At 49.7% G+C, this 115,496-nt stretch overlaps 3 protein-coding genes across 6 annotated transcripts; all 3 read left to right on the forward strand.

Moving 5' to 3' along the window:
* Window positions 1–41,906: 41,906 nt before the first annotated feature.
* On the forward strand, window positions 41,907–74,503 carry si:ch211-196i2.1 (collagen alpha-2(I) chain). The gene is made up of 61 exons (XM_067250373.1): window positions 41,907–42,041; window positions 45,160–45,855; window positions 46,174–46,395; window positions 47,727–47,771; window positions 48,682–48,801; window positions 50,452–50,505; window positions 51,937–52,044; window positions 52,464–52,517; window positions 52,755–52,808; window positions 52,991–53,035; window positions 53,150–53,203; window positions 53,338–53,382; window positions 53,491–53,544; window positions 53,814–53,858; window positions 53,987–54,040; window positions 54,167–54,211; window positions 54,719–54,772; window positions 55,619–55,663; window positions 55,786–55,839; window positions 55,956–56,063; window positions 56,176–56,229; window positions 56,447–56,500; window positions 57,519–57,563; window positions 57,758–57,811; window positions 58,368–58,412; window positions 60,375–60,428; window positions 60,750–60,803; window positions 61,057–61,110; window positions 61,297–61,350; window positions 61,574–61,627; window positions 61,900–61,944; window positions 62,084–62,128; window positions 62,235–62,342; window positions 62,485–62,538; window positions 62,662–62,715; window positions 62,811–62,864; window positions 63,289–63,396; window positions 63,677–63,730; window positions 64,072–64,179; window positions 64,986–65,039; window positions 65,310–65,363; window positions 65,506–65,559; window positions 65,881–65,988; window positions 66,170–66,223; window positions 66,524–66,577; window positions 67,000–67,053; window positions 67,226–67,279; window positions 67,559–67,612; window positions 67,724–67,777; window positions 68,018–68,071; window positions 68,474–68,527; window positions 68,644–68,697; window positions 69,044–69,097; window positions 69,765–69,782; window positions 70,075–70,128; window positions 70,316–70,378; window positions 70,541–70,706; window positions 71,005–71,114; window positions 71,461–71,541; window positions 72,258–72,440; window positions 72,706–74,503. The coding sequence occupies exons 1-61, from the start codon at window positions 41,931–41,933 to the stop codon at window positions 72,853–72,855; spliced, it is 4,854 nt and encodes a 1,617-aa protein (XP_067106474.1). The 5' UTR covers window positions 41,907–41,930; the 3' UTR covers window positions 72,856–74,503.
* A 363-nt stretch (window positions 74,504–74,866) lies between these two features.
* man1b1a (mannosidase, alpha, class 1B, member 1a) lies at window positions 74,867–85,602 on the forward strand. 4 transcript variants are annotated; one of them, XM_067249946.1, is made up of 14 exons: window positions 74,867–75,182; window positions 75,610–75,760; window positions 76,631–76,739; window positions 77,331–77,587; window positions 77,898–78,040; window positions 78,257–78,366; window positions 78,523–78,714; window positions 79,341–79,489; window positions 79,776–79,964; window positions 80,339–80,529; window positions 80,625–80,745; window positions 81,016–81,210; window positions 82,279–82,410; window positions 82,741–85,602. In XM_067249946.1, exons 2-14 carry the CDS (start codon window positions 75,659–75,661, stop codon window positions 82,945–82,947), a joined length of 2,097 nt encoding a protein of 698 aa, XP_067106047.1. In that variant the 5' UTR covers window positions 74,867–75,182; window positions 75,610–75,658; the 3' UTR covers window positions 82,948–85,602. The 4 variants fall into 4 exon arrangements, with proteins under 4 accessions (XP_067106047.1, XP_067106048.1, XP_067106049.1 ...); XM_067249947.1 differs by having other exon boundaries at window positions 75,615–75,760; XM_067249948.1 differs by lacking the exon at window positions 82,279–82,410.
* An 8,892-nt stretch (window positions 85,603–94,494) lies between these two features.
* Window positions 94,495–95,340, forward strand: LOC136957005 (whirlin-like). Its single transcript, XM_067251092.1, has 3 exons — window positions 94,495–94,827; window positions 95,014–95,232; window positions 95,314–95,340. Exons 1-3 carry the CDS (start codon window positions 94,495–94,497, stop codon window positions 95,338–95,340), a joined length of 579 nt encoding a protein of 192 aa, XP_067107193.1.
* Window positions 95,341–115,496: the final 20,156 nt, after the last annotated feature.

The raw sequence follows: 115,496 nt of genomic DNA on the forward strand, positions 1-115,496 counted from the left end.
CTCCTGATCAACACATTCGGCCAAACTATTTCCCTCCGTATTTAACCTTAGCAATCGCTGTGATTCTGTATTAACGGCAACGCAAGTCTTTCTAAAGCACTGAGGCGTCCAGCCAATTGTATGGCAGCTCGATTCCAGACTCAAAGCCTCATTCAACAGCAGCCGCTAGGGACACCTGCTGGTGAGGATCATTTAGAGCAGCCCGAACAACTAGAGAGTAGCTTTCGCGGGGCGCTCGGTGAGTTCAGTATCAGACGCGAGTACCAGCTGCCTCAGCCTTAGGCGTGTGTTTGCTGTCGCAGGAATCTTTGGAGACGAGTCGGCTGGAGAACGATTCGGACGTGGAGGGCTTCCCCCTGGAGGGCCATGGCAGAGCCGCCTCCATGCCCAGGCTCAACGCTGAATACTACGTAAGCTCTGCCTGTCTGTCTGTCTTTGTGGATCTCTGTCTGTCTGTCTGTCTCTGTGGATCTCTGCCTGTCTGTCTGTCTGTCTGTCTCTGTGGATCTCTGCCTGTCTGTCTGTCTCTGTGGATCTCTCTCTGCCTGTCTGTCTCTCTATCTTTCTCTCTCTCTTTCTGTCTCTCTGTCTCTCTCTCTCTATCTTCCTGTCTCTCTGTCTGTCTCTCTATCTTTCTCTCTCTCTTCCTGTCTCTCTCTCTGTCTGTCTCTCTATCTTTCTCTCTTTATCTTTCTGTCTCTCTCTCTGTCGTCCTTCTGTCTCCCTCCTTCACTGTTTTCTCTTTGTCTCGATATTTCTGCCTCTATTTCTCGTTTTCTTGTTTCTTTTATCAGTCTTTTTTTCTCTTGTCCTTTTTTCTCCATCTCGCTGTCTCTCTGCCTGTCATTCTCTTCCTCTATCTGACTGTCTCTCTCTGCCTTTCCTCCACATCCTCTCTCGCCCCCACCCTTTCTCTCTATCTCTTATTAACCTCTGTCTGTCTTATTATTTCTCTGTCTCTCTCTTTTCCTCACTATCGTGCCCAGTTATCTGTTCTCAGATCAGATAGCAGCTTGCACCTGTCAGGCCCAGATCAGGCAGCATCAGGACTGTGTCCTTGTGGACCATAGTCTGCATGATATGATACAACTCTCCTATTACCTTCAGAGATGACAGTGGATGGTCTAACAGCCATCGCTGACAGGAAGCTGGTGGACAGGTGGAGGAGAGAGAGAGAGAGAGAGAGAGAGAGAGAGAGAGAGAGAGAGAGAGAGAGAGAGAGAGAGAGAGGGGGTGGGTGGCAGGGTGGGGGAGGTTGAAAGAGAGGGAGGGAAGAGAGAGGGGGAAAGAAAGACAGAGAGGAGGTCTGAGAGAGAGTGGAAAAGAGAGAGACTGGATAGACAGGTATAAATGGGATGAATAAGTGAGAGCAGCCACGGGCTAACTTGGGCAGAGGGTCCCTGTCAGCTCTCATCCCTTCATCCTGCTGACCTGGCAGGCAGGCGTGGGACTCCACAGTGCACTAATACTGGAGGTGTCCACTGCACTGGAGGAAGTCCATGCAGAGTTTTCCATGTACGCTTTTCCAGTTTTTCAATAGAGAAACTGTGTTTGAACAGGTATAAGACAATCAATTACAACTACGTCACATTTTCTGTTTCACAGTTACAAGCTGATGATGAATAAACGCCTTTCAGTATTCCCATCTCATCTCATTCAACACGTTCTACTGTTTATGGATGTCAAACGCCAGATCACACATGATCCGGTCGTTCTGCTTATGTCACTTCTGTTTTAGCACACCAGACATGATTTTCATCTTTGTCTCCATTGCGTTCCCACAAGGTCTTACTGCTGCTACAGTTACTGTCATTCCATCTCTTCTGTCGTTTGTTCTCCAATCTCTCCATCTTCCTCCATCTTTCCTCACGGCTTCTCTCTGTCCGTGTGATTGGTCCACCTGTTGTAAACCAGTGAATGCTGTTTGTCTAGCTTTGCTGTCAGTCTTCCTTTGCCCCTCTCCTTTCCTGTCTCCTATCTCCTCTCCTGTCTCCTCTCCTATCTCCTCTCCCATCTCCTATCTCCTCTCCATCTCCTTTCCTGTCTCCTCTCCTATCTCCTCTCCCGTCTCCTCTCCTGTCTCCTATCTCCTCTCCTGTCTCCTCTCCTATCTCCTCTCCTGTCTCATATCTCCTCTCCTATCTCCTCTCCTGTCTCCTATCTCCTCTCCTGTCTCCTAACTCCTCTCTACTAATACTATCTCCTTATCTCTGACCCTCTTTTCCCTCTCTCCTTCATCTGTCCTTCTCTCTCGCCCCCCTCTCTTTCTTCTCTCCCTTCTCCCTCACTGCTTCCTTTCTCCTTCTCTCACCCACCCCCTCCTCCCTCCCTCCTCCCTATTCTTGATGCCCATGGCTAATCTGTGCCCCCCCCTCCCTCCTGTGTGTGCTGTCTGATAGCGGAGCCACCCTCGCCACGCCCCTGGGACCCACCTGGCAGTATGTACCACCTGTTTCGCCTCTCCCTGTCTCTCTCTCTCTCTATCTATTTATCTGTCTCTTTCTGTTCTAGTATCTCTCTTTTGTCTATCTCATGCTCCTTCTATCTCTGACTCTATTTATCTCTCTCTTCCCTCTCCTGCTCTCCTTCTCTCTCTCTCTTCCCTCCTGCTCTCCTTCTCTCTCTCTCTCTCTCTCTCTCTCTCTCTCTCTCTCTCTCTCTCTCTCTCTCTCTATCTCTCTTACTCTCCTTCTCTCTCTCTCTGTCTCTCTCTCTCTCTATTACTCTCCTTCTCTCTCTCTCTGTCTCTCTCTCTCTCTCTCTATCTCTCTTACTCTCCTTCTCTCTCTCTCTGTCTCTCTCTCTCTCTCTCTCTCTCTATCTTTCTCTCTCTATCTCTCTTACTCTCCTTCTCTCTCTCTCCTTCTCTCTCTCTCTCTCTCTCTCTCTCTCTCTCTCTCCTCTCTCTCTTCCCTCCTTCTGTCCATCTCCGTGTTGGCCTCCATGAGCCCCTCCCATCCCAGTGTCCACACACTGGTCACCCTCTGTCCCCAGAGACAGGCTGTGTCTCCGCTGCGAAGGCCCCATTCAGTCACACACAGTCACACACCTCCTGCCAGTCAAAATCTACCACTAGATATTCCATACATGCAGCCATGGTAACATCAAACACACTTTTTTGCTTCCTTGTCATAAAAGTGTCCTCCTGACATAAGTGTAAGTGTTGTACGGTGGTGGGGTTCAGTGTGTCAGTGGCGCTGGGTGTTGTGTATGGGTAGGTACAGCGATGCTAGTTTCTTTACCTTTGACTGACTTCTATTTTCTCTCTCTGTCCTTGTGCTTCGTGTTGTTCAAACCACTGACTGTGGCTACCAATCAGCAATGTGTGTATGGACCCCCCTGGAACAGAAACGCCCTACATTCCTCTACGATGTCATTAGGATCCCACGCAAAAGTAACTTACCATCACCAAGCAAACAGCATAGTCAGTATAACAAACGGACTCCAGATCAGTAATGAAACTTGGTCCAGAGGTCCTGGCTGTCTGTTCCAGGGGTTGTCAGCTTGATGTCATCTCCCATGTGGCCACTAGATGGGGTGAGAATTTAGCTGGCGTTCCAGACATGTCGACTGTCCAGGCAGCGACAGTCAGTCACTTAAGAATAAGGTGGGGTGTGGAGACTGTGGCCTCGAAACACCACTGATGTGGGTGTGTGTAGGTGTGTGTGTCGGGGGTTGGGGTGGGGGTGGGAATATAATGAAGCGACTGACAACCTGTTGGTTTTCACCACTTGTCAGTTGAGCCGTCTCAAACTTAGTATGGGACGCGCGTTTCACACTTCCCTGCAGGAGAAGTCACTTCCTGTGACGGTGTCAGATGTTTCCACGGCCCACGTCAACACCCCGCCTGTTCTTAGATCCCCAGCAGTTACTTCTGCCAGCTTATGTTCTGAGGAACATGGGTGATGTTTATATATAGCTCGACATCTAGACCTTTTAAGTGTCCGAATCGCCGAGTGTTTGTGGTGGAAATTCTGCTGTGTTTTTTACTTTCAGTCTTGCTGACAGGGAGTGGGTGGTGTGTGTGTGTGTGTGTGTGTGGGCGATGCTTCTGGGTCTGTTCTTCCGTGTTGCTGCCCTCCTCCGTGCGCGTCAACACCATCTCTCCCTCCTCCTCACCCTCTCTTCTTCTCCCGTCCCGCCAGCCCATCGCTGACCTCAGCCCCATCCGCCGCTCGGCGTCCACGCTGACCCCCCAACGCCCCCTGGAGGCGGGTTTGGGGGACTATGCCCTGCAGCGGCCCGCCCAGGGGTCGGCGACGGGGCAGGACAGGGCGCACCACCGCAATCACCACCACAGCTGCCAGCGACGCCGGGACAAGGACAGGAAGCAGAAGTCTCTGGATGGAGCGACCAGTCTTCAGCCTGCCAGCAGCACGGGTGAGACACGAGTTTCTGCAAACACACGCATTGCAGGAAGAGAGGGGGAGAGAGAGGGGGGGGGTTGGGAGAAAGAGAGAGGGGGGGGGAGAGAGAGGGGGGGGGGGTTGGGAGAGAGAGGGAGGGAGGGGGGGAGAGAGAGAAAAGAAAAGGAGAGAGAGAGAGAGAGAGAGAGAGAGAGAGAGAGAGAGAGAGAGAGGGGGTGGGAGAGAGAGAGAAAAGAAAAGGAGAGAGAGGGTGAGGGTGAGCAGAGAGGGGGAAGAGAGAGAGAGGGGGGGGGGGGTGGAAGAGAGAGAGAGGGGGGGGGGTGGAGAGAGAGAGAAAAGAAAAGGAGAGAGAGGGTGGAGGGTGAGAGAGGCAGAGAGAGAGAGGGGGGGGGTGGGAGAGAGAGAGAGAGGGGGGGGGGTGGGAGAGAGAGAGGGAAGGGGAGTTGGGGGGGCTGGCTCTTGTTCCAAATTGCCTGGATGCTTAGTGGTGCAAATTCCTTAAGAGATTAAGGGTCTGTGATTGCGTTATGTAGGGAAAAGGGGGTCTCTGATTCCCATCCCAAAGGGTTTCAGGCAGGATGTGCGTGTCAAGCTTCCCCTCTGACTAGCAGAGACTTCGAGAGTTCCTCGAGGAAAATCTCCTTTCTGTGGGTATTAGATTTTTTGATTTGTGTTAGTGGGGCCTCTGTGCTCTGTAGTGGAGAGTGACGGTTATGAAATACGATTTAATCTGCCCCCAAAACAGCTCTTTTAGAGATGTGTTTCTGCTCCACATGCTGTGTTGCGATGTGTGAGGCGCGGTTCATGTTTATTAACAGGCCGTGACTGAATGAGGCTAAAGCGTCCTCTCTGCACAGCAGCTCCCAGGCTGCGTCAGACAGCAACAGGGCGTTTCAGCCATCAAGGATTCTATCGTCGTAATGGAGGTTTTGCCACATGGATAGATCTGAAGTCAACGTTCACACACACACACAGACACACAAACACACACAGACATGCTTACACACACACGTACACATTCACACACATACACACCCTTAGGCACTGCGAGAGACAGAATCGGTCTGCCTCTCCCCCCCCCACACACACACACACAGACGCAAGATTGTTTGCCATGTATGAGGTCATGTCTCTCTCGTGTGACCTCCACGTTGCCCCAGTCTGAGCAGCCTGGTCCAGGGAGCTCTCTGAGCTGCGGCCTGGGCAGCATGTCAGCGCTGGGGGTGGCGGAGGCCGGAGGGGGCGGGCGAGGGGGCGGAGGCTGGAGGGGGGCGGAGGCCGGAGGGGGGCGGAGGCCGGAGGGGGGCGGAGGCCGGAGGGGGGCGGAGGCCGGAGGGGGCGGAGGCCGGGGGAGCGGAGGCCGGAGGGGGGCAGAGGCCGGAGGGGGGCGGAGGCCGGAGGGGGGCGGAGGCCGGAGGGGGGGCGGAGGCTGGCCTCGCTGCCAGGGTGGTTGGGTCGTCTGTGGTGTGTGTGGGGAAGAGCAGCAGCTGGCTCTACAGCTCAGAAGATAGCCCAGGCAGATGGGTGGTTCTTGGGAAGCTGGCGGAATCAGGCAGCTCTCTGGAGAAGAGGAGGGAGGGAGGGAGGGAGGGAGGGAGGGAGGGAGGGAGGGAGGGAGGGAGGGAGGGAGGGAGGGAGGGAGGGAGGGAGGGAGGGAGGAGGGAGGGAGGGAGGGAGGGAGGGAGGGAGGGAGGGAGGGAGGGAGAAAAAGAGAAAAAGAGAAAAAGAGAAAGAGGGAGAGAAAACATCACAGGAAATTCACTTAAACTCGAATCATTTCATTTCAGCTCAGTGTATTAATCCTGATGTAAATTCAAGTGTTGAGTTACAGAATAAGTAAAAACAAAGGCTTAAAAACACAAACACAATAGAAAACACCCCCCCCAACAAAACACACAAAACAAGTACCTGAGCAGGAACGTGGCTCTGCGCCTTCCAGGCTCCCCCTCCGCCCCCCCCCTGTAGAGGGGGCGTCCAGGGAGAGGGCGCGGGAACGCGGGCGGCCCCAGGAGCGGAGGTACCACTCGGTGACGGGGGAGAAGCAGCGGTACTACTCCTGCGAGCGCTACGGAGCCAGGGACCCCGGCCACGCCCGCTCTGCCGGGCCCAGCCGCTCCACCTCACCGGGGGAGGGCCCCCCGACGCGGCCTGCTCAAACTGGCTACGGAGGAAGGGGGAGAGGGGGCGGGAGAGAGGAGGACAAGAGAGAGGAGGTGGGGAGTAGTATTTTACCACGCACACAAGTCATTTCAGTGTCCCAAGAGCAGTACAGTGCAGTACACACCATTGTCTTGTATTCATCTGTCTTCTCTGCTCCCATTCTTCCTCCTGCCCCCCCCCAGGTTAAAGGAACCCCCCGGTCCAGACCTCAGGCTCCACGACACCCAGAGGGCGTCGGCAGCTTCCCCAGACCCCCCTCACCCCCCCCGGCCGGCCGTGGCCTACAAGACCGCCCACTCCTCGCCCGTCCAACCCGCCGCAACGCCCCCCTGCCGCCTCAGCAGGGGGCTGTCCGAGCACGACGCCCTCCTTAGCGGCCACGGACCAGATCCCCCGTACCGGTCACCCGCATCGGCTCCGACCCCAACCTGAGCCCCCGGGGGTGGGACAGGCCTCCACGCGGCCTCCTGGAGGAGCGGAGGACTTCCAGGACGCCGTGAGCACCCACGGAGGGCCCAGAGCCTCTCCCAGGACAGCTGCCCCGGCCTCGACCCCGGCCTCACTCGCGGGGGGGGCGCCGGGCCCTCCACGGCTCCCACACAGGGCAGGGCGGGGGTACCGAACGGGTTCCACTTCACCCTGGGGGTCAACGCCGGCGCCAGGGTGCTGGAGGGTTTCGGGAGAGGGAGGAGGAGGACTGGTGCTAGCTAGTTTGGCGGAACTCTTCCCCCTCCCCTCGTCATCTGCGTGATCCGAAAGCGTTTTAGCTTGAGCGTCGATGGACTCCCGTCGTGTTTTGGACGGGTGGTCGACTGCGGGCTGACGTCAGCTTTGGAGTGCCCAGAGGAGTCCAAAGGAGAAGGGAAGGGTGTTGTGTACGTTTGAAAAGAAACTACTGGACGGTACTTTAAAAAGGAAAACCCTTCCTGTTTGTAGTTTTTTTTTATAAACAAAAGACGGCTTTTTTTCTACTCCCTTCTTGCACTGAAACTGAAACTCGTTCTCGATTGTGTGAGCGAAGTGCAGAGCACACGTTACATCCCTACGCGTGTTTTACCTTGGGCGGTAAAATGTTTTTGTTTTAGAAGAAGATTGAAGAAAAAGAAGCCAAAATGTCTTCCTACTTTGAGTGGGGTTGGGGGGCAAAGACTGTGAACTGTGTTTTTCGATGAGCTGAAATTACAAACCCCTCAGAATGCCAATCATCCTAGCTGGCCTGTTCCTGTGAAATAGTCTGTTGCTGTCCGATCTGTTGGCCATGTATTGGAAGCAGGACTCATGAGACCAGACCTCACGATGATGAAAATGCACTACCACTCCACCCTTTTCCTTGCAGCAGAAGATCCTTTAGTATGACCTTGTTCTCTTGCTAGCTCAGAATTCGAGGTTCTAGCAGATAGACCCCTCTTCTTTAATCAGTAGTTAGGATTATATGTTTGTGTAGTTGTAGATCTTCTGTGGTCTCATGCAGTCTGCTCACGACACGATGAACGCAAAATGTAGTTGTTTTCTACAAAACTACGGTGGATTGAATATCTTTTCACAGCTTTCTTGTTTTTGTAAATGATTGAGAGTGTACAGTGGTCAGGTAGGTCAGCTCTTGCTAACACGATGCTCTGGTTGCTGAATTACCAAGTGCCTGTCATTTAAAGATGTATTATTGTACAGTTGTGATGCAGCCTGACTTGTAGATGGGACTCATGTAGAACATGGGATGTGTTATGAAGATGATATAAACTGGTTATGCATAGGAAGACAGTTATTTAGGTTGTAATATAAAGTGAGATGGTTGGTGGAGCTGGAAGAAATTAAACCAATTGCTGGTTTTTGATAGAACGAAGCATTTGTTTTCATCTCCGATGAGGGAAAATAATGCACAAAAAAAAGATTTTTTGTATTCATAAATATACGATTTTTAATTGATATAGTTGTAAGTAAAAGTTAGAGATCCAAAGCAAGCGATATACTGCATGCCGAGGGGTCTTGAAAGTGTCCACGTTTGTCGGTAACTGACTAGTCGCCTGTCGAGCTTTCTGCCTTTTTCTTCCAAAATAAACAAAACTGCCAGAAAGAGTTGGTAGGAACAGATGTGTAATGGGAAAAAAGTGCCATTGTGATTCCCTCCAAACAAGGAAAGTTTCACTTTACCGTTTTATGTTTTTCTATTATTGTACTTTTGTTCTAAATTATATATATATATATATATATATAGATCATGTTCGGAATCCTTACCTTGTCTCTCTGAATCCTGGAGGAGGTTCTGTGCTTAAGAAAACGACCACAAAGAAGCGTGCCACCTTTGCCCGAAATTCCTGGGTTTGTTTTCTTCCAGGTCTGTCTCTCCTGAGGGCAGGACTTTAAGATAGGTCCTGCAGAGGGATTGACCCTAAAGGTCAAAGGGGTTATTCTAAATATTATCCTATCATAGGCAAAAAGGGTTGTGTTGACTGTTGCCTTACAGTAGGGCTATGCAACAAGAACACACTCCAGCCAGCCTGTAGCTTTACCCTCTGGGGAACCCAGATTCACTCTTTAGCATGATTGTCACCAAAATTTTACATTTGATTTATTTAGGAGTTGTAAATTGTACAGTGAATATAGTATAATGTGTAAAGTTATTGGAAATTACATTTAGGCACAACCGGTATTGAATCTTTCACAATATGTGAAACAGGGCATTTTGAGTTAATCAAGTTGACTGCATGTTCCCTGATAGAACCATGAAAAATGTGTTTTTATCGTATTGAATCAGAAGTCACATATTTATTTTTGTTTCCTATTGTCAAATCCTGTAGGCTATATTGTGCAATCTCTTTGATGGATAACAGGTGAATTATTAGAAATGAAATACGGACATGGTTATGCTTCTTAGGGAGAGGTAATGTTGTAGATTGAAGGAATGTTCCCTGGCCTATAAATGTCCTTGTTTGTTTTGCCATACTTTGTGTGTGTGCGTGTGCGTGTGCGTGTGTGTGTGTGTGTGTGGAGGATTTGGCAGTCCCTTTGTCTGAACCATGGTCACCCCTCATCTGAACCCATCCTCTATCAGTGTTCCACATTAGAGGCTTTGCATGTTTGTCTCCACAGTACATACCTCATCTAGTTTGACATGGCTTTGTTCCTTGGACATGTTTGCATGTTACTGTACGAAAAACGATGTGCATGTGCAAAAAAAAAAAAAACTTGTTTATTCTCATACGGTTCATCATTGATACAAAATGTTCGCCGGTTTCTTTCCGATGGACAATGATGATGCATCTGTTTTTGTTTCTGGAACTGGGATGAAGACAAAAAAAGAGCTTGAATAACAGTATTTCAAACAAATGTGTCAAATCTACACCACTCCATGTCAGAAACGGAAAAAAACGGTTATTTTCTGAAGTTCAGGACTGACTGCATCCTTTGCTGCCTGGTGTGTTATCTGACTGGCAACCCGACAGTCATTTCTACTATACCATTACATTTTGTATTCTAGAAGTCCTTGAATAAAGATATATGAAAATTATACCGACTACATCTTTTCACAATCTCAGTCTGGTGAGAGTCTTAATGTTCATGTTTTTATTTTATACAAATTTGCCTTGTCTTTGGTATTCCCTACAGCATAATAACCACCCAAACTCACCGTATTTCATAAAGCCGTTGTTAACGCTGACTATTATTAACTTCTCAATCAGAGGCATGAGGATCATCGACAGGTTTCATTGGACAGAGTGACACGAGTGGGCGGGGAATCGCGTGCCATATACACATTTTGCGCGCGAGCAGTTGACGTTCCGCGTGCTGGATGAGAAGGTGCGGAGGTTGACAAGTCTTGTGATGGACAACTGCGGCCAGTGATCATCTTGTTATCCTGCACTTTGCATTTGTCAATTTACAGGGAAAGGAGATGGCATATCTTTAACATTTGATGGACTTTTCGTGAGAGAAAGAGGCTTCAATTTAACTTTTATTGAACTAATAGATGCATTGTGAATTTTGATGTTGCTCCTGCCTCGTCTTACAGTCCTTGGATACGCCAGTGATAAATTCCTCAAAGTTATTGTATATTTTAAGGACTTATAAGTGGAGAAAATGTTTTTCTGGTCATTAAAATGGACAGTTTGTCACCTGGGGCTTCTGTTCGTCTGCGCTGCCTCTTTTGACGTTGGATCGCTGGACTCCGACGGTGAGTCGGGGTCAGGGGCGCTGCCCTCAGGTAAGACAACATTAACCTACGGAAGACTGAAGTCTTCTCTTGCTGTATGGGAATTATTTCCCCTGTGAGGAAAATAAACTTCACTCTCAACCGTGTATTAGCATCCGTTTAGCACTGCTTGGAACGAATTGGTGAGGAGTCAATTGAGAGCACTATTTCTCCATTGTAAAGCGAGAGGTTTAATCATGTCAATTTGCCTCGTGGAGCCGCTGTTGCATCGTAAAAGGTTTTGAAGTCGATACAGGTTCAGTTCAATAGCAGGCGACCAGCCTGCTGTAGTTATTCTTCACGCTCTGAAGTTAGACTTTAAAGTATTGTTAATATTAACGTCTATAATAGGCTAATTACTTTAGAAAAAAATGTGTTTCCTCACACGCATGTATTCCAGCCCTACTGTGTGTACCAAACTCCCTGGAAAGAATTTTGTTAATTAACTCCACCTGATTTTCTGATAGAGATTGTGTCAAACATTCACAGTGTTAAGTAGTTTTCGAAACTGAACATTTTTGGACCGTTTCCAAGGTTTCTGAGACATAATTAAACTCCTTACCTGATGATCCTGTGTACCATAATCTTGTACTGTGAGAAATTAGTTTGCCCGCACTTCTTTTAATAGAAAAATTATAGAATTATAAAGGTCACAGTTGTAGGCTACTTTACCATAACATGAATGAAAATAAGTAATTGAATGAAGGAATACATTATACAAGTAGCCTATATAAAAAGGAATAGGCTACAAGACTAGGCCATTCGGTGATATTTTACGTTACAAACTGCATTCGGTCATTGTGACTTTGGAGCTATTTTAAGTATTCTTATGAGGAACATTTCGGAATGGTTTATGATCACACCGTTAACCAACAAACGAAGGAGCACAAGAAAGATGACAATTCTATTTAGTCTACTTTGTGACTTGGGGTGTGGTTAGAATAGCACAGCCTCCATTGTGTAACAGGATTTATTTTCAAAGCCCAATCTTATCCAATTTCCTCACAGCTATCAGCTGTGTACAGTAGACACACAGATGTCAGTTCTGTGGACTATATCCCCAGACCTGAGGGGGGGCACAGATGAGTCTTTAGGCGAAGAAAGAACAGTCTCGTCTGGATTAGACCGTTACAGTGACAGACACATTTTAGCGTGTGTTGAATGAATCCAGCTTCATTTTCGCTGCTGAATGTTTTCACTGTGTGTTTTGAGAAGGGTCCCTGGAGTCGTTGCGGACGGCGGAGCGTAAAAGCCTTCTTTAAACAGTGCAGATTTTCATTGAATAGACCGGTGATTATGTAATGTTAAGATAATAGTTCCCTAGGCAGCCATGTAATCAAGCTCTGGGTGAGGTGGCTGTACCCGCTTATTTACATTTTATTGCTATTATGCCCTATAATAGAAAATAGATTGACTCACCTTGGGGCTTTGTTCGTTCTGGTGATGCAAAGGAACAACCCACCCAATAAAAAAAATAAAAATCCTAAAACGATCTAAGGTGTAGTTGAGCTGCATGACCTAATGTGGGTTTAACCTCACGAATGGGGGCTGGGGGGGGGGGGGGGGGGGGGGGGGGGGCTGGGTGTAGGGGGCTGGGTGTAGGGCTGATGGGTGTGTGTGGCAGGGTGTAGGGCTGATGGGTGTGTGTGGCAGCCCTACACCACCGGGGGTTAGGTGAGGAGGGACCTGAACAAGTTTATTTCAAAGCTTTCCTCCGGGGTAGAAGCGACCGGGACCAACGGTCGTTCACGGTATGCGACGATGACATCACTGTGTGTCACTGTGTCTGCCCTGCGACGGCCTTGCGCGCCTCGGAGGTTGGCCGTCAGAATCGCCGCGAGATCAGCGCTCGCGATAGCAGACGTGTGTACAGTCATTCCAATGTTTTTATATCTGAATGTTCGACTGCTCATCAATGCCAGCAGTTGCACAACTTCATCCTCCCCGTCACTTTTAATCATGGTGGTATAATGTTTAGCACATACGTTTCTGATGAGGAGCATGTATGGGACAGACTGTCCGTTTTAAAGAAATCTTCCCTTCCCATCTAGTTTTGCATGCCGGCTCAACTCTTGTCGCCCCGGCCAATCAGATCAAAGGAGAGGTCCCGGTTTTAAAGAATATCAAAGATACCCTGCCTGAGGATCCAGTTCATGATGTCATCGCCGATACATCGCCAGATCCATAACAGAGCATCTGCTGCCAATGAAACAGGATCTGAATCTCAACATTAGCCTCGCATGTATCTGGAGCGAATCAGCCAGCTGAGCTGTGCGGAGGCTCGCGGGGTGTAGCACGCACCTCAAAACACTGGGGCAACGGTGCCGGTTCAGGGCGTGTTCTCAGACTGAGGTCAACCCTGAATGAACAGAACCAGCAGTGGGCCGATAGGTCCAAACCACATGTTGGTCTTAGCCTGGGCTCTTATTCCCCTTCGTGAAAACTGAAACCTGGTGCGTATAGACGGCGCGGGTGTAATGGTCTACTGCAGACATGCCATTCCATCAGGTGTTCGGTGTTATAGACGGGCCGGAGTGTATCGGGGTTACCTCACCGTGTGTTGGTCGTGTCTTTATTCCATCTGTTCCGCCGTTTGGACCGCCTCCGTCACCGAGCGATTTGAAACAGTAGGGTTTCTCTCAGTTGGCACAAGAGCACGAATTTAATTGAATGATTGTTTTTTAGCTACATTCTCTAACAGCTATGCGCAGCCCACAAAACACATGCCAGGCCGTAACCTAAAGCTATGTGGTGAGGGGTGATCTGGCATTAGTCTGCAGCTTGTGTTGTCTTTGATATGCTGTGATGGAAGTGTTGACACGTTTTAATTATGGCCATTCATCCCCTGTATTGTAGTTGTAAGTTCTTTCGCAGCTGATAAATGTTGAACACCTGCCGATTCTGGGCCTACCTTAACGAAACACACTTTAGTGCAGCAATGTCCTGTTGTTCAGTGTGTGAGTCCTTTTGTGGTATGTTAAATCTTTTAATAATATTTTTTTTATTAAGTTAAGTTATTGTACAGCATGTTAGTCAACTTTGGTTGTTTTTAAATGTGCAATAGAAGTAAATGTGACTTGATTTAACACCACAACATCTTGTTGATCCAAACAGTGTGATGGCAACCAAGCCCATAACTCGGTGACAATCCCGTGAAAAAAGGAGGGATATGGGGAGCGCACCTGGCAACCCAGGTGATATCCTCCGGGGCAGATCTTTGTCTGCTTTCTTTGTTCCTTTGTTGGACGGTCTCTCACAGAGGATGTATTGACATTCTTGTTTTTCTCACCAATATATACATATTTTTTATTTTTTTCTGCGCTTCCCACTTGTTTTTGCTCCCAATGAATTTGGCTGTTGCAGAAGTGCACTAATTTGGGAATAAATAAATCAAAAATAAAAGTTAAATAGAATAAATAAACATGCTCCCAATGAATTTGGCTGTTGCAGAAGTGCACTAATTTGGGAATAAATAAATCAAAAATAAAAGTTAAATAGAATAAATAAACATGGCTCCTGTTAAAAGCTGTCGTGTCCTGTCTTTGCCCTGGCAGGCAACAAGGCGGAGACCAGGTGTCCAAGAAAAACACTTGGTTTGAGTTTGGAGTGAGGTGCTCCAGTAAGGCCAACCCAAGCCTGCTACAGATTGGTGTCTAATAGCAGACGCTGACTTCACTTGGCTACGTTCTACCCTCTGGGAAGCCATTAAACTACCATGATATTTGTAATTCGCCGTAAAAAAAAAAGTGAAGGTGGGAGCCAGGTGCCTGATGTGAGCTGAGCAGCTGTGACGCGTCTGACTGGCTGCTTGTGTTCCGCAAAACACATGCCAGATGATGCGATGTTGTTTCACGCTATAGTTTGACACACACCCAGACACACACACACACAACCCAAATATTTCTCGCTCACACACTCTCTCTCATACCCGCGTGGACATGACCTTAGTCTCTCTCTTATACATGCATGTTGTGACCCCAAACACAGACTGAAGCTTGTTTAGCCGTGGCATGCTGACCACCTGCCTTCTCAATGACCCTTGTGTGACATCATCACTAAAAGCCACATAGGAAAATAAACAGATCTCTCTCCTCAGCCCCATTAAGGTCGAACATTGTTTTTATTTTCTCTCTACTTGGACCATGAGATCATGTAAGTGAGTCTACAGGTGGAATCAGATGACTGTATCTCATACTATTTCAAACCACTAATTAAAAAACTGGTTATCTGCATTCCATCAATATATGAATCTACTGGATCTGAAAGAAGTGTTTGTGGGATACATTGATAGTTCAGAAGTTCTGATCCTGAATTAATTGGAGGTTCCAGTGACATTTGAGTTATTCCTCTGCTGACATCATTTCTTATTTGAAGCTGTGCCTTGCCAGCTTTTTAGTAACCTGGTCGCCAAAATAAACATTTGACCCGCAAGCTTGCCGCCAAGTTAGAAAGAATGGCTCTTGACATGTTCGTAAATGTCTTGAACGTTGATATACATGTGCTGATACTTATCTTTATTGAGTTAGACCGAGCGTGATTGATGAAAGACCTTGAGGTGAGCACAATGTTATGACGAGTGAACCCATACAGATCTCGTGTTGGGCACCGCCAGAGGGAACGACATGAGCTCGGATTTTAGTTGTTTTAGCTGCTTTATTTGTTCCTCCGGTTTCTTTTTTTGTTTCCTCACGTGAACCGTGTCCTTGCTCCGAAATTCCAACGGCGAAGCCTCCGCCAGGACACGTTAACCCCGTTAAGCTTTTGTTTACTTTTTGTTGATTGATGTGTTCTTGATGTGCCCCTTCTCGGCTCCGCGCGTGATGTATACTGGCGGCAAAGACGCGGTAAAATGCATTGTTTAGCAGAACGGCCAGCTAAAGTCTTGTTAAACGCATTGGGGGTGTTTTGCTTTTGGGGGTGGGCGTCTTTTTTCATGAGCTGAGACCAGAACTGTGTCATTTTAATAAAAACAGCCCTTCAACAAGGAATTTTTACAAGTTTTGTTCCTCCCGTTCCACGCATGTGGGGGTTGTTGGTGGGTCTGTGTGTGTTTGTTACACAGTTCTGTGAGGAGGTAGAAAGTGATAAACTGCATCAGTGAGATACTTTGCTTGTTTTGCTGGAGCTCTGTTAAAGTCATGTTGTCTGATTTTTTTTTGCTCCAAACATCTCTGTTATCACTGGTCTACTGGCCCTGGTCCAAACATCTCTGTTATCACTGGTATACTGGCCCTGGTCCAAACATCTCTGTTATCACTGGTCTACTGGCCCTGGTCCAAAAATCTCTGTTATCACTGGTCTACTGGCCCTGGTCCATTGGCACTGACCCGTTGATTAGCACAGACTCTCCTTCGGGTGAGTTTACCATCAGTACACTGTGTAACATGTCTAACCTGGCAACCAGCTGTGCGCTCATCGTCACCTCCTGGGCCAGACCATTACAGGCTGTGATCATCTACCTCCGCCTTTGATGACTGTCTTGTGGGTCCTCTTTATAAGCTATGACCTCATGTAAAGACACAACCTTTGTTAACTCCCATGCTTATTAATGCCGGCGACACAGGCTCCTTCACTGAAGAGGTCTGGGAGTGTTTTGATGAGGTAGTGCTGTTACACCATCTCTCCCCATTTCTCTCCCCATCTTTCTCCCCACCTCTCCCTATCTCTCCCCATATCTCTCCATATCTCTCTCCCCCTCCCCATCTCTCTCTCTCTCCCATTCCCTCTATATCTCCCTCTTTCTGTTTCAAAATAAGCCTGTACGACGACGGCAGCCTAAGGTATGGACGCTGATGGAAAATGATGTCTGTGGAGCTGACAGGGAGTGTGTGTGTGTGTGTGTGAGGGGCGGGGGGGTCAGGAAAGGGGGGAGTGGGAGGTAATAGTGGGTACTAGGGTGATGGATAGGCATGTTGTCAAACAGCTAGGCGGTTGTGTTCCCCTGGGCAGGTACACCCTGTCTGTCAGTGGCCGTGAGTTTACTCTGACCCTGAAGGGTATTCAGCAGCAGCGTCCCACCCAGGTCAGCCTTCCACCAGCATCCAGAGCAGAGCCGGTCTTGTAAAAGTCTTTCACAAGAGCTTTTACAAGCACTTAAACAACCTTGTCCATTGACTTGTGCTGTTGTCTTAGTCCTTCGCCCCGTGACCTGCGTGACAGCGCTGACCTGAACAGGGCGGAGAATGGTTAGGAGGCCCTTGCAGGTCGCAATGCTGCTGCAGACATTTACATTTACATGTATTCATTTAGCAGACGCTTTTATCCAAAGCGACTTCCAAGAGAGAGCTTTACAAAGTGCATAGGTCACTGATCATAACAACAAGATAGCCAAAAAACATCGCGAGTAGCCAAAACATGAAGCACACATTGTGAACAACCAAAGTAAGTGCCAAAGGGAAGAACCATAAGAGCATGTAGTTAAACAAGTTACAATTAAACAACATGAACCGCTATAAGTGCATGTTGAGGCTTTGTTCCCTGAGAGGTTATCTGACCTGTGCAGGATACACACGTGTTCAAACTCAGAACTCAAGAGACAGCAGTCTTATCATAGGAGATTAGGAGAGTGAAACACAAGACCGTTCAATAATATTGACGTTATTTTATGTACTGTTGGAATTCCACAACCTGCCTCTGTATTAAGCTTGTCCAAAAAAAAATGAAGAAATACCTGAACAGTTTGCTGGTAAAACTGGGAAAGTTACTGATTTAAATTTTCTTTGTTTGATTTGACTAGCCTCTCTGATTGTTTGCTGAGGTAACACAATAGCCTCTTTCCCTTGAAGGTTTAGTTTCATTACACTGATCACACTTTTTGTTCATGGGTGTGGGTGTACCGCGATGTGGTGACTCACGCGATTCCATTCCTCCATTCTAGAACACATGGGCTTTCTCCTCCAGAGTTCCACAACGGCCTCATTACCTGCAAAGAACTTATATCGAGTGCTTCTATACTCTTTGTTACCTGGCAGATCAACTTCCTGGGCCGCTCCAGTCTCTCTGCTTTTCTCATCTTGTGTCAAACACCCGGTTACAACCCTCCCCTCTTCCTTTTCTGCCTCTTTCTCTGTCCAAGTGGTGTATTAAACACATGCAGCAGCAAGTCGGCACCATCTGTTGGCGCGTTAAATCTTTTTTTCAATTTTTTTTCTTCTTCTCTGTTTCTGTGTTCTTTGGAGAAGTAGATTGTAAAGAGGATGGCTGAAAGTAATCCATCCATTACCTGATGTTAATAAGCCTGTCGTCGCAAATAACCCCTTCATACCAACCTGCATGGCTGTAGTCCTAACAAAGAAAAAGGAAAATAAATACACACGTACAGCATATATACTTTCCAAATACTTTGATTAGAATGAATGGATGACATTTCTGTTTGGGTTTAAGTCTGCTAGTGGAGGACAGGTATGTTCTCTGTGCCTGACCCAGAGCCCGACTCTGGGCCGGTCTGTAGACCCCACGGCTCCAGATAGAGAGGGCCGTTCCAGCTTGGTAGTCTGACGTAGGGTCGGTGGTGGATGTCATCATGGGACCATTGAACTGTCCCCACCAATAATCCATGGCAGAACAGGGGCAGTGTTTGCACTTAGGGGGGTAAAAGTGGAGGAGTCAGGTGGCTGAGCGGTTAAAGAATCGGGCTAGTAATCAGAAGGTCGCTGGTTCGATTCCTGGCCGTGCAAAAATTACGTTGTGTCCCTGGGCAAGGCACTTCACCCTACTTGCCTCAGGGGGAATGTCCCTGTACTTACTGTAAGTCGCTCTGGATAAGAGCGTCTGCTAAATCACTAAATGTAAAAATGGTTTGTCCCCACTAATGTTCCAACCAAGTGTTGTCTGTCTGGCTGGGACAAAGGAAGAGAGAGGGACAGGAATGGAGATGGTACTGCTGAAGTGTGGCTTCTCTGTGGTAACTGAAGCACACCATTTTTGGGGTAAATATGTCCTTTTCGGACAGAGAAAAGTCACAGAGAGACAGGGAACATATGGAGGAGAGAGACCGGATTCGAACCCAGGGCCCCAGTCCGTACGGTACGGTCTCAACCTGGCCAACCACCTTTGACGGCCCCCCGAGCGACACGTTAACATCTGTGAAAACACCATATGCCCCTTCTAGGGGAACGGGGGTTAGGGTTCTGCAGTTGTTTTGTTCTGTTTTCGGCTTTACAAAACAGGGATCTTTGATTTTGAGATGTCATGATGTTGTTGCTCTCTGTGTCCTATAACAAGCAGGGCACAACCCACTGGAATGCTGTTGGGTCTGTGCACTCTCCCTTCTTCACTATCTCCTAATCTTTACTCCATGCATTTTGATTACAGTACATCGCTTTGGACAAACAGCTTCCACTAAATTAGTAAATGTAGGCCTGAATGGGAAATGGATCACCCTTTGGCAACTTCATGTGATCTCTCTCACCCTAATTGGTAAAGCGGTGGTAGATACAGGAACTCACAGTTCAGGGAATGCGTCATGGATTGTCAAGCTTTAATCAAATTAACCTTTCCTTCAGAAGCCTTTTCCAGCCATAAAGCAGTGATCCTGTGTGACCTAGGGGTCATGTTGCGGATGGGAAGATTCTGCAGGATGGAACAACGTTTAGATGGATGTTCTGGAATGTCCTTCTGACGGCTTGACTTGTGCTGCCCTCACCTCTGCTGATTCTGCCTCGACGCTGTCTACATCACTGCTGAAGCTCATGTCAATGTTCTTCTTCAGAGTCTCAAGTTCTTCACCTTTTGGCTCTGTTCAACTTTGAACTTTGAATATCGGGAAGGGGTGGTTTTGTTTTTAGGAATGTCGATGCCTTTAGGTTCCAGTCTTTTTTCTTTTTTTTTTTACTGTGTGTGATAAATTACTTTGAAAGAAAACGATTCCTGATTCCGGCTAACCTTTGCCAGCCTTTTGAATTTTGTCAGTTTGAATTGAGCAGCAAGAAAGAGAGCTGTCACTTTTGTCTAAGAAAAAGACTAGCAACTACTTATTTGACAAACAAATACTTTAAAAGCTCAAAGCCATTGCAGCTTTGACCCAGGCTTAAAATTTGACCTACAGCTGACCCGTTTCAATTACTTACTTTCTCCTACGCTCTGATCTTCACTCTCAACAGATAAATTAAGACAAACTGTTGACAGGAGCGACACACCTCTGCATTGTGGAGATGACCTGTTCCAACCCCCAGGTGAAAGATACTCACAGCCTTGCAAACAATCCTAATCTGCACAGCTGTAAACAGTAGGCAATCTGGCCTCCAGCCACTTTCCCTTCTGAAGCCACTTCCCTTGTTGTCTTCAGATGAAGGTCCTTAAGAGCTGGCTTTCTGAGGCAGACTCAGGCGAGTGGAGACTGGCTGAGCCCCAGACATCCTCTCTCGCTCCAGGAAGATTGTCTGAAGAAACTCCTTCATTGTCCTTCAGTGCCCCAGTGCTGAGAGTTTTGGCTAATCCACAAGAACAGTCATTTTCCATCTTCAGGGAAAGTCAGGACGTTAAGAGACGAGCTGAAAGAAGGCGGTTTGTTTTACCGCAGCTAATGGTAGGGTTGGGGTTAGGGCTCTAACCTTTGCTGTATAGTACGGAAAGTCATTAGAACAGCAACCCCCTGGTCAAACTTTTTGATAGGTCACTGATTTCCTGGTGGCCTGGTGAGACAGATCAATGTTTTTGCTTCATCGGGACGATCTACATTTACATTTAGTCATTTAGCAGACGCTCTTATCCAGAGCGACTTACAGTAAGTACAGGGACATTCCCCCCGAGGCAAGTAGGGTGAAGTGCCTTGCCCAAGGACACAACGTCATTGGCATAGCCAGGAATCGAACTAGCAACTTTCTGATTACTAGCCCGACTCCCTCACCGCTCAGCCACCTGACTCCCTATATCTACTGGTAATATGGATGGAAAGACGTTATTTTATTAACAGACTTAATTTGCTAATGCAAAACGATGATGTGAATGTTACTCGCCCCGTGGAAACCCACCTCACAAATCATTCCAATAGTGGTAACATTAGATCTAGCTCCTGCCCTTTCAAAAAGAGACGTATTTCAGTGCGTCTATTTATGTTTCCTTCAGAGTTAATGCCCAAACCTGCGACTGGGGAACTTGCTGTGCCGGGGTTAGCAGCGCGGGAAGCCTCGTACAGTGCCATGCACTGTGTTCGAGGCGCGCAAATTTATCGAATCCGATTCTAACCCCCCCTCCAGCAGACACATTTTCTAAGGTGCTTTCCTAGTGAGTGGTTTCAGTGTTCCTCAGCCATCTCTGAGGGGATTATACCCACAATTAAGAGAGAGTTAAACAAGGGTTTAACATGCACAGGATGTCCTGTGGGTTTCCCCCAACTCCTTCCCTAGCTGTGTGTGTGTGTGTGTGTGTGTGTATGTGTGTGTGTGTGTAAGCCCTGTGGATAAGACCAGGCTCTCTCTGAATACACAGGGGAAGTAGTCTGGCAAGGCTAATTGGCCATTAAATAGGGAACGAATACAGAGTCCGGTGCCTCGCTTATAAGACTTGCTCAGACAGGACAACGAGACAGAGGGTAATCGTGGGCCGATGATCTGGTCGAGGGCACCTTATAAGACAACCCTGCGTTGCTGTAACAACACGTTATCCTTCACTGCGTTACTGCGCCTTTCCTGAACCTTCACAGCTCTTTCCTGAACCTTCACAGCTCTTTCCTGAACCTTCACAGCTCTTGTCTTCATCAGGCTGCACGCTCCCGGCCTCTGGCAGCGTCCTGCTCAGCGTCAGCCCTCAGAACATGCCCCCTGTGGCACCGTTAGTTCACCCCTCCAGGACACACACGCTTCCTGCTTTTCCAGATGACGGAAACAGTGGCGGGAAGGGGGTTGAGGGGGAGGGGAGGGGAGGGAGGGGATGGAATAGGGGGAGAGAGTGTGTGTGGGGGGGGGGGGGGTTGGAGAGGGGGAGAGGGCGTAGGGAGGTAGGGGGGAGGGGATGGAATAGGGGGAGAGAGTGAGGGGGTAGGAGAGGGTGGGAGAGAGGGGTGGGAAAAGGGGAGGCAGGATGGGGAGGGGGGGGAGGTGGGGGGGAGGGGGGGGGGGAGGTGGGGGGGAGGTGCGGGAGGGGGTTGCGGGTTACAAGGCAGAGGCCGGATCTCTCTTGTTCTGCCAAGCCACGATCCTGTGTGCTTGGTTCTATACGAGCCTGCTGCGTCCGAGCTGGGAGGTTCTGCAGAACTGCTGGGATATCCATCAGGCCCAACCCGGGCCCTCCGTAGATGCGGTGACGCTTAACGAGACAGATGTCACCATAGGAGGTTTTATCTGTCTGAAAAAGATCTGAAATCTTACTTGTCCCTAGCAAGCAACACTAGCATGGGTCCTGGCTGTTTGCGGCCTGTATCGTACTGTACATTTGGATGTTTGCTCAGAGTCGTATCTCAACTGCAGTCGTACCTCTTAAAAACATTCCCTGGTCTCTGTGGGTCATGGTCGGGAGAATGAGCTGTAGAAACATGACAACTCTTCCTCCCTCTTCCTCTCTTTTCCTCCTTCATCCTCTCTCTCCCCCCTCTCTCACTCCCCTCTCCCTCGTCTATTCCTCCTTCTTCCTCTCCCTTCCTCCTCTCTATCTTCCTCCAACTCTCCATTTATCTCTCCAGACATTCTCTGTTCCATTGAGGCAGGGGGGGAAGTCTTTAATCATCTCCCTATTAGTGCTCCCTCCCCTGCCCTGGCTGCCCAGTAATTGGACCAGAGTAATTTTGGTATCCGCTAGCCCATCCAGGCCCATTACGGTAATGTGATCCCCAAGCCGTCCAGCACGGCGGACTGATTCCCTGATGAGGGTGCTTGGAGGTGGCCCAGACCACAGCGCCAGGCCAGGGGGCTGCCAGGGGGCTGCACGGGGGCTGCAGAGTTAGCTTAAGACCTGGGGCTAATGGCTAATAGCTTCCTCTGTGGTAACCACCACTGCCAACCACTGGCTCACTGGGGAATACCTCCATCTACGCAAAACTGCTTCGGGTGATGAGCACCTGTGTTCTGAATCGCCCTAGAAGAGACTGTTTTCCTCGTGTGTCGGCAGTTACAGATGTCGGAAGTCATCTGAAAGCCGGTGTCATCGAGGACAGTCAGAGAGGTTGTGTTGGAAAATTATGTTTTCTCATTAGAAGGACAAGGACAGGGCTGTAGTCAGCAGGTAAAACCGGAGTGTTCAGGGAGCCCCTCCCCATGACCTTTACCCAGGTCACAGACTGAGGGTAAGACTGGGGTGAGACTGGGGTAAGAGTGGGGTGAGACTGGGGTAAGAGTGGGGTGAGAGTGGGGTGAGAGTGGGGTGAGAGTGGGGTGAGAGTGGGGTGAGACTGGGGTAAGACTGGGGTAAGACTGGGGTGAGAGTGGGGTGAGAGTGGGGTGAGAGTGGGGTGAGAGTGGGGTGAGACTGGGGTGAGACTGGGGTGAGACTGGGGTAAGACTGGGGTAAGAGTGAGGGAATCGGGCTATTAATCGGAAGGTTACCGGTTCGATAGAGTGGGGTAAGAGTGGGGGAATCGGGCTATTAATCGGAAGGTTACCAGTTCGATAGAGTGGGGTAAGAGTGGGGGAATCGGGCTATTAATCGGAAGGTTACCAGTTCGATTCCCGGTCATGCAAAATGACGTTGTGTCCTTGGGCAAGGCACTTTACCCTACTTGCCACGGGGAAATGTCCCTGTACTTACAGTAAGTCGCTCTGGATAAGAGCATCTGCTAAATGACTAAATGTAAATATAAGAGTGGGGTAAGACTGGGGTAAGAGTGGAGTAAGACTGGGGTAAGACTGGGGTAAGAGTGGAGTAAGAGTGGGGTAAGAGTGGGGTAAGAGTGGAGTAAGAGTGGGGTAAGAGTGGGGTAAGAGTGGGGTAAGAGTGGAGTAAGAGTGGGGTAAGAGTGGAGTAAGAGTGGGGTAAGAGTGGAGTAAGACTGGGGTAAGAGTTGGGTAAGAGTTGGGGTACGCTGCCTCTACATCCAGACACATTCCAGTCTCTGAGTGAGGGCTCATGGTCCAGCTGGGGCCGGTACCTTGAGGAACAGTCTAGCCTACTTAGCATCGCTAAGCTTCTTACTGCAAACGCTCCTGTGATGTGGGAGCCAGGCTGAGGGGGAGGACAGGTTGAAGTCAGGCCGATGAGCTGGGATTTATGGCTCAGGACCACAGTGGTTTATGGCTCAGGACAACAGTGGTTTGTGGCTCAGGACCACAGTGGTTTGTGTGGCTTTTCCCTGGGTATCCTCCAGTGTCGTCCGGTCTCTGGGCCAGAACCGCACGTCCAAAACAAAGACGTTCCCGAGAGCCCGGGTTCATGTTCACGCTGCTCAGTATCACGCTTCTGGAATGAGTCTACGTGTTTGAGGTTTCACACTGGTGATGACATGACGCAACGGCATGAATTCAACTGCTTACACAGCACTACACAACTCTCTACACAGCACTACACAACTCTACACAACTCTCTACACAACTCTACACAACTCTCTACACAGCACTAAACAACTCTACACAACTCTCTACACAACTCTACACTACTCTCTACAAGGCACTACACAACTCTCTACACAGCACTACACAACTCTACACACAGCACTACACAACTCTCTACACAGCACTACACAACTCTCTCTACACAATTCTACACAATTCTAAATCACTTTATACAACTCTACACAACTTTCCATAAACAATACAAAATCTTGTTGTGGAATGTTTTTACCACGTTTGTATTGACTACATAGCTTCTCTCAACACGGATAATTGAGTGTTTCAAATTATTCAAACCTTAAAACACAATAAGCGCCAGTCTTTACATTTACATTTAGTCCAGAGCGAATTACAGTAAGTACAGGGACATTCCCCCGAGGCAAGTAGGGAGTCAGTTGGCATGACCGGGAATCGAACTGGCAACCTTCGGATTACTAGCCCGATTCCCTCACCGCTCAGCCACCTGACTTAAAGGCTGGTCAGGTTTCTGCTGGATGCCCTGTTTGTGAGAGCAGTGGTCTGGAGGGTGCAGCACAGTCAGTGTGTGGTACAGTACGTGCTCAACGCGCTGACTCGTGTCTGGCACAATGGCTCTAATCCAAAAGAATAACATGCATAACCCAGGCGGATGAAAACAGATTTTCTCCAGCAATTTACGGTGGGGGACTGTGTTTGGTTACATTCAGCTTTCCGAGTCGGCCTACAGTTATGAACAGTCAGCACATGGTCTCAAGATGGACATACCCATAATACCCCCTCTTCCCCCTGCCCCCCCCCCCCCCCCACCACACACACACACCCCTCCCAGAGGCCCGGTCCATCCCCCGAAGTCTCCCTGACGACGATGAGCTGTCTGCAGCTCTCCTGACCCCAGCCTCTCTGAATCCTCTCCTGATCCCATATTGAGCTGTTCAGACAGCCTGCCTTGCTGCTATCACAGCACATCAATCCAGGCCAGGCCAGGCCAGACCACGCAGCCCAGACTCCAGGTCCTCCACAGAGGAGGTGGGAGCCCGGACGAACGGCCCTTCGACAACCCTGGGAACGGGAGCGAGCGGGTGTTGGGCGTTGGTGGGGTGGAGGCGATGATTCTGCACGGTCCTCCATGTTTCTGAGAATCCATAGAACCCCCCCCCCCCCCCCCCCCCCCCCCCCCCCCCACCCCCCCCCCCCCCCCCCCCCCCCCCCCCCCCAAAAAAAAGGTTTCCTTGAACATTACCATGCCTTGTCACTTTGACTTACTGATAAGACTCACAGCCATCAACGCCTGGAATTTATATATATATAACCCTTGACACAACGCAAGAAAAGAAAATACAGTAAATCCACACATTATTCAGAGCCTGTAGGCGTTAAGCAGTTCTGTCAACTAGAATCTTCCGTCATTTACGTACGGTCGAGTGGAAGAATGTAATGACGAAACACTGAACCACGAAGCCACGGCTATAGCTTGAGCTCAACAGGTTAGAGCATCCGACTTCAGATCAAGAAATCGCAGATTGAAATCCCCCCAGTACATCGCATTAGATAAAAGCATCCCTTAAATGAAAACATATATTTCACATGACAAAGAGAGACGTGAAAGGTACTGACAACAAGAAGTGCTTCTGCTGAGATACAGAACTGCATGTTCCTCGCGTGACCAGCGGAGTAAAGGTCATCGTCAAGGTGACCTACGGTGAATCATTCCCCCGTCAGAAGGGTATCCGACAGATTTACGGAGGGGGACTAGCAGAGTGGATCCCAGCAGAAAGTGAGGGAGGGGACGTTTGGCAGCGATTGGAGCCCAGATGATGTTCTACAGCTGCTTCCTGTCTCCCTGCCTCGCCTCTCCATCACTCTGCCCTGTGCTGCCTCACACACACACCCGCCTCTCTCCCTCTGCCTCGCCTCTTCATCACTCTGCCCTGTGCTGCCTCACACACACACCCGCCTCTCTCTTCCTCTGCCTCGCCTCTCCATCACTCTGCCCTGTGCTGCCTCACACACCCGCCTCTATCTTCCTCTGCCTCGCCTCTCCATCACTCTGCTCTGTGCTGCCTCACACACACACCTGCCTCTCTCTTCCTCTGCCTCGCCTCTCCATCACTCTGCCCTGTGCTGCCTCACACACCCGCCTCTATCTTCCTCTGTCACTTTCTATATGAATGGATGTACATGTGCGTGTATATCTGTATGGATGCACTGTCAGTATGAATAGTATATATATCTGCTACAGTATGTATGTATTTATATGTGCTGTGAATGTATGTACAGTACAGTATGTATAGTTTATGTATGTACAGTATGTATGTATTCATGTACTGTATGAATGCATAGTATTGGCTATGTACAGCATGTGTGTACAATGTATGTGTAGTACACATGCCTCTCTCTTTGTCTTTCACTCTTTCAATCTCACACCCCGCCTTCTCCCATCCAACACCTTTTATTTTTGCTGACTGCCAGCTCTATCAGGATCACCTTCATTAGCAGGAAGCCAGTAACAGCTGTGTCTATGTGGTTCACCTTCATTAGCAGCGAGCAGCACACGCGTGGTTAGCCGGCCCCTCGCCGTCCCAGCGAGGGTCCAGTCGTTTGAGACTGGTGTGGCAGGAACACATGAAACACCGCGTTTTCCCCTTCAGGGCACGGAAAGTTTTTTATTTTAAATCATAAATGCTGTTGGTCTTTGGGAAGTTTAAGTGTGTAAGAACGTTCTCCTGCTACCTTCGCTGCGGAAACGATACACTGTCGGTTGAGAATTCTAATAATTTGTAACGAGAGTCTGGTTTTCATAATGTTTCTATCACCGGTTACTGATGAGATGGGAGTTGCATCTCTCTGTAACCCAATATGGTTAATGTCACCGAGCTGATTACAAACCTCCTAAATTACACAATAATTACTTTATTTCTGTTTTTCTGAAGACAGAAAACGTCAAAAACACACCACACAGTGTGAGTGGTGGTGTGAGACTTTGAGTGGAGAACAGATGGCCTCAGACATGAGTTGTCTGTGAGGAATTCTCTCGTCTGGGACGGGTTTTCTCATCCACATAAAGAGGATATGTCTGGCGCTGGGCATGATGTCACTGCGGCGGCCAGGATTAATTTAGCGCCTGTCGATCTCATTGTATTGCCCCCTCTAGAATTTCGTCAATTTTTTTGTTGCGTTTACTTGTATTTTCGGAGGGTTTTAGATTGGTTATAAGTGTTGATCTGTCGGTGTCTGTGAACTCCTTTCTTGTACACAGACAGTGCTTGAAAAAAGTGCCATTGAAATAAAATGTCGTTTGAGTTGACGCTAGCATGTAAACTGATACACGCATCACTTCCGCATAATGCTTAAGCTAGTACGACAACGTCCGGTAACTAGCAGCTACATTAAATCTCTCACACTTTTTACAGGAGCTTGTCCATGATCTTCCCAAAATGACAAATAACGATGTACATAGGATTCTATGGTGCTGCCTTTCAAGCAAGAGGGAAATCTTTAAGTTTTTGAGCTACATTGACAATTAGACCTACCACGGTAAGGTTTAGAGCTAGCTAACTCAAACTGTAAAAGTAGCTAGAGCTAGCTAGCTTGCTAATGCCATAGCTAAGCTAGCTAGCTAACAATTTTTTGCTACATTATAATGTACTCAATTATCTGATTGTCAGCTTGCTTGCTGGTCGTTAATGTTGACAGATAAATAATTGGTCTTTCATATTTGTTCCCTATGGATAATGTAATGTAACATGTATTTCTAAGCAATTTTGTTGCAAGCATGTAAACTGAGAGTATTACTTTCCCATATTGCATAACCTTAGCTACATTATAATACACTCAATTATCTGATCGTCAGCTTGCTCGCACAATCTGAGTGTAGGGTTAAGAGAGCAATAGCTAGGGTTAACAACCTGTTCTGGTTATTGAAAGTCACTTCACCGGAAGTTCTAGACATCACTGTCGTGTGCAAATAGCCAATTCACCACTGTTGAGCGAAGTGTGGTCGGTCTGAGAATCAGCGGTAGAGACTGAAAGTGTTTGTTTATGAAAATGGCACATATCGACCTCGTTGTGCACCCAAGGCAGAAGGTTATGCTAACGAATGCCTCTTCGCTCCCTCCTGTGTGAGTTGAACTGGCTGTGCAATACGATGCAATACGGGAAGAACAGGGGTGTTTGACATAATATATATGTGATTGTTCACACTTATTAAAACATGCCTGAGGTTAGGCCATTTAAGTGCCTATTTTCCATCATGATCGTGTTACACCATCAAGCGAGAGATGTCTAATCGTAAATCCGGAACGGATAGCGATTGTGAGATTAGCATCGGAAAGATTGGTCGGGTTAAAGTCGTTTCCATCAGACGTGAACTCGTAATTTTACTGTAATCTAAGATGATGGCATCACCACATGCTGACTGACTTACTGTCGCACAAGTGTTCTCCATCCCTTGCCTACACTAACCACGTTTCAAAGGAAGACATGACTGATTCAAGCAGAGAAGGCGTATCATTTATTTCAGACCGATTTGACCCTTGACTTGCCTGAAAAGATAGAGTTGCAAACTTTAGTCACTTCTCAAACCAACGGCTTCGCTGATTCTTTTATTATTTGATTCTGCGACCAGCGCGTAAATCTCCCTCTCTTTGCGAAACCCTGGAAAGCAGAGAATGTTGGAATGCCGAATGGGACACCGGATATGGTCTCTGGGTGCCGTTTTAGATGGCAGCAGCGTGTGACCATATTGCGCTACAGTAACCGATCATGATGGATCTTACCCAGGCTGTATGGGAGAGCAGAGAGCCTGCTGTGTGTGTCTCTAAAGGGGCTGACAGACATGGACACACTGAAGGGAGAAAAGGAAGGTGGAGGATGGAGATGGTGGATGATATCAACCTACAGTATAGTGCAAAACCCCTATACAGTAACTATAACGTTGAAACATCCTGTCATATAAGATATGGAACAATGAGTTGGTCTGTTCTGTTAGAACTATATATTTTTAGTAGAGTGCACACCACGCTTATAGAATGTGCCTCAGAAGGTAAGAACAGATTAGCCTCAGGTCCTACTCTGGGTAGGAGGGTTGGAAGGAGGGCGTTTAATATTTAGGAGCATTACAGCTTCCATGGAAATATCCCCAAGGCAGTCTGAAACATGTTCACTTGGGTTAAATCATTGAAGTCCATGTTTAAGTGCTGCCATTACAATCCTAGCCTTCGTCTGGCTGTGTTTAGCAGTGAGTACCCTGTCGTGCTGAGCGCTGAGATTTCTGGAAGCTTTTATTGTCTGATTGTCTGACATTTCAGAACACAGGCCTTTTAGCTGACAGGTTTTGACCCCACCTCTTGAACAGTGAAATTCCCACAAGGCCTTAAAATGACCTCAGGTCATAAACGTGCCAGAGCACGATCAATACGCACTAATGACCTTCTCTCAGTGCCGGCTTTTTCCTGCTCATTGATCAATCGTTGTATTCATGATCCCTAGGAGTGGTTTGTTATCAACAGTGCCCTCGTTCACAGCAGGGCATGACGAATTTCACTTACCCTCGGCGCTACGTAAATATAAAGGACCTCCTGTGCCCCCGCATCTGCAGAAAGGAAATGAGCTCACGAACGAAAGCAAAAACAATGGAGGGCACTATTGGACGCGAGCGCACGGTTTTCAATGGCTTGTGTTTGTTTTAAGTCCTCTAGCGCCCAAAAATTAAACGGTCCGTTTTCTGATCGTCGCCATGCACCAGCCATCAAATGTTCCGTTTACTGACCGTGTAACATTCGAATACAGAACAGCGCAGTAATTAGTGCCAGCGCTGCATTTTCTCCAGCTGTCTCTGCATTCCACTTGATTTACCAGAGAACGACGTCAGGACATCCCTCATGTCTGTACGCCAGCACAGCACGCATCGCTGTTGGGGGAATGTTTGTTTTGTGGTCGGGGTGCAGCCATGGCCGGTAAACGTCCACCTGTCTCTCCACAGAGGAGGTGAACATTCTGCACAAGCTGTCGCTGCAGGTGAGCAACAGCAGCAACGCGTCCATGACTGTGGAGGGACGCAGGTGCGTGGTTCTGCAGGTGGGGCAGTACTCCACCCTGGCACTGCCACTACGCCACCTCTTCACCGATGGGTAACATGAGCACACACACACACACATTCTCAGACACACACAGTTAGACCCTATCTTACGTCTCAATCTGCTTTGACTCACATGGCATGTCATGTTTGACAGACCTAACCCACGTTAGCTTAACACAAGTTTTTCAACTTCTTTACTGTATATTTATGTTCTGTTTTCCTGTACTCAGTGTGCACGCAGTATTTTACACTGAATTGTCATATATCACAAAGTACAGTCCACTTTTGGTGGTTTCCATGAGAATAACTAAACATATCATGTTTATGAAACTGTGGCCCACTCTGTGTATGTGTGTGTGTATACATGTGTGTGTGTGCGCAGGTTTGCAGATGAGTTCAGCCTGCTGCTGCAGCTCCGGAGCTCCCAGACAGACGAGTGCAGTGTGATGACGCTGGTCAGCCCAGAGAGCCACATCCTGCTGCAGATCCGCTTCAGTCCCTACACCCTCACCTTCATAGGCACCCAGCAGCGCCACTACGAGTCAGTCTGCCTGCGTGTGTGTGTGTGTGTGTGTGTGGAGGAGGGGGGGAGGATGTTCGTGAGGGTATGTGATAACGTTGTGACGATGTCATGATTTGTCGATGACTTTGCGATGATGTTGTGATGGCGTCGTGATGACAAGATGACTTTGTGATGACGTATCTGCATCTCCCAGGTTCCCGGTGGGCGGGCTGTCGGACGGGGCGTGGCACAGCGTGGGGCTAAGCGTGGCAGCCCGTGGCCTGGCTCTGTATGTGGACTGCGCCCTGGTGGAGGAGGTGGGCTGGGGGTACGGGGGCATGGACCTCACCCCCGACGGGCTGCTGCTGCTGGGGGGCATCCTGGAGGGCTTCGAGACACCTTTCCAGGTACGGAGCTCCTCACTCACCCTCACTAAACTCTGACTCTCTGAGTCTCTGTCTCTCCCAGTCTCTCGCAGTCTCTGTCTCTCTGTCTCTCTGTCTCTGAGTCTCTGTCTCTCCCAGTCTCTCGCAGTCTCTGTCTCTGAGTCTCTGTCTCTCTGTCTCTCTGTCTCTGAGTCTCTGTCTCTCCCAGTCTCTCGCAGTCTCTGTCTCTGAGTCTCTGTCTCTCTGACACTCCGACTCTCTGTCTCTCCCAGTCTCTGTCTCTCTCTCTGTCTCTATCTCTCTGACTCTCTAACTTTGCCTCTGTAACTTTGCCTCTGACTCCCAGCCTCTCTCTTTCTCTCTGCCTCGGCTCTCCTGACTGCCTCTACCCACTCACAAGAGTTCAAGTTCAAGTCTCATGCCTTTGTACGAGCACAGGAGCATGAGCCCCCAGCAGAGAGAGCATGTCGTCTCTGTAGGCCTCGCTTCTCCGCCTGCTTCTCCGCTCCCGCGCTTTAAGGAATGTTCATAGATCTCTCAGCCAAGCTATCAGGGGAGGTCAGTCCAGGAAGCTGGCAGGAAACATCCTTGTTAACCCAAAGCACTGACATATATCAACACGCAGCGTGGGTAAGAAACAGCCCCAGCCCAAAAGCCGGTCTTCCTGCCCCCCTGTAGGGGGTCTGGGAGGGGGGGTATCTTCCTGCCCCCCTGTAGGGGGTCTGGGAGGGGGGGTATCTTCCTGCCCCCCTGTAGGGGGTCTGGGAGGGGGGGTATGGTTCTCTTGGAGATCATTTTAGCGCCCCCGCCCCACTCCTTCTCCCCCCGCCGCATCATCCTCGGCCGGGGCGGGGCCCTTGTTCCTGGAGGATGAGTGCTGGAGGGGATGATGCTGGAAGAGGAGCAGCTGGACGTTCCTGGAGGATGAGTGCTGGAGGGGATGATGCTGGAAGAGGAGCAGCTGGACGTTCCTGGAGGATGAGTGCTGGAGGGGATGATGCTGGAAGAGGAGCAGCTGGACGTTCCTGGAGGATGAGTGCTGGAGGGGATGATGCTGGAAGAGGAGCAGCTGGACGTTCCTGGAGGATGAGTGCTGGAGGGGATGATGCTGGAAGAGGAGCAGCTGGACGTTCCTGGAGGATGAGTGCTGGAGGGGATGATGCTGGAAGAGGAGCAGCTGGACGTTCCTGGAGGATGAGTGCTGGAGGGGATGATGCTGGAAGAGGAGCAGCTGGACGTTCCTGGAGGATGAGTGCTGGAGGGGATGATGCTGGAAGAGGAGCAGCTGGACGTAGCATCTGGGTTAGCGCTCAGCGGACGCCAAGATGGATTCTCCTTCACCCTCGTCTCCCTCGGCGATGTGTGTCTATGACAACCCCGGGACTGTGAACTTCCTGTGTTGTGAGGTGGTGACAGCTCTCGACCCCCTCCTCCCCCCTCCTCCCCCACACACACCCCCTCCTCCCCCACACACACACCCTCCTCCCCCACACACACCCCCTCCTCCCCCACACACACCCTCATCATCCCGCCAGCTCGACTGTACTCGATTGTAGCATCTAGTTTTTGCTCTCTCTCCACTCCGTGGCAGCAGGGAGGAAAACACCTCATCCTGTCTGAGTTTGAGTGTCTGCTGTCCAGAGATGACAAGTAGTAGATGTTTCTGGGATCAGTACTTTACTTCACTATTTATTTTTTAGACAACTTTTGACTTTGCATTATTTACACAAATATCTGTACTTCAACTTATTACATTTTCAAGCCAGGCTCGTTCTCCTCTCTCCTCCTCTCCTTTTCATTGTGTGTGTGAAATATTTAAGAAGGTTAAGAAATATTTAAGGTTTTGAAAGCTTGAAAAAATATTTTCCCCAAAAAGTTTTAAAAAAAGTTTTGAAAGCTTGAAAAAATATTCCTGCTGAATGCGTTGCGGCCACGGCAACGTGCCCCCCCCCCCCTCCGTGTTCTCCACTCCCCCCTGGTTCAGTCAATCACATGAAACTGGTGATGCTGCACAGAGGGCTCTGCGCAGAACATTTCTTCGAAAGATAAAGATGACCTCTGACCTCCTGTCCTCTGGGCTTCCCTTCCTTAGAGGTCACTGACCACATAGACCGGCTGGAATGCTCAACATCACTGTCATGTCTAAACACATCTTCTGGAGATTTACAGACTTTTTAACGGAAAAAAGAAGGACTTCAATCATTCATTCAGCGTTTGGTGAGGGAGTTGCGATGCCTGGTTTACACTGTCGCATATTTTTACAGATTGTGCAACTCTTCAACGCGATCCTTATGTACGACTGGGTTCCCTTTGTACAGATGTGTAGAGAGAAACAGATGTGTAGAAATACAGATAAACAGTGTGAGGACTGGCTGCTGGGGTTGAGAGGAGAGCAAATGCACCATGGGCTCTTCCTGAAACAGACTCCTCACTGCAGCCCTCCCACACACACACACACACACACACACACACACACACACACACACACACCGCACACACACGCACACACACACACACACACACACACACACACACGAGGGTTCTCTTGACATTTATTCATTTAGATTCGGTACATTTGGACACATATTACGTTAGTCATGGAACGTTTAGAAGTGTAAAGAAAGAGGCTCAGATGGTATAGATGTTAGTTTCTCTCCGTCTCACTCTTTCTCTTGCCCTCTCTGTCTCTGTCTCTCTCCCACTCTCTTTTTGTCCCTCTTTCTCGCTCTCTTTTCCCGTTTGTTTAGAATATATTTAACAAAATAACAGTCTTTGTTTGAGTTGGCACTGTTCATTAGCAGTCATATTTATCACCAGCAGAGGGCTAGATGTCTGGAGAGATCTAGGTGTCTCCTCTGTGTTAGACAGCAGCCCTCACCCCCAGACGAGAGCAGGGATACACCTCCCCCTGCTGAGACAGCTTCGTTTACTCAGAGACATACCCTACCGTGTTTATTCTGTGTTTTTAAAATCATGAACATGCAACAACGCGATGGAGTCTGGACCCTTGCATGTTCATCCCCTCCTGCGCTGCTTTCTTAGGGCCACCTCAGACAGCTGCTGTTCCTGATGGGCGACCCCGGGGCTGCCAGACACCACTGCACCCGCCACCAGCCTCGCTGTGGGGGGACCTCCAAACCCCACCGCTCCCCCCGGACCGACCCCGCCCTGGAGGTACTGCCCAGCACCTCACACACCTCCTCCCAGCACCTCATACACCTCCTCCCAGCCCCTCATACACCTCCTCCCAGCCCCTCACACACCTCCTCCCAGCCCCTCACACACCTCCTCCCAGCCCCTCACACACCTCCTCCCAGCCCCTCACACACCTCCTCCCAGCCCCTCACACACCTCCTCCCAGCACCTCACACACCACCTCCCAGCCCCTCACACACCTCCTCCCAGCCCCTCACACACCTCCTCCCAGCCCCTCACACACCTCCTCCCAGCACCTCACACACCTCCTCCCAGCCCCTCACACACCTCCTCCCAGCCCCTCACACACCTCCTCCCAGCACCTCACACACCCACCTCCCAGCTTTAAATATTGGGTGGGGACAGGAGACATACAAATACAGACGCAGATGCAGTACTCTCACACACACACAAACACACACAGTAGTCTCACACACATACAAATACACACACGTAGATGCAGTACTCTCACACGCACACACACACACACAGTATTCTCTCTCTTGCACACACATACACACACAGGATCAACATGTGTCCTGTGGTTTGATGCAGTCTGGTGAATTTAACAACACCCACACACTGTTTGTGTGCTCGTTAGTTGGTGTCCGTAATGTTCTCTTCTTAATGTTTCCACCAGGACCTCCTCCTCTCCTCTAACGACCTGGAGGACCTGCTGCAGAGGCAGCCCCCCCTGCTGGGCACTGACAGGGCTGTGAGTACCTCACCCTCCATCCACCCTCCACCCTCACCCACCTAGCCCACACCTAACCCTAACCCCCCCTGCTGGGCGCTGACAGGGCTGTGAGTACCTCACCCTCCATCCACCCTCCAGCCTCACCCACCTAGCCCACACCACCCCCCATTCACCCTCCCTTCTAGACCCCATTCACCCCTACCCACCCCCCCTCCACCCACAGGTCCACAATACTTCTTCATCTGGGCTGGAGATGTGAGCCAGACTCCCACCTGGTCTTCTGGGACTGCCATATCTCACATGCCGTGTGTGTGTGAGTGTGTGAGTGTGTGTGTGTGTGTGTGTGTGTGTGTGTGTGTGTGTGTGTGTGTGTGTGTGTGTGTGTGTGTGTGTGTGTGTGTGTGTGTGTGTGGGTGGGTGGGGGGGCATCCGACGTGTGTGACCTCGTTCGGGTCCTGTAGGAGCAGTAGTATGCCCCCCCCCCCCCCCTCCTCCTCCAGGCCCCAGCTGCAGCCAGACAGACCACCAGCCTCCCTGTCTCCTCGCCCCTCTGGACCAAACTCACCACAACACTGTTCCATCACCTGGAGGTCCGGGCCTGGGATTAATTAGCAGTGTGGGAATTCACCTCAGAGGCCCGATACAACCCTGTTTGTCCTCGACTGACCGCTGTGTGTGTGTGTGTGTGTGTTCATAGCACCTCTGCATCGAGTGTTAATAGAAACATCCAATCATCTGTGGTCTTTGATTAGTTTGACAAAACCACAGTTCCTATTTCCTATTACTAGGTCATCTTCTGATTTGGCACCTCTTTGATAAATCTTGTTTTTTCAGCTTGAGCTTGGTCTGGAAGCAAATCTAAAGAATCCCTTTCATTCAAGCAACAACATGCATTGTTTTACTTATACATTTTACCACTGTACATTTTCCTCTCTATGTAAACATCAGCATTCTTCAATAAGCCAAACCCTCAGCTGGTGCTCTTTATGTCTAAATAAGAGATTGCGATCTTCCCGACCCATGCCATGCCTCTTCCTCTATCTACCCCCCCCCCCCTCTCTATTTCTCTGTCGTTCTGTCTCTCTCTTTATTTCTGTCTCTCCTTCTCTCTCTCTACCCCTCCTCTCTCTCTCTCTCTCTCTCTCTCTCTCTCTCGTTCTCTTCCTCTACCCCCCCCCCCCATGTCTGTCTATCTCTCTCTCTCTGTTTCTCGTTAGACCAGACCGGGAGAGCTGCAGTGTTAGAAATAACCCCACATGACTGAAATCTGTTTTTCTTTCGCCGAGGTCTACTTCTTTGCCCTTTGAAGCAGAACTCCCTGATTGTTGGGGCCTGTTGTTACGGTTCTTGACTTTGATGCATGTTCACTCTGGGACCTGTGGCTCCCTTGACAGGTGCTCCTTGTTGGGCCGTGGCACTCCAGTAGTTAATCATGAACTCCCAGAATGCACCCTCAAGATATTAGCCACTCCCTGGGGGCCAGGGAGCAGAGGTAAATGCAGAATAACAAAGCCAAAGCAATGAGCTTCAACGTTAGCTGAGGCCTTACAACCCATCCAAACCTGCAGCCTGAAGTAGTTTGAAGGCTCATTTTAATGCCCGATATTTGGGTTAGAAGCCTCTCGCGTGTGCTGTCTCTACGATTGGAACATTGGCTGTTATCCATCCCCAGCTTCACAGCTTCAGCCAGCAGAAGCACTATGGTCCAAACCCTATTTATAATGGTAGCAATACAAAGTTGTAACAATAAAAAGAAAGTGTATATAGTATTTAGCTTCAGTCTACCCCTCCTGTTTAGAAGACACGCTCCAGTTCAGCCTGTTGAGAGAGATGCGGGTGACTAAATATCTGCCACCCCACCAACGGTTTGTCCCTGGGGCTGTCTGTCATGGAGAGACACGCACCTGCGCTAGACGTGATCCATTATCCTTGTTCCATCCCAACTTAGAGTGTTGTCTTAGATTTGTGGGGAAAACCTTTTTTTTTTTTCATTTAGTAATAGAGCATCCTAAATGATTTTTTTTCAACTGTCAAGTTCAGACCACAAAGAAAACAGTGGAAAAGACATCCATCAATCTGACAGATTCCATGACTCTGTTAAGCTGTGGGGTTCAGAAACCATCCTGTGTCAAGATAAGACAGACTTGTGAGCAGACTGTCTTTCTCCTTAAAAAAAAAATCACTTTTCCTTCCCAGCCGGCGTAACCTGTTGCAAATGACGGCTTGTGAAGTTGAAAACCTTTTGAGTTGCAATGGTGGAGACGGTTTAGACTAAAACTGACAGGATTTCTGGAACTAATCCGAGCTTGTTCTGTGCTTTCCCCCTCTCTCTTTTGATGACACGTTTGCTCGAAATGTGAAATTCATCCATAGTTTGCGTAGAAATATGACACCCTCAAACTGCACAGATTGTCAGCTTTTCACCGACAATATCGACGGCCATGCATTGAGCCAGTCAACTCACATCAAATCCACCCAGTCCAACCAAGCCAGCTGCTTGTCAGACTCACAGTTTAATATCTAGAGAAATGTGAGCTGTGTGTGTGTGTGTGTGTGTGTGAACACAGATCGCAGTGTGTTTCCAGCGGTCTGAAACAACTGTAAAGGGTTTGAGGTGTTGCCTAACGACGGGACAGATCATAGCAGGTACGAGCGCAGACGGCGCACTCTGCCAGCCAGCCGGACGCAAGGCATCTAGGGTAATCTGACCAGCTGCCAGGTCCTGGCTGCTGCTGGGAGGGGAGCGGAGCGGGGCTCTGGAGTGTGTCCTGCAGCCTGAGCTGTGGGAGTCCTGTGGGCCGTGGTCTAAGATCTCTCCCACATGGGGGGTTTGTGTGATTCCTGGGCTCTCTGTGTGGTTCTCCAGGTATTTGTACGGTTCTAGGGGTCTGTGGCTCCGTCTTTGGGGCCGCATGGAAAACAGAAGAACCAAGGCGATGTACCAGTCCCCAAGAGTAAACAGGTAAACAAATTAAAACGCTCAGAGACGAGAAACATGCTTTTATGGCAGCTGTAAAATCCCATCCTGCGTCTGCGTCGTGTGGACTGGTTGTTCTCAGGAACAGGAAGGCTCTGTTCCCCGTCAACCTTTTACTTAACGCTGCGACTGAGAGCGCAGGGCTGAGAGCTCTTTACCACCGTGTCAAACCACTGGGTGGCCCACAGGGTCTGACTCCACTCTGCAATGATGTAGTCCCAGAGCAGGGGAGAGGAGGAGGAGAGGGATGAGGAGGAGGGCAGTTAAAACAGAAGAGGAGTAGAGTGTAGATGGATGAGGGAGAAGGGAGGAAGGAGAAGAGGGTGAATGTCAGATGAAAAAAGATAGGAGGATTCTGTCCCTCTGTCTGCCTCACCGCTGGTCTGTCTGCCTGCCTGCCTGTCTGCCTCACCACTGGTCTGCCTGCCTGTCTGTGTGTCTGTCTGCCTCACCGCTGGTCGGTCTGTCTGCCTGTCTATCTGCCTGTCCGTCTGTGTGTCGGTCTGTCTACTAATCTGTCTGCCTGCCTGTCTGTCTGTCTACTAGTCCGCCTGTCTGTCTTTCTACTAGTCTGTCTGTCTGCCTGCCTGTCTGTCTGTCTACTTGTCTGTCTGCCTCTCCTCCTGCCACGAGCTCCCTCAGCCTCAGAGCTTTTCAAACGTGTAATTATCGTGTCCCAGACTGTCCTTTCTGGATCTCGGCTGCAACGATAAATCACATAAAGCAAGGCCAATAGGGATTCGTTATGAAGTATACCACATGTAACCTATCTTCATCCACGATCTCTCCCCTGTCACCCCCGGCCTGCGCTTCCCGGGGGGGGATAAAGAGGTTACATGTGGTACACTACATAACAAATCCCCATCGCCCCATCATGATTTATCGTTGCGGCCGAGGTCCAGAGGGGGTTAGCCACATGTGACGGGTCTAACTCCCCAGGCCTCAGTGCGGGTCATCATGCCTCCCTGGCTCAGCCTCCTCCCCAGCCTCCCTGTCTCAGCCTCCTGAACCCCCTGTGGGGAGGCCGGGGCGTGTTGGAAGAAACGGAAAAGAGGCCTCCAAAGGGCCCTCGACGCCACGACCCCACGACCCCCTGCTCTCCCTACTCCGCTGTTTCCTGCTGCTCTCCCCACAGACAGGATGGGGTTCTCCGGCTCACACCTCTACCCTCATTCTTCTCTGTTCCTTGTCTCTCTCTCTCTCTCTCGCTCTCTGTCTGTCTCTTGCTCTCCCTTTCTCTCTCTCTGTCTCTCTGTCTGTCTCTTGCTCTCCCTTTCTCTCTCTCTGTCTCTCTGTCTCCCTTTCTCCCTCTCTCTCTCTGTCTCTCTCTCTCTCCCTTTCTCCCTTCCTCTCTCTCTCTGTCTCTCTGTCTGTCTCTCTCTCCCTTTCTCCCTCCCTCCCTCTCTCTCTCTCTGTCTCGCTGTCTGTATCTCTCCCTTTCTCCCTCCCTCTCTCTCTCTGTCTGTCTCTCTCCCTTTCTCCCTCCCTCTCTCTCTCTGTCTGTCTCTCTCCCTTTCTCCCTCCCTCTCTCTCTCTCTGTCTGTCTGTCTCCCTTTCTCCCTCTCTCTCTCACAGCCACATTCTTGAACTGTAAACAACAGTTGATGTCAGTCAATGTGGTTGTTCCTTTGCGACCACAGACATAAAGTAATGGTTCCTGTCCTGGTCTTTGATACAGCGCTGTGGGTCTCCCCTCCCTCTCCATCCCATCTTCCAGGACGTATAAATCACTCCAGCCTCATAGGGAGCCTTGCTGTTTCCCTCCAGTGCTTTCAGCTGTGGTTTTACGGCTGCTTCCACTGTCACTCCCAGAGGGGGTGGAATCCCTGTGGGTTCTGCGGTTCCACCATTACCCTCTGGTTCTCATCCTCGTTCCTGGGGTCGTTCCTGGGGTTGCAGCCTCTCACCAGGAACTGGTTCAGCTCCATCTGGAGACCTCAGGGATTCCCCTTCCTCCTCCTCCCCTTCCTCCTCCTCCCCATTCTCCTCCCCTTCCTCCTCCTCCCCATCCTTCTCCTCCCCTTCCTCCTCCTCCTCCCCTTCCTCCTCCTCCTCCCCTTCCTCCTCCCCTTCCTCCTCCTCCTCCCCTTCCTCAGGTTGCTATGGATGAGATGATGGTGGAGGTAATCAGGTTGCTATGGATGAGATGATGGTTGCCTGGATGAACTTGAACTGTATTTCTGGATTTATGTGAAGGCAGTTCCAGTTGGTTCTTTAGTGTCACACGCGACATCACATCACTCCATATTCCGATTCCTCTGGTTGAACCCCTTGTGTTCTTAAGGCATGTTCTGTTCTCATGTCTCTCTGTCTCTCTCTCTCTCTCTCTGCTCCGGTGCCTGTCTCTCCTCCCCAGCACCCCTCAGACATGCCCTGTCCTATTTCACACACACCCCAATCCCTCCCCCCTCTCTTTCGAATTCCCTCACTCTCATTCTCTCCTCTCTCTCTCTCTCTCTCTCTCTCTCTCTCTCTCTCTCTCTGTCTGTCTCTCTCCCTTTCTCCCTCCCTCTCTCTCTCTGTCTGTCTCTCTCCCTTTCTCCCTCCCTCTCTCTCTCTCTGTCTGTCTGTCTCCCTTTCTCCCTCTCTCTCTCACAGCCACATTCTTGAACTGTAAACAACAGTTGATGTCAGTCAATGTGGTTGTTCCTTTGCGACCACAGACATAAAGTAATGGTTCCTGTCCTGGTCTTTGATACAGCGCTGTGGGTCTCCCCTCCCTCTCCATCCCATCTTCCAGGACGTATAAATCACTCCAGCCTCATAGGGAGCCTTGCTGTTTCCCTCCAGTGCTTTCAGCTGTGGTTTTACGGCTGCTTCCACTGTCACTCCCAGAGGGGGTGGAATCCCTGTGGGTTCTGCGGTTCCACCATTACCCTCTGGTTCTCATCCTCGGTCCTGGGGTCGTTCCTGGGGTTGCAGCCTCTCACCAGGAACTGGTTCAGCTCCATCTGGAGACCTCAGGGATTCCCCTTCCTCCTCCTCCCCTTCCTCCTCCTCCCCATTCTCCTCCCCTTCCTCCTCCTCCCCATCCTTCTCCTCCCCTTCCTCCTCCTCCTCCCCTTCCTCCTCCCCTTCCTCCTCCTCCTCCCCTTCCTCAGGTTGCTATGGATGAGATGATGGTGGAGGTAATCAGGTTGCTATGGATGAGATGATGGTTGCCTGGATGAACTTGAACTGTATTTCTGGATTTATGTGAAGGCAGTTCCAGTTGGTTCTTTAGTGTCACACGCGACATCACATCACTCCATATTCCGATTCCTCTGGTTGAACCCCTTGTGTTCTTAAGGCATGTTCTGTTCTCATGTCTCTCTGTCTCTCTCTCTCTCTCTCTGCTCCGGTGCCTGTCTCTCCTCCCCAGCACCCCTCAGACATGCCCTGTCCTATTTCACACACACCCCAATCCCTCCCCCCTCTCTTTCGAATTCCCTCACTCTCATTCTCTCCTCTCTCTCTCTCTCTCTCTCTCTCTCTCTCTCTCTCTCTCTCTCTCTCTCTCTCTCTCTCTCTCTCTCTCGTGCTCTTTCTTGTGCTCTTATTTTCTTTCAGTTTCTCTCTCTCATCTCTCTCTCTCTCATCTCTCTCTCATCTCTCTCTCTCTCTCTCCTTACATTCAAAGACACACACACGCAGGAGAGAGACACCTGTTTGCATGGACTGCCCTAAGGGGACGTGGGGTAGTCTGATGTGTACAGCACTGAGTGCATGTGTGTGTGTCAGCATGTGGCCTACATGAGACAGTTCTTAAGATCGACACGTACGAGGGCGAGCGACAAGCCTCAGTGCTGTGGGTGTGACTCAGCGAGGAGTGTGTGTGTGTGTGTGTGAGGGCGGGTCTGTGGTGTATCTGGACCTGCTGCTACCTGGGAACTCCAGTCGTAGGCGTTGAGGATCAAGCTGGCGCTCTGCAGTCCCAGGTGACCTGCAGGGATGAGGCTTAGTGCAGGTGGCCGCCTGCTTCTGGCCTGTCTGATACTGGATGTATTTGGGTCGTTCCTGGAGGCTCAGAAGATAGCGAGACGAATGGTGGGTCCTGACAAGGTTGGTGTGATGCACGTTTGATGAGTCTGTGTTGAGTTTGGTTCCTCTCTCCGTCCAGGTTTGGTTCGTTAGGAGTGTGATGACATGAGTCAATATTGTTCCAAATCCTCTGCACGCTGTTTGAATCAAGGCCATTATGCAGAGCGCAGCGATACACTTTCATCGGGTTCGGTTTCATGTTTAATTGTGTGTTTTGTGTTTGTGTGGGATTAGCACCAGTTAGTCATTTTCTCAGAATTGCGGCTTGTGGTTTTCTGACGTTTTTTAAGATCACAGGAGTGTGCTGTGTTTATTATTTATTTGTATTTTTTATTCACATCAGCATTAAGTCGTCAGCTTTAAACTCTGGTTCAGTTCCAGTTCAGAGTGACGTCTCTGTGGAGCCTTGGCAGCTCAGGATTTATTACCCTATGTGCTCTGACTTGCGTGCTTGGTGCTTGTTATCATGTTATCAGGACATGTTATGCATCTGTATAACAGACACCAGTGGAGATATCACACGTCTATAATACATATAATCACCAGCGGAGAGATTATGATTCTCTATTAATTTACCTACAATCACCAGAGGAAACTCCCTAAACAGACACACAACCTTTCTTTGTCCTTTCAACCTGGTCTCTCACGTAGTTAGTTAGCAAAGGAGGTATGAAAGGAGGTTGGTCCGAGGTGGATTTCAGCTGGATGGAAGTGAGACTTGTGGCTGGTCTACACTCCAGGTCAAAGGTCAACTCTCCCCTCGCCATCTCTCCTTCCTTCTGTGTGCTTCCCTGACTGTTCCACTCTCAGCATTTTAGAACGAACACATTTTTAACGTCTGAAAAAACATCACACAAGCTTTTCTGTGTTTAAAAAATAAATAAATAAAACATTTAAAAAAATTGACTTTCTCTGCTTGCAAGACCCAGCCAGTTTGAGATTGCCTACATGCATACCTGTGTCTCAGGTAGATTTATGGACCTTGCCATCTAATTGGAGGGTCTTGGTTGAACCTAATCTTGAGGGTTTAGGTTGGTTGAGGGGCAGTTCTATGGAAGTATGTGAAGCCCTCTGTGACATGCTTGCGTGTAAAAAGGGCTAAACAAATACATTTTTAATTGATTTGATTGGACATTTGTGTTGGTGTGTGTGTGTGTGTGTGTGTGCCCGATGCAGTTCAGTCAGTGTATCTGGCCTCAGTGTGTAGCTCTCAGTGTGTAGCTCTCAGTGTGTAGCTCTCAGTGTGTAACTCTCAGTGTGTAGCTCTCAGTGTGTAGCTCTCAGTGTGTAACTCTCAGTGTGTAACTCTCAGTGTGTAGCTCTCAGTGTGTGACTCAGTGTGTAACTCTCAGTGTGTAGCTCTCAGTGTGTGACTCTCAGTGTGTAACTCTCAGTGTGTAGCTCTCAGTGTGTAGCTCTCAGTGTGTAGCTCTCAGTGTGTAGCTCTCAGTGTGTAGCTCTCAGTGTGTAGCTCTCAGTGTGTAGTCATGGCCTGGGGACAACATGTCTGTTACATGCAGACACAGGAAACACCTAGATTAATAATAATAATAACCAGCAATCTCTCCCAGGTGTTCCAATACATGTCAATTAAAATCACACACATTTGTAGAACAACAGTCCTTATCCCTTTCATTAAGTAGACTCTTCTACCCAAAGCAGTGTAGAGAGGAGGGGTGGGGGGATTTGAACCTGGGACCTCTTGATCTGCAGCCAAACACCACCACTGAGCTCCAACCACCACAGTAGGACCTCCGGAGTGGGAAGTGTTTGTAAGATGTTTTAGCACACAGCCGGTAGTTTATTCAACAAAGACCTGCCAGTCAGCTGTACGAACCCCCACCCCCCTCCCCCCCCTTGCCCCCCCCCCCTCCTGCCCTGGCCCCCCCTCTCAACACCACCACCATCAGAACCTCCCAGAGGCCTCTGTTTCTGCTGACTCCAGCATGCCGTTTCAAACCACTACTGTAGATGACACAGTCACACACAAACCCAGAGCAGGCTGAATCTTGCTTTTGCTGAGCCCTGTGATTAGACAGGGGGCACCCAGAGCCCAGGCAGGAGGAACATGATTCTACCTTCATGTGAAATCTGTCTGTGAAGGTGTGTGTTAGAGTATGACCAGCAGAGTGTGCATGTCACACAGGTAATGGCAAGAGGAACGCTGCAGTGTGTGTGTGTGTGAGTGAAAATGTTTGTGTGCCTGCATACAGCCCTCATCCCTGTCCCCCAGACCTCATCCCTCTCCTACCAGCCCTCATCCCTGTCCCCCAGACCTCATCCCTCTCCTACCAGCCCTCATCCCTGTCCCCCAGACCTCATCCCTCTCCTACCAGCCCTCATCCCTGTCCCCCAGACCTCATCCCTGTCCACCAGCTCTCATCCCTGTCCACCAGACCTCATCCCTGTCCCCCAGACCTCATCCCTGTCCACCAGACCTCATCCCTGTCCCCCAGACCTCATCCCTGTCCACCAGACCTCATCCCTGTCCCCCAGACCTCATCCCTGTCCCCCAGACCTCATCCCTCTCCTACCAGCTCTCAATCCTGTCCCCCAAACCTCATCCCTCTCCTACCAGCTCTCATCCCTGTCCCCCAGACCTCATCCCTGTCCACCAGCTCTCATCCCTGTCCCCCAAACCTCACCCCTCTCCTACCAGCTCTCATCCCTGTCCCCCAGACCTCATCCCTGTCCACCAGCTCTCATCCCTGTCCCCCAACCCTCACCCCTCTCCTACCAGCTCTCATCCCTGTCCCCCAGCTCTCATCCCCCTCCCTCACTTGTACCTCTCAATTTCCTATGAACCCTTAGTCGAGAGAGAGAGAGGGAGAGGGGGAGCTGTGTGTATAGGAAGATAAAGGAGACAGTTGGGATACGGTCTGTGTGCTTTGCTGGTGTCACTTATCCGACTGCCTGGTTCACCTTAGAAAGACAACGTTTCTGTCTTAGCAACAAAACAAAACAACATGCCGGATGTTTATTGGCCTTCACAAAGACACACATTCCCCCAGATTACCACTCGCATGAGTACGCAGCGAGGGAACAGATACAACATGTTGGCTGTTAGAGATTGGCATTCCTCCTGTGTTGTATCATGCAGTCTACAGTTCCAACCCCCGAGATCCCTGTCTCTCCACAGGATGTGTTTCCACGCAGCGGAGGTCACCGTGGAGACGGAACGGTTCCCTCTGGGCGCCGCGAGAAAGGTTTCGTGGGACGGGGGGACGTCTTTGTGGTGGACGAGGACACAGACTTGGCCGATCCCTTCTTCCAGGGGGGGCCCCTCACCCCCCCGTGGAAGCCCCCCTCCCCAGGTGCCGTGGGCGGGCAGGCAGGCAAGCCGGAGCCCTCGTCCAAACACTCTGAGGAGAACATCACCACCGACAAGAAGGACTCTGACCCCAGGGGGAGGGGAGGGGCTGCACGGTTCCCCGGGAAACCGTCGGATGATGTCATCATCGATCTGGATGCCCGGTCGGGCGCCAAGAAGCCTTCGCCCGGCTTTCGCTTGGAGAAGACCACTGTCGATCCCGACTATCCCGACTCCAACAGATTGATGGAGGAGGTGGAGGTGGGGGTGGAGCGTAAGCCATCCCAGAGCCCCCCTCCCCCCAGCTCCGAGCCCCCCGTGAAAACCGAGGTGGGGACACCCTATGGGCATAGCCCCCGCCAGCCTGACTCCACCGTGAAGGGTGGGCTGGCTCCACCAGACAAGGAGCACCCAGGCACGGTGACCGTCGTATCCAGGGAGGGAGATCTGGTCCTGGGCTCAGATGGAAGGAAGTACCTCCTCAGGAGAGGACCTCCAGGGAGGATGGGCCCTCCAGGCCTAGAGGTTTGTGTTACTCCTCCTTCCTGTCTAGTATGGTTTATAGAGAAGAGCATGATATTTGTTTTAGCAGTGCCTTGCTTGAAGTTAGTGTGGAGATGTTTGTCTTGCTTTGCTGTGTGCAATAGAAAGAAGTCACATTCCGTACTGTGGGTGAGGAGTTCTGAAGGAGGAAAACCTGGGTTCTGTTTGTGCTTGTGAGATCACAAGAGTTGCGCTCCATCAATCAGGACCCGAGCGTAATCAAAGTCAAGCGATCCAGTTCAGTCGTTAGTCGTTTCCCACGTCTTTGATGTCGCTGTCCTCACGTTGGCGACCTCAAAGCTCCGCCTCTCACCACGAGCGCCAACCACGCCGGGCATCCCATCAATCACAAGTCACGACGGCCGCAAACATTCATCCGCGTCCCGTCCGATTGGTGGAGACGGAGAAAGAGCCCTCGGCATGGCCCAATCAGAGGTCCGGGTTCGAGATGGTTTTTACAAGAACCAGGCCCAGATGGCACATCTGGCCGTGTCTGGGGAGAGGCCCGGAGCCAGGGCCTCCGTAAAGACCCTGGGATCGCTCTGCACCACGGCTGGGATTCATCTCTGCTGGAGGGAACATGAAGGACGATGTCCTGCTGGCCAGGAACACAGACTGTAGTGGAGGAGGAGGGGAAGGAGGAGGAGGAGGGGGTTCCCCCAGGAACTGGCCTTCCCTCTGCCCCGTAGGGCAGGCTCTGGCCTGGCTGGACATCAGCTTGGCTGGTGGAGGAGATGGTCTTCTGGATCTCCTCCAGGCCCTGAGGCTAGAGGAAGAGATGGTCTTCTGGACCTACTCCAGAACCTGAAACTTCATCAGAAGAGGGGGGGGGAGGAGCCTAACCAAGGCAGGTGATGCTCTGAAGTGGGTGTTAGTTCCCTGCTGCTGTGCGTCACACGTAACGATCGTCAGACGTGACAGAGTGTGAGGAGACCGAGCCCAGCGGGCCTCCTGCCGCTGGAACCTTCACCACCGTACGTGTTGATTGGGCTTGTGATGTCGCGCTGTTTCTGCGTAATACGATCCCTCTTTACTTTCTATCACTAGGTTTTATAGGCTGGGGTGGGGGGGGGGGTGGTGCTAACAGCAACCAGCTGTCCAAATCCTGCACCGCACTACGTTTCAATCCTGCGATGGTGACTAGACCTTACCTGGGGTGAAGATGGTCGTCTGATGCATGTGCTGGACACGCAGCTGGTTACCCCGGGCAACACACTGCCGTATCGCGCCGGCCCTAACGACCTAGGACGCTGGCTCCTTAACTAGCTTTTTGGGAGGGAGGGGGGGTGGGGTATTTATTGATAGGAGAGTAGTAGAGGCAGGGATGCAGGGAGGGAGGGGGAGGACATGCAGGAAGGGGCCTGAGCTGGATTTGAACCCAGGTCCCTGTGTTTGGCCTTGGCCGTAACGGTGCGTGCTTTTACACAGCGAGCTACCAGGACGCCCGCCCGCCCCTCTCCTCCACCAGCTTAACAGACCTAAACTATGCGGGAGGATAACCCCTAAAACGGAGTGGCTTAATGGCTCCTGGCTTTCACAGACAGCAGGAGAGACCTCACTGACCCAGAGGTCTACAGGGGTCATCGGATCCGCCCGCTGATTTAGGCTGTCGCTCCGGCCTGGCGGAAGCTGGAACAGATTTAGTTAGAGTTGGTTTCACTCCAGAATACACAGCTGATTCACACTTAGTTTTTTAAAATTTGGATCATCATTTGATTCTGTTTTTTTCTTGTTCATTATGTTTGCGGTTAGATTTGGATTCGGTCGACCTATTTTACATCTGTTTTACTGTTTTCAACGAGGGGCCTTTTCCTCAAGCAAATCTGAATCTCTGAACTTCACCCCTTCTGCAGGGTCAACCTGGTCCCAATGGCTCTCCAGGGTTCAAAGGTGACAAGGTAAGAGGAGACCAGCTTCACTATAGCTTCAGGTGGAGTGTGTTTACAACCTAACGATCTGTGATTCAATGTCCTGTTGGCTTGTCGACCCCGCGGCATTCTCAGAGCACTCATACTGTGGTGCAGACAGATTTCACAGACTCAAGTTTGCTTCAAACCACATTGTGTTTGTAACCCTAAACCCCTCCTCTTCCCTAAGTCTTCCAGTCCAGTCATTGATATTAATGGGAGTCAGGTGGTACATTGTGTCCTTGGGCAAATCACTTCACCCTACTTGCCTCAGGGAAATGTCCCTGTACTTACTGTAAGTCGCTCTGGATAAAAGCGTCTGCTAAATGACTAAATGTAAATGTAACACTGTGGGCTGATGTAGACTTCGGACATCTTTTACTCAGGGGTTCACTAACTGCCTGGTGCCAAGTGATGGTGGGGGGGGGAGGGGGCATAGAGAAGTATACCGCTAAAGAAAATAATTCAGATTTGCTCAGGAAGCCTATCCTGAATATCTTACTCTGTTTTCTGTGGGATCTGACTGAAGCGCCGGTACAACCATGTGGTTCAGACACATTCTCCTCTGATCGTAAAATGTGTTTCAGCTTAAAGTCAACCAGTCATATGCATGAGCTGTTGTTCTGAAATGAAGGTCTCGTCTGTCTGTCTCTCTGTCTGTGTCTCTCTGTCTGTGTCTCTGTCTGTGTCTCTGTCTGTTCTGTCTGGCTGTCTCTGTCTGTGTCTGTCTGTCTCTCTGTCTGTCTGTCTCTCTGTCTGTCTGTCTCTCTGTCTGTGTCTGTGTCTCTGTCTGTCTGTCTCTGTCTGGTTCTGTCTGGCTGTCTCTGTCTGTGTCTCTGTCTGTGTCTCTGTCTCTGTCTGGCTGTCTCTGGCTGTGTCTCTGTCTGTCTGTCCATCCCAGGGTCAGCTGGGGGTGGGGGGGCGTCCTGGGCGGAGGGGGGAGCCAGGCCCTCCAGGCCCTCCAGGAACACCCTCCTTCTACCTGTGGAGAAACACCCCTGAGGACTGGGCTGCTTTCAGGGTGAGTCACCGGAGCAGCCTGGGGCTCGTTTGGTATCCAGGGCCTCTTTTAGTACACAGCTTCTTTAGTGCACAACTCTTGTATTACACAGCTCCTTTGGTACACAATTCCTATAGCTCCCAGCTCCTCTGGTACATAGCCTGGGGTTTCCTATAGTACACAGCCCAGGGTTTCCTTTAGTACACAGCCTGGGCTCCATGCGAAGTGTTCTTCAGCTCTGAGGCAGTGGCGTCTGGACACCTTGCAGGTGTGGTTCGTGTGATCTCTGCTCTGCTCCTCCCCCCCCCCCCCCTTTACACACACACACCCCAGCCAGGCCACAGCTGCAGGCTGTATAAAACATCACATCAGCAGGATGGAAAACGGCACTCACCTTATTGAATAAAGATTCTGAGGGCATGTAAAGGGAAAAGAGGCTGTGTGATTGGTTACTGTGCTGCATGTGGCGTCCGGTCGGAGGGTCCTGTCTGTGTCACACTGTAACGTGTCCGTGATGAAAGCAGAAGGTGGTTTGCAGTCTCCTCAGCTGGTTTCCATAGCGAGGGAGACTGCTGTCTGGATCTGATGAACTGATCAACACATACACCTTACTGAGCCCTTTCATAGCTGTTATGTAAGATGTTAGATCTGTGAACAGCTGTTCTGGAATATTAGTAATCCATTCGTTAGTCATGTGACTCATGTCTCTCATGCTTGGTGTGATTTAAAACAATCCCTCCTCGCTCTTCTTTCAGCAAACATCCTTCTTCCAGCTGCTCCAGGCTGGCTGGCCTGTAAGTATGCAGTGACCAGCTGAGGTAACCTGCTCAGTCTGGGCTGTGTGTGTGTGTGGGGAGTGGTGTGTGTGTGTGTGTGCAGTGGTGTGTGTATGGTGTGTGTGTGTGTGTGCAGTGGTGTGTGTATGGTGTGTGTGTGTGTGTGTGTATGGTGTTTATGTGTGCAGTGGTGTGTGTGGGGAGTGGTGTGTGTGTGTGTGTGTGTGTGTGTGTGTGTGTGTGTGTGATGGTGATGGTTTCCTCCCTCAGCCTAGGTAGTGTGCAGTGGTGTGTGTGTGTGTGTGTGTATAGTTGTGTGTGTGTGTGTGTGTATGGTGTGTATGTGTGCAGTGGTGTGTGTGGGGAGTGGTGTGTGTATGGTGTGTGTGTGTGTGATGGTGATGGTTTCCTCCCTCAGCCTAGGTAGTGTGCAGTGGTGTGTGTGTGTGTGTGTGTGTGTATAGTGTGTGTGTGTATGGTGTGTATGTGTGCAGTGGTGTGTGTGGGGAGTGGTGTGTGTATGGTGTGTGTGTGATGGTGATGGTTTCCTCCCTCAGCCTAGGTAGTGTGCAGTGGTGTGTGTGTGTGTGTATAGTGTGTGTGTGTGTGTGTGTGTGTGTGTGTGTGTGTGTGTGTATGGTGTGTATGTGGGGAGTGGTGTGTGTGTGTGTGTGTGTGTGATGGTGATGGTTTCCTCCCTCCGCTTAGGTAGTGTGCAGTGGTGTGTGTGTGTGTATAGCGTGGGTGTGTGTATGGTGTGTATGTGTGCAGTGGTGTGTGTGTGTGTATAGTGTGTGTGTGTGTATGGTGTGTATGTGTGCAGTGGTGTGTGTGTGGAGTGGTGTGTGTGTGATGGCTCCCTCAGCCTGACCCTGGTGTCTTTGTGGGCCTGCAGATGAGTCAGGGTCCACCAGGTCCAGCTGGAGAGGGAGGGAAGACCGGGCCTCAGGTGAGACACGTGCAGCACCTGACCAGCTCTGCTGTAATAACCACATGATGTCATCGATGGTCTGTGTTTGGGGAGTTCTGGGCCAGATAGGGGGAGGTGCTGTGTTGCTATGGGAGACTGTGGGGTGAGTGACGGCTGGCTTGTTTACCCAGGGGCCTCAGGGGGATCCTGGGAATCCAGGGACACCAGGACGAGCTGGAGACATGGTCAGTACCACGTCTGTCTGCCTGTCTGTCTGTCTGTCTGCCTGTGTGTGTGTGACTGTGCATCTATGTCTGTGCTTTTGTATTTGACTGTGCATGTGTTTGTGTGACTGTGTGTGTGTTTGTGTGTGTGCATAACTGCACAACTCCCAATGATGTAACTAGTTTTACTGGAAAAAAGCTAATGAAAACGGTTTTATTGCTTTTATTAAGAGGTTCCATATTTGTGAGAGAATTTGAATGCCCTTTTTTCAAAGATTACTTTTTTGTCCCCATTTAGAAAGGCTTATAAACATCACATTTTCTTAGCAGATTATCCCAAGAGAACGTTGTATTTTCTTCTCTGTGGGTACCCCAGTGAAATATGAAACATGTAATTTATTCAACGTTGGATTGAATCTTTTGGTTTTAACAGATCGTTAAACAAAAGGTATTAAGCCTTTCAGTCTCTCCCCCGTCCCACTCTACCACACAAACAAAACAGCAAGTCGAGCGCTGGAGCCCTCTCTGCCCACGATGGCAGTGTGGCTGGGGACAGCCCCTCTGCTCTGCTTTGTCCTGGAGTGTCACCGTCCTCAGCTGAACTGACTCGTAAAGTGCTGTGACTCTGAGGCACGACCGACACAGACCCACATCAGAGAGGCGCGAGGTCTGGGACAGCTGTAGACACGTCCCTCCAAACTCTCTACCCTCCAGTGTCTGGACTGGGGCATGCACGTGGCCAGTGAAATGTTTGTGTGTGTGTGTTTCTGTGTACGCAAGTGCGTGCGTGTGTGTGTGTACAGTGTATGTGTATGTGACTGTGCATGTCTGTTTGAAACTGTGTGTGTGTGTGTGTGTGTGTACAGTGTATGTGTACGTGAGTGTGCATATCTGTGTGAAACTGTGTGTGTGTGTGTGTGTACAGTGTATGTGTACATGAGTGTGCATATCTGTGTGAAACTGTGTGTGTGTGTGTGTACGTGAACATACAGTACGCATCCATCTGACCATGTTCTCATACCATGCCCTGTCTTCAGAGAGGGAGATCTCGTTTCTCTCGCTGCTAACCACACGCTACCATCTACACCAAGAACTTTCAGGTCATGTGACCGTGGATAAACACTTGGAAATCTGACCCAGGAACCAAGGCCCCATCCTTGGTACTCTGGTCCCTCTCTCCCCCCACAGCTCCACAGCAGTTGTGTTGCAGGGTGACCGTGGTGATGATGGTGGTGTTGTGTTGCAGGGTGACCGTGGTGACAGGGGTGGAGCTGGCAGGGCGGGATCCCCCGGGAGAGATGGACAGAACGGAGAGGACGGCCAATCTGGCTCAACTGGCATTCTTGGACCGCAGGTAGGGGTCAGAGGTCATACTGTAAGACGCTCTTATCCAGAGCGACTTACAGTAAGTACAGGGACATTCCCCCGAGGCAAGTAGGGTGAAGTGCCTTGCCCAAGGACACAACGTCAGTTGGCATGACCGGGAATTGAACTGGCAACCTTCGGATTACTAGCCCGACTCCCTCACCGCTCAGCCATCTGACTCTTCTCATCTGACTACACCATGACCTCGTCACTGCCATGTCTCATATCAGCTGTTAGGAATCGTCACGCCAGCCTGGAACAGAATCATTTAACCAATGATCTGACGTATCCAAAGCGAGATTTGAACCCGCATCCTCTTGACCTCAGTCACATGCTCTAACCAGTGAGCTTGGTTCATGTCTGGCTGAGTGGATGACGCTGTTGTTGTTTTTGTCTTGTTTGGACCAGGGCCCGCTGGGATACAGAGGAGATCCTGGATCGAAGGGAGAGAAGGGGGACGAGGTGAGATCTGGACCCCAGCATCCCTCAAACTCAGTTCATTCAAACATGAGTCACGCGAGCCGTTCGTCCAGAGCCTGGAAGACGAGAAACTGTGTTAGTCAGGTCGACCTAACCCTGACTCCTGAGATGAGCTGTCTGGAGGACTGACTGCAGTGTGTAGTGTGTAGACAGGACCATTCCCAGCCGTATCCTTACTGATGAGGTCTGTTTCTCTGCTTCTGTTTCTCTGCTTCTCAGGGTAACACTGGAGCCAAGGGCCCACGAGGACACACAGGAGAGCCCGGCGAGAAAGTACTGAAAAAAAGAAACTTTTTATTTATTTATGTGTATTTCCTGAAAATTCATTAGCATTTCCAGTTGCTCTTGCATTTTCTGCAAAGTGGTGTGAGTGCACTGCCCCCTAGTGGCTGAAGACAGTACTACAACAACTCAGGGCTCACTCTTACAAACTTGAATTATGTTTCCATCTTTAGGGCTCCAAGGGTTTACATGGACACCCTGGCCTGGTTGGCCCTCCAGTAAGTGTCTGTTTACAACGTTAAATGTGTTTTATTGACACGTGTCGTCTCAAGCTGAGCTTAGCCCAGGTAGTACTGATGGACTCACTTCTCTGCTGTGCTGTTTGTGTTCAGGGGCCTCAGGGCGTCAGAGGGATGCTGGGCCCAGAGGGCCCTCAGGGGCCTGAGGTGAGGAACCCTGCATCACTCTGGGAAACCTTCGCTGATGTAGATGTTGACCTTCCTGTCTGTTTGCGTGTGTGAAGCCCTCTGTGACATTGCTTGTAAGAGCTAAACAAACCATGTTTGATTTGTTTCCGCAGGGGGAGAGTGGGTTGGACGGTCCTCCTGGGCCACCGGGGGCACTGGTGAGTTACAGCAGCTGCTCCGCCGTCCAGCTCCATGTGAAGGAAGGACAAGCCCTGCCTGGTGTCAGTGTGTTTGAGTGTGTGTGTGTGTGTTTGGTTTGTCTTCAGGGAGCTTCTGGTTTCACTGGTCCTGTTGGCGCTCAGGGAGTGAACGGCTCTCAGGTGAGATGGTGATCATTAATATGTCATTATATACAATGTATGTATTTCATGTAGATATATACATAGTATATGCATGGGATGCACATATCATACGTCACATATAGAGCAGTATAGAACTGGGTGAAGCATGATTTGTGTTGTTGATAATATGAACATGTTGATAGTCCCACTTCATCACCCATTACTTACACTTTAGTGTCCATGTATTCCTGTAAAGTAGTGTTAGCCATCAGTCCTCTTCCTAAGTCTGACCTGTTCCTGTCCACCAGGGGGAGCTGGGAGCGGCTGGGGGTGTTGGCCTCAGAGGGCCCCAGGTACACCTCTCTCCTCTCATTTCGTTAATACGTTTGTTGATGAAGGGGAAAGCCTTTGATGAGATGCAGCCGTTATTTGGACCATAGTGCGACCAGAGCAAAGTGACGTCTTGTGTTTGATTCCCCAGGGGCCCCATGGGTTGGAGGGATGCTCTGGGCCCCCAGGACCCAGAGGAACCCAGGTCAGTCAGACTCACGCTGTACTTGAATCTTTGGGAAACCGTCGCCATCGCAACTTTCAAAAGTCCTTTTTAACCAGGAAGTGGCTGAGGTCAGAGGTGATATGTAGTGTGTTTGTGTGTTGACAGGGACTGACTGGGCCAAGCGGACTTCCTGGTCCTAAAGGTGAACGTGTAAGTCTCCCCCCTCCTCACTCTCTCATAAAGTTCATTATCTCGTCTCGTATAAACCCTGGCTTTTAAAGAACATATGGGGTGACTTGTTGGTCTCTGGTTACTGAAGACTTGTCGGCGTTGTATATCTAGTATATCTCTCTCCTAATTCTTTCATCAAGTGCATGCAGATAAGTTACTCCTAATGTATTTTTCGGGGTGAGTTAAACCAGTGTTGGTATGCTTGATGCTAAAGACATTCAAAGACGTTTCCCCTCTCTCACCCCTCTCTCACCCCTCTCTCACCCTTCTCTCACCTCTCTCTCATCCCTCGCTCACCCCTCTCTCACCCTTCTCTCACCCCTCTCTCACCCCTCTCTCACCCTTCTCTCACCCCTCTCTCACCCCTCTCTCACCCTTCTCTCACCCCTCTCTCACCCTTCTCTCACCCCTCTCTCACCCCTCTCTCACCCCTCCCTCACCCCTCGCTCACCCCTCCCGTCCCCCTCTTCTGACCGGGCACCCCAGGGGGCCTCGGGGCCGATAGGTGTCCGGGGGGAGCCAGGGTCTGAGGGCCCGATGGTGAGTAACCACACTGTTCAAAAGAGTCACAATTAGCAGACAATAATTAAAAAAATTGTAAAACACGAGCAGTGGTTCTGGAGCCAGTAAAGACCAGGAATAGAGTTTTAAATATAAAGTGTAGGAAGGCTGATGGATAAGTCCATTAGACTGTGGTGGTGTACATTAGACTGTGGTGGTGTACATTAGACTGTGGTGGTGTACATTAGACTGTGGGGATGTACATTAGACTGTGGTGGTGTACATTAGGGCCTCTAGCCCCCAGCCCTGGCTGTCACCTGATCCATCCCTGATCCTCCTCACAGCTGATGAGAGACACTGGGAACAGGGTCAAGATAGGGAAAGTGGCCCTGGGTCACTTTGAAGTAGGAATGATGACAGTATCTACTAAATCTGCCTTTTGGAGGAACTGTAACCCAGCAGCTGGTGTGCACGTGGGCTTCAGCATGGCTTTTAGTTACGGCTCCAGTCCATGATCAGCGGAACTAGAGATAAACTACATGTATATAATGTTTAGTGCAGCGCTGTCCAGCCTTCAGGACAACCAGACACTCAGGAATCCTTCCTCTGTCCCTGATTGGTCCCAGGCGATGGTCAGATTAACAAAAGTTTAGGTTGTTTTAGTTAGTAAAACCTTTACTTGACTTTTTTTTGTCATACATTCATAGAGTTTTGGAAATGAAATGACGATTTTCAGGCTTCTCCAACAGCGCAGACAAAGTCGAAGAATACAAGCTCTAAAATTAAACATATAGTACTTTACGTCGTACTGTACAGCCATCAGACCAACCAGACACTAAGAACAACAACCTCATGAATCCCTTCTCTGTTCCTGATTGGTTCCAGGGTGTTCCGGGAACACGAGGACCAATGGGGTTTCTCGGCATCCCTGTAAGTAACAGCCTTCCCAAGTTTGACCAATGTCATCCCTGGCCTGAAACACACCTCTCCCTCTCTCTGACTTGACCTTGACCTCTTTAACCTTGACCTGTTGACCCCTGACCTTTCCCCAGGGCAACAGAGGTCCCCACGGAGACCAGGGTGACCCTGGACCAAAGGGAGACAGGGTAAGAGTCCCATGTGTGCGCAGTAGTCCTGAAGTCCATCGTCCCTGTTGCTCTAGAAGACATGAATGTTACGTAACAAACTGTCTTCCTGCCTGCCTGCCCCCCACCCCTTCCAGGGGTTTGATGGAGCGTCCGGTATTCAGGGTCGTCAAGGAGAGAGTGGTCCTGTCGGCTTCCCTGGGTTCCCTGGGTTCAAAGGTCAACCCGGCATCAAAGGGTTGGAGGTATGCTGACTCTACCTGCAGCGACACAGCTGCTCAGAAGCTCCCTCAGTCACTGGATAGTCAGCCGAACCTGCTCATCGTCTGCTGTGTGTGATTCCTTTTCCTGGCACAGGGGGAGATGGGACAAACCGGCCCTCACGGGAAACTGGGCAGAGAGGGGTTAAAGGTCAGCTGCCATTAAGTTTTTAAAACGTCAACCGTGTTTTCATGTTCGATGAAGCTCACTTGAGCTATCAGCATGCATTCTCCCGTACCGTGATCTCAAATCAATTTCACCCACCTCAGAGAGAGGGAGAGATTCCAAACCCTGTCAAATATTCTCATGAATAGCTAATAACATATTTATTATAATTCTTATTATATTTGTATATGTCATTTTGAAGGGACACAGAGGACTGGATGGACGGAGTGGAAAACTAGGGCCCAGAGGAACCAAGGTAAGACTCTACTGGACTCTACTAAATGATCTAGTGAACTCTACTGGACTCTACTGAAATCTACTGAATGATTAAGTGAACTCTGCTGGACTCTACTGACTGATCTAGTGAACTCTACTGAACTCTACTGTGTACTGTGACAGTGAACTGTTCTTCTTCCTGTGGGTGTGGTTGTGTTCCTGTGGGTGTGGTTGTGTTCCTGTGGGTGTGTGCCTGTGGGTGTGGTTGTGTTCCTGTGGGTGTGTGCCTGTGGGTGTGGTTGTGTTCCTGTGGGTGTGGGTGTGTTCCTGTGGGTGTGTTCCTGTGGGTGTGGTTGTGTTCCTGTGGGTGTGGTTGTGTTCCTGTGGGTGTGGGTGTGTTCCTGTTGGTGTGGTGGTGTGGGTGTGGTTGTGTTCCTGTGGGTGTGGGTGTGGTTGTGTTCCTGTGGGTGTGGTTGTGTTCCTGTGGGTGTGGGTGTGTTCCTGTGGGTGTGGTTGTGTTCCTGTGGGTGTGGTTGTGTTCCTGTGGGTGTGGGTGTGTTCCTGTGGGTGTGGGTGTGGTTGTGTTCCTGTGGGTGTGGTTGTGTTCCTGTGGGTGTGGTTGTGTTCCTGTGGGTGTGGTTGTGTTCCTGTGGGTGTGGTTGTGTTCCTGTGGGTGTGGTTGTGTTCCTGTGGGTGTGGGTGTGTTCCTGTGGGTGTGGTTGTGTTCCTGTGGGTGTGGTTGTGTTCCTGTGGGTGTGGGTGTGGTTGTGTTCCTGTGGGTGTGGTTGTGTTCCTGTGGGTGTGGGTGTGTTCCTGTCAGTGTGGTTGTGTTCCTGTGGGTGTGGGTGTGTTCCTGTCGGTGTGGTTGTGTTCCTGTGGGTGTGGTTGTGTTCCTGTGGGTGTGGTTGTGTTCCTGTGGGTGTGGTTGTGTTCCTGTGGGTGTGGGTGTGTTCCTGTGGGTGTGGTTGTGTTCCTGTGGGTGTGGTTGTGTTCCTGTGGGTGTGGTTGTGTTCCTGTGGGTGTGGGTGTGTAGTAATGGCAGCTCCTCCTCTCCTCAGGGCCGCTCCGGACAGAGAGGTCCTGCTGGTCAACCTGGTCCTCCAGTGAGTACTCTGTCGTCGTGGTGATCAGGGAGCGCATCATTACGTCGTTGTTTTAGACAGATTTACCTGAACTAAGCTTTTACAGCAACAGATGTTGTTTCTCCATCATTGATCCAATGCCACCATATAAATATTACATTCTGAAAAGAGCTATAGCAATGTTTGGTGTGTGTGTGTGCTCTTGTCTCTGACAGGGTCTACCAGGGCCTGCTGGGACAGAGGGAGCAGAAGGAAAGCCTGGTACACAGGTTCCCATTCTATATCATATTTCCAAACCATGAACACACCCCTCCAGTCTTGTGTGTCAGCGCGCTGTCGTCGACACCTCGTAGCACCTCCTCCCCTGCTGTCGCTCCTCAGCCCTCCTGCGTAGACTGACCTCACAGCTACTGAAACATGTTTCAGGAGCCGTTCGACTGGGTCGAACTGGATCTGAGTTTTGATTCTAAATGTATTCGACCTGTTCATTGTTCGGACCTGTGTTGTTGCAGTTCCGGTTCTGGACAGCAGAGGGCAGTGTTACGAGCGCTGTCGATGGGAGCGCGCGCTGCATTCAAGCACAATCTCTATCACACACTGCAGATTTCCTGTTTCACCTCCACACTCATCAACCTCCATTCGACTCTCGTCCACATATCCGGACAATAAACTTTGTTACATGACGGTAGCGTTGATTTGTTTCAAGCTTGCTGCACGATGTTAAAGGTAGCGGTTGGACCTGCGTCTCCTCAGCCCGCAGGTGACCCACAGACGCGGCGTCACCGTGTGAGGGCTGCACTGATTTCCTTTTTCTTGTGTTTCTAGGGCTTCTCTGGAGCGGTGGGCAGCGCAGGCAGTGAAGGGACAGTGGTGAGACACTTCTAAGCAACATACATATGGGAGTCAGATGGCTGAGTGGTTAGGGAATCGGGCTATTAATCAGAAGGTTGCCGGTTCGATTCTGGCCGTGAAAAATGACGTTGTGTCCTTGGGCAAGGCACTTCACCCTACTTGCCTCGGGGGAATGTCCCTGTACTTACTGTAAGTCGCTCTGGATAAGAGCGTCTGCTAAATGACCAAATGTAATGCAAATGTAACATATAGCAGCACTGTCGTAGAATTGAGCCTAATATTATTGACAACTTTTTCATGTAAAATGCTGAATTTTAGGCACAAAATAGCCGTAGTAGGGACAGGGATTGGGATTCAGATCAAATGGAGGCCTACATAGATCCAGGTTAACGTCCGTGTGTTAGACCAGGCTAGCACACTGTTCAGTATTCCAGTGACCTGTAGTGCACCCTCAATGACATCACAGGCAGGGAACAGCTCATTCCCAGCTCTGAGACCAGGGCGACAGGCCCCCCAGCTAATGAAAACACCTTATCACATTTTTACAAGTAACCCCCTCGGATTATATGATGCCGTTTTACTGTTTTCACGAGCAGCCAATCACAACAAACTCAGCTGAAGGCCAAATTTTAACAGGACAGGAAAGTACCTGCTACCGCCTAGTTAACGGGATCAGGTGTGTCCCTAGGCTCGTTAACGGGTGTGTGTGTGTGTGTGTGTGTGTGTGTGTGTGTGTGTGTGTGTGTGTGTGTGTGTGTGTGTGTGTGTGTGTAGGTTAGGAATGCGTGTCGAGGTTTGGAGTGTGCGTGTCGGTTAGGAGTGTGTGTTTGCGGGTGTTTAGGAGTGTGTGTGCGAGTTAGAAATGTGTGTGGTTGGTCAGTGAAGCTATTGCATCAGCACACACACATGCAGGCCCTCACAAGCTAGTCGACCGCTGAAAATGAGGGATGTGAATTATATATTTTATGATGTGAATTAATGATGATCAAAAACTGTGACCGACCTGGTGATCTGGACAGTGTTCTGTGTTATGGGAGATAAACGAGGACACGAGGATAGGTTGATCATCATGTATTGTGGAATTGTGGCCAGTGTTTACCTCAGGGTTACCTTCACATCCGCAGGTCTGTTACATGTCTGAAGGTCTGTCTTTAGTCAATCCATGGTTCATGATCCAACTGTGTTACCATGGTTACAACACTAAGAGGTTTCATTAAGAAAAAATGAACGTATTACTCAAGCAACATAACTCTTTAAACGTTAGTCATAATCCAGTAGTCCAATTACTGCGCACGGTACATTTGATCCAATTTACTCATAATTGCTAACAAATTAATCAGACGATTGAGCAACAATTTACCCTAAATTAATCCACTCAGTTGTTTATGGAATCAACCACCAGCGATGCATTATTGTGTCGCGTCATCAATTCCCATTAGTGATGGATTTGCATTTCACAGCGACTCCGAGCTCACAGGCAGTAGGCCTAGCTACAACTCTCTCAGGTTTGTCAGTTCTTGAACTCCTTCACTGCAGCCATGTTTACCTCTGGTAATCTGCTCCTCCCCTCCCTCCGCTCCTCCTCTCCTGCCGCTCCTCCTCTGCTCCTCCTCTCCCTCCGCTCCTCCTCTCCTCCACTCCTCCTCTCCCTCCGCTCCTCCTCTCCTCCGCTCCTCCTCTCCCTCCGCTACTCCTCTGCTCCTCCGCTCCTCCTCTGCTCCTCCTCTCCCTCTGCTCCTCCTCTCCCTCTGCTCCTCCTCTCCCTCTGCTCTTCCTCTCCTCCTCTCATCCTCTCCCTCTGCTCCTCCTTTCCCTCCGCTCCTCCTTTCCCTCTGCTCCTCCCCTCCTTCTCTCCTCTGCTCCTCCTCTCCCTCTGCTCCTCCTCTCCTCCGCTCCTCCTCTCCTCCTCTCTGCTCCTCCTTTCCCTCCGCTCCTCCTTTCCCTCTGCTCCTTCTCTCCTCTGCTCCTCCTCTCCTCCAGGGGTTCCAGGGCATCGCTGGAGCACCAGGTCCAGACGGACCCCCAGGACAGCCGGTAAGACATGTCATCCCTCTGTCACTGAAGGGTATTTGAAGCAATTAATCACAGTGTAAACAGGGCTAGGGCCCCTCATCACAGTGTAAACAGGGCTAGGGCCCCTCATCACAGTGTAAACAGAGCTAGGGCCCCTCATCACAGTGTAAGCAGGGCTAGGGCCCCTCATCACAGTGTAAACAGAGCTAGGGCCCCTCATCACAGTGTAAGCAGGGCTAGGGCCCCTCATCACAGTGTAAACAGAGCTAGGGCCCGTCATCACAGTGTAAACAGAGCTAGGGCCCCTCATCACAGTGAGAGTGACTGCTGTCTCTCTGGCAGGGTCTACCTGGGCGACGGGGGCCACAGGCCCCCCCTGGCCCCCCTGGAGACAGGGTGAGTCCCACACTGCGCTTGTTGTACAGTACATGTTGATAATAGTGCATCATTATATATTTATACGTGTGTGTGTGTCTATGCTTATGTGTTTGTGTGGGTGTGTCTATGTGTTTGTATGTGCATACATGTGTGTGTGTATGTGTGTCTCTGTTTATGTGTGTATGTGCATGTGTCTATGTATTTGTATGTGCATACATGTGTGTGTGTGTGTGTGTGTGTGTGTGGGCTATGCTGTGTCTTCTTCCTCCAGGGCTTCACAGGAAAGCCAGGCTTGGAGGGCTCCCAGGGTCCAGTAGGCATGTATGTAAGTGAAGCTTCTGACGGCCATACATGTTCCTCCACAACAGCTCACGCAGCAAAGTGTGTGTTCCTGTGTGTCTTGTAATCGCTGCAATGTGAGGACACTCGAGGTCCGTTAACTCACACGTCACACGCATGTGAAAGCGCGCCGTGTTTCCGGTGTCTCACGTGCTGCTGCTCTCTCCTTCAGGGTCTCCCAGGAAACGTGGGAATGCGCGGAACATCAGGTCACATGGGGGAAAGGGTGAGGCCCCTCCCTCTTTCGGACCTACTCTACACTGTAATGACCCAAATACACACAGAGGCAACGGTGTCGTAAGACGTTCAAACGGTCTTAACGTGGTGGTGTTTGAGTCTCGTGTGTTTTGCGGTTGTTTGCTGACATCACATGTTTTATGACATCACACGTTTGCTGACATCACGTGTGTGATGACATCACATGACATCACGTCTGATGTGTGTTGCAGGGTGAGACCGGGCTACGAGGTCTCCCAGGCCCAGCAGGGAAGCCAGGGCATCCAGTACGTAGCCACAGTGCTCCTGGATCAGCACCGTATCGTTTAGGATGTTGACCTTGAGATACCATGTTGTTTTCATTGCACTGTATTTGAATTAGTTAACTGTTACCTGAGATGTTATTGTTGGACTGGGTGTGTTCATGCTGTAATGGAGAGCTTGCTCAGAACACAAGCTGTCCTGTCAGCCTCGTGTTTTACAGCTCCCGTGGCACCAGCTGGCCTTGTGTGTGTGTGTGTGTGTGAGTACGAGTGGGTGACCTGTCTGTGTTTTCCAGGGTTTGCTAGGTTCACCTGGAGAGAGAGGGCCCTCGGGACCTCAGGTGAGAAATCAACTCAAAAGAACTACATTTCCCAGAAACACTCCCCCCACAGGGAACAAACAAGGCACAGATTCTATCCTCTGTGGCAGCGTGCACAGCATGTACATCTGTTGCTGACCCTGGCTTGTTTTCCTCCCAGGGTCGGCAGGGAGATCTGGGATCCAAAGGGATCGACGGCCCTCCTGTGAGTGATAACACCTGTCAGTCTGAACACTGTCCTCTCAGCAATGGCATGAGGTGATAGATGACCTGTGTGTGTATGTATAATATGTGTGTGTGTGTTTTTCCAGGGCCCTCCAGGCCTTGCGGGACCAGATGGGAGCTTGGGTAAGCCGGGGCCCAGGGGAGGTAGAGGCGCCCTGGGGGCACCAGGCACAGACGGCCCCTCTGGAACTCTGGTGAGTGGGAGCTGTTTTTCATCATCGTGCGGCACCTGCCTACCACCAACGTTTAGGAAACGATTCTGTCGTAATCTTTGCAATGCCGACTAGTCTAGCTTCATTTGATCTGAGCCTTGAGCTGTGAGACGCTGTTTTCCAGGGTATGCAAGGAGCTGATGGATTACATGGACCAGCGGGGGAGAGAGGAGACCTGGTTAGTACAGATTATCCATACGATAGTGTAGCAGACATGGTGATAGATGACCTATTTAGGACCACACTAACCCCTAACATGCGAATCCCTGATTCCCGGTCGCTGTCTTGGTTCGTCCTCTAGGGGACGCTGGGCTCTGAAGGGGACACGGGGCCCCCTGGGCTGGATGGACAGCAGGTGGGTCCAGTAGGACGCCCTCCATCCACACAGTCTGTGTGTAGGCTTTTAAAGGTCATGTCAGGGTGGTTTTGACGGTTCTCTTGTGGCCCCAGGGAGTTCCGGGACAGACAGGTGTGGAGGGCCTGCCTGGAGGAAAGGGAGATCAGGTATGTTTGTTTTTTTAACTTTTATGTGACTGGGCGTGTTAATCAGAGACAAGTTCTTACTTATGAAAACGTTCTGGGAAGAAGCGAGAGCAGGGAAACCTGCTGTCGTCTGGAGTTTTGATGAAACGTAAACGAAGACCACCTCGGTCGGTGATGGTGTCCTCCATCAGGATCAGACTGCCGTTCCTTGACTGGAAACGCGGCTGTAACTACGCAATTCTGATCCTCTTATCTCCTGCTCTACGTTCTAAACGCACCATTTGTTCTGTCACTTTGGGTTTAAAGCACTTGCTTTAATGAATGTATGTTTTCTAATGATGTATTGGCCGCTGTACGGTGGCTGCTGCTGGTGTCTCATTACTGTCCTTCTGCCTTGTGACAGGGGGACCTGGGGTCTCATTACTGTCCTTCTGCCTTGTGACAGGGGGACCTGGGGTCTTGTGGGAAACTCGGCCCCTCGGGGGTGGCAGGAGAGAGGGGGCTGCAGGGCCCCCAGGGGCCTCTGGGGCCCGCCGGACCGAGAGGCAAGGAGGTAGGAGATAAGGCAGCACTCTGTTGATCCCCCAGGAAGGAAACTGTTGGTGTCACAGCAGCAGGAACAGAAATAGGAAAATAATGAATGAAAAGAAGCAAAACTATGAATACATAAATAAAAAACATGTCATGTATAATATAATAATAATATGATCACAGCAAACAAGTGAACATACAAACATTAGGTTGTGGCCTGCTTGCGAACGTTTCACACAGCGCCGATTCACACTTCCATAACTCTGTAGATGTGAAACACTCGTGTCCACTCTCGTTGCCAGGGTAACGTTGGTCACCCTGGAGACGCTGGAAACTCAGGACCCAAAGGGGAGAAGGTAAACTATCTCTCTGCCCTGCCTCTACTGCCTCTACTGCAGTATCATACTGAACTATCAAGGTAGAAGCTTCCTCCATGTATTCACGCATTGGGATAATATAGATAGGCCTGTGATGTGTGTGTGTGTCAGGAAGGGTGGCTGAGCGGTGAGAGAATCGGGCTAGTAATCCGAAGGTTGCCAGTTCGATTCCCGGTCATGCCAACTGACGTTGTGTCCTTGGGCAAGGCACTTCACCCTACTTGCCTTGGGGGAATGTCCCTGTACTTACTGTAAGTCGCTCTGGATAAGAGCGTCTGCTAAATGACTAAATGTAAATGTAAATGTAAATGTGTGTGCAGGGGGAGGTGGGACCGCTGGGGTTCACAGGCCTGGAGGGGCCCTGGGGGGCCGTTGGGGATAAAGGAGAGAGGGGGACTAAGGCAGAGAAGGGCCACACGGGTCTGATGGTAGGTGTGAAGGCCGGAATCCCATCACAACCACACAGGAGCCTGTTTGACAGGTTGTTATTGTTGATAAGAATGTTCTTAACTGGTCTGGATTCAGATTGGGCCCTTTGCTCACATACCTGTTTCTTTTCCCCACATCATGATACTTCACCATAGGATCGGAAGCTCACTACAGAATATTTGATAACTGGACCTGGTTGGACAGACTAGAGTGTGTTCGATGGTAACCCTGTGTGTGTGTGTGTGTGTGTGTGTGTGTGTCCTCCAGGGTCAGCCAGGACTGATGGGGAGGGAGGGGCCTGTAGGACTGACAGGACTACAGGTAAACGATCCCAGGAAGTGGTGTGTGTTTCCCAAGAAACAGGACAGTATCGATCTGTTTACACCTGACAGGAGCTAGGGACACGTTGACATCTCGACAGCTGGATCACCTACTGCCTCTACTGTTGACACATACTAACCCTTGAACTGGGGTCACGCGATTGGAAGTACTTACACGTACTAATACATATAAATATCGATCTGTCTATCCACCCATCCATTCAACCAAGTACCTACCTACCTACTGTATCTACCCACCCAACCATCCATTTATCCATTCATCCAAGTACCTACCTACTGTACCTACCCACCCCCCCCCATCCATTCATCCATCCATCCAGTACCCACCTACCTACTGTAACGACTCATCCATCCATGTTACTAGTGTCTCTCAGTAAGGCAGCACTGTGGCCTGTGGTTCAGCTATTGCCAGTGTCCAGCCACTGTCTGAAGAAATAAGACCTGTGTGTCTGTCTCCCCCTCAGGGCGTCCTGGGGCCCAGGGGCTCGCCGGGGCCAGAGGGCCCCCAGGGAGAGAAGGTAAAGCTGCCTCTAGACTCCTCCTCAGGCAGGGGAGATGATGGATGTCTAGACAGAACTCTGTTTCATTTCAAACCAAACAAAGTCCTCATGAGCTACTCCAATATATATGTCTCTGACTCACCCCCTCTCTCTCTGTTTCATCTGCCTCTCTCTCTCTCTGTCTCCCTCTCTCTTTTTTCTCTCTCTGTCTCTGTCTCTATCTCTCTCTCTCTCTCTCTCTCTGTTTCATCTGCCTCTCTCTCTGTCTCTCTCTCTCTCTCCCTGCAGGGGAAGGCAGGGGAGAGTGGACCGGTTGGTCCCCTGGGGCAGTCTGGCCTTCTGGTAATGATCCAGACATGATTTAGTCACTGACAGGCAATCACCACCCCATGATATAAAGAGCTTAAAGCGGTCGTCTGCCAAAATTCCTCGTCTCTGATGTTTGGTCTGTTGATGTGGTTGTTGTTGTTGTGGTTGTTCACAGGGTGTGGCTGGACCTGCAGGGGTCAGAGGTGACTCAGGGAAGCCAGGACCTCCAGTGAGTATGATCGTCCGTGCTCCACATGGATGACATCCTACACACCCCTCCACACTGGAAACCCAGTAGAATCCAGAACACTGATGACCTGCGTGGATACTGACGCTTAATCAAACGTCAAACTAAAGTTATCCAAGACATTTCTTTTCAGTACATAATTTATGCAACCTTATAATTGGTTCAGTTACGAGATGTTTTTAGTAGTATTTACTTAAGAGCTTATATTAATTAAAGAGAAGTAATCATTTTCCACAAAGGTTTTGAGTGGTGGGGGTTTTCTGTTCCTGGTTCCTGATTGGCTGAGCGTGGTCTCTGTTTCAGGGGGCCGTGGGGAAGGCTGGCCCTGAGGGCTACCTGGGCCTTCAGGGGGAGCCGGGGGCCGAGGGCCTCAAAGGAGAACCAGGGGAACCAGGAGAACCAGGAGAACAGGTGCTGTCAGCCACAGACAGGATCCCAAAACCCTGCGCAGAATATCATCACCTCTTGACATTCCTGATACATCTAGACTTTCCCTCTTGATACATCTGGCCTCTGTCAGTCCTTTATCTAATCACAGAGACGTGATATTGATGTGGGCATCAGCCTGATCTTTCTGCTTGTTCTCCATCAGGGGCCAGATGGTCTACCAGGCATCAGAGGTCCTGCACAACTACCTGGTCTGGAGGTGATTCAGCTTTAAATACATAGTATTATCTACTGTACTTCATCAACCTCTCACTTTCTGGTCTAGCGAAAATTAAACTGCTTAAATAAGTATGACCTACTGCACCTTCTCAGCATCTCACTGTAATGAAACTACATAACCAAGTACCAACCAACTCTATCACTCATTCTCTACCTCTCTCTCGCTCTCTATCTCTCATATTCTCTACCTCTCTCTATCTCCCTCTCTCTATCTCTCATATTCTATACCTCTCTCTCTACCTCTTCTGTTCTCTGTGTTTCCCTTCTCTCCCCTCCTCAGGGGCCTCCAGGTGAGGTGGGGCCCCAGGGACCAGCTGGCCCCCCCGGGGCCCAGGTGAGAAGGGGGGGGACGGGGGGGGGACGAGGGGGGTAGGACGGCACTGGTGGTGCGCCATGTCTGTTGTTGATGTCTGTAGTCTGTAGTCTGTACTGTGCATGATTTAGTATTGTATGCATCGTGATTTACTATGAAATGCCACCTGGACTCCTAGGGAGTATGGGTGGATCCAGTATTGAATGATAATCAAATCCAATTTTATTAGTATAGCCCTTTTTACAAGCAATATCACAGAGGGCTTTGCATTGGCACGTAGAACTGCACCTCAACCAACCTAAACCCTCAAGGAAGACAAGGAAAAACTCCCGGGAAAACTCAGAGAAGATAATCTATAGTGGCCTTTACAGAAGGCTTAACAGCACCAATCTCTTCCAATCTCCTCTTCTTGAACATGTCTTCCATCGCTGTGGCTGTTCCAGGGTCGGAGGGGAAACTCAGGCCCTGAGGGAACGCAGAGCTTTAAAGGAGAGAAGGTCAGATCTCACTTCTCCCTGTCTCTTCACACAATCACTTCTCACTTTTTCTTGCAATCCAATCACAGCTCACTGGCTGGCCTAGATACCTCTTGGCTTTCCCAGAGCTACTTTAGCATACGGACAGGTGAGAAGATGTCCTTGTTGTTGTTGATTTGTGTTGTTCCTGCAGGGCGATGCCGGCAGAGACGGATCACCAGGGAGGGCAGGTCACACGGGGAGGAAGGTGAGGAGCAGTTGGATTCAATCTTGTTAATTTCACAGGGGGAAAACTGCAGGCATGCACATACTAGATGTGAATCCCTTCATAAATAAAAAAATATATTTGGAAAGGTGTGAGGGTGAGTGAGTGAGAATTGTCATTTATTATTGCCTGGTGTGCTAAGAGTGTAAGATTAGGTTGGGAAAGGTGTGTGTGTTTGTGCGTGCATGTGTGTGTGTGTGTGTGTGAGAGAGAATCTTCAGGTATTATTGCTCGGTGTGTTAAGAGTTTAAACATCCGCAGGGGAAGCGAGGGAAGGCCGGTCTGCGAGGGTCCAGAGGGGAGAGAGGCCCGAAGGTCAGAGGTCACAAACACGCAAACTCACATTCACAAACACTGACACGCGTGCAACTTTGAGGTTTGGACAAACTCAACTTTTGTCAACCCTGGATGTGGTCTCCCTCACAGGGGGAGAAAGGAGACGTGGGATGGATGGGTCCTCCAGGATGGGCGGGGTCGATCGTGAGTCCAGCTGATCCTTCCCACCATGGCGCTTTCCTGTCTACCTCGACCTATCTCTGTCCAATAAAGCATGAAAAAAAAACTAATAAATCTTAAAAGAAGTAGCATTCTCAACTGCACCTCCTTCGTCTTCTTAAATAAACGATCGGTTGATGAACCAGGACTGGGGGAGAAATGCTGCAGTGATGATATAGATCCATCACCTGACGATAGCTAATCAACGCACCTCTTATCTTCCAGGGCACGCTTGGCTTGGGAGGAGAGGCGGGGGACTCCGGAGAGACAGGCCAAGAGGTAAACGAACATGAGTCCAGGTGATGGATGCTCTTTCTCAATCCTGGTCCTCAGGGGCCCCCTGCCATGTATGTTCCAGATGCTTCCCTCTTCCAACACACCTGATCTGAAGGAATGGGTGGTTACAAGGCTTCTGCTGAACTTCAGAATTACTCATTCATTTTTAACCAGGGGCCTGTTCCATAAAGCGGGTTTGTCGAATAAACAAGGCTTACGTCAGGGAAAGTACCTGACATAAGCCTGGCTTATTCGATAAACGTGCTTTATGGGACAGGTCCCAGGTGTGTAGGAAGAGGGAAACATCTCAAACATGCTGGACAGGGAGTCCCTGGGACCAGGGTTGAGGAAGGCTGGCTTGGATGATGTGCCTCAGACTCTGACCAGCTGTGTTTGTCCCTCCAGGGAGACAAAGGGGACATGGGACCTGCTGGGCCCCCTGGTGTGGACGGGCCCAAGGTAAACATAAACAATAAACAAATGTAAACATTACACAAAACATTAACAATAAACCAAAATGACAGGGTTTCCCCACACAGTCTACAAATGTAAAATGATGGCTGTACGTGTTGCAGGGTAGTCTTGGACAGCTGGGAGTTAAAGGGCTTGATGGCCCAAAGGGAATGCAGGTAGGGTATCTGCTAGTATTTCCTCAACCTCAGATTCATCTAAAGCCTAACTGTTGTTTTGTTTTTTTTACCAGTCACTTTCCACGCAATAATATCACTTTTTTAGGAAACTTTTTTTCCGAACTTTTTTCAACCTTTCCAACCTTTTTTTTGCTTTACTTTTTTTTTTCGAAATGTTGAAAAAATGTTTCTTAACAAAAGTGAAAGGAGAGGAGAACAGAATATTTTTTTCAACCTTTCCAAACTTTTTGTGTTTTTTTCTCAAATCCAATTGTTAAAAAAGTATAATAGTAGTTTATTTTTAATTGTTTTGTCTCTGTTGATGCTAACCACTGTGTCTCTCCAGGGGAACATTGGTCCGCTTGGACCTCGAGGCGTATTCGGAATGCCTGGACTTCCTGTGAGTATCCTTCTCCTCTCTAATCTCCTTAAAACACACCTCATCACTCCTCCAGCACCAGCCAGTCCTCCTGCAGATACTTCTAAGACCGGCGCTCCGTTATCTAGTCCAAAGAAAATAAAAGCGAAGCCAAATTACAGGTTTTTGCAAGAGGAAGAAAAATACAGTCTTCTCAAAAGGCCCCTAATCTCATCCACTCAGCCGTGTCTTCTTCTGATCTAAATAATCTAAACATAGACTCTCCGTGAAGACATTACTGGGATAATGAGTTTGATTCATTTGAATTGCGTCGTCTTCTCTCTGTGGCCACCTGTTCACCTGTCCGTGTTTCCGTGGCGACCTGTTCACCTGTCTGTGTCTCCGACAGTCGTTCTGTTCCGCCTTCAAAGCTTCAGCGGTCGATTAATGCTTTTTCCGACTCGGCTGTCTCGAACGGCTTCTATAGAAAAAAGTAATTGAGTCTGCTGTTAAGAGCTTTGACGCTGTAGATAATGTGATCTTAATGGAGGGGCCTGAAGGCAGTGAGTGGGTTGAAATTTGCTGTTAGTGTTGCTGTTAGTGTTGCTGTTAGTGTTGCTGTTAGTGTTGCTGTTAGTGTTGCGGCGTGAGATTCCAAACCGGCCATCACAATCTCTTCATTATTTTCTCATTCTCTCGTCTCCTACAGGGTTTGTTTGGCGAAAAGGTAAGTTACAGAACTACTTCTTATCTCATGAATCCCATTCAGACATTCATTACTGCTTATCCAAAGTGACTAAAGAAGAGTTTTTGTGCTGGTATTGGCTCATTTCGTCTGCTGACGAACATATTGACCCTCATATCAACCGCACGTAAAATGACTTCATTCCGGAGGCAGACTGATATGATTTATGCTTCGGCAAGCATTTCCATTTTATTCTTTTCATACTTCATCTGAATATGCCTTTGGCTGGTGCAGGCCGTTATTAGCTCTCATGACATTCTCTGTGTATTCGTAGGGTTTGAAAGGCTATCCAGGGTTTCCTGGGCAACCGGGGAGAAGAGGACTCCCGGTAAGTGACTCTGGAAATGGATTTTTTTTCCAGTCGTCCTGTTGTAAATGTCACGTTGTGCTGTGGGATCGGCTGCAAACACACAACATTGTAGCTGCTCTGCACACAAGCGTTGTGTTTAATCACATGGTGTGTGTGTGTTTAGTTCAGAAACGTTTCATCAATGAAATCTTTCTGTGTATTAAAGGGCCCGCCTGGTCTCCCTGGTCTTCCAGGCCCCTCTCTGAACGTGACTCTAACCGAACTCAAGGCAAGTCATCCACACTGGCATCAGAGAACCTTTGGGGCTTCCAAACGGGAAGGTTCCGAAATAGAAAAATAATTCGAAACCATCGATTCCGAAATGGGAAGTTACCATTGTTGGATTGTTATTTTCTGTCCCTAAAACGAATCCCCCCCCCCCCTTTCCCAGGAGTTGATGTACGTGTCTGACAAGCCGAACTACCCCCTGCTTCAGAGCTTGCTGGACTCCCTGCAGCAGGACCTCAGGCTGCTGCTGGACCCTCCAGATGGCAGCCAGGACCACCCTGCCACCACCTGCCTGGAGCTCTGGCTCTGCCACCCCCACTACGCCAGCGGTCTGAACCCCCGACACTATCCCTGACACCACCCCAAACCCATGTCCTCACCGAAAAAATATGTTTTTGTAAAAAAAAAGAATAAAAAAAAAAAAAAGATTTTGAGATATATTTTCTGGGATTTTTTTATGCTCTATTAGATATGTTTTTAGTGAGAGGAAAAGCAAAAATGGCTATGAATTGTATTTCTAAAACTCGCAAATGACAGCTGAATGAAAAATGGGTTGATTGTGAATGTGTAGTGTTGTTGCTGGTCAGGATGCTGCAGTGCTTGAGGTTGTATTCATCGTGTGTTCAGGGACGTACTACATCGACCCCAACCAGGGCAGCCCCGCGGACGCTCTCCTGGCCTTCTGCAACTTCTCTGGTCCAGACATCCAGACCTGCCTTCACCCCACGTTCCCACAGGTACGACATCAGCACTCAGTTCACCTCTCTCTACCTCTCTCTCTCACATACACACACACACACACACACAGTCACACACTTACATGCACAAACACACTTGCGCACACACACATACATACATTGTATATGCTACAGACATACTAAACCCAGCGCAGATCCCCAAAATAATAATATTTTTTTCCCTCTACCTGAATTTTTTTTTTACCAAAAATTTATTTGTACTTCAGTTTTGACCTGAATTCTAATTGCAAACCTTGACAAGCAGGGTTCTTGGGAGTATAATCTCCATAGTTAAGTCGTTTTTATTTATTTATTTTTAATCCAGTGTTATTTTTTGCACCCACAGGTTCCTACTAAAGCCTGGCTGAAGGACTCTGTGAACGAAGACTCCTTCCAGTGGCTCAGCAGACTGGAGGACGGCTTCCAGGTGGGCCAGGGTCACTCCTCTGTGTCACTTTACAGTGGCTCACTAATCACATCAAATCTAATTGGATTTATATACATTTCCAGAGCTCACCGGATATGTTCACGTACCATGTAGGCTGAGGCCTGGGTTCAAATCTGGCTTTTGGCCCTTTTGCTGCGTGTTTTACCCACCTCTCTCTCTTACTTTGTTCTTTGCGAGATACTTGTAGTTTATTCTCCGCTGCTGGGTTCTGTCAACTTCTAATGTTTGTAAATGTGGTTTCAGGCAGTTTACAGCTGATTGTTCTCCCCCTCTCTCGTTCTCTCTCTGTCACTCACTATCTCTCCTCTGCTCTCTTCCCCTCTCCCCTTATCTCTTACTTGCTTCTGCCTTCTGTTTTACATATTTCTCTCTCGCTCTCTTTCTCTCTTTCTGTCTCTATTTCTGTCTCTCTCTCCTCTCCTCTCCTCTCCTCTCCTCTCCTCTCCTCTCCTCTCCTCTCCTCTCCTCTCCTCTCCTCTCCTCTCCTCTCCTCTCCTCTCTCTCTCTCTCTCTCTCTCTCTCTCTCTCTCTCTCTCTCTCTATCTCTCTCTCTCTCTCTCTCTCTCTCTCTCTGTCTGTCTGTCTGTCTCTGTCTTTCTCTGTCACACTTCACTTAAAACTGTCTAATAAAGCATGAGAAATGCCCCCCAAAAACATCTTTAAAAAATAAAATCTCTGTCCTCTCGCTACTACAGTTCTACTATCCGGGCGCCAGCGTGGTCCAGACTCGTTTCCTGAGGTTGCAGAGCGTGAGGGCGGTCCAGAAGATCACCTACTCCTGCCACCCCGGGGACAGACTGGGACACACGGAACGAGAGGTCAAGTTCCTCGCGGACACGCGCCGGCAGAGCTACCTGGGAGCGCTTAAAAACTGCGTGGTAAGTCATGCGGCCTCGCAGCGGGCCTCGGTCCACGCCGCACTCGCTGCAGGCATTTACATTTAGTCATTTAGCAGACGCTCTTATCCAAAGCGACTTACAGTAAGTAAAACGACATTCCCCCCGAGGCAAGTAGGGTGAAGTGCCTTGCCCAAGGAAACGTCATTTTGCACAGCCGGGAATCGAACTGGCAACCTTCAGATTACTAGCCTGATTTCCTAACCGCTCAGCCACCTGACTTTTCAAATCTTTTGTTTTGCTGCAGCCTGCAGAAGAGATGGCGTCTGGCTCGAGGGAGTCTGTGTTTGAGTTTGAGGACCTGAACCTGCTTCCTGTGAGGGATGTGGCGGTGCTGGAGAGCGGGAACTTCACACACCGGTTTGGCTTCACCATCGGGCCCGTCTGCTTCAGCTAGAGAGCGGGCGTAGGGGGCCAACAGGCCTCTGTCCCATCCTTAAGGACTCATTCTTAGAGCCAGGATCAAAGCTTGTATTCACACCCCGAGACGCGCTGAGCAGAGGGAATCCAGCCTCGTCACCAGTCAGTTGCCAGGTTTGGGGGAGACATCTGTCGGTGGATGGACTGTTATGATACTTTGGGAGGGCATCCATCTTAACAAGCCCATGATCTTTCGGACTAGTCCGTTCTTTGTTTACGGGGACGTTTTCCTTGTTGACGAATAATTTATATTTGTTTTTAATCTCTATATAAACGGTTCTCGTTCCGTTTTTACAGTGCATCCTTTCGTTATGCTGTAAAGGGGGTTCACTAACTGCCACTTTGGTGTGTAAAACTGAACAGATGGAAACTAAACAGGCTGATCTAGAGTTGTGTGGTCGATTCAGCCCCTCAACGTGTTCAGAAGCACAGCTAATGTCCTGCCTGTTCTCGGTGCTCATTATCAAACCACAAGTTCCCTACTTGAAGGGTTAGGTGAGGTCACCTACTTTCATGGATGGAGCTACTCATTCTGACACCTGGTCGTCTAAAGAATTCCTCATTTGACAATGAAGACACAGGACCTCAATCCATACTTGAAACTCATCAACGGCACTTTGGCGGAAAACATTTTTTTTATTATTATTATATTCCATTGCTTTAAACAATTCAATAACTAGACTTTATAATTTGCTCATGCGTTATAACGCAGTATATACAGTAGATTTCAATTTTCCTCATTCTTGTATACAATACTTGTGTTCTACATGTCTCAGGTACGGTTTAAATATTGAATCGATGCGCGCACTGAAGCTGCAGTGTGACATGGGTTGAATTTTGTGCGTTGAGACTCGTTAGCATGCTTGAGATGCGTTGCAACTTGGAGGTGATCTGTCAATCCATCTCCTTTTCCTAGCCCAGCAGTTAAGCGCGGAGCAATTTCTGTCCAGTGAAGTGTTCACTCTTTTCAATCCACTAAGTGCTGAAGCACAAACGACCACCATGGTCTACATTTGCTCAGCAAAACCACAATTCAATTTCTGTTTCTCAAAGCAATTCGAGACCGGTGATGCGTGGTGTTCACTGTCTGCAGCCGACAACCCAACCGACTGGGATGTGAGATCTCAGGGAACATAACATTTACGAGGAAACGTTATTTTGTTTGTTTGTGTCCAGTAAAAACCTCGACGTAGGCTATATGCTACTCCACTTGTTCACTGCAACCTGTCACTTTTCACAACGTTCCAGTAGTAAAGACCCATTCCTCAAGACCCTCGTGGAAACTATGCATTATGACTGTGTTTTAGTCTAATAAACATCTGTTTATTTCACCCGCACAGACTGAGAAAAGGTGTTTAATGTATTCTTTAAATACTTTCATTTTCTACTGCTATTATGCTGACATTTATACAAACATTTAACGTGATTGCCTTAGCTGGCTGAGACTGATCATCGGTGCTTTATTGTTGTCGAACTGTTTTGTACAAATCTCCATAACTGTTAAATTTTTTTATTAACTCGAAATTATATGCTGGACATCTGTCTTCTACATTTGTATCTATGCGACCCACCTGCTCAGTCGAAAAAATGTATTGGTTGAATAACAATAAAAGATATCAAACACATCAGTTGCTAATTATTTAATAGGCTATTTGTTTTTTGATGTTGGTATCCTACATCATAACAGCAAGGTACTTTTCCATGACTACGTTTTAAAGATATGTTCTTTAAATTCACAAGGAAAACTAAATTGCGTTATCCTTCGTTACTCCATTTTATTTATTTGTTCAAAGTAACTTTATAATATATATATCAGTACCAAGTAACAACTCAAATCTTAATGACGTGCTGATCATGTGACAAAAACACAACGAAACATGTCTCCAGAGTGTGGTCACTTGCAGTCAAAACCCATCACAGCTAGCCCGCTAGCCAACTAATACAGTCAATTATCATCCATAGAATATTTACCATGTAATATTTATGTCTGGTAAAGTAACCCAGATTTAACAGCTCTACTTTGCCTGGCCACCGTTCGGAAACAAGTCGAAGGTAGCCAGCAAGATAGCTAGCTGATGTGTTTCTTACTGTCAGAATGTAGGCAGCTAGCTAGCTCTACATCTGGCTAAACGCTGGCTAGCTACCCACATAAAAGGAGGATTACGGAGCTGGGTTGGGGTGTGGAGATGGTTCGGCTGGGAGAATCAACGTAGCTAGCTAGCTAGCTTCTCCCTCAGGTCCAGAAAACACTTGCTAACAAAAAACAACACGCCGCAAAGACACTACAACCAGGCTATCTGCAAGGTAAGTTCAGAATAAGTACACTGTTCCATTTTACGGATGTGATGATATCTATAAACCTGTCTAGTGCCCTGTGAGAATACATCAGGAGGATATCAAAGTATTTTGCATGAAAGGTACGGTGCGTGATTATCAGATTTTTTGATTTACCAAGTCGTAAACAGGTGCGCTAGCTAAAAAAGGAGCCATTGCCATGTTTGACAGACGCGCAGAGCTCACTTTTCATGATCCAATGAATCTATCGCCGCTGTATCTAAACATAAACCCGTGGGTTAAGGAGATCAACAAATACTTAACTAAGCAATGTATTACCACACATGTAGCACTGTCTTTGATTATAATCTCAATGACTCGAGTGTATAGTGTTAGGTTAGGCAACGTTCATAACATTGATTGCAGGATCGCTATTAATCTTCTCTCCTGTTATCAGTACAGCAGCTTGTATGCGCCTTCTATGACGGTCGCTGTCATCAGGAGAGATGTACCCCCCACCCAGAAAGGACTTCATCTCCCTCACCCTCAGTGACCAGCACAGCCGCAGCTACAACAATGGCAAGCACCGTCGTCAATCCTGCTTGAGGGTGAGTGAGCGAATGAATGAATTAATACTGAATGAGCTGGTGAATGAATGAAAAGGTGCGTGTCCCACCTCAAAACAGCCGGTTGGTCACGCAAGCTGAACTCCCGTTCAACCGGTCTCTCAGCCCCCACAACGTTTTTCTCTTGTTTGTTAGATGTGGCAAGAGGCACCAGATTTTTCGTATCTGTTTCCTGCCTGAAGCAGTTAGTATCTAAAGGAACATTGTCACAATGAGTTTCTTCTTCATCCATTGCAGTATTGAGTTACCAAGTCGTACCAACAGTCACAGTTTTATTTTTGTATGTATATATCTTTAGATAAAGTAATATGGGCACAGTGGATGAGTGGAATTTCTTCCCATTTAAAATGTCTGAACGTTGGATTGAAGCTTCAGCATTTAATGGTTTCTCAAGGTGTCTCTTGGGATAGGGTTGTTTGTTTCCTAACATGGCTGACTGATCATTGCTCATCCGGGCCTTTGTGTCCTACTACAAGTGTTAATTAGGTGCTCTAAATAGAGGCCTCTAGTTTGACCTGATGCTGTTGCTTCCCATGAGGTTCTCTCTCTCTCTCAAGCTCTCTCTCTCTCTCTCTCTCTCTCTCTCTCTCTCTCTCTCTCTCTCTCTCAAGCTCTCTCTCTCTCTCAAGCTCTCTCTCTCTTTCTTGCTTTCCCAGGCCACACCCTAGGTAACATCAAGTAATGCATGAAGAATGAACTGAGCTCATTGGGAACAACATGCTGAGCAGTTTGAGATGATGGCCATGTATACCCCCCCCCCCCCCCCCCCCCCGACACACACACAGTTTCCCTCCCAGTGCTACAGCAGGGCAGAAGAAACACACTTCTTACTTCCTGTTTGTCCCACCACAGAAATGGAAGCAGCTTTCTCGCCTGCAGCGCAGTCTTGTCCTCTTCCTCTTGGGCCTGCTGCTAATCTGTGGACTGCTGTCCTACCCTGGCCTCTCCAGGCAGTGGGGAGGTGAGCACACACACACACTCTGTGGACTGCTGTCCTACCCTGGCCTCTCCAGGCTGTGGGGAAGTGAGCACACACTAGAGCCCGACCGATATATCGGCGGCCCGATATTATCGGAGTCAGATGGCTGAGCAGTTAGGGAATCGGGCTATTAATCAGAAGGTTGCTGGTTCGATTCCCGGCCATGTCAAATGAAGTTGTGTCCTTGGGAAGGCACTTAACCCGGGGAATGTCCCTGTACTTAGTCGCTCTGGATAAGAACTTCTGCTAAAAGTGACTACATTTAAACTACAAATAACTACAGTTAGGGAAGTCAAATTTGTTTTGTTACGCATTTCTGGATTTTTAAAATATTTTTTTATATTGGCCGATATCGGAATATCAGATTTTTAAATCACCAAATATTTGTATCGGTATCGGCCTTAAAAATCCTTTATTGGTCGGGCTCTAGCACACACACGCACACACGCATGCACTAAAGAATGCAGGAGATGTGGTTCTTACACAAGTTTGTTGAAGGATTGACTTCTCAGGAGAAAGCTTTTGTTCCGCCCAGCATCGTTTTTTGTTTGTGACGTGTGTGTGTTTGTGCAGACGTGCCTGACAGAGAGGACTGGGTTGAGCTGGATGACAGAGAGCTGAGACCAGTTCCTCCAGGTGCCAACCCTGTGGCTGGCCCAGCTGTGGGGGCAAGGGCAGCTGCTGTGGGGCTGGCCGCAGGGCCAGAGGTGGGTCCAGCTCTGGGCCCGGCCGCAGGCCCAGTCCTCATCCCTGTCCCGGAAATCATCCCAGAGATCATCCCCGAGCCACAGAAACCCAAGGTCCTCCTTCTACCCAAACCCCTTGTCAAGGTGAGAATCACTTAGACCAGAGTTTGTCAAATGGGGGTACTGTACCCCTAGGGGTACGTGGAGGTACTACAGGGGGCAAATGAGAGAAAGTGGATTTCTTTTTTGGGGGGGGGGGGGGTATAAATACAAATGTATACAATGTAAATACGGTTATACAGGGTACTTGGATTCAGAAATCAGGAAAAGAAGGTACTGAGCCCAAAAACCTCAGAGTTAGACTATACTGCGCTTCACTACGATGGTTTTAATACCCTAATCGAACCTTAGCGACTGTTGATCGCCAAGCGTGACCCACCATGTTGTTTTCCAGAAGAGGCCGTTCTTGAACAAGAGAGGCCCTCCCAGCCAGCAGAGGGCAGGGAACGCCTCAGAGCTGCTGGTGAGGAAGCAGCCGGAGCCTCCTGGGAAAACTGAGGAGGTGGAAGAAGAGAAGGGAGATAAACAACTTGTCAGGTGGGCATTTAAAAATACCGGATTAATTTAGTGGATGTTTGTTTACAAAGCAGTGTACAAGGAGGGGAGGGGGGGTGGGGGGCGATGACTGTTAATAGCAATGCAGGTATGTGTGGAAAATATGATGATGTGGTTTAATTGTAGCTACAGTATAGCCTGTAATAAGACAAGGTGGATGGTCCTTGTTAAGCGCTTGTGTGTGTCTGGTGTGTGTAGCTGGAGAGGGGCCATGATCGAGGCAGACCAGGCCACAGAGGCCCCTCCCTCTCCTGAGAGAGACATCCCAGCCTCCCCCGGGGCCAAGGACGCCAGTCCCCTGGAGCCAGGTCCGCTCTCACGCCACACACACCCTCACACACACGCCTCACACACGTCACACACACACCTTCACACACACCCTCACACACGCCTCCCACACACCCTACCACACCCTCACACACGCCTCCCTGAGTTGTTGTGTGTGTGTGTGTGTGTGTGTGTAGTTTCCATGAGTTCCGTAGACAGGCTGGAGGTTGTGCGAGAGGCCTTCACGCACGCCTGGAAGGGCTACAAGGAGTTCGCCTGGGGCCACGACGAGCTCAAGCCCCTGTCCAAGTCGTTCGGGGAGTGGTTTGGCCTGGGCCTGACGCTGATCGACGCCCTGGACACCATGTGGATCCTGGGGCTGAAGGAGGGTACGGCCCAGGCTGCTCTGCGACCCTTCCACCTCCCTAACCCTCTCTCCCCCACCTCCCTAACCCCCCCCCCCACCTCCCTAACCCCCCCCACCTCCCTAACCCTCTCCCCCCCACCTCCCTAACCCCCCCACCTCCCTAACCCTCTCCCTCCCCACCTCCCTAACCCCCCCCACCTCCCTAACCCTCTCCCCCCCAGCCAAATTCTCTCTCTCTTGTCGTGGACGTTTTTCTCCATTTGTTGAACTCACAAAAAAGGTGGAACCAGGAGACAGCAGAATGTTACGAAGGCAGCGTGTGTCTTTATTACGCTTGCAAGAGCAGAGCCTCCCCTGCTCCCACCCTGTCTCTCTGAGGCACAGTGACCTGCAGGGATTGTGTTAGACAATAGAGGACGCATACAGTTGACATGACAAACAAACTTTGTTCAGCTGTTCTTAACCATCGGTTCATTCCTTGCCCGATAACAACCTTCAACCCTCTGGATAAATTGTGTAAATGCTAATCTGCTCAGAGACAAAGAGCCAGTATCGCAGCACATTTCTTCGCCCTCGGCATCTCTACAGATAACATTTCCGTTCCACCCTGTCTTCCTGCTTAACTCCCCCTCTCGCGTCGTCACGCAGAGTTCGCGGAGGCCAGGAACTGGGTGGAGACGGAGCTGTCCTTCTCCAAGGATGTGGACGTGAACCTGTTTGAGAGCACCATCCGCATCCTGGGAGGCCTGCTCAGCACCTACCACCTGACTGGAGACCAGCTGTTCCTCGACAAGGCGGTGAGTCAGAGGCATGCCGACTGCCACGCGCACACACACACACACACGGCCTTTACGGCCTGCTGCTGCAACGGACACAACATTGAAACAGGAAGTAAGGGGGGAGGGGTGGATAAGAAAACTAAGTGAGGTGATGAAAATATTTATGATTAATTGATAAGATTTTATTAAATAAGTAATATTAGTAAGTAAGTAAAAAATACGAGGATAGGCAGAACCCAAAACAACATAGTCACATATCCATTAAACAAACTCAATCCATCCCTGTTTTCTCCGCGGCCTCCAGACAGACATCGGCACCAGACTGATGCCGGCCTTCAAGACCCCCTCCAAGATCCCCTTCTCTGACGTGAACCTGGGGAAGGGCTCAGCCCACCCGCCCCGCTGGACGGCTGACAGCACGGTCGCCGAGGTGACCAGCGTCCAGCTGGAGTTCAGAGAGCTCAGCCGCCTCACCCAGGACCCGCAGTACCAGGTCCGGCCAGTGGGAGGGAGGGGGGCGCTGTGGAGCGCAGCTCTCATTGACTTCAACGTTTGATCTCAGTGAAGTCCCCACATTCTCTATATTCTGAAAATGTTATTTAACGTCCACATCCTCAGTAAAAAATTAATAAAAGCTGTCCCACCCACTTTTGAAAACAAACCTACGCCCCTGGCAAATATAATAATAATTTTGGAGGATTATGGTTTACCATCTGTTGCAGTTCTTGTTAAGAACTGTATACAGCAAGTCGTCCGAAATGACCCTTTCAAATTCATGTCAAAGAGTTTCAAGGCAATTAAATGTAAACTGATAGTGCAGTGAGCCGGCTGGAGGGTAGTAACCTGTTCCCCTTCTCCCTCGACCAGGAGGTGGTGAACGAGGTGATGAGGCTTGTCCACAAGCTGCCAGGGAAACGCGATGGTCTGGTGCCCATGTTCATCAACACCAACAGCGGCCAGTTCACCCATAAAGGGGCGTTCACGCTGGGCGCGCGGGCAGACAGCTACTACGAGTACCTGCTCAAGCAGTGGATCCAGGGAGGCAAGACAGAGAATGAGTAAGCAGAAACAGCATGAACTGGACCTGACTAGTGTCCAAGGTTGAGGAGCAGATGGGTGGGGGGATAAAGTGTGTGTGTGTGTGTGTGTGTAGCCTGTTGGAGGACTACCTGCAGGCGGTGGAGGGGGTGAAGAAACACCTTCTTAAACAGACTGGACCCAGCAGACTGACCTTCGTAGGGGAGATGTCCCAAAACCGATTCAACCCCAAGATGGTGAGAAGCAAACATACGCACACACACGTGCACACACACACGCATGCTACACGCACGCACGCATGCACACACACACACACTGCGTCTTAAAAACAGAACAGAGAAGCCTAAAATTGAGTAGATTAAAGCACTACAAGAGACTACAGTAATCCTCATCTCATCAATGATGAAACTTTTTACATTTATTTTTTACTTTTCAAAAAAGAATTTAACTTAACAACACCCAAAAGTATTTTATTTTTTATTTTTTTACTCCCCCCCCCCCCCCAGGACCACCTGGTGTGCTTCCTTCCGGGCACGCTGGCGCTGGGCGCCCACAACGGGCTGCCCACCGAGCACATGGAGCTGGCCCTGCAGCTGATGGAGACCTGCCACCAGATGTACGTTCAGATGGAGACAGGCCTGAGCCCTGAGATCGCCCACTTCAACCTGCAGCCCCACGACGGCCGCGAGCTGGACGTCAAGGTGAGGCCTTCTCACTCGGGCGTTCACGTGGCGGGTGTGTGTGTTCACGTGGCTGAGCGGTTAGGGAATTGGGCTAGTAATCAGAAGGTTGCCGGTTCGATTCCTGGCCGGGTCAAATGACGTTGTGTCCTTGGGCAAGGCACTTCACCCTACTTACCTCAGGGAGAATGTCCCTGTACTTACTGTAATTCGCTCTGGATAAGAGTGTCTGCTAAATGACTAAAATGACTAAATGTGTTCACGTGGCGGATTCTGGAAGACAGCCTCTCGTGGTGTCGATGATACTGCTTAGCTGGTTTCGTTGCTCGCCCTAATTAAACTAGATTTGGCTCTTCTCTGTGTTTATGTGGTGCGAGTTTCAAAGCAAACTCTTGCTGAGAATATCAGATGTTGTCTCTCTCTCAGAGCCCCTAACCCCCGGGATCTAATTCCCAATGTTAAACTATCTCGCTAAATACTTCTTGTCAGATCTTGAGCTCGGCTTTTGATATCACACACGCTTTCTGTATCATATTAGCATCAAATTAATTAAACACAAAGGGGATGTAAAGTCTGTGTGTGTCAGTGTTGGGGTGTATTTGGGTGCATTCGGGTCAGTGTTGGGGTGCATTAGGGTCAGTGTTGGGGTGCATTAGGGTCAGTGTTGGGGTGCATTAGGGTCAGTGTTGGGGTGCATTAGGGTCAGTGTTGGGGTGCATTCGGGTCAGTGTTGGGGTGCATTCGGGTCAGTGTTGGGGTGCATTCGGGTCAGTGTTGTGGTGCATTCGGGTCAGTGTTTGGGTGCATTAGGGTCAGTGTTGGGGTGCATTAGGGTCAGTGTTGGGGTGCATTCGGGTCAGTGTTGGGGTGCATTCGGGTTAGTGTTTGGGTGCATTCGGGTCAGTGTTGGGGTGCATTCGGGTTAGTGTTTGGGTGCATTCGGGTCAGTGTTGGGGTGCATTCGGGTCAGTGTTTGGGTGCATTCGGGTCAGTGTTGGGGTGCATTCGGGTCAGTGTTGGGGTGCATTCGGGTCAGTGTTGGGGTGCATTAAGGTGTTTGAGTGCTGATCTGGCACTGTTCCCCTTCAGCCCGCTGACAGACACAACCTCCTGCGTCCGGAGACTGTGGAGAGCCTGTTCTACCTACACCGCTTCACCCAGGACAGCAAGTACCGCGACTGGGGCTGGGACATCCTCCAGAGCTTCAACAAGTACACCCGGGTCAGTCAGTCCCACACAGAACCCCCTTCGCCATCCCCCAGGCCAACGGGAAGAAGGCTTTTAAATGCACTTCTCGTACCGCACTCAGACCCATCGACTCGTCTCATACTTTTCTTATTGTAGTTGAGATTCCAAGATGAAGATTAAGTAGGAGTTGGTGTCCTCTGGTGTAGCACTGTGTTCGTACCCATCCACTCTTCATTAACCAAGATTCCAAATGTGTGTTGTCTGTCTTATCGACCTACCCCCAAACCTTAACCCTTCCCCCCAACCCCTAACACACCTACCCCCAACCTCAATGTGTGTTGTTGTCTCCCCCCTCCCCCCCAGGTTCCCAGCGGGGGCTATACCTCCATCAACAACGTGCGTGACCCCGTGAACCCGGGGCCCAGGGACAAGATGGAGAGCTTCTTCCTGGGAGAGACCCTCAAGTACTTTTACCTGCTCTTCTCAGACGAACCGGACCTCCTTAGCTTGGACAAGTACGTGTTCAACACCGAGGCTCACCCCCTCCCCATCTGGCCCTCCGCTCCCTGAGACGCGGGAGTCAGCCCCCCCGTTGGGCCGCTCGGCATTCTGGGGGCTCTTCCTGTCGAGCAATCAACAGTTTTTTTTTTTTTTATTACATTTTTATTCTGTCTGGGGCCTGATTCCGTCTGGAGACTTCTGCAATAGAAAAATACGATCTGCTGGTTCGTGACAGAAGAAGAAGAAGACAGACAGACAGACAGCTCCACAAGGTCTACAAGTCACTCGTTCATGTCCTGAGGAGTTGTAGGTCAGGTCAGCCGATCACTAGCCTTCTTTAACCCTCTGTATATTTTTAACAGTCTTTGACTTTGTCTACTGGAAGGAGCCAAACGAAGAAGGAAAACCCCGCAGAGCTGGCCTCTGTCGCACAGTCCTTTTGTACATTTGGAAAAGGAGTTCTCTGGACCTTTGCTGTTACCGCGCTACGCACCATAAAATTAAGGAGGCCAAACAGGAAGGCCTGAAGGTTGGACTCGTGCTCTGGTGCCAGTCATAGGCCTTGTGCCACTAATAAGCTCTACCATCCATGAGAAGGTCCAGCCGCAGTGTCACAATGTGAGAAACAAGCATTACGGAAGGAATGCTTTGTACTTTGGCTGGGAAAGGAAGGATTTATTGTCTATTTTGTGTGACTAGGGAAAGGGAACTCACTGATCATAAGAGTTGATTATACCTGCTGTAGACGTAGTTGGAGTAAAGGTTTCGGATTATGGAGCTGCAAACATAATGTCCTTTGTCCATTTGGAAATCGGGACCACACTGTAAATAATGACAGCTATTTATTTTTTAAGGCGAGTGTGTCCTTTTCTATGAATGTTGGGTTCTCCTGTTTCAGGGTCTCTGGGGGAGGGTGCACCCTTTAAGTTGTTTTGTAATATATTTTCTGTGAATGGGAAATGAATTGACGCTTCCACGTGTCCTCAGTAATGAAGAAACAAACTGAAAGACTGAAAATAACAAGTTAATATTTAATGGTGTGGTTGGAGTGCGAACTCTGCCGACAGCGTCCCCGTGCATAATTCAGTCAAGCGAACGAGCTTCGCGCCATGTATAATCTTGTCCGAACGTTCGACATGTTCGTCTGTCGCAGCGTGAGGGATGCGCGGTTTATGGGGTTTTCTGTTTGTTAGAAGCCTTGATGAAATGGTTGTGGTTTCGGGGAAAATGTTTAATGTGCTTGAATGAAACGATTCGACTGGAAAACAGTTCTACTTACTCATCTTCTGACAGCCACAACCGAAAAGGCACTTGATGAGTAGAAGGGTAGATTAATTGGTGAATCTTTTTTGAAAAGCACTTTCGGCTGTGTCTTGCTATTTTCTGAAGTGGGTTTGGGGCTGTGAGGGGTTTTGTCGATTAAGTGTAGATATTTAATGGCCATTCTTATATTGATGAAACTAAATGACTTTTGGTTTTACCTGAGGTTAGGCAAAGCTTTGAGATGTGCAAGCTACATTTGATAGCCGTAAGACACGGCTACAATAACTGCTCCTGAAAGCTGTTTTAATGATAATATTTCTACTGTAGGCTTACAGTAGTCGATCAACTGCTGTTAGTTTAAAAGAGGCCAGTTGGATGTAAAACCTAATTCTGCTAGTCTACATCAACAAACCTTTACTTTGATGCCGTAGGTCCAGGAGAGATTCGTACCCCCACATGACTAGTCTGGGATCAACTGTACACAAACCGTCAAAAGAAAACTAAAAAAATATCTGGATTTCAATAAGAAACGTCCCCAGACCATGGCTCCTCTGACCACATGATCATCACGTCCACGGCTGTGTTAGCGTACCTTTCTGGCCTGTCAGATGTCTTTCCGGTGCCTTCCGAGCCGTGATGAGAGGATCCTCTCTTCGAAGGGTCCTCACACAGATAAGCGGCCTCTCAGTAATTGCCTCTCCTGTCTCAATCAGCTCCACCCAGCTCAGGCTTTTAACGCCATCCATTATTCAAGACAGCGTTTTTCTGCAAGTTCTTCAGACGGAAGAAGAATGATAAGCTCGTGTAGAAAACGAGTCGTCGTTATGCGCGTCTTTCAAAATACACTTGAGGGGTATTTTGGTTTAACAGAGCAGGATGTATGTTACTGTAACTTATCAGATTTAACTTCTTGCCTTTGTGAAAGCTTAACCACTAACATAAGATCTTTCGGTTCCTTTGTAAGAATGAAATTAAGTATAGCAATGAAGACGAATGCTGGACAGAAATTGGATAATGGAGGTGATAACGCTCACACTAAATTAGCCACATTTAAAAGGTATTAGCCACTGCACAATATACATTTCAATGTTATTTGTCGCTTCAGTGAAGCCTTCGGTTTGTAGAAAGTCCTAATGTGACCCTGTCAACAAAGTGCCACAGAAACGATCAATAGGCCTACCGTTTGTTTTTTCGCGCTGAGTTGAACAATTTAGAGAACGCGTATCCATTTTCCCCAGCCAATTAAGCACTAAGATTACCTGAAGGCATTGATTAGTTTATCGGATTCGGCTTGTGGTGAAAATGAAGGACTTTGTTGATTCCTTGCAGCTTTCAAAGACTTTTGTAAGACTTTGGAATGGCCTGTATAATGTTCATACTGCTTTTTGTAAGTAAGATGCCGCTTCTACCGGTGCGAGTAGGCTATACTGTCATTCATCCTTCCATGTAAATCAACAATAAAGATTTTAAACGTAGTCATTGATTAACCTTGTTGGCTTTTCCCCATGTATATTATTCTGTGTTTTCTGTCGTGTTAATGGAAATCGATTATCGGAAGTCAGGCTGGGGATGTTAATCAGTCCCAATCACTGGTCGGGGAATTATTTTACTGACCCGTGTGGTTAGCGCTCCAGGAAATGGACTAATTACAGTAGGTCCTAGTCCAGACTAACATAACTATCACTTCTCACTAAATCAGGTCAAACATTCTAGTAGAAATGTGTTGATTCACTCAGCAGTTATCCAACCCATTATCTAAATGGGATCACTGTTAATGCAATTTGAATTATTATTAATGTGGTGTATCGTTCCTGCAATTTGAATGTTAGTAATCATTAGTGAGCCTTGATCTGTACATAATCGCTCAGATTTTGCGCATGATTAATTGTATACTTTTTTTGCTCACCAGGGGGCAGCAGAAACAAAATGGCGTTAGCTGTTTTTGATTTAAATGTAGCTTACTGGTAGGTCTATATTTATGTCAGATAAGTTTCTCTCGTCTGATGGACGTATGGGTTTTGAGATGACCGACACATCATCTGATCTGTTCAGACTCTGTCCCCCTGGGATTAGGAGACTGAGCCTTGTGGAAGCAAGAACCTGTAAAACTTCATCTGTCATTGGTGCATTCGCTGTCAGTTACCGTCTGGCATTGTTAGGTCGTGGATTCGGCAAGGGACTCGTTCAACTCTTACGCCTAACGAGATTGGACAGCTTGTGGCTTGTAGACAGGAACCTCTGCGACCTGTCTGCCTCCACAACACTGTGATGTGTCTGTTCTGCCTGACATCCGGTCTGAGGGAGGGAGAAACAAACAGAAGAGCACACGCAGACAGACAACGTGATACGACTGCACAGTCCTAGTCGCTCTTCAGAGTCCTCTGTGAATTAGAGACAGAACGTTCCTTGAACTATGTTTATGTTTATTTAATAAGGGACTTAAGAGTCCATTATGTGAATGTGCCAGATTTAGTCACACAGATTCATTTTCATAAGTTCTTCAGGGGAGGACATCAGGGATGTGTCTGTGTCAGGGGAGGACAGCAGGGATGTGTCTGTGTCAGGGGAGGACAGCAGGGATGTGTCTGGGTCAGGGGAGGACAGCAGGGATGTGTCTGTGTTAGGGGAGGACAGCAGGGATGTGTCTGTGTCAGGGGAGGACAGCAGGGATGTGTCTGTGTTAGGGGAGGACAGCAGGGATGTGTCTGTGTCAGGGGAGGACATCAGGGATGTGTCTGTGTCAGGGGAGGACAGCAGGGATGTGTCTGGGTCAGGGGAGGACAGCAGGGATGTGTCTGTGTCAGGGGAGGACAGCAGGGATGTGTCTGTGTTAGGGGAGGACAGCAGGGATGTGTCTGGGTCAGGGGAGGACAGCAGGGATGTGTCTGTGTTAGGGGAGGACAGCAGGGATGTGTCTGTGTCAGGGGAGGACATCAGGGATGTGTCTGTGTCAGGGGAGGACAGCAGGGATGTGTCTGGGTCAGGGGAGGACAGCAGGGATGTGTCTGTGTCAGGGGAGGACAGCAGGGATGTGTCTGGGTCAGGGGAGGACAGCGGGGATGTGTCTGGGTCAGGGGAGGACAGCAGGGATGTGTCTGGGTCAGGGGAGGACAGCGGGGATGTGTCTGGGTCAGGGGAGGACAGCAGGGATGTGTCTGTGTCAGGGGAGGACAGCAGGGATGTGTCTGGGTCAGGGGAGGACAGCAGGGATGTGTCTGGGTCAGGGGAGGACAGCAGGGATGTGTCTGGGTCAGGGGAGGACAGCAGGGATGTGTCTGGGTCAGGGGAGGACAGCGGGGATGTGTCTGGGTCAGGGGAGGACAGCGGGGATGTGTCTGGGTCAGGGGAGGACAAGGTACAGTTGGGGATCAGATGGCTGAGCGGTTAGGGAGTCGGGCTATTAATCAGAAGGTTGCTGATTCGATTCCCGGCCGTGCAAAATGACATTGTGTCCTTGGGTAAGGCACTTCACCCTACTTGCCTTGGGGGAATGTCGCTGTACTTACTGTAAGTCGCTCTGGATAAGAGCGTCTGCTAAATGCCTAAATGTAATGTAATGTACAGAGCAAAGGGCTGGTGTCTCATCATTTCCAAGTATTCAGCTGTATTTTGTTTCAGAGCAGAGCTGTTCCAGGAGAGCAGTTCTGCTGGCATACAGCAGGGTGATTAGACCCATCTGTGGAGACAATGCCGTCCTGAACATCTCTCTGTCTGCCTCTATCTCGCAGCTTGCAGCATGGGAGTCTGTTTAGAGTAACACGCTCACAGGAGCACTTTGCTGCCTCGCTAGGATGGCTATGAGGCCCCAGCACCACATCTCCTCTGCCAATGTAAAACCACTCAAGTGATTTCCAGTCTGGTGCAATTTCCTGGTGCAGTTGGACAAGTTAACCCTTTGTTTGTGGCATGTGGACGCTGTGAAATCAGCTCATTTGATCCTTTGTTCTGTTTTAAACAGGTTTAAGTGGGTAGATCTGTCTGTCTATCCATCTCTATCTCTATCCCTCTATTTCCCCATCCATCCATTTGTCTGTCTGTCTATAGTATCTACCAACCAACCACAGAGGAGCAGGAGAGTGAGCTGAACCACCCTGGGGGAAGCATCTGGGAAGACCACCTGGGAGGACCACCTGGGAGGACCACCTGGGAGGACCACCTAGGAGGACTACCTGGGAGGACCACCTGGGAGGACTACCTGGGAGGACCACCTGGGAGGACCACCTGGGAGGACCACCTGGGAGGACCACCTGGGAGGACTACCTGGGAGGACCACCTGGGAGGACCACCTGGGAGGACCACCTGGGAGGACCACCTGGGAGGACTACCTGGGAGAACCACCTGGGAGGACCACCTGGGACGAGCAGCCATGGGAACCGTCCTAGATTCAATTAGAACACAACAGGTATTGGACTGGCTTTCGGCGTCACAGCATAGGGAAAGTCCCACCCTCATGGCTACACTGAGGTCTTGGAGATTCAGATTATTGGGGCTCGTCAAAGAGTAAAGAGTAATACCATTTACATTTAGTCATTTAGCAGACACTCTTATCCAGAGCGAATTACAGTAAGTACAGGGACATTCCCCCCGAGGCAAGTAGGGTGAAGTGCCTTGCCCAAGGACACAACATAATTTGACACGGCCGGGAATCGAACTGGCAACCTTCAGATTACTAGTCCGATTCCCTAACCGCTCAGCCACCTGACTCCCAATAACTTGAGAGATTGTATCTTTGAATGGTGGACTGGGGGTGGGCTCATGGGACAAGCCAGTGGCTGACTTCTGTATGTCTCTCTCTCTTTCATGCTCTCTTTGTCTTGTTCTCCTCTTTCTCCTCAATCTCTCCCACTCTGTGGTTTACTTGGAGTAGTCTGGAGGTTTTGAAACACAGCCCTACAGCTATCATCAGCCCTTGCCTGAGAAATCTGGTTCAGAAAGATTTTTCTGAGTTATCCCAGCATATTACGGCGTAGGCTACATATATTTGACTATTTTATATAACTTTCAACATCAAAGTTCAGATGCTTAATACCTTTGATTGCCTCCATTCTTCTCTTTTCACTTCTTCCCCTTCTCCTCCTCCTCTTTCTTCTCTTCTTACTCCTCCTCTAACTTTATCTCTTCCTCCTTCTTCCCCTCCTCCTCCTTCTCCTCCTTTTCACCCCTACCCTGGTATGGGATGATACACGTCTCGAGCAGGGCGAGGGCTGATCAGGCTCGGAGGCCTAAACCCTTCTGAGCAGAGACCTTGGCTCCTGCTGGGGCGACCAGCAGGGTGATCCATCAGAGGACTGACAGGCACAGGCCCGCGGGGGGGCCCGCTGGGGGCCCGCGGGGGGCCCGCTGGGGGCCCGCGGTCCCTCAGATGGGAGATTAAAGAAGGCAAGCAGAGGGGAAGAAAGGATAGGAAACGGGACAGGAAACCAGAGACGAAAGCAGCTTGGGCAGCCTCGAGGCGACAGGGCCCAAGCTGCATCCCTGCGGCCGTGTGTCGGTCCAGACACACGGCCTGTGGAGACGGTCTGGGAGCTGTCGGCCGTCCTCTGTGGAGACGGTCTGGGAGCGGTCGGCCGTCCTCTGTGGAGACGGTCTGGGAGCGGTCGGCCGTCCTCTGTGGAGACGGTCTGGGAGCGGTCGGCCGTCCTCTGTGGAGACGGTCTGGGAGCTGTCGGCCGTCCTCTGTGGAGACGGTCTGGGAGCGGTCGGCCGTCCTCTGTGGAGAGATGAGCTCCAGGAGGGGGTTTCACCACTTCCTCCCAGAGCTGAAGGATTAATGAACACATTATTATTGCTGGGAGTCAGGTGGCTGAGCGGTTTGGGAATCGGGCTAGTAATCCGAAGGTTGCCAGTTCGATTCCCGGTCATGCCAACTGACGTTGTGTCCTTGGGCAAGGCACTTCACCCTACTTGCCTCGGGGGGAATGTCCCTGTACTTACTGTAAGTCGCTCTGGATAAGAGCGTCTGCTAAATGACTAAATGTAAATGTTAATAGGAAGCCTATCAGTGTAGAGTAACAGCTGAGTCATAATAAGAAAATGGCACTGGATCTCGCTTCTCGTTAGGTTGGGTGTGTGTGTCTGCCTTGGTGTATCAACAGTCTACCTGCTTCGTACTGTCCACTCACATGCAATTTGTCTGGGTGTAAATCAATGATTTATTGGTCTCTACCCACATAACCCAGTGGAGTTATAACTTTGTTGTAGATATTTAGGAACGGTTTGTTTTTCTGGTCTCCTTTTGGATGTGAACTGAGAAGACTACGCCACTTGGGAGCTGCTCATCTGGAAAATTAGATACTTAGTCTGGAGAATGAGGCAAAATGACCCAAAGACATGTTTACAGACAGCAGCCACAATATATGAGGAGAGGAATTCTGCAGAGTAACTTACCTGGTTTTCGTCAGTTCTTTGGAGTTATTAGCAGACACTTATCCAGAGCAACGTATGGGGAAGAGGGAGTGGGTGAATTGAACCTTAATCTGCAGTCAAATGCTCTAACCACATATCTAATCCCAGTTACTGTTGGGTTTTCTTCCATTCTGCTTGGAGACATTTACTTGTAGGATAAGATGGTGAAACCTACCTTCACATCTTTGATTAAACAGCACTACAGAACGAAAAGCAGCTGTTAGTGTTAAAAATATGTCTTGCTTTCAAACTATCGGTTGGAGTGGAATCAACCCACCTCCCGTTTGACCATGTAGGAGATGTGCTGTGTGCTGCTGTGCCTGTCTGACAGGCAGTTATCTGGATCTAAACGTCCGACAGGCAGGGAACTCCAATAAATTTCCACCTGGAGATATGCGTGACAGCCTGGTGTTTTATCTCCACACCACACTGGAATGGTAGCCACAAGCGGGAGAAAATTAAACCACCTGTTATTTAAAGTTTAACAGGGATGCAAATCCCTAATGTGTTGGGTGGAGGGGGGCAGTAGAACTTTCGCTATACTCAGCAGATGCTTATCTTTAAAGGTAGCATGCTATGGAATGCAAATGATATGACCTCTCATGGAAAGGTAACCTTAACAAGAGCTTAAAATGGAGGATAGACTTATTTTGAAATCACTTTAGAACTCCATCTTCCATTTTAACTGCCTGTTCAGCTATTTGAACTCATTTTGGTCTTTAAGCTTTTGTCGATTCATTATTTTAGTTTAATTACTCGTTAAAATCGCGCAGCTAGCCGCCCTGTGGCATTTTATACACTAAACTTAGTTATTTATTGCTTGATCTCGTACCCATTACCGAAATGAAACCTTAATGGTAGGACAGGCACACCGTTTCAAATCAAATTTTATTTGTACAAGCATTTTCGGAAGCAATGTCACAGAGGGCTTGACATAGACCTACGCCTATAGAACTGCACCTAAACCAACCTAAACCCTTATGGGAAATTCCCAGGAAACCTTGGGATGAGCAGTTCAGTGAGGGCTCCCCTCCTCCAGAGACACAGAGAGGAGCAGGTCAGTGAGGGCTCCCCTCCTCCAGAGACACAGAGAGGAGCAGGTCAGTGAGGGCTCCCCTCCTCCAGAGACACAGAGAGGAGCAGGTCAGTGAGGGCTCCCCTCCTCCAGAGACACAGAGAGGAGCAGGTCAGTGAGGGCTCCCCTCCTCCAGAGACACAGAGAGGAGCAGGTCAGTGAGGGCTCCCCTCCTCCAGAGACACAGAGAGGAGCAGGTCAGTGAGGGCTCCCCTCCTCCAGAGACACAGAGAGGAGCAGGTCAGTGAGGGCTCCCCTCCTCCAGAGACACAGAGAGGAGCAGGTCAGTGAGGGCTCCCCTCCTCCAGAGACACAGAGAGGAGCAGGTCAGTGAGGGATCCCCTCCTCCAGAGACACAGAGAGGAGCAGGTCAGTGAGGGATCCCCTCCTCCAGAGACACAGAGAGGAGCAGGTCAGTGAGGGCTCCCCTCCTCCAGAGACACAGAGAGGAGCAGACCAGCGGCTGGACACACAGTCATGCAGCAAGAGTAGAGACAAACAGGTCCTGTGCACACTGGCAATGATTCAGTCCTGAGTCATGTGCTGCTAAACCTATTGTATAAATCACATAAGCCCCTCCTTGGTGCCTAGTCTCATTCTCAGTCTACTCAGGTACAAGTGACAGTTTGAAAGTGTCAGAATGTCGATGCGAGATCTCTTTCTGGCTGCTCTGCTTTATCTAGGCCGCTTCCCCTTCATTTCCGTGAAGTCTCTCTCTCTCTTTCTCTCATTGACAAACAACTGGATATATATTTCTCTATCTTTATCTCTCTCACACACACGCACACATTATATACGTACCAGTGGGATCGTCTTTTGCACCTTACAGTTGTGTGAGCTCACACGGCCATAAATTACAGCTTGTCAGGATGAACTATAAGGATATGGATTCGTCTGTCCCGCTCATCACAACGAAGAGCCGCAGTCTCCTATATAAATTGAAAAATCCAGCTGATAGCCAGAGCCATTAGCTCTGCTGGTGCTGTGAGGAAAGGGGCCCGAGTTTATTGCCTCGCTCTCAGCTGTGCTTATTGTCGTGGAATGTAGAGTATTCGCAACGTTTCAGTCCGCTTCCGGATGGCTCGTGCTGTAATAGTGTTTACTACGCTTTACCGAGGTCATCACCCCTATCGCCTCTTTAATCACACCCATCAATCACTCTACATCTATCTCTTTTACCAACTCAGCCCTCCGGAGACAGGGACTTGATATCCCTTATCCTGCACAGAAGCTTTGAAAATAATCTAAACATCTAGAATAACCGTCCAGGGAGCACTGTATTTGACTCTATGCTATCTGAAATGGTGGTTCTTTTCTTTTATCTACAGCTCTGTAGATAACATGTAGTGTACACAGAATAAGCTTCGGTGCCGTGTTTGTTCTCTCACCCAGTCAGTGCTCACGCTCAGGCTACACCCTCCACTTAAACTGGTCAGGCTAAACATGGAGTTGGTAATGCCGTGTTATTCTTGTATCAAACACACACGCACACACAGTCAGATTAACTATATTTACTCACACACTATTAACTCTAGCCCACTGTGACCGGGTCTGGCTAGATATTTCCCCCCTCAGTATTTGAATGATCGTGTTCTGATGATACTTTGTTGGAAATATTATTCTCAATTTAAAAGTGTTATAATGATAGATATTTCAGGCTCGGATTTATTGTTATTAACTTTATGGAACATCAATGATGTATTTTACATAAGCTTTAATGATTTTATTTAACATACAGATTAATTTCAGTTCTCACTACTAATTAAACAATGACATGTTCGTCTGCGTGTGCACGGATAGTTTACATAATAGACTCTTAATTACACAAAACACGATCATACAGGTGTAGGATAAGTCCCTCGAGACTCGGTCGACCTCCATGAGCTGTGTGTTATTGGTTACCAGGCAACGTATTCGCTCCACATGGCTGCGTCATTTCCTGGTAAGCGACGGTCTGGAGCGAGGCACAGCCGCTTTTATCTGCACAGTAAGCCCTCGAAGAGAGAGACCTGAAAAGGTTTAGGTCAACGCAGGAGATAACAAGCAACTTTGACGCCAGGTCACATATATTTTATATGTAATTTTATACTTTGGATTTTAAGACAGACCTGGATGTCTACAAGTTATTTGGCGCACTTTAACCTCGAACTTGGTGCATTTTAAGCCAACTCCAGAAGGCTATGAACTTCGGTCTCAAATAGAAGCACTAGCCAAACGAACTTATTTCAAGGACATCAGGAAGTGTGCGTTCTCTTCTACCGCGCGCTGCTCCGTGTGATGGAAGTTCATGAATTTTGTGGGACTATTTCATTATGCGCTCTTTTCTCGCGTCCGTTTGTGATGTGATAGCGGCGGACACCGGAGACAGCTCGGGGACTACCTGACCTCTTTATACCGGAAAACAAGACAGCAGCTAATGACACAGACCTCGCTTTTGTCGCCATCGCTGATCTGGCAGTATTAACAGGGTTGTGAGGTTTTTAAATGCACGCTAAATTTACATATTCCTTTTATTATTTTGACGCATACACTTGTTACGCATGATTCCCTGAAGTTCGAATGTTTTTTTTTTGTGCCCGGTATTAGTATGATGACGGTCTTACAGGATCTCTTTTATAAAATGGTCTGATTGAACTGAAGCTTATGTTGTTTCCTTTTCTGCTGGAAGCCGCGTCCTGAAAGAGTGGTGATACAGACGGTTGGATACAGCCAGCAGTCAGACCCGGCCAATATGGCTAATGCCAGGCTGCACGTCCTCCAGGAATCGCAATGCCACACTCCATTTTAAAGGAGCATATCCCAGCGCTCTCCGCCCCTAATGCCCGGTCTTTCACCGCTTCAGTGTGGCTCCGCGTCCCGGTCTCACGTCTAGGATGAGCACGGATCTAGAGCGTATGTCGCTCAACTCCTCCTCGGCCAACTCGCTGGCCTCGAGCGCCCGCACACTGTCCGCCAACGTAAAGAAGCTGCACAACGCGCTCAACCTGCTGCTTAACGACTTCGAGCGCGAGCAGTTCATCCACTGCCTCAATGTCTACCACTCCAAGCGGAATGTCTACGATCTGGTCCAAACCCTCAAAGTCATTCTCAACGCGCCGAGCAAACGCCAACTCTTGCCCATGCTTCGTCTGGTCATACCTCGGTCCGACCAGCTGTTGTTTGACCAGTATACCTCCGAGGGTCTCTACTTAAAATCGGATTTAGCTGCCAGTAATGGGAGCCAGGAAACAGACGGAGACCTACACAGTGGGAGTCCCGTTCCCGGCGGGCCGTTTCCGCCCAATCCCCCGGAGTCTCAAGTTGCGCTCCGCGGGTCTCCTGATAGTTTCAGCACCAGCAGTGACGGGACAGCTCCGCTTGTCCCGTTGCTTGGGAGAGACTTTCTGCACGAGCCTCCCGGTGAGCTCCGGCAGGTTACCATGAAACGCCACAAAAGCAACGAGGGCTTGGGTTTCAGTATCCGCGGGGGCTCCGAGCACGGGGTCGGGATATATGTGTCCCTCGTGGAGCCTGGGTCACTGGCAGAGAAGGAAGGACTGAGGATTGGGGATCAAATCATGAAAGTCAACGACAAAGTGTTCGACAAAGTCACACATGCCGAAGCAGTAAAGGTGGGTTTGTGTGTCTTTCTGCGTGTATATATGAACGTGAACGTTCCCACACTGTGTGTGTATGTGTCTGCGCATGGTCAGCTCCTGACCGATGATGAGTACCGGTAATATAGCTTACAAGCATGGTGGTAAACCTCACGAGACAAGCATTGACGTGACTTAGGTGAAAGGTCGTTGATGAGAATGCCCTAAAGTCCAAGTCCAGTAACCTTTTTACACGGGACATAAATCCCTCGCTTTCAATAAATTGGCGCCAATGGCAGAATCACGTGCCCAGCCTTACCCTGCTGACCCCACATCTCTAGCGCTAAATCAGACCACCTATTGAGATTAATGATGTATTTGGTCTCGGTGGCTGAAATTCATCCTCTGGAGCTAAAAACTCCATGATTTATGGATGTCTTCATGGGAAAAAGTTCATGTTGGGGCCATTTGATCTCGCTAGCTTCAGATCTGTTGTCACTGACCGGGCCTGTCTAATGGTGTTCCGCAGCAGTGTTCCTGTTCAGCGGTAATAGGACAGTTATTTGGTTTTGTAGGCCAGTACGCTGCACGAGCTCTCATCGTGAGGTTTTCGCAGATGTAAGGGGAAACGCCGTACTGGTGCTGTCCATGGTCCTGAATCTTACTAACGGCATTTCTCATCTCCCTCTCCAACACTCACGTTCACACCTGTCACACTTGTAGCCTTAGAACACCAAACTAACAAGGCCTGTGAAGAACTTGAGATCTTACTTTGTTCTTTGCAAGACTCTTGTAGTTTGTTCCCTGCTGCTGGGTTCTGTCAACTGTTTGTAAATGTGGTTTCAGGCAGTTTACAGCTGATTGTTCTCCCCCTCTCTCGTTCTCTCTCTGTCACTCACTATCTCTCCTCTGCTCTCTTCCCCTCTCCCCTTATCTCTTAATCGCTTCTGCCTTCTGTTTTACATATTTCTATATCCCTCACTCTCTCTCTTTCTGTCTCTTTCTGTCTCTCTCTCTGTCTCTCTCTCCCCCTGTCTCTTTCTCACTCTCTCTCTCTCTCTCTCTCTCTCTCTCTCTCTCTGGCATGCTCTCCCTCCTCTTTTTTCATCTATCTCTCTAATTCACTCTCACTTACTCTCTCTCTTTGTCTCTCTCTGTTTCTCCTGAGAGCCTGTCTTGGCTCCTGCCGTGCTGGCTGCCCTTCCATGTCCAAGTGCCAGGGCCACACAGTCACTGTTTAGCGCTCTTTAGGATCATGTGATGTGACCGGAAACAGGAACAGGAAGAGGAACATCCTGTCCAATCAGACAATCAGCACCGTCCAATCAGAGCAGCCCTGGCACACAGGCTGTCGTCTCTCTGATTGATCAGAGAGAGGGGGTAGATACAGAGGACTGGTGATGACCTTCCCCTTGGCTGTCCATTCTTTCTCTCTCTCTCTCTGTCTCTCTTTCTGTGTCTCTCTCTCTGTGTTTCTCTCTCTCTCTCTCTGGCATGCTCTCCCTCTCCTCTTTCTTTTTTTCCTCTCTCTCTCTCTAATTCACTCTTTCACTTATTCTCCCTCTTTCTCCTTCTCTTTTCACGATGCAAACTCCTGTTCCTGTTGCCCCCCCTGTCTGGCTGTGAGGCCGTGCTGGGTCCAGCTACAGGGCTGGTGAGCTGAGCCTTGGGGCTTGTCCTGCTGGCACCAAAGACCTTGACACCCTGGGCCTTGGGCAGAGCTAGGCACAGAAGGGCTGGGCTGAGAATCCAAGGTTGTTGGGCTGAGACCTGGGGCTTGGTCGACTGGTTGACAGTTGTTCCAGGACAGCTGATGTTTTGTAGGAAGGATGTGAATGCAGCGTGCTGGTGTATGGAGCAGCCACAGGGCCTGGGGCCGGCTGTGCCTGGGGCCGGCTGTGCCAGCCATGAGAGCGCTGTGTGTTGTCGTCTGTGTCTGTTGTTAGGACGGTACAGCCTGGAGCCTCCAGCGGTCCTGGGAGTCTACTCTCCGCTCAGAGCTGCCCGGAGGGTGAAGAGATGCGTGCGTGTGTAGATACGTGTGTGTGTATATGAGTGTGTTTGTGTGTGTAGGAGTGTGAGTGCGTGTTTGTGGGTGTGTGAGTGTGTGAGCATGTGTGTGTGTGTGACTGAGCACTCTCTTTCCTTTAAAGGCCAACCAATGACCAGTCTCTTGATTCCTCTTCAGCAGAACAGGTCTGTTTTCGGCCGACCAGCCAGACATTATAGCCCATTTGTAACAACGCCAGTTTTAGGGTGTTCACCCGTTCCTTGCGATAAACACGATTCTCTCTGCATGCTCATATCTCTCCCTAACAGAGTCTCTCTGCATGCTCATATCTCTCCCTAACAGAGTCATTTGTACCGGAGGCACACCTTTTAGAGTACTTACAAGATTTGAGCGAGCGATGGAAAGCTCACCCCTGTCATGTAGGGAGTGTGTTGAGGGGAAGCGTTCGCGCTGCAGAAACAGCGTCAGGCCCGCCTGGTGATTTACCTCCAGGGCCCCTGGCCACGTCTCAGAGCGGGTGTTGTGTTTCCCCCCGCAAGAAGATTTGTGGCTCAGCACAAGGCTTTTGGCTCGGCAACAAGTGGTCAAGGTAGGAAAGGACCACTTTGCTAATGACCAGTGTGTGTGTGTGTGGGAGGGGGGTCATCCCTCCCGCCCTCGCTGACAGAGGGGGCCAAACCCTGGCCATGCCAGACCGACTGTGGACCCCACAGTGAAAACATATTTTTCTAATAATGACGTGACTCATTTATTAAAAGCTTCGGCGCGGCACTCCTGTCTCTGTGTTGTTGGGGCTGTGCGGCCTGATTAATATCGCCATGTTTACCGGCGTGAGGAGAGGAAGAGGAGGAGAGGAAGAGGAGGGGGAAGTGGAGGATGAAAAGCTCTTCCTTTCATGGATCATTTGTAAGGAAGCAGAATAAGACAATCGCTCACGTCGTCTTGTACCTTCATCCTTACCTCTTATCTTTTGTACTTGAACGATTTTTTTTCTCTGTCTGGTCCATTTGCTTCATTTTCAACACTTACATCTTTTTCTCTTTGTCTCTGTTTCTCCTTTTCTCTCAACTTTTCTGTCTATTTCTGTTTTTCTGGCCCTGTCTATAGCTCCATCTCACCATCTCTCTTTGTTTTCCTGTTTCCTACTCTGGTCTGTTCGATCTCCAGACCTGTTCTGTCACAGCATGATGCATTTCTCTCATTATACTTACCACCCAGACACACCGACACACACACACACACACTGGATGCTGTGTCAACATTTACTCCTGACCTCCAGGGATCCAGTCTCTCTGACATGCTGCCAAAGTTTTTTCTTGCCTGTCTAATTGTTTTACAATGGTCTCCAGTCACAGTCTGGTTCATGACTACAGGTGTCCCTTGTCCATCACCTGTTCCCCTCAGTCACACAAGGAGCCGTTAATATCTTGCGTTGAGCGTCCCCAGAGCTGTGCTTAGGCATGGCGTCTCCAGAGCTGTGCTTAGGCATGGCGTCTCCAGAGCTGTGCTCAGGCATGGCGTCTCCAGAGCTGTGCTCAGGCATGGCGTCTCCAGAGCTGTGCTTAGGCATGGCGTCTCCAGAGCTGTGCTCAGGCATGGCGTCTCCAGAGCTGTGCTCAGGCATGGCGTCTCCAGAGCTGTGCTCAGGTATGGCGTCCCCAGAGCTGTGCTCAGGCATGGCGTCTCCAGAGCTGTGCTCAGGCATGGCGTCTCCAGAGCTGTGCTCAGGCATGGCGTCTCCAGAGCTGTGCTCAGGCATGGCGTCTCCAGAGCTGTGCTCAGGCATGGCGTCTCCAGAGCTGTGCTCAGGCATGGCGTCTCCAGAGCTGAGGCACCACTGCGCCTCTCTGACATTGATTTCAATTGAGACGTTGAAGTCTGTATTAGTGACTCTTGGTGTGACTGTATGACTGTCTGAGAACTCACTATTGGTCGTTATTCAAATTCAAATTCCCCAAAACTTGAGGATGAAAGGATGAGGGGAAGGTGGGGGATGAGGGGTGTGGTGGGGAGGGGGATGAGGGGAGGATGAGAGGAGGGAGAGAATGGGGAGGCGGTCTGTGCTGAATATAAACTAGAATGGAGATTACTCTGTGGGTCTGTGCTCTGCTGCAGGTACTGTACGTGCTAGGTGCAGTTTTACACACACACACATACACAGAAACTCATATACACACCCACGCACATATGAAGTACAGGCCCACACGTACGTAGGAACACACACATGCACACCCCAGTGACATTGTTGGGGCTTAGTCATGTTGTCAAGGGGAAGGAGGAAGACCACCCTGTCTTGACTGACTTGCTAATCCTGTTTCCTCGCCGAGAAGAAGAAGAAAGGAAGTGAGATCATTGACAATATCACACAGTAGCAGAAAGGAAGTGAGCTCATTGACAATATCACACAGGAACATGCCATGTACAAATCCCTCCACTCTGAGAAGAAACAAACTGCACACACTCACACACTCACACACACACACACACACACACACACTCTTTCTCACACACACACACTACTCTCTCTCTCTCTCTCTCTCTCTCTCTCTCTCTCTCTCTCTCTCTCTCTCTCTCTCTCTCTCTCTCTCTCTCTCTCTCTCTCTCTCATGCGTGAAGCCAGTTAACGATTTCTCTGCAGCTGCAGGAAAGGAAGGCAGGAGTTGTGTTAGTGGAATGGGGATGGATTTGAACAATCTTAGGGGATAGATAGTTCCTGGAAAGGTCTGAGAGTTCCTGGGGCTTCAGGGTTAAGCTCCCTGCGACTGGGAATCTTGAAAGCAGAATACCTGAAATAAACATTAGGCTGGCGCGCGCAAACACACACACACACACAATCGTGCACACATAAGGAATGCACAAACACCTGGTCTCTCACGCACCCACGCACGGATACACACAGACACACACTCTTTCTCTCTCTTTCATACACGCGTACACACACACTCTCTCTCAGACATACTCTCTCACATGCGCACACACACTCTAGATCACACACACTCACTCACATTCTCTCTCTCTGTCTTGTATCTCTCTCACACACACAAACACACACACACACTGTGCAGAGAGCAGGAGTGGCTGTAGGAATGTGTTTCGTGTGTACCTGTGACCTGTACCTGTGTTTCTGATGACTCTGCTGGGTTAGGGTTAGGGTGGGTTAGGGTGTCAGAGACATGGTCCGCCTGGATTGGACGGCGCCACGGTTGCATCCTCCTTCCAGACAGCTGATTGGCTGCCTGAAAATGAACCAGGCTTCCTGACTGTAAATAATTGAGAAGGAGAGCGGTCTCATCTGGACAGCACAGTCGCTGTTGATGAGAGAGACGAAAGAAAGAAGGAGAAAGACAGGGAAGGAGAGAAAGATAGAAGGAAAGAAAATGAGTATGACAAAAGAGAGAGAGAGAGAAATATAGACAAAGAAGCAGAAAGACAGGAAAGGAGAGAAAGATGGAATGAGCGGTAGAGAGAAGGAGAAAGAGGGATAGCAGGGCAAAGGAGATAGAGAAGGAGAGAGATGGAGAGAAAACAGACAGAGAAGGGTTTTGAGGAGAGAGAGAAAAAAGAAGCTGCTCTCCTCCTCATCCCCCCCTCTCGCCCCCCCTACCCCCCCCCCCCCCCCCCCTACTGTATCTATCTTCATCTCTCTGATCATGTTGCACACAGAAAAAGCCGGGATACAGAAGCTGATTGTCCCTCTTACAAAGGGACATTGAGTTCTGGCCCCTCTAGGCAAGAGCCAGCATGCACTTGTCTCGCTTCTAGAACTCACCGACACACACACACACACACAACCTGGAGTATTAGCCATTGTGAATAGCACTACACACTCGCAGTGCGTGTGTTTAGTGGTCAGTATTTGTTGCGGTGTCGCTACAGAAACAGACATTTGAGGGTTCGGGTGGCTGAACACCTTTCGTCTTCCTGCTGTATGGTTGTGTTTTCCATATCGCTGTTTGAACAGTCGGTTCCTGTTAACCCCCGCCCCCGCCCCCACAGGCAACCGGGGCTGCCCTGCCCTGTATGAGTGGCTGCCAATATTTGCTGCTCACTCCATGCAACAATAATGGATCCAGTCAGCTGCCCTCTCTCTTTCTTCCTCTCTCTTTCCCTCTCTCTCTCCCCTGCTTTCCCTCTCTCTGTCTCTCCATCTCTCTCACCCTCTCTCTCGCTCTCTCTCTCTTCCTCTCTCTTTCCCTCTGTCTGCTTCTCTCTCTCTCTCTCCCTGGGTGTCCCCCCCCATACAGTCCTTTAATAAGCCTCTGCTGTTTGCGAGACAGTGTCCTTCCTGTTGTGTGTAGCTGTTCCAGGGGCAATCAATCCCCCCGTCGTGGGCCTGCGCTCCCCAGGGCTGATCGATACGCTGCCCTCCACACGCTGCCCACCACACGCTGCCCTCCACACGCTGCCCTCCATACGCTGCCCTCCACACGCCGCCCTCCACACGCTGCCCTCCATACGCTGCCCACCACACGCTGCCCTCCACACGCTGGCCACCACACGCTGCCCGCCACACGCTGCCCTCCACACGCCGCCCACCACACGCTGCCCTCCATACGCTGCCCTCCACACGCCGCCCACCACACGCTGCCCTCCATACGCTGCCCTCCACACGCTGGCCACCACACGCTGCCCACCACACGCTGCCCTCCACACGCTGGCCACCACACGCTGCCCACCACACGCTGCCCTCCACACGCTGCCCTCCATACGCTGCCCTCCACACGCCGCCCACCACACGCCGCCCTCCATACGCTGCCCACCACACGCTGCCCTCCACACGCCGCCCACCACACGCCGCCCACCACACGCCGCCCTCCACACGCCGCCCACCACACGCTGCCCTCCACACGCTGCCCTCCATACGCTGCCCTCCATACGCTGCCCACCACACGCTGCCCTCCACACGCCGCCCACCACACGCCGCCCACCACACGCTGCCCTCCACACGCCGCCCTCCACACGCTGCCCACCACACGCTGCCCACCACACGCTGCCCACCACACGCTGCCCTCCACACGCTGCCCTCCACACGCTGCCCTCCACACGCTGCCCACCACACGCTGCCCTCCACACGCTGCCCTCCACACGCCGCCCACCACACGCCGCCCTCCATACGCTGCCCTCCACACGCTGCCCACCACACGCTGCCCACCACACGCTGCCCACCACACGCTGCCCACCACACGCTGCCCACCACACGCTGCCCTCCACACGCTGCCCACCACACGCTGCCCACCACACGCTGCCCACCACACGCCGCCCACCACACGCCGCCCACCACACGCCGCCCACCACACGCCGCCCACCACACGCCGCCCTCCACACGCTGCCCTCCACACGCTGCCCACCACACGCTGCCCACCACACGCTGCCCACCACACGCTGCCCTCCACACGCTGCCCTCCACACGCTGCCCTCCACACGCTGCCCGCCACACGCTGCCCTCCAAACGCTGCCCTCCACACGCTGCCCACCACACGCTGCCCTCCACACGCTGCCCGCCACACGCTGCCCTCCACACGCTGCCCGCCACACGCTGCCCTCCACACGCTGCCCTCCACACGCTGCCCACCACACGCTGCCCACCACACGCTGCCCTCCACACGCTGCCCACCACACGCTGCCCACCACACGCTGCCCACCACACGCTGCCCTCCACACGCTGCCCTCCACACGCTGCCCACCACACGCTGCCCTCCACACGCTGCCCGCCACACGCTGCCCTCCACACGCTGCCCTCCACACGCTGCCCACCACACGCTGCCCTCCACACGCTGCCCGCCACACGCTGCCCTCCACACGCTGCCCGCCACACGCTGCCCCTCCACACGCTGCCCTCCACACGCTGCCCGCCACACGCTGCCCGCCACACGCTGCCCTCCACACGCTGCCCTCCACACGCGGCCCTCCACACGTGGCCCGCGTCGCTTCTGCGCTTGACAAGGTGCCGCACACGCCCTGCACGTTTGAAGTCAGCTGTGCACAGCAACCGCTGATTGCCATGTTGTGCATGTGTGAAAGAGACTGTTTGAGTGTGTTGGTTTTTATTTGCGTGTGTGTTTGTTTGTGTGTGGTCTCGGCTGATTCAGGTGTCCTTCAGAGCGCGGGGGTATTAACACAGAGGGTATTAACACAGAGGGTATTAACACAGAGCAGGATATGATGTGAGCCGTATGGATGAACCGGGACTAAGGCTTACTCTAGCTTAATGTCATAAAAATAAAAATAACGCGTTTTTTTTCATACTCTGTGCTTTTCCAAATTGGACTCCATTAATTTGGCCATTTGTGCATATTGCAGCCAATTCACGCCATATTATGTCCTGCTTGTGTGTGTGTTGTCGTTATTAGTTCAGGGAGGACCAGACACATGTATTCCGTTACCAGCTGGGTTTCAAAAAGAAAGGTTTGTTTCCCCTGGAGAGCAGAACACTGGACCCTCCCCCTCCTCCCTCCCACCCCCACATCACCCTCCTCCCTCACTCCCCCCCCACCCCTCCCTTTCCTCCCTCCCACCCCCACATCACCCTCCTCCCTCACTCCCCCCCCATCCTCCCTTTCCTCCCTCCCACCCCCACATCACCCTCCTCTGGTACACCCTGGAGAGAACTTTATCTCATAACCTTACCCCTCCCAACCCCACATCAGATTATAACCAAGCAATAGAGGAGGGAGATGGGGGGGGGGGGGAGATTTCTGTGACATGGGGAGGGAGGGGGGGTGACATCATAGGCGCGAGCTGAGAGGGTCACCCCAGCGAGGAGTGTTCCCTGATGAGTTGGAAGTGGAGGGAGGATTATGGGACACACCCAGGAGTGACTCAAGGTGACCCGTCCTGGCACGCCGAGCCCAACTCAGCCCGGCGGATAATTGATTCAGTCGGAAAAGACGACGGATTATTCGTACTTCTGCCTCGATTGTTGTGCGGATGATTCCTCTGTGTGCGTGTACACAGCGCTGGAAACAGCTGCTTGTGTTGAGGGAAGCAGAATGTGGAGATTGAGAGACAGGGGGAGGGAGGGAGAGGGGGGAGAGAGAGGGGGAGGGAGAGGGGGAGACAGAGGGGGGAGGGAGGGGAGAGGGGAGGAGGAGGGGAGAGGGAGAGGGGCAGGGAGGAGAGGGGGAGAGAGAGGGGGAGAGAGGGGAGAGAGGAGAGAGAGAGGGGAGAGAGAGAGGGGGAGAGAGAGAGGGGGAAGAGAGAGGGGGAGAGAGAGAGGGAGGGATGAGCTGGTGTTGCCCCTGGCTGTGTTCTGGCTAGAACATCTGTGATGGCTGTGATTGGGTTCCATAAAGCCCTCTAGGTGTTCTCTAGTCGCTGTGTCGTCTGGGATTCCCATGCTGGATTGTTCCGTGGGTGAGACCAAGGTCAAGGTATTTGTACCACCAGAAGACTGATGGGGCCGCACTCTTTTATTGCACTGAGAGGGGGGTGGGGGGGGGGGGGTAGTGGTCGTAGCAGCCTATCAGCTGTGAGGCTTGGTTTGAGAGGAAGGGAGGGGGGTGATGAGGTCACATTGCAGGGGTGGAGTTAACACAGACTTTATCTGTGAGGGTGGGTGACCAGGCATGGGCTGAAGGGGGCGCTGTGCGGGGGACTGGGGGGCTGGAGGGGAGCTGGGGGGATGGGGGGGGGCTGCTGAGAGGGCTGGAGGGGAGCTGGGGGGATAGGGGGGGTGCTGAGGAGGCTGGAGGGGAGCTGGGGGGATAGGGGGGGTGCTGAGGAGGGCTGGAGGGCTGTGCTGGTTCTGGGGAGGTGGGTTGGTTTTGTAGTGCAGGTGGGGCGCTGGGTTGGCTTTGTGGCAGAGAGCCAGGGTGCTCATGCTGGTCCAGGCCTTCACCGCTTGATCTCCATTAACCCTGCCTGCTGTGTGTGTGTGTGTGTGGGTGTGTGTGTGTGTGGCGGGGGGGGTTGTTTATGTGTGTGTCTCTGTGTGTGTGCTTGTGTGTATCTGTGTGAAGGTATGTGCCTTTGTGCATGTGTGTTGCTTGGTCAGCAGTGTGTGTCCGGCCCTGGGTGGGGTGTGTGTGTGTTGTGTGCGGGCAGGCAGACAGGTGGAGGTTGAGGAGACAGGAGTCTGGTGCAGCTGTCACTCAGGGAACTGCTTCATTGCTTCATTACCTGCTGTGTCGCCAGCCAGCACATCAAGCCCCTCGTTATGCCCACAGGACTCAGGACCACACTGACTCACACTGACTCACACTGACCACACACTGAGCAAACTCACACAGTGTACCTAATCTCAGTCCGTTCAGTCATATTCTAACAGATTTATGAACATGAATAATTAATATATATTATAAATATTACTTCGCTTGTCACACTAAAGTAATGGTCAGAGTCTGTGCCAGGGTTGAAGATGTGGGCAAGGCGAAATGGACTCTAATAAATATTTTATACGATGTCATGACTTCTGGCTAGGTGAAACGCTGGTGTCTTTTGTCTGTTATAACACTGTTAAAACACATATATACTGTTATTATACTGTTCCTACAATGCTATTTACTGTTATTTTAATGCTATTATAATCAGAGATGGCAAAAGTACACACATCCTTCACTCAAGTAGAAGTACAGACACATGTTAAAAAGACTGGTAAAAGTTGAAGTACTGACTACATGTTTTCACTCAAGTTAAATAAAAAAAAGGGTGTGCTCTGACCATATTCTTAAGTAGAAAGTAACCATTACTACTACCTGTTTAGTGGCACATTGGTAAATGATGCAAACTTTGTTTGGAAACCATTTTTCAAAATAAACATTTCACCTTTAAAAAATAAATAGTTAATATATATTTTTAAGCTTTCCCCAAAAAAAAATTCTAAAATATTTTTCAAATATATATTCTTTCAAACTTTCGAAAATATTTTTTGCAAAATATTTTTTCCACCTTTCCAAAAGTTTTTTCAAATAGGAACTTATTTGTAATTCGTTACTTCCCATATCTGGACAGCAAACGCTCAAACTCAGACAGGATGAGGGGTTTTCTGTTCCTCTGTCAGTCAGATATCTCTCTTCCCCTGTCTTTCTTTCTCCTATTCTGTCTCTCTCTCTCTCTCTCTCTCTCCTCTCTCTCTGTCTCTCTCTCTCTCTCTCTCTCTGTCTCTCTCCCTCTGTCTCTCTCCCTCTCTCTCTCTCTCTCTCTCTCTCTCTCTCTCTCTCTCTCTCTCTCTCTCTCTCTATGGGGGAGTAATTGCTCTCATTGGTTCAGTGATAATAGCTCAGTACGCTCCAGTCCATTGGGTTTCCATGGTGAAATTAAAACCATCCACACCCCCCACCCCCATAACTGTCGACACAGACACACACTCAAATACACACACACACTCACAGCACACACATTACACACACGCACAGCACACAGACATTCACTGCATGCACACACACATGAACACGCACAACACTCACACACATCTCTAGAGTCTCAGTCCTCCTAAGTAGACCTCCCCCTTTGCTCTGATGAGGGAGAGCTTGGTTTAGTCACCTCTCTCTCCACATCTCGCCCTGCCCCACAAACAATCCTGTTTTTATTTACTCGCACGGGGAGAAGCTTTTCTCTCATTTGCCGCAAATGTCAAATGCCTTTGTGCATGTTCTTGTGTGTGTGTGTTGCTTGGTCAGCAGTATGTGTTCGGCCCTGGGTGTGTGTGTGTGGCCTAGGGGTGTGCGGCATGTGTGTGTGTGTGTGTGGGCTAGGGTGGGGACAGGTTAACTGGCACACACAGCCACAGCACCTGTCAGCACCAGGGTTGGAGGAGGAGAGATAGAAGGAGGAGAGACAGGAGGAGAGACAGGAGGAGAGATAGGAGGAGAGATAGAAGGAGGAGAGATAGGAGGAGGAGAGATAGCAGGAGAGGGATATGAGAAAGAGAAGAGGAAGGGTCTGGTACACGGCTGATGTCATAGAGACACACTGAAATGCAGGGTCAATGAGGAGTCCAGACAACATGACTAAAGGACTGTTTTATTAAAGAAATAACATATAAGTAAGAAACCAAGGCTGCGTGGTAGATAATAAGCTCAAATAACTAATATCAATTTTACTAGGTAGCTATACAGAGTTTAAACCTATGTAACTCATTATTACATAATTTCCTCTATTAGCCAATAGGAAGTGAAAGCTCATTATCACACTTCTTGCTAGATCGATTCCCCGCCGTGCAAAATGACGTTGTGTCCTTGGGCTAAATGATTCAATGTAAATGTAAGCTGGAGAATGAAATGTATTTAAAAACCCACAGTAGATCTCCACTGTTAGATCCCTCTCTCACAGACCCAGTTACTAATATGATCACATCTCCTTTCATGCCAGATACGGGAAGAATACAAGTTGTGGTATATCGCAGCACAGTTCTGACCAACATTGCCTCGTATGTTAGGGTAATTATCAGGCTGAGAGCCGTACCAGTACCTGCAGGGTTAAATAAGAACACACAACCAGTCACACACTGAGGTCCACATCTGGGTCATACAGTATAAGAAAACCATTCTGTATCAGAGTTGTATTAGTACTACAGTACCAGTCAAGAGTTTGGACGCATTTTCTCTTGAACGTGTCCAAACTTTTTACCTGTACTAAACGTTTGGACACATTTTCCATTCAATTAGTATCCAACTTAATTAATGCTCCTGTGGCTGAATGGAAGCACATTCTCATAAGCCACACTCCAAAACAGCCTTCCCAGAGGAGTGGCAGCTGTTGCAGCTTCAAAGGGAACTCCATATTAATGCCCATGGTTTTGGTATGGGATGTTCATGTACTTTTGGCAACATGCTGTATTTCCTTTATAGCTTATCTGGGGGGATTTATGGGGCGATGATGTTGGCATAATGCACCATATAGATGTAGTCAAGCAAAGGTTGAATATATGAAAGTATTTCAATAAAAAAAAAAAAAAATTCTATTAATCAGGAAACTACAGAAAGTGTAGTTCTCTTACGTGGGTGTGGTCAGTGGAGTTCCGTCCACCCAGGTAAAGGTCCCTTCTGTTACTGTGTCAGTCAGACCGATCCACACTGTCTTTTTGAGGTTATTGAGGAATACCTGTCATGGAAGAGGATTAAGGAGCAGTTTTATTACCTTGATCTTGAACTTGACCTCATGCTGTACATTTCTGTGGTTCTCAGTCTTTCTACTTTCCATCTCTCCATCTCTCACCTGTTCCTCTCTGCTGTTTATGATCACCAGGGTCTGCTCCTCTGTCTTTACAGTCCTGTCTGCTGTCAGCCCAGTTTTTCTCCTTAATAGAGACGTAGTAACAGCTGCAGCCAAACCACCTCCATCCATCTTGACACCAGTGATGTGCGGTGAGATTCGTGGCTGGGGAGGCACGTAGGCCTACTGACTCTTTCAAAATCAGATTTACAAATGTATGAATTCAACAGAGCAGCTGCTTGCACATTGGACTAATGTTATGTTTCATATCCCATATCAGCATTCTTTACACATACATATTTGGCCAAAGAAAAGGCGGAATTCAAATGAGCCATTTTAATCTAGATTAATCTAGATTAATCTAGATTAATTCCAAGATTATAAGTGAGATTAATCTAGATTTTAAAAATTATCTATGCCCACCTCTAATATTGTAACATCATGAGAGGCTGTTCCTCTGTATGTCAGGCTGTTAGTAGTGTCACGTGGTTGCCAAGGAGAACCCAAGATTCCAAAAAAGAAAATACATTTTAATATCCACAGTTGCCACAAAAGAAATGTGTAATTCAGGGTTCCTTGGTACACAAATATTACTCCATAAACAACTGAAAAATAGGGGGAAAGGATTTTAAATGGTTTTGCTTCCCCCCAGTGTGCTGCTATCAGGCCACAGATCTACTCTTCTCACTGCTCCTCTCTTGCCTCTCCTCTCTGGAGCCTATGTAGCCCTCCTGTGTGGCATCATGTCTTGATTCTCCTCAGGTGTGCTAATGCTCACCCATCTTGGGGATTGTAGTTTGGTCAGCGGTCACCATTGGCATTTGTAGTCCCGCATGACCTCAGGCACTGGAGGGGGACATGTTTGCCTTCTAGCACCCAGCCTCTCGTGTGTGTCACAATATTAATTCAAATTGTCATTAACCTTACCGCACAGCCTCCTCAGGTTGGTGTAACTGGTCTGTAACTGGTCTCTCTCCATAGTCATTATGGTTTTGTCTTCATTAACTCTGCTGACTGTTACGGAAAGAGAGAATCATTCCTAATGTTACAGTCATCTACAAATAATAAATAAATATATAATTACAATTAATAATGTTTGTATTTTACTAGAAGCACTCACAGATGACTCCCAGTGCTATGATCCCAGCCAGTAGGAGAGCACACAGCAGCCCCAGACACACTGCTGCAGCTCTCCACGATGAACTCAAAGGAACAACTGAAAACCACAAGGTTCATGTTTTGCTCTTAAATAAAGTAGGATGCAGCCGATTGTTTTATGTTTAACAATCAAAATGTCACCTAAATATAATGTCCACCAGTGACTAACCTGTACTGTACTATAAGCTACTGAGGAGGGTAAGTTAGTGCCACTAGTAGACTAGGCATCTAACCTTAACACCTATTGCGTAAAAAAATGTTTGCGGGGAAATGTAAAAAGTAGCTGTGTAATGATAAAGAGTTGCCAATGTAAAACAAAGGACTTATTTAGAAACATGGGATGTGGAAACATGTATATGGTTTGTGAGTGTGTTTTTATGTTGAAATTTAAGTTAATAATAACAAACAAATCTTAGATCTTAGCTTTACTGTTATGTGAGTGTTTGTTAGGAGTGTGTTACCTTCCCCTGGTCCTGGTCCTTTTTGGATGGTCTTGATCGCTACTTTATCATTAGGGTCATTAGAGCTATCATTTACATACATATCTTCTCCCATATTGTATTCTTCCCTACTGCTAAAGGGGTTTTCATACACAGGGTCTTCATTGGAGTACGTAGCGTTTCCAGACGTGTCCATGCTGTGAGTGTCTCTGATATTAGATTATCAGTTAGCCTGTAGTTTTCTCATTCTTTATATTTGCTTTCAAAAATGGGAACTGGTCTGATTAAGTAACCCATCAACCTTTAACATGTAGATTTTTTTGAAAGATATTTGAATGTGGCGTGACAACACTTTGTAGCTGTGTAGACTCTGTGTTCCTCTTGATTTATCAGGTTCCCGAGCCCTGTTTCCCTGTTCTGCAAAATGTGTAAAATAAGTAGCAGCTTTGTGACAGGGGTTGTTACGTAACACTTTTGTTTATTCCTCAGTGGATATAAGGGTGTCCAGAGTAAATACTGCAGCAATAACAACCGTCACTTCATCTATACATTACCATGGAGAGTTAAACCTACATGAGCAGGAATATAAAGATGCTAAATATGTACAACATGCTGCACTGAGATCTCTGAGATAATCAGCTGCTAATCAGAAAACTCATGAAATACATGAGGAAGTGATTGGACATGTATTGGGTTGCTGACCTGAGATCAATTTCGATTTAGGGAAATACCCCGAGCACGCAGGACTGAGAGTGGTGACACTGAATATTTAGGATGTTTGTGCAATCTACTCTTCGTCTGGATACTGTGTCATACGTCTGTTGTCTGACTTCATCTGTGTCAGAATAGAACAAATATCGGATCTTAAGAAGCATGTAGAAGGAGAGGACCTGGTGATCATAAACAGCATGGAGGAACAGGTGAGAGATAGGGAGAGAGAGAGAAGAGGGAGAGAGAAGGAGATAGAGAAGGGGAGAGAGAGAGAGAGAGAGATGGAAGGGACGAAGAGATGGAAGAGGGAGGGATGGAAAGACAGGGAGGTAGGTAGGAATAGAGCAGCCCTGTCAGAACTGGAGCAGCAGTACCTTACTGGAGTAGGAAGGACTGGACAGGGAGGAGAGGGAGAGGGAGTGCTGACGAGAGGGGGGGAGGAGGGGGAGGGATAACAGGAGGATGATGGAGGAGCGGTAGGTCATTGTGGGGGGGGGAGGAGGGGGAGGGATAACAGGAGGGTGATGGATGGAGGAGCGGTAGGTCATTGTGGGGGGGGGGGGGAGGGGGAGGGATAACGGGAGGGTGATGGAGGAGCGGTAGGTCATTGTGGGGGGGGGGGGGGGGAGGGATAACAGGAGGGTGATGGAGGAGCGGTAGGTCATTGTGGGGGGGGGGAAGGAGGGGGAGGGATAACAGGAGGGTGATGGAGGAGCGGTAGGTCATTGTGAGGGGGGGAGGAGGGGGAGGGATAACAGGAGGGTGATGGAGGAGCGGTAGATCATTGTGGGGGGGGGGAAGGAGGGGGAGGGATAACAGGAGGGTGATGGAGGAGCGGTAGGTCATTGTGAGGGGGGGAGGAGGGGGAGGGATAACAGGAGGGTGATGGAGGAGCGGTAGGTCATTGTGGGGGGGGAGGGGGGGGGCAGGGGTGTGGGACTAAATTAGTGGTGACAGCCAATTTAGAGAGTATTTCCTGTGTGAGTGTCACACAGCAACTATTTGGCCTGGAGCTAGCTAGCATCTTATCCCTGCTTCATGTATTAGAGCTAGCTGGCTAGCCAGCATCTCATCCCTGCTTCAGGGGGTCGGGGTTGGAGGAGGAGAGAGAGAAGGAGGAGTGATAGAAGGAGGAGAGGGGATATGAGGAAGAGAAAAGGAAGGGAGGGTGGGAGGGAGGGATGGGGTGGTAGGACGAAAGGAGATAGGAAGATAAGGAGAGGAGGGGGGATGGATGGAGGAGAGGGGATAGTACAATTACATTTAGCAGACACTCTTATCCAGAGCGACTTACAGTAAGTACAGGGACATTCCCCCCGAGGCAAGTAGGGTGAAGTGCCTTGCCCAAGGACACAACGTAATTTGCATGGCCGAGAATCGAACCGGCAACCTTCTGATTACTAGCCCGACTCCCTAACCGCTCAGCCATCTGACTCCCCCTAGTAGAGGGATGGTACGAGAGAGGGGGTAGAAGGGAGGAGGAGGAAGAGATGGGATGGGAGGAGATGAGATATTATAGGCTGAAGGTTTTATTCTGACAGCTCTGGACTCCACTGTGCCTTAAATCTCATACCTGTTGCTCTGTACTGTAATTCTCTCTCTCTCTCCCTCTCTCAGTCTCTCACACACACTGTAATCCTCCAAGGTCGACAGTTTTGTAAAGTATGGAGGGGTGTGATAGAAAAGGAGGTGAAGAGAGTTGAAGGGAGCAAGCAGAATGAAGGGATTGAAAGAGGAGGGAAGAGGGGGGATCAGTAAAGAAGGAGAGAAGGAATGAGGAGGATACCATCTACACGCTTCTTACAATCCAGTATTTATGAGCTCTATTCTGACACAGATGAACTCAGACAACAGACATATGACACACTGAAAGCACCAGTAGATAAATGTCTCTTCTCTCAGATCTCTTCAGCTCTTGTTTCTCCTGACTCAGTTTCCTATTGAAGTCTATCTAAAAATCAGCCAGTGGAGAAACGACTGCTGCCTGTGATCCATAGCTAGCACTAAGCTCAGTAGCAGCAGTGTAACAAGCTAATGCTGGTGTGCTACCTCAGAGCTGGATGACTTGCAGTCAGGTAGTCAGTATTTCCCCACATTGCCCCAGAGTCACTGAGCAGGGTCTGGTACAGGGCTGATGTCATAGAGACACACTTTTTTATTTTTTTTAAGATATCTGTATGTGGCGTGACAACACTTGTGCTGTCACAAGAGGAACTCCATGTTCCTCTTGATTTATCAGGTTACCGAGGCCCTCTGGCCCTTCTGTAAAATGTGTAAATAAGTAGCAGCTTTGTGACAGGGGTTTGTACATTACACTTTTGTTTACTCCTCAGTGATATAAGGGTGTCCAGAGTAAATACTGCAACAATAACAACCATCACTTCAGGGGAGGGGAGGGAGGGGGAGGGGGGGAGGGAGGGAGGGAGGGAGGGAGGGAGGGAGGGAGGGAGGGAGGGCGGACGGACGGACGGACGGAAGGAAGGAAGGTAGGAGGGGAGGTAGGAAGAGAGCAGCCCTGTCAGAACCGGAGAAGCAGTACCTTACTGGAGTAGGAAGGACTGGACAGGGAGGAGAGGGAGTGCTGACGAGAAGGGGGGAGGAGGGGGAGGGATAACAGGAGGGTGATGGAGGAGGGCAAGGTCATTGTGAGGGGGGGAGGGGGGGTGATGGAGGGGAGGGCACAGTATAATGAGAGAGGAGAGAGAGAGAGTGAGAGAGAGGAGAGAGAGGCGAGAGAGGAGAGAGAGGCGTGAGAGGAGAGAGAGAGAGCGAGAGAGAGAGCGAGAGAGAGAGCGAGAGAGAGCGAGAGAGAGCGAGAGAGAGCGAGAGAGAGAGTGAGAGAGAGGAGAGAGAGAGGAGAGAGAGCGAGAGAGAGAGCGAGAGAGAGAGAGAGAGAGCGAGAGAGAGAGCGAGAGAGAGAGTGAGAGAGTGACAGAGTGAGAGAGAGATGTAAACTGTCCGCTTCACATCCACATATACAAAAGCACACATCATAACAGGATCTGTTCCGTGGGTGTATTTGTGCATAATATTGCAGACATTGGAACTGCAGGTCTATTTGCCAGGGTAGTGGTTCAATTATTCTCTCCCAGAGCACGCAGGTGTGTTTGTCCTGGTTGCTAGGACAACCTCCCTCCATGTTAGAATGAGAGAGGCCCGGTGCATGTTGGCCGGGAGGAGGCGTCTGCAGAGCTGTGTGTGTGCCTGTGTGTGTGTAGTGCCTGTGTGTGTAGTGCCTGTGTGTGTGTGCCTGTGTGTGTGTAGTGCCTGTGTGTGTGTGTTTGTGGTGTAGTGCCTGTATGTGTGTGTGTGTATTTGTGGTGTTAGTGCCTCTATGTGTGTGTTTGTGGTGTAGTGCCTGTATGTGTTTGTGTGTGTTTGTGGTGTAGTGCCTGTATGTGTGTGTGTTTGTGTGTAGTGCCTGTATTTGAGTGCGTTTGTGGAGTGTAGTGCCTGTGTGTGTGTTTATGGTGTAGAGTGTGTGTGTATGTGTGTGTGTAGTGTAGTTTAGTGGCAGGGTGAAGAGCCACTTGGACGTCATCACAGCATTTTGAAGAACCTTTTTCCAGCAGGTATCCTACCCAGCTGTATCCCTTTGAGGAGAGGAGAGAGGGATGGAGGGGGAGAGAGGAGAGGTAGGGATGGAGAGAGGGGTGAAGAGGAGGAGGGGAAGGAGGAAAGAAGAGGAGGATGGAGGGGGAGAGAGGAGGAGGAGATGTCGGGATGGAGAGGAGGAGAGAGGAAGAGGAGAGGTATGGATGGGGAGAGGAGGAGAGAGGGAAGAGGTCAGGAGGAGTGGAGAAGGAGAGAGGGTGGAGGTCAGGAGGAGTGGAGAAGGAGAGAGGTGGAGGTCAGGAGGAGTGGAGAAGGAGAGAGGTGGAGGACAGGAGGAGTGGAGAAGGAGAGAGGTGGAGGACAGGAGGAGTGGAGAAGGAGAGAGGTGGAGGACAGGAGGAGTGGAGGAAGGAGAGAGGTGGAGGACAGGAGGAGTGGAGAAGGAAGAGAGGTGGGAGGACAGGAGGAGTGGAGAAGGAGAGAGGTGGAGGACAGGAGGAGTGGAGAAGGAGAGAGGTGGAGGACAGGAGGAGTGGAGAAGGAGAGAGGTGGAGGACAGGGGGTCTGATATCCTGCGCTATCAGTCATCTTTTCTGTCGCCTGCTTTCTGAGATGAAACGACAGAGGATTCGTAGTTAATTAAACAGGATAAGGAGCAGATTGTGGATTAGCTTTTTACCTTTATCCCCTCTTTCTCTCTCCCCGCTTTCTCTCTCATTGTCTCTCTCTCTTTCTCTCTATTTCTCTCTCTCTCTCCCTCTTTCCTTATCTCTCCCTCTCTCTTTCTCTCCCGCTCTTTCTATCTCTATTTTTCTCTCTCTCTCTATCTCTCTCTCTACCCTGGCTCTGTAGTTTATTTGCAGTTTTTCAGTAGAGAGACTTATGATTGATAGAAACCTGGTGGATTATTGTGTTGTAAAAAGGCATACAGCTGAATTGTATTTATAGGACTGAGAAGGGCTGGACTGGACTTGATTGGACTAGATTGGGCTGGACTAGGCTGGGCGTAACTGGGTTTGGCTGGACTGCATTGGGTTAGACTGGACTGGACTGGATTTGGATGGGCTGGGCTGGGCTGGGCTGGGATGGACTGGGGTAGACTGGGCTAGCCTGACCTGGCTGGTCTGGGCTGCAATTAAGGCTCACGTGATGTAACAGCAGACACAACAACAACAGGCTTCAGCTAATCAGCTTAACTCTGCTAGCGGGCTGCATGGCAGCCATATGGACTGCTGGCTACAGTGAGCATCTAGTAGGTTTCATCTGTTCTCAGC

This window comes from Osmerus mordax, chromosome 14 (genome assembly GCF_038355195.1).
Source record: "Osmerus mordax isolate fOsmMor3 chromosome 14, fOsmMor3.pri, whole genome shotgun sequence".
Lineage (NCBI taxonomy): Eukaryota > Metazoa > Chordata > Actinopteri > Osmeriformes > Osmeridae > Osmerus > Osmerus mordax.

Coding starts and splice junctions, on each gene's coding strand:
- si:ch211-196i2.1 (XM_067250373.1), top strand. CDS start 41,931: ATGAGGCTTAGTGCAGGTGGCCGCCTGCTTCTGGCCTGTCTGATACTG. Junction 70,129..70,315: donor CGGGGAGAAGAGGACTCCCG/GTAAGTGACTCT, acceptor TGTGTATTAAAG/GGCCCGCCTGGTCTCCCTGG. Junction 71,542..72,257: donor GACTGGAGGACGGCTTCCAG/GTGGGCCAGGGT, acceptor TCGCTACTACAG/TTCTACTATCCGGGCGCCAG.
- man1b1a (XM_067249946.1), top strand. CDS start 75,659: ATGTACCCCCCACCCAGAAAGGACTTCATCTCCCTCACCCTCAGTGAC. Junction 75,761..76,630: donor GTCGTCAATCCTGCTTGAGG/GTGAGTGAGCGA, acceptor GTCCCACCACAG/AAATGGAAGCAGCTTTCTCG. Junction 80,746..81,015: donor ACCGATTCAACCCCAAGATG/GTGAGAAGCAAA, acceptor CCCCCCCCCCAG/GACCACCTGGTGTGCTTCCT.
- LOC136957005 (XM_067251092.1), top strand. CDS start 94,495: ATGAGCACGGATCTAGAGCGTATGTCGCTCAACTCCTCCTCGGCCAAC. Junction 94,828..95,013: donor ACTTAAAATCGGATTTAGCT/GCCAGTAATGGG, acceptor TTTCTGCACGAG/CCTCCCGGTGAGCTCCGGCA. Junction 95,233..95,313: donor CACATGCCGAAGCAGTAAAG/GTGGGTTTGTGT, acceptor GCGCATGGTCAG/CTCCTGACCGATGATGAGTA.